This window comes from Falco peregrinus, chromosome 4, assembly GCF_023634155.1.
Source record: "Falco peregrinus isolate bFalPer1 chromosome 4, bFalPer1.pri, whole genome shotgun sequence".
NCBI classification, from domain to species: domain Eukaryota; kingdom Metazoa; phylum Chordata; class Aves; order Falconiformes; family Falconidae; genus Falco; species Falco peregrinus.
This window is the reverse complement of record NC_073724.1, coordinates 64,813,679-64,939,174: the sequence shown is the minus strand read 5'-3', so window position 1 is coordinate 64,939,174 and position 125,496 is coordinate 64,813,679. Positions and strand designations below refer to the sequence as shown.

Here is a 125,496-nt window from a genome sequence, read left to right as displayed (position 1 = left end):
AAACAGAACGCTGAAATTATCATGACTCGTACAGAATGAAAGGGCAAAAGTCAGACATCTTTCCAAGAAATAAAGATAAATACTTCATAATCAATCCTGCACTATACGACAGGCTTTGGAATTTATAACCTGGTGCAATACTACCTAAAAGCAATTATCTCCTATTGAAAATAATCACTGAAATGTTTATTTGAAACTTTTCAAATGTGACCAGTGACTGATGTGACTTAGGATAAAACTCAGATTTCTTAGAAGGGCAGTTGGAATTTGCTTAGCTGTTAAGCACAACAGTCTTGGAGGAGGATCCCTGGGTGTGAATCAATGCAGACCGGCTCTAGAGGCTTACTGTCTCCTATTTTCCTATGAAACATGATGAATGGAAGCTCATGAGTATTTGTCAGCCTTCTTTTGCAAGGACAAAGGAAGAAGGTCATTTTAGGCTTGATTTCCTAGGTTTTCCTGATGTACTGTTTCATATGTATTTCTATTGTTTTAAAAAAAAAAAACAACACACCAAAACCAAAAAAATCCCCAACAACAAACACAAAGGGAAAAAACCCCATATATTCACAACCGGTCTTGCTCCCAAAAGGATTTACATCACTTAGATTTTACTCCTCTGTCTTCCAAAAACTACCAAACAGTCCTTATATTTAATTTTGATGGCACATGAGCAAAATAAGTTGTCAACAAAATGAGCGGGTTATTGCCTATTTGCAAGCTACAGCTGCCTTGTTCTGTGTAGTATTATCTGTAGCAGCCATAAAATCTAAGAGCCTTCCAGAAGTTTATTAAGCAATGTGACTAATGTGGTTTTTTTCTCATGGAAAAAAGTGTGTCTTCTGGAATGTTTTGAGCGTTTTTTTTAATAATACATATTCCATCCATTCATCCATCCACGTATTATCTTCTGTTTTCTGTTAGACGAGAAAAATTCACAGAAAGAAGCCTTCAAAGCCAGTGGTGTAGAGTGGGGAAGTAATTGCAGGAGATCCCTGGAAGGCTGTCTCATTCACTGGAAGTCTTTTCTCTGTGGAAAAGTCTCACATGTCAGAAGATGGAGTAGCCAAACACAGATTTATTTCAGAGCCATGTCATCCTTAGATTCTCTCCTGAACACTCCACAGCTGTCCTCTAAACTGATAAGTCCTTCAGAAGCTAACGTGGCTTGTGCTCCAAATATAAAGGCAGCTGTAAGGAGAGACAGGGCCACAGATTTACTGGCACGTTCCAGTGGCTGCAGCAATGACAAATAGTCTGTAAGCCTTACATTTCCTATACAAACAACCATATAAAAATATATATTATCTTTATATTTTACGTATAAGTAGCAAGCATAAAGCCTTGTGTGTTATTTCTTCTGATGCAAATTTTATTTCCATACCCAGCATGATCGCTCAATTCTATGGTAACAGTGAGTAAAGTCTGACTAAAGACAAATGCTACTGCTTTCAACAAGCTTTGCATTTATTTTCCAAAGAAATCCATAATATGTCGGGCAGTGAAAAACTGGTCTTCAGACCTTATCATCTTTCAGATCTGTGTTCAAGTAACAGACAGATAGGATCAAACAAACTGTCCTCTGTCCCTGTGGCTCACTCAGCCAGCATTCCAGCCCTGTCCTTTCCCACTTTCTCACTTTCTCAGGGTCATCTCCTTGCATCTTAATTTAAAGAAAAGGGGTCATCTGAGTTTGCAGAGCACAGATCTGTTTGGGATACCATCTGTCTTGAGTATCATCCCTAGATGTTTGCCGAGTCTTATTAAATCATGTTTCTATTTCTTTCTTTAACTTTTCTATTATGCTCTAGTTATTTTCACTCATATTTTCTCATTGTCTAAGTTATTATTTGATGAAAAATCTCAGTGTCTTTCTTCTAACTGAATCCACCCATTACCTTCTTTCCTTTTCTTCCTTTCATTTGTGAAGTCTGCTTTGGTTTTGATCCTTAGAGCAAAGACTTTTTTATTGTTCCTATCACAGGCTTTCCTGCTTACATTCTTCTTTGGATTACTGGCTATGTAATTAGGAAGCCTGGAAAGGAATAATAAAAAAAAAGGCTTTAACTTGTTTTAAGAATTGGACATATCCCTAATAAATTTAAACCTAGTAGAGTTGTTAGAAGATGCTGCTATAAGTAATAATCCAGTATAAGGTAAAAGAACCAGACCAAAGAACAAATAATTAGAGGTGAGGATCAGAAATAAAGTCAGTCACTAAAATAACAAAACAAACAATGTAGCAGAAAAAGAAAAGAAGCTAGCCCGTTAGGAGTAAGCATGAGGAACGGTGTAAAGGAAATTCTGACTTCCAGTGAACAATTCTGCTGCTGCAGTTTTAACTTCTTGTAATTGTAACCTAAGAGTTTCCTGGAAGCCACTAGCACGGAAACACATTCAGCCTACTGAAAGGCCAGTTTTGCAAGCCAAACATTTTACTTGCTGTTAAAAGGTACTTGAAATCTGAATTTAGTCCATTTTTCAAAGTGTATCACGCTGGGTATTATAAAGCTGCAGTGAACCAAGCTAAACGGTTGTAGCACCTGTAACTATGAGCTTAAAAAAGCAAATTCATCGAACAGTGAAATAAATAAATAAATGTGTGTGTATATATATATATATATATATATATATATATATATATAAAATTTTGCTTGAGACCAGGCCTCTGAAAAACTACCGCCCTGTGTCACCTTCTCCTTAAAAAACTACCTGCTCCTTTGTCCACAATTCTATATTGGTTTAGACTGAAAAGACCAAATCCCTCTGATTAAAGAGCCAAGTAAGCAGGTGCCCTAGAAAACTGAGACTGTGCCTTTCCACTCAAAAGAGCATTTTGTTCCAGCAGCCAGAGCAGTGAATGAAACCTAACGGTCAGGTCCCTAAGCATGGGTGTGAGCACCGCACCAGGGCTGCCCTGTAACAGCGTCATTCCCACCAGTTCTCCTTGGCCACCAGCTGCCATCATAGCATGGGCTTTCCAGCCAGATCTCCAGCTCCTGGCAGCCTTTCTGTAGGCTGAGCTTCTCCTAAACTGTACCTTGTATCAGCTCCAGGTGTGCCAACAGCAGTGTAAGCTTTAGTGTGGACAAGTTGATTAGGTGTGCAGCACCCCACAGAAGAGGCACTGGGCTCTGCCAGACATGGTACATCAGTGAAAAATGTTAAGGAAAACCTACTGTAATGGCTGGACACTGCAAAACCTGAACGTCTGATACTGGCTTCTACCACAGCTTGTGTGAGCTGTCTTCACACAAACGGGTAACAAAGACCCTTATGCCTGTGATTTTTATTATCGTAAGACTGTTTTTCAGGTGGCAAAGAGTTGGCAGAATGGCCCCATTGTGCCCATCAGAATACCCCGAGACAGCAGCACAGGCAGAGACCATTTTGGCTGTGGCAAGAGCCAGGAGGTGTATGCTAGAGGGGGTGTCAGGTTGTTTGGGTTTACACCAAGTCCTGGAGAGGTACCGCTGCAGTCCTGAGGAAGCAACAAGTTTCCAGCAACCTTGGGATCCCACCAAAGGCTTTGTGTACAACTCCCACTTGGTGAAGGCCTAAATGGTTTAAATGGCTCAGTTCTGTTTTCAAAACAGCACAGACATTGAAGCTAGAGTGCATCTCACCACCTAAATACTTGCCTAAAGCCTGGTATATAGATAAAGGGCAGCAACAAGTATCTCCAGAGGGCAGTTCATTTGATCTACTTCAGCCATTTACCTTAGAGTGAGACGAATTCACCTCTGAAGGTATCTCTTTCTGACCATCAGTGCTAAAGGATGTACAATGCAACTGGTATAGATATGAATATCCATCTTTTAGATACTTAACTATCCTCCCCACAACTGTACTGTGTGAGATTCTCTCTCAAGCTGTAGCCTGAGGAAGGACAAAAATAAAAAAGTGGAGCATTGATAAAGAATCCAATGGGATACGTTTGCATCGTACAATCAAAATTAATTGTGAAATCACAGGATAGCTCCTCTAGTCGATACAGTCGTGTCAATGAAGTCAGCACAGTGCACGTAACCTGTGCCCCTTATAAGACAAACGCAAGATTGTGACCTGAACTCGTCCTGAGTAGTAATTTCCTTTGGCACTTCAAAATGTATTTGACCATACTTTTCATTCAGAGATGCAGAATGAAATAAACTTTCTGGTTTAGACTCAGAAATACACATGAACAAAATGTGTCGCAAAATGTGTCCTTAGATCAGGTGTCTGTGTTTCATACACTTTTAAACAGAAGAGGGGAGGGAGGGAAAGAAGGAAAATTACCCACAGTAGCATTCTGCATTAATAGAATTCTGTGGATTGTTAACAGATTTTGTACAGTTAAGTAACATTAGGCTTGGAAATATATTACATGTACCTCAATTATTTGACTGGTAAAATGAAACCTGGGAGTTTATATAATACAGTTTGTTGCCAATAAGCTTTCAATGGAAGTGTCAAGGAATGATTTATCTCTATTCATAACTAGTTTTGGTTCTAATAGATATATATAAAAAACTTTACGGGACTTAAACTTACAGTTTTGGACATAACAAGTAAAAATAAAATCCTCTAAGTTACTGCGTAACTAAATAAAACATCGCACATTATTCAGAGAAGTCTAGCAAAATCAGTGATTTGTTTACTAATAAAATCTACCCTAAAAGTGTTGCCAGCTCTTCTCACTCCAAGAAGTATCTTGGTCCCTGAAAAGCCCCCTTGAAATGAAAATATTTTTTGGAAAATATCGTAAGAATCCTAAAAAATGTAAAGTGAGGGTATTAGAAGTGCTAGCAGAATCAGACTTTACTTAATGATACTACGCCTGCAAATAGAAAATTAATGAGCCATTCAAGCACTATCTTAGCTACAGATTATGTGCTGTAGGCATCAGTCCCCTCTGAATATACAAAGGCAGGCTAAATGTATGTTTTATTCAATTGTTCTAGATATCAAAAGCCCTATGATTTTCTAAAGAGAACTGTTTTCCATAGACAGGTTGATTTACCTACAATAGGTGCTGACACAGAATTTCAGAGATCTGCTGTGGTAAGAACAACTACTACTTGTACTGGAAAACCGTTTAAGTATAAGCTGGTTTAGAAGTCCAATTAAGTATATGCTTAATTGTGTGAAGATAATGTCTTTCAGGCTGACTGATCTTTGCTTATACCTTTAAATCTAGTTTTAATGATGATTTTCTAACCTTGCCCTTCTCAATAACATTCTTCTTTTCAAAAGTCTGCATCACCCAAAGTACACTTTTCACCTCTCATTGATTCAGCTGCTTTTAGGGTTGCCATAACCGTGGCAGTTCAATTACCTTATTTCTGCCTACCATTTCCTTTTCTCATTAAAGTTGAACATGCAGCTTTGAGAAGGAGCTTTTGCAACACTCTCTATGTAAGATGGTACTCAGAGGTAGTATGAATGAAATAGCTGACAGTGGTGATAGTCCTTGTGAAAGCTTTGCATTGATGCTTGAAAGGCTGCAGTGGTTTCCTATTTGTCACTACTTGTATATTGGCGTGTTGCAATTGGATCTGTAAAGTGCTATGTGGTCTGGATCCTATCTATTTACAATGCCACTTCCGTCCTAGTGACAGCTGAGATAATCACATCTGCTTTGGTTTGCAGCTTAGATACTAGTACATGACTAAAATAGCAAAAAGAGAAAAAGGAAAAAAAAAAAAAAGACAGCCCACCTCCAGCCTGGTGTCAGGTCCTTGACTCTGTCAGCAGCTGATCCAACAGAGTCCAAGGGCATGTCACAGAAATGCAAAAAACTATGTTTTAGAATGTTTGCTATCATACTTGTGATTAGCATGAATTTAGAAAGGCTTCATGGGACAAACAGTTTTGTTTTGAGCAAGACTAGGACAGAACCCAGGGATGACCACATCCACATCCACATCCAGATGTGGTCAGGAAAAAAAAGTTATTTTGTTTTTCTTGCAGTAACTGTGGGTCTTTGAAAAACTCTCCACATGAATTCCATTCTTGGGGTGCATATGAACTCATCAGTGATGTTAGCTGGGACTTGCACTCGCATCCTGAACAACATCAGTATATAGAGCAGACTGAATCATCATTTGGCTTCCCCTACAGGAAAGGATCCCCTGGTTGCAGGAATCTGTGGCGCTAGGAAAGAAACGGGCGTTATCATCTTGTAGGTGTCACTTCTCAAAATGTTGCCACTACTTTTTTCTCCATTAAGAAGAAATGGTAACAGAAATATTCTGTTCCTGGTGGTAACACACAGTTATCTAATGGCTTGTCACTGAATAACATAGCGTACATAATGACTGCAAGGTGTTCCCAAAGCAGCACTGGCTTCTGACAAGAGGCTTTGCTAAAGAGTAACATCTGTTAAGTGGGTGTCAAAAGTCCTCCTACCTGCTCTGCAAACACAGGCCGGTGGCAGAGCGTGGATGGACACGGCGATCTGCCTGTGCTCTGGGAGGATGAGCTGAAGCCCAGCCATAAAATGCCTCGGCTTGGCATCAGGTTATTGTGGATAACCTTTAAAAGTTTCCCCTTCTTTCCTTCTGGGAATAGTACTGGCATATCTTTGAATTATCTTTCTTCTGCCTTAGCTGAAAACCCCTTGCAGCAAGTATTTGAAGTCTTACTTTTCTGGGATGAGGCAAAGTTTAGGAAAGCAGGTCAAGATGTGGAAGGGTGTTAGGCCCAAAAAGAGAAGTCCAGAACTAGTGAAAGGTGACATGATGTGGGCTGAGTGGTGTCTGCTATGTTTTCACAGCCCCTCACGATACTGCACTGCCCGGGCACAAGCCTTGGATTTCACTGGAAAGTGCAAGTTCACTAATTGCACTTGTGAACACAGTGTGAGCTGAGCTTTGTACTCAAGGGTGTTGTAAAGTTTTTGGAGGCTCAAGTCAGTGTAGGGAAGGCCTCTACTCTGCCTTGTAGTGTATGTAGATTGTCTCCACAGCGTGCATAAAGATCAAGTCTGGTCGACCGAGTGCCATGGGGCGGAGAGCTGTTCTGTGTGGCCACAGTGCACCTGGCTGCAGCGCCCGCACAGGTCGGATACGCAGTGCGAATGCACAAGGTCAGCTGAAGGCAGTATTGGAGATATGGCTTGTGTACAGTTTATCCATTCAGGTGCAGAAGCTGCTTACTGTCAGTCCCCAAGAGTGGCCAGCTGCTGTGAAAACACAAGAAAAGCCACATCTTCTGTAAAGCGATAACAGAGGGCCTGTGAAGTCCGCAGCCATCCAAGCCCTGCCTGATTAGTCTCACACTGAGGGCTTGGGCCTGCCACTGTTTCTGTGGCCTCACAAACCTTGACAAAGGCACCTTTCTCATGGCAGGTTTTTATGCACTCCCCTCCTGGATAGAACTAATCCTGTAGATTTGCCATTTTGGGAGTCAGCCCCTGGATGCCAGTCCTCTTGCTCACCCCCAGCTTTGCAGATGCTGGCAAAGCCACCTGCAGCAGGTATTGTTAAACACATCTCTCCAGGAAGCTGTGACCAGTCTTACTAAGTTGACACTGAACATTTCCCTTCAGGTAACTCCGCTCCCAATTCACCTAGAGATAGAGCAAACAGCAAAAAACAAGACACGCCGTTTCTCTCTTGCCTAAAGCCTTTCAGTGGTTGCAGTCCTTGCTGCACAGAGGGGCTTCAGATTCCCTACAACCATCCCACAGTCCTGCCTCAGTCTCTGCCAGATCACTCTCCTTGAGGCAGTGCACCACTGATGATCAGCTAGCCAGAGCAAGAACTGACTTTCTTCCCTTGCCAGCCTTTTACTGCTGTAGATTTTCCTGAGTACCAGTGGCCTTTGGCATCATGCTGACTTGCACACCTGAGTGCAAATATCCCATTTGTTCTCCGAACAATGCTTCCTTCTTCCCTTCCTTGCTTCTCTGGCTCATTCATTCCCCTGGTGTAAAGTCGATGCTTGCACAAAGCATCCCTCTGAGCTGGCGGGGCTGCTGTCATCCCTCTGAGCCTGCTGTGAGCAACCTGCTACTGCTGGCAAGCTCTTGCAGAATGATGTAATCCTGTGCAGATCTTACACCACCATCCTGATGCCAGACATTGTGTGGGCTCATGTTGTTTGTTATAATGTGTATAGCTCCTTAATTTTATTTTTTTTTCTAAAGGATTTGAAATTTGATCCGTGCTTGTCTTTCTGCTTCTGGGCTTTTCTGTTAGAGAGTTCTGAAATCTCTGTGTTGGCATCTGTGTGAGGCTCCTTCCTCTTGTACGTTCCAGCTGAGCTAGGTAACTTCCTCCGTTTCACAAATTCTAGTTGTTTTGTTAACGTCTAACCCAAGTCTTCCAGCTTTCCAGTCTTATGTTCCTGATCCAAATAGCCTGGCCTCATCCAAATCAATTACTCAAAAGTCAGCCCTCAATCAGCCAACCTTCTCCAGCATCTCACCCTCGTTACCTATTTTCTGACGAAAACATTTTTCTTGCATGCTTAATTCACTTAATTCACTTAATTCACATTTTCATGTTCTGTAATACTCTTTCATGATTCAGCTGCCTGGTTTCATGAAACAGCATCAGAGGTATTAAGTGCTTCATCTTGCCAGAAAAAAAGCTGGGACCTGGCTGCCTTCCATTTTGCTGCAGTTATAGTATTGTTGTAGTCATTATCTTCCAAGCACCCAGGCAAAATATATTTTGTAGCCAAAAGGCAAAATACCTTTCATTAGCCAGACTTTTTACTGGCACCACTCTGATTTCTTCTCCCAGGTGAAGGTCAAAAACATCCCCTCCACATTTTCAGCACTAGTGGACCAACATGCAGCTCCACTGCCTCGCTCAGACATTTTCGTAGTTTCTTTTCTCCACAATAGTGTTTGTTTGCTCAACAATGACTCAGAACAGAAAAGTATGAAAGAGGTCAAACTATGTGTTTCTCAGCCTTGTAAATGTGCAGTTATCCACCCCAACAGGAAATTCAAGACTTTTTGTGAATGGATGTCACGGAGGCATAGAGGCAAGAGAAGTCATGGTGCTGTGGTCTGGCATGTATGCGAGGTGACTTGGCTTTAATTAATTAAATTAATTGAATGGACTCTTCCTTGAATTAAATACATTGAAAAGAGAAAGGATTTACAGACTGTGTTAAGAGGAACCTGAAAAGGGCCTGCTCCTCTCCCTGTGCCCTAAAATCCCATGCACTGGTGGAAACAGCCTGGAAGGGATTCACACAGGAATCCTCTCATCAGACCGCTGCTAAACCCTAACAGGTTAGAAAGGTGATTTATTCAGAATCAAGGTGGATAAATAACTTCAAATGTACAGCTTACATATTACTAAGTCAGCCAATATAATCATGCCAGTATTACAATTCGGCAGCCGCTGTGTAACATAGGAAAACACAGATGTTCCAGTTGTGTTTGTAAGACGCCTCACACACAGGGGGCTCTGAATTTTGAGGAACACCATGGAGATGACTGGAATCTCCCCTGTCCGTCTAAACGCATCCGGATCTGGATCAGCGAAGCTTGCTGAAGCAGATGTGCGCATTTCAGGATTTTCCATCTACCCTCTGCAACATCCCAGTATTGACTCAACTTCCAGTTTACTTGCTCTCGGATTTCCCCACCTTCAGATGTTGTTTCCTCTGTCTATTGTAGGAGTGAGATGTTGCAAAACAGGAGTTGAGATCCTTTTGTGAATGTTGCTTTTGAGTAAAATTCTGGGTTAACACAGAGTTATAATATCAGATTTTTTGGTTAATAATTGTCAGTAACTGAGACTTTTTTTTTTTTTTTTTTGGAGGATTGACACTGATTTCTTGTTCCTCACTGAAGGAGACACAAAATCTTGAATCTGTACTATCAGCAGCCCTCTGGCAGCACTCTCTCCAGAATCATGCACCTTACTGTGGTAATTCTCTTGTAGCATTCTGCTTTGTAATCCATTACTTTAACAAAAATCAGATTTGTTTAACTTTCAAGGAGCAATCACTGAGAAGTGATGAGTCTCTGTTTACTCACTTCTGAACAGGATGCGGAGAATGGCGCACCAGAATTTTAATTTGGGACAATGACTGTTCCACATAATATTCATAAGTACCTAAATCACACTTTAAGTGTTTCAGATGCTTTATCTAGTCTATTAATAAATCCTTACGTGACTCTCATCGAGTGACTACTGTGTGGGGAAGGAGAGGCCTATAGCAGCACAGGTCATGAGTGGAATGAGGATTATGACACAGGATTTCCTGCCTCCCAAATCTCTTCTGGTTCTTCCAGATCAGGCTGCCTCCCAAGCAGGTAATTACATACATATCAGTCACACCTCTCATAATTTGCTTATCTTATTTATGAGCTGTGATTCTCCTACGTAACTCTGTTGTACTTCACTGTATTAATTAGCTGTGCTTTACAAAACAACTCAGAGAAGCTTTTCATTTGCATGTTCATGAAGTCAGCTCCAAGAAAGGTGTTAACTAAGCTTTTAACAAGGCTAGACAAAAAAAAACCCAAAGCCCAATTACCTTATATTTAAAAGTGCTTACTTCTCTGCCAACCAAATAGGGCAAAGCCATTTAATCACCCACATCTATGAGAGCAACTTACTCACAAAGAAAATTATAGCTGCACATATTGTTTGTGTTCAGGCAAGAGAACTGCATGCTTAAACAAAATGAACTTTAACACAGTTAAAAGAAACTCACACATTTTGTAAATGAGATGCTTTTATACAAAGTGGTAAGAGGAAGCTGCATCTGTGCTCAGTTGTGGAGGAGGATGCAAGCAGATCCTTAGCTACAACGAACTGATTTTTGTTGAAGGGTATGAATGGATGGAGATAGATAGTCTTAATCCATCTAAGGATCTGCATTAAATTTTCTTATAATGATAAAACTTACAAGACTTTCAAGTCTGAAATTCATTCTGACAGGTGGAGAGAAAATGGATGTGTTGAAAGCAATCTTGCTTACGCATTGAGGAAACTCTTGGCCAGTTTCGTTAGATTTGTTGTGTTGTTTTATTTTCCATGTCATTGAAAAATTCTGCTTTCCATTCCAGTCATGCAGTATTTTATCATCTGGGGTTGGTGGGTTTGTTTAAAAATACCTTATCCTTTTGACATTTTATCCAAGCCAAACTCCTTCATTGCTTCTGAAGGATTCTTGCCTCTGTTGAAGAAAGGGCAAATAGCAATAGGGATGTTAGCTCTGCACACCAAGACAGTGACTAGATGATACTCCCCAGAACACCTAGAGAGGTGAGTGAGCATAAAGTCTGAGCATGGAGTTTCTGTATACTTTCAACTATTTTGGATGTCTAGAGGCACAATCCATTTCTTAAAATGAACCACTTTCTGACCTCCTGCCTCTGACCCCTTCTGACCTCGCCAAAGAAGAGCTGAGTTGGCTAGCTGTGTTTTAGGATCACCAGTAGGCTTGCCCAAGAAGTTCAAGAAAACACAACAGGACCGTTGCTCTACCCTTTGTATAGCTGGTCTGGACCAAGGAGCAAAGCATAATACAAAATAAGAGTAGTAATGATTTATAATTATTTTTTTGGTATAAGTGCTTGCATAGGTAAAGTAGGGCAGAGGTGACCCTACACAATATTGCAGATTGCATTTCCCAAAACACATGAGACAACCTCTCCAGAAAACAAAGTGCCTTTTATTATTTTCGGTGTTTTCTTTCTGAATCTCTGTGGCAAACTTACATCACATTTTTCAAATCTTTCTTTGCAATGTCAAGGCCTCAAAGCTTTTCCTTTGGAAAAAACAAAGCAGGGATTCTCAGGAAATACCTGTATTTCAGTCTCTGGAGTTAAAAGAAGACCACAAAATATAGTAAGTCTCATAATAAAATTACAGGATGCTGTAATATGTCTGGGCTACTTTTTCATCTTGCAGTCTCTCCAGTGCTGAGGCAGAATGGCAAAGGTGGATACTGAAACACACACTGCTACCAGCTTGTTTGTACATGTGCTCCAGACAAATAATTCCATGCTCTAGGGCTCTTGGTCCCGGTGAGCAAAAACTACATGCGGGGTGGGTGTGTGGGTGTGTGTGGGTGTGGGTGTGGGTGTGTGTGGGGGTGTGTGTGTGTGGGGTGTGTGTGTGTGTGTGTGTGTGCGTGCGTGCGTGCGTGCGTGCGTGTGTGTGTGTGTGTGTGTGTGTGTGTCTCTCTCTCTCTGTCTCTCTGTCTCTCTGTCTCTCTGTAAGAAATTTAATCTGAATGCATATGAATGTGAAAGGAGAAAGAAACTTTTACCTTTGCATAATTTTTGAGTACTTGTCTACACAAGGAACGGTCAAAACAGAAAAGGAAAAAGTAGAGTCCGCACATAACCTAGCCATGGGTTTTACAGACTCCATGTAATTTCCCATATAGCCAACCAAGCTGTTGACCTGGTACACAGAAATAGCCCCTCCTGAGCACTACATTCACAGGTCAGAGGGTGCTCGGGGCTGTGTGTGAAAGAGGTGAAATAGCTGAGCACTACAGAGCACTATAGTGTTTCTCTCCCATGTAAAGCCATGTTTCTCATGGAGGAAGTATTGATGAAGGTGATGGTGGAGTAGGTGAGTACTTTAGATCCCTGAATCACCTGGACAAATCCCCAGCTAGAGAGAGAGACATTTGACTCACACTTGTAAACCTGCACTGGAGAAGAAACTTTTAACCATCACTGCCTTGTTCCCAGCATGTTCTTGTGATCAGAGCACAGATGTCTGGATGCTGCTCGGTTTCTTTTTATGACCTGTAGCTGCAAGATGGCACTGGCCAGCATCCGTGTCTTCACACACCTTAACTTTTGTTCTCTCCATAATTCCTCTAAATACTAGCAGCACTATCTAGGACCTGATGTGTCATTTAGCAGAACGCCCAGCATATCTTTTTGTTAGGCTTCTATTTCCCCCTTCATACACACAATTTTTTTCCTGGTGTCTGGGCTTGGAAACACAGAAATCCCACTGTCTGCATTTTGTGCACTTTCTCTTTTAAGGAAGAGTCCTTTAAAACAGTGAGCATTCTGGATCCCTTTTTTTATCTGAGTGAATGCTAAATCCTTGGTTAATATAACACCCCAAGATCCTTCTTAAAATGGACATCATGATCTTGATTCATTCACTTTTGAGTTTATTGTTTCTGAATCCCTGTATAAGTCCTCCTCTTTTAATGAGTAGTCTAGTGAGATTATAAATCATGTGTTTGACACTGCTCATCCACTGCTTCAGCACACATTCTAGTTAGGATTGATGGCACATGTCTAAGAAACAAACATCACTGGCTGGTGAGCAGAAGTTATGAAAAATCCCACCAAAGGTTTACATGAAGGAAAAGCCTGAAACAGCAAGTGCTAGAAAGATGCTGTGTGCAAAGTGATACTTGGTGTTCTTGTCTGGTCTGTTGCTGTTTTGTGTGGAAGTTATTCTGTGTTGGGTTATGCTAAACCTCAAGACAGCTCTTCTTGCAAAATAGGAAAGTCTATGCAGAGGGCAGGTATTAAATAATTATTAAATTCCAATTGTGTCTCATATGTATTGCACAAGAATTTCTGCACTGCTTAGAAACGGTCACTTGACATAGGAAGAGGGTGGATGAGGCATTTGGCCCCTGGCACTTTTGTCACACAGCATATGAGGCCACACCTCCATTTTCAGTCTTTTGAGCCCACATAATTTAATTAGGCTCCTCTCTTGCCATAAAGTGACATGGCTGGTTGAAAGACTAGGTGCCTGCGCAAAGAAACTGTGGCAGAGCCATAGTAGCAGCCAGCTCCCTTGTGCTTGGGCAGTGGGAATAGGTGGAATCAGTCCATCAAATTATGAGCATTCTCACAGCAAGGAAGAGACAAAATAACCCCTGCTGGGTCGAGAGGCAGTTTGGTTATGAAAGCAGTGCACCTATCAGCAGCTATTCACAGGTGTAGAAGTGATTTATCAGACAGACTACCCTGGCTTTTTATGAATAAAACCCCAGACATTCATTTGTACACTGTGATTTAAGGGGGTAGGGGTATTGGTCAGTAAAGCTTTGTAGGAGACGTGAACATCTGTTGTTTCATCATCTCCTCAAATAGACAGGCCAAACTATAGAGTTCCTTTCAAACATGCTTACATTTTTTTGCCCGACTAAATTGTTTTTGTAATTATATTCAAATCTACTTCGTTCCTTGGATCCGTGGGAAAGCCAGACAGAGTGCTGACAGAGGGATCGTAATTGCTGCAGTCTAGCCAAGACAGCATTAGCACCTGGGCTTTGACAGTATTGTCTACTGGTTCCCATTAATTCAGCTTTCCTGCTGCATGTGACAGCCCAAGAAAATATAGAATATTGCACCTCCACTCTTACCTCTGCCTACTATGAAAGTCTAGATTTTTTCCACACTCTAATTAAATCCTTGAGGGTCTTCATTCAGCAGTGAGTAATCTACTACCCATTCAGATCTCAGTTCTCTTCTTAAAGGTCTAAAACACTCTTATGTTGAATCCAGGCCAATGTCTGGTTAATTGCAGCTAAGTCTGAGAAGATCATCTTGTTGTTACTGTATTGGCAAGACAAAATGAAGAAATACAATACGTGATGAAAGACAGACACCCTTTATAATTTTCCATCTCGATAAAATGTTTCTCAGGCCTCACCCTAAATTCTTACCATAGGTGGTTACACAATGTCATTTGAATGAAGCGATCCACTTACTGATTTTCTTCCTCAATCTTCTTTCAAAAAAGGGAGAAGTTGGGTTGCATGCTCCCTGGATTTAGAAACTATTAGCCTTTTATTCACAAAGAACTTTGAAACTTCCTTAAGAGTGCTTGTAGTAATCACCAAAACACTGGTGAGTCATCAAATTTCAGTTTGAAGGCTGTATAAGTGAGTTGTAAATTATATTAAGATTTTTTCCAACAGCATGCTTAGATCTCTTCCCATTTTCTGCTTGTATCAGGCAAGGGTTCATTCTTTTCAGCTGAAGCTGCTGATGGGTCTTTTTTGCAAATGTCATTACTTCTGATTACTACAAAATAGCCACCTATTTCAGTCCAGGTTTCCATTAAGAACTTTCCACGACAGAAGCACCAATATTAGACAAAATGGGTTTTTAAACTGTGGGGTTTTTTTGCTGGAGCAGTACCCTGACCTCTTTTAGCTGGCCTCCCAGCACCTCCTCAGGTTAGCTCACAGATATGGATTGTGTGTATTGTGGTTGCATATGTGCATGTACACAGAGTATTTAATGACAGGCACTTCCCACGAGAAGTTAACTTACCTGCACATTGTTTGGAGGGTTTTGCCATGTGTTGCCTACACACACAGACTCAGAAGGTCCTATAACATTTAAGTTTACAGAGGGAGGACGCTTTCTTGCACTTCTTTTGTACCTTGTGTGGAACACGAGGGTACACAGGACATCCTAGCTAGACAGTGCAGCTCAGAAAACCCTTCCATTGCACAAACTGACAGAAAAAGTCTCTGTGGACACAACATACAAGGCAGCCAGAATTCTTCAAGATAATTCAGCAACTCTTCTTTTACTATTTTTCTTTATCTCATTTTCTCTTCCATTTTTTGCTTTCTCTTTCTTTCTAAGTCATCATTCCACCACGCACAGACCACCTGGGCTCCATCCCATTGGTGTTGCCTTCCTTGTCAGTCCCCCTTGCCACATCTCCTCCTCAGAGCTTTTTATGGATTCCTCCTCCGCCAGTAGCAGGTTTAAGACCTGCCAAGTTGCATAACCCCCAAGTGTGCCTCTGTTTTTTCCTCTGTCTCTTGCTCCACCCTGTGCTAATTCCGCACATTCCACCCAGCCTTCCCTTCGGACCACTCCCTCACTCATTTTGCCCTAGCGTTAATAACTTCTGTCATGCCATCGCCATCCCCGTAGAGCAAAGGCGGTCTCCCACACAACGTTAGCCACGCAGCCTCCCACTCCCCTCTCAAAACAAAGCAGGAGTGCGGCAGAGCCCATCTGTTCCCTGAATCATCCCGCCTGTGACAGGCACTTTCCATCTGCCCCAGCTCAGTGCTGTACTGGCTGCGGTTTGGAAGTTTAAAGTGCACCCATCTGAGCCAAGCCCTGCTGAAAACACAACAGGACTCTCGCTGTTGAATTCAGGGCACTTTGAGTCAGGACATAAATCCTCTGGGGCTGACATGCTCTTTTTTGTTGACATTTTTTTCTTTTCTCCTTTACAGCGTAATGTACTGACACATCTCAAGTGCTGCATCAAATGCAGGCACTTAAGCACCCAAAATTCGGTGCTTTTCCTGGACATCACATCTATCTTTTTACACAGTGACCTTCAGATGAAAACAGTTTATCTACAGGTGAGCAAAATTTCTGGTGTTTGTACAACACTGAAATGCAGCCTAGGACAAAATGGCTGAGTTTTTGCCCCAAAATGTATGTGTTGCCAGCAAGATCACTGATGTTGAATTCACCCTGCAAGCTGCTTCTCCTGTATATACAAACATAACCATTTTCACTCATAATGACCACATAATATGTTCAAATAATTTGTTATTGAGACCCCAACCATGCTGTTGTGGAAGGACTAACTGCACTGAAATCTGGGATCAAAGCCGTAGGAAAACAGCTGAAAATACTTTATTCTCAATATATATTCACGTATAATCAACAGCAGAGTCCTGTCCAGTGTTCATAAATTAAACCAATATTTGTACTAATACTTTTTTGTCATGTGTGTAACACAGCTTGTGTTGTAAATATATACTTATTAGCATATATATATACTCAGTAACCAAATATGTACTTAAGGAACAAATGTTGCAGCAAATGCTCATCTCGTATGTAAAAAGAGCTTATTGACCTTGTTGGCTTATTTTTCACCTACTTGAAAAGTTTGCTAACTTAGTTTACAGTAGGGACAAAATAATAAACTTGAGGTTTAGCACGAACTCATTTAGTATTCCATCATTATTTCTTAAGTGCCAGAAATGGCCTTAATGCAACCTTTAGCACAACAGGCAGAGCAGTATAAGAGCAGGTAGGATGTTGCTGGACTCAGCCGCCTGGTGCGGCCAGTTGCCTGCGCCCCCACAGCAGTCTGTGGCCCAAGTGCCAGCATGTGTGTGCAACAATGGAAAAGATTAATGCTGGTTTTACACACCCCTTCAGATAAGGCCTTCTAGTTCCTCCTCACCCAATGAATTCCTGCTTGCTGTCTCATTTTCCCTGGGTGCGGGTGCATTTGCTGGGAATGAGCCACTAAGCTGCCCAAGAACATGGAGGCATGGAGTCCAGGCTGGTTGGTCCAGGCTGCAGGCAGCATGGAAAGATCCCCTGGAAGCTTCATCATCCAGGCATTTTGGGGTTTACCTCAAAAATTACAGTGGCACAGAATGTTGGTGCTCATTTCTCTGATTTAACACCCCAGTTACATCTTTCCTGAGAGCTCAATAGAAAACCGCCCTCACCGTTGTGCCGGCTGACCGGGAAATGGCACCATCCCACCTTCTGGGTGAGGCGAGGGAAAGCCTAAAATGGCAGCAGAGCGCAAGTCCAGGACATCATCTTCAGGCAAGAAAAGATTTCTGTGCACAGGTGGTGATTTCTGCTACAACCTGCCCCACAGAGACTTTTGTAGTGTCCCCAACCCCAATTTATAAAGTGCTCCAGGTATATTAAAAAAACCCAAAATTTAAGTGTATTAAATTGTGTTCAGCAAGAAAAACAAGAAATAATTCCTACGTGCCGAGAACGGAGCTAAAGGAACAGTAAGAATGCCAGCTTTTGCATTTAATTTGTTTTATATTTCAGTTTTAGACTAGATCTAATCTTCAGTTTTAGAAATCTCCCTGGCATAATGGTGCTTGTAGCAGCAAACAGAAAACGGCCCATGCTGGAAAAAATATAGCATAGGATCAAATAATTATAATAAGCCATATTTTTTGCGTTTCTAATAGCTCCACTGGATTTAAATGTGATTTATGGATAGACTGATTTTTTTTACAATAGCTACTCTCTCTGTTAATGGAAAGCAGTACAGTTTTCTGATGGCAATTTAAAGGCCACAGCTGGGCAAAATTATACACTATTGTATGATATAGATTTTTGGCACTTAACTTTGCCATTACTAACATTTCTGGAGGAAAAAAGAAACCCTGGGAATGCTTATTTCCTGGAGGCATACATACTTCCATTGCAAATATTATGCAAGTACACTTCCGAGGTGAACATCCTTTAACTTTTTGCAAGTTCTTCTGAGGGATCATTGTATTTCAGCAAAATTATATGAACCCAAACATCCTCTGGTATGGGTAATTAGAGGAAAAAAGACAAGAATATTTCTTCATGCTCAAATTGAGAAGAAATACAAATAAGAAAATGACATTTGAGGATAAGAACTGCTTAAAGTTTTATTGGTTTTTTTGATCTCTTCACAGTGTTATGCTACAGGCCTGATAACATCCTGATGTGGGTGGCCACGTATTCCCTTAAACAGTGATTTGCCTCCAAGTATAAATACAGACTTTAATAACCTCTGCACTATGTGGAGGTGCACAGCTAGGACTACAATACAGATGTGAAGCAAAAGGAGGAGGATATCTGAGAAATATGGACAGGTATGAGGGAGAAAAAACCTCCTTTAAATACCCCTATGAATATTTTCTAAAACCTAATTTTCAGGACAGGCAATTTCAGCACAGCCACACCTGTATGGAACAATGCAACTAATTTTCCTCATCTTAAAGGCTTAAGTTTTTTTGCTATTGCAAAACAGCTATCGTGGGTAATTTAGCATATCCTCCAGGTCACAAAGGTACTCTGTGACATAAATTCAGTCTGAAATAGATGGCTAGTGCTTGATCTCTAGTATGGATAAGAGAGTACAGAAGAGTACAGATATGCAAAGTATGTTGTATTATGCAATGCTATACATAATACTTTGTCCTCCTAATGGATTCCTTAATTGGGTCTCCTGAGAACTAGGCTTAAATCTCGTAATTTGATGCTTACTGATGTTTCACAATTTACCTGGCAGTAAATTAATGCTCTTCAGATGAGCAATCTAAAATCCAGTGACAGCTGCTCAGCCAAGGGCAGCTGAACCAGTGTATTTTTAATTCTCACAAGAATGAGGTCTCACCTAAGTCAAATGGAACACAAACATAAGAACACTAAACAAAAACTGGGATCAAAATCAGCAATTAAGAAACATCAGAATCAATTTGCCTGTCGTAAACTTGTTTTCCTAATGTGTTTGCATTAGGATCTAGCTCCTGGTTATGTTACCATATGTTCTTGTTTTTCACAGGATCTCAACCTTCATTGAAATAAACAGCCTGGCTCCTGTGACAGAGAATTTAAGGATGACAGATTTAAGGGAGTGTTTTACAAGTATTTAAAGGCAAAGCTGATGGTCAAGTCCTTGGTTCTGCCCCTGAACACAGAGATGCCAACATCTGGGTGCATGTGATGTCAGTGCTTAGGAACATGTGTTCAGCTGTTAAAAGGGAAGCAATGGTTAAGAATTTGTGTGAAACTGTTGGTGTGCATGTTCAGTCCACTAAGATGCAATACAAAGAAGAAAGCAAGATTGCCTCCACAGGTCCAGGCAAGCACTCTTCTTCTTGTGCTTACTCTGTGCATCTCTGCAGGACATGCTGCACCATTGTTCTTCCCTCATCTCCATTTGAGGGGCATGGCATAAAACCAGAAGGTGGCAGATGCAGCACATTCCTGGTGATTTGCTGGGACACCACAGAGACACTTGTTGGAAGGTGGTTAAGGTTGAGGGGGACCCAGCAATGAAGTAGTCACAAAAAGGCCCTGGCTGGGGATGGAGGTGAGCAATGCAAAGAGCATGAGCTTGTGGCTGCTGGTGGCCAGCAGCTAGTGACTTGGCTCAGCTCCAGATAAGCCAGTCCCTTAAACACTGTACTGTCATTGCCTGCCATTCTGGTGTTCTAGCTGAAAACTGAGATAGTGCTGTTTGAATTACATTTAAGTTATTGAAGCAATAGTTACTCACATATTTGTATTACCAGACATTGATACGGAGCTCAGGTCTAACACAGTGTTTAAAGTTTTGCAAAAAACCTCACTGAAATGGCTAGAACTTTAACAAATGGAAAAATTTTGAGTACTCTTTATAATTTTTATAATAGTGTGATGAAAAATCAATGGCAAAAAAACCCCAGATAAACCCCAATACTCTTGCCATTTTTTCCACTAGATTGGCTTCCTTTGCACACTTCTCTAGAACTTAAGAAGCATCTAAAAGTTCCTCCTTTAGCCACTTCATTGCTCCTGACATTAACTGTAAGCCTACCAGCTCTACATGGGAGAACTGATCTCAAAAATGATCTGTATCTTCTAGCTACAGTAAAAAAATAAAAATCTGTGTAATGAAATGAACTCACTATGGTTTAAGAGAACAGCAGGTCTGCTGCAGTACAAGGCTTTATTCATTTCTGAGGGAGTGACAGAAATTATCTGATTTTGGAAAGGCACAGGACCAATCAGTCTGATTTCAGCGCAGTGAATTTCTGCCTTCTGCCCTTTCTCCTGTTCCCGTGCAAGCTGCTATCAGATGCAAGCTGCACTGCCACAGAAGTCTTCCCTGCAGAGTACGTATGGTGCACAGCTTTCTTTTTTACAGTCTTTTGTAACTGAAGACAAGGGCTGGAAACTGTAGGAAGAAGTTACTGAAATCATTAAGTTTAACGTTAACCTCTTTTCAGGTTTCTGCTAATATTTCAGGCAATTGTAGTAACTGCAGGTGCTGATATGAATGCCACAGAAACCCCGGACCTCAGGGACACAGACCACCTGCCATTAACCTGCAGAATCATTAACCTGCACTGAATTAAGACAGAAATTCCTGAGTGAGGCATTGCAGTTCCACCCTGTTTTACTCTGCTGCTATCCTTCATTCTATATGGCAGGGGAGCATCCGACTGTTAGAGATTAATTAGTAATTAAGAGTTGGTTCAAAAACATCACAAGTTCAGAGAAGAGAGCAGCCTAATCCTGCCAGAAAATCGTTAGAAATACAAATTCCAGTCTCCTGGGATTTTCTTTTGAGCAGGAAATTTAAATAACTTTGTTTTGAACGTACCAAATTGACCCCACTAACTACATGTAATAAACAAATGGAGATATTTAAGCTGACATTTGAGCAGTGTCAAAGCCTTCTAAGCTTGTTCTGAGTAGATTAGTAGATAAGTGCTAGCCTTCCTATTCTGGGATATGTTCCAAGGCAAGCATGAGGAGTAATGATGTCATTTAACTCCAAAGTGGACAACACTGTGTATTTAAGTGGTGCAAATCATTTGTGTAATTCTTATGACAAGATAACATGCCACTGACAGTGTCGGGATAAAAAACCCTCTCTGCTTGGCACTCTATCTGAGGGCAAAACCTACATTTCCTCCCTGTTCAATCAGTATTTGAAACTATAATTATTAGCATGGGGTATGTTTTTTTCTCAAAAACACATTGTGCATCTCATCTGATAAAGTCTCAGAAAAAAATATTTAATACATCTTTTTTGAAACAAGGGGTATCATTAGATGTTTCATAGGCTCTGTAATACATGTATAGACTTAAATAAGACAGTGGCAAATAAATTCAGAGCCAGCTCCCTGTATCCCAGCAGTATTGTCAAATCTGCAAGTATTTTGGTATGTTGTTGGGAGAAGCTTGCCAACTATTGCTACTTCATTCAGTTTTGCTGTATCTGTCAGTGATATCAAGTCCACAGAGCTACTTTCAGAATAGTTCTTAAATATGTGCCCAAATGCATCCTTATTCAGCAAAATACATGTGCAAGTCTCTAGTATATTCAGTGATTCTGACTTCAATCCAATTCCAGTGCTCAGCGTTGTAGAGAAGAATCCCTCTAATATGATTTACCTTGTAGGACATCAATCTAGGGAAATCTTCAAAACTGAGCTTGTAAAACAGCAGAACAGTTAGTTCCTGGCTAACAGGACTGTAAACCTCTAAATTTATGATTGTTCTGTCACTCCATTCTGTGTGAGTGTGAAAAGAGATAAAAGCAAGCTTTATCTTCAGCACTAAAACAGAAATCCTAAGCCTATTACACAGGCAATACTGGAAAAGTTTTCAGGTTTTATCCTCACCTATATGAAAGACAGATCCACAAAAAGGCTTAATTACTTTAAGTGGATGTTAGTCAAAAAAGTCCAAAACGGCAATTAATTAATCCATAAGTACCTCATTAGATCCCTAAAGCTCCAGGAGGCAGAACTTTGCTTAAGTCTTTGTGGACCTCAGTGTAAGGTCTGTTTATGTCCCCTTGGCAGTGTTAAGAGATTATGTTTACAGAGATTGAGGATCTTTCACATTTACAAGTGCTGTTTAATAGTTACATTTTAATGTAATTATTAAAAGGCATTTGAATGTAAATATTGAAAGACATTTTTGGTTTTTGTGGTATATAAAAAAAATTATGGAACATAAATCTATGACTTGACTGAACAGTTTTTACTATCAGTTGCCTGTTTAAAAATTGTTGCTTAGCTGACAAGTCACGTTTTCCACATCCAGAGTGACATTCGTTCTCAGTCTTGTTCTGCAGTAAGCTAAATGTGACTTTGAGGCCCCCAATTCTGTCAAACGCACCAATACACAGCACACAAACCTTGTCCTGGTTCTTCCTGACGTTCACATCTGTGATGCAGAGCAGAGCATCGCCACCTTTCAAATGCCTAGCATGATGTAGTTCAGTAAGCTCTGATTTCTACATGGACTTGAAAATGCCATTGAAATTTGGTGCCTGAATAATGTCAGCCTTATTATACCACATCTGTATGAAATCAGGAATTTGCCTCACTTTGTATTAGATGTCTGCCATGTCGGTGTGTGTCTCACATACCATTACAGCTAGCGGAAATCAGCTCGTTACAGTCGGCAGAGCCTAGGGAACAATTAATTTCATCCTGAAGCAGACACCTCCACCTGACCACCTGAGAAGCATTCCAGACTCCACTGTCCGTACTGGCTACGTCTCCGTTAGCTGCAACAAGAGCTTGCCCTAGGCAGGCACCTGCCCTGGGAACTCCCCAAATTAGGGTAAGCCTCCAGCGCTGCAGTTTTCCCAAGCGTGAGGAGTCAGGCTTCCCCAAGGCACCCACCAATTTCAAATTCAAACCATATTTATAAAGACAGAAGTAATTATAGGTAATACACATAGACTGGCGTGCCTTTTATCCCTGTCTCACTACACCCCAGCTTTGAAGCGCCTGGCCCTGTGCCTCAGGGGCCTGACAGCGGCCTCTGACAGGAACAGCCACCAGCTGCCGCCAGCCTGACCGCTGGGCCTGACCGCCGGTTAGCCGGGCCTGACCGCCGGTTAGCCGAGCCCATGTATTCCGCCTGTACGGGCTCCGACAGGCTTCGCCGCGCACAGCGGGGGCGAGCAGGTGGCGATCCCGCTCTCTGGCAGCTGGCCCGCCCGCCAGGCCCCGGCAGGGGGCGCCGGCCGCTCGGCTGACGGCGGCGTTTGGCCCATCGCGGCCGCCTTAGCCGCGCCGTCGCCGGCCCGCCGCGGTTCCTCGGGGTCTGCCCGGCCTCTGGGGGTTCCGCCAGCGGCGCCCGCCGCGGCTGGGCCGGGCCGGCGCAATGTTCACCAGCACCGGCTCCAACGGGCTCTGTGAGTACCGGCCCCGCCGCAGCCCGCGGAGGACGGAGCCGGGGGAGGGCGGCGGCGAGGGGTGTGTCGGCGTCTCCCCGCGGCGGGTGGCCCGGCCCCCTACCGCCGGAGGACGGGACGCGGCCGCGCTGCCTGGGCGGGGGGCGCCGCCGTGAGGGACGTGGCGGGGCGGTGGCGCCGTGACCTCTGCGGGCGCCGCGGACGGGGGTTGCGGGGCCGCTCCCGCCGCCCGGCCTGGGCGCTGCTTCCCGCGGGGGAGCCGCCGGACTCGCTCCCCCTTCCCCACCGCCTGCCCTCGGCTGGACTTTTAAACTCGGGTTTTTGCCGCGTCTCCCGCTGCAGGACCGCGGGCGGGGAGCGGCGCCCGGCGGCACCGGAGGGGCGCGAGCCCTTGCGCTGGTCGCGGCGCTGTCCGCGGGGGCTGCGCTGCCCGGGCCGGCCGGGGCGGGGGGCTGCGCCTGGGCGGAGCGGGCCTCTCCCGGCGCGGCTGTCCGGGGCCGCCTGCCCCAGCGCTGTGTGTGCGTGTGGCTGCGTACATAGGTACGGAGCGGCGTGCCTGGCTATGTATAGGGGAACAGAAGGAATTCTTGCTGTGGGTTTTTTTAATGTGAGAGAAAGTTATTGTTTAAACCAGTTTATTGATAAGACTGACTTAAAGACAAACGCGTTCCCAGCTCTGTTCAACTTTATTTTTACCAACACCCTACGTAAATAATTCCCCGTGGACGGGCGGGCGGTGAGGGTCGCTCGGAGCTTGCTCACAGGACAAAGAACGCAGCGGGGTGAGAAGTCTTAAACTTTGCTGACTAAGGGCGAGCTCCACGCAAAATCCAAGTCAAAGTCTGAAAGCACCTTCTGACTAGGGGGGAATAATTCTGGCGTTTAAGAAGGGGTATTACTTATAGCCGTGTTCTGTTTGAGGTGTCCAAGGATGGGGGGAGGTTTTTTGCAGGTGGATCTGGTGATGCTGTACTTGATTTGCAGCTCCTGACTTTCCCCCACCCCCGCCAGTAACAGATAGCGCAGGAGAGCAGCCTTTTGGTGGCATGTGTCTGTGTGTAATTCTATGAGAAAGAAGGTGGGGTGAAAAGTATTCTTGTTTGGCTGAATGGGTGGGAAGTCACGGTCAGTATTTAAAAGTTTTTCCGAGGTAGATCCATCAGAAGGATGAGTGGAAAATTGTAGTCATAAGAAACATGGTTGTGCTAGGAGAAGAACCTAGACAGGATGCTGCTCTGCAAGAAGTAAATGTTTACATTTTGGGGTTTGGTTTTGTTGTGGGTTTTTTTCTTCTGGAAAACTTAGAACTTACACTTTTACTGAACTCACTTGTTGACCTGAAGTGGTTTTTCACAGTAAGACTTGGCTGGTACAGGTGTACTAACAAACTCTAGTAGAGGCAAGGATTTAGGTTGCAGTGACGTACACTCACTAGTTCACAACTGTGGCAGTTTAAGATGGCCCTGTGCCTTCAAACTTTTGTTTCTGCCTTTGTAGCAGAAGTGTCTGCTGCAGTAGCAGCAGGTACATAGGATACAGTCACTGATGTGCAAAATCTGATGGTTTTAGGCAGTTAATGAATCTGTACCTGATGTTGCATCAGGTTTGTTGCACAGGATGTATGTGTGCATCCATGTCCTGTTCTGCCCCAGGGTCTTGGGAGCGGTAACCTCTGGCAGAAAGGCAGTGACAAACAGTTGGGGCACAGCTGGTGGATAAATGGACCTGTATCAGAGACCCTAGATAAAATAAGCAGACACCTTGTTCAACAGCAATAAGAATGATTGTGCCAGGTCAGACTGGAGGCTTCTGCAGCCTGCTGTGTCACCTCTGACAGATTTAACATCTGTAACAGTTGGTTTATTGCCGTATCACAATACCACTTGGTAAAACTTAGTAATACTAAGCTCTTTTTAGCCATGGGTACCGTAGGTCATTTAAAAATTGACCCAGTTGTTGAGTATATTTATAGTAGATTAAGGGCTTTAGCATCTTCAGACATAGACACAGTGGTAAAAATGTCAGAGGTTACTGTATTCTTTTTGACTTGTCTTCACCAATTGCCTTGTTTTTACCTTTTCTGCAGAATTTCTTTCTTTAGCAACGGGAAGGCAAATGACAAATGACCCCAGAGCTCTATTACATTTTGGTAGTGTGATTCTTACTAGGCTTCTTATGCAAAGTGCTTTAACAAAAGTGCCAGAGACACCCTTGTCCCTGGTTTTCTAGAAGCAAGTCTGTGCTTCGCCTACTCACATTTTTAAAAACTTCATTTTGATTTTGAAACTTCTTGTCAGAACCTAAATAATTAACTAATTGTGAAATATTTTGATTCTTGTAAATTCTTCTGATTCGTTAATTCTTGAAATTGCATTTAATACTTTTCTGAAAGAGAGTAGCCAGTGGCTTGCAGTGACAGCAGTTGCAACTGGTTATAAACTTTTTGTTCCATCTGGTACTATTACTCTAATGAATCTTGAACGGGATATTATTGTCCATGTTCTTTGAATTCTTTTTTTTTTTATTTCATCTGCTTATTCTAGAATAAACCAAAATAAATAACAATGGACTATATGGTATAATTCCAAGAGATTGCAGAAACAATTTAAAGATGCATTTAATAGTCTGTGTTGTTATGGTCTAAATGAGAGAAATAACTCAAGAATCCTTACATTTTGTTTGATGCAGTGCATAGATCAAATTCGTAATCTGTCCTACAAATCTTACCTCCTTTTGATTGATACTGTATTAGTCCCTTTCCCCTTCTTGTATCTGTCTTCTCAGTGTTTCTAGACTGCCTCTCTCATCTCTTATCTTTTCATGAAAACAAAACTCTAAACTACAGGGAGACTGACCTGATTTGGATATTTTCAAGCTGCTTGCTAAATATGCGTTTTAAACTGGTCTTTGGCCCTCATCACATAAAATAATTCCATTGTCATTATACATTATTCCTCTTGCTGCAAAAATTCATGGAACTTTGATCCATTATGTCCCAGACACGGTAACTGTGTGTGCTCAAAACAGGATAGCTTAGGCTTCAAATAAAAAGCCTGTGTGCTTGTTAGAATTGTTAGTGTTTAATACTACAAGCACTTAATATGACAAAATGGGCAGAAGAGATGACTGAACTTTGGTAGACCAACGCCGCTTAGCAGTATAGTGATGTACTGTTTCTAGGAAACATGGGAGGAAGACACTGTAGCTTCCTTTTAGCACAACTTATTTATAATGTTTATTTAGGAAAATCTTTGGCTGCATGCATAAACAAAACCTTGAGTGAGTAAATGAAAAACTTGGCTATTTTGATTTCACTAATAAAAGGCGTTCAGCTCTTTATCTGTTTGTGCAGATTAGCTTCATTTCCAAGTTTCTAGACCAAGAATACTTCATGTTTGTTTAATCTGGATGCATTTTGCTTTTGTATCACAAGATGGCCTTGACATACTCCTACTGGCTTAACAGAGCAAGTTTAGCTCAGCTAAGCTTTTCTGAAGTCCACTTATCTACTGTAGCTGTCCTGATTGTTATTGTTGTTCATTCAGGGTAAGGATGCTGTTGTGTTATTTATAGTCAGTTGATAAAACAGTCCTAAAAAACATCACTTGGATTTAGCCACAGATAGACCCTTTGGCTGTTTTTGTTACATGGATTTTTGCTTGGTTGATGGCCAAATTTTAGTTCTGGTAATATACTACTACTGTGCTGAACGAACAATATTTTTCAAAGCTATTAGCAAGTACAAACTAGTTCTCTTTGCTAATTTAATGGGTCATCTCTGTACTGTGGGTGCCAGCGGATGCTGCACTACAATACACGTCTACACAGAAAAGTTTATTTCATATTCTGGCTCCATAGTTGAGTGAGGTGAATGGTACTGTCTTTACGCAAGGAATATTCAAAACTTGTGAGTTCTTTACCACAGATTCAGCTGTTCCTCCTAAGTTTGACCACTTCTATTGAAGTTAAACTTTATTGTAAACAGTGCTTGAGTAGCCAGGCTTGTATAGTGAAGTACTTGACCTTGTCCATGTGCCTTTTAAGGAGATCTCACGTGACTTTGAGCACTGCAGCTGAGTTCTTATATAAAGTGTTTCTCTCATATTTCTTATCCTAGTTTGAGTTTCCTGGTATAAGTCCTCCGACCTACTTCTCTTGTTCAGTACTCTTTAAAATGACATGCATAAGCAGCGAGGTTCTTGAGAAGTGACATTGTAAGAGACATAAAAACAAACCCTTCCAACAAACAGTCCAACCGTGGGTGCATGTGAGCCAGTTCAGACGAGTAGGTCCTTTGCTTGGAGCGATGTGCTGAATTCCAGACAGGCAGTATTGCATGTAGCGGATGATGACTATGTTGGGGAGCTGATAACCTGCTCAGTGCATGACACTCAAAATTTTGGATGAGAAAGTGTAAAAAGAAACACATCTCCTACATGTTACAACTATGAGATACGGAAGTTGGGAAGCAAGCACCATTTAGAAGGACAAAGATGGTTTGCCCTTATTAAGGGAAACGGTTTCTGTTACCTGGAATATTGGAGGAGCGAGCTGGTATACCTTGGGGAAAAAGAAGCCAATTACTCTGGATAGTAGGAAGCACAGGAAAGGGATACTGGAATGACTCAGCAAAATGCTAACCCAGTTGAGTTGACTTGTAAACCAACATTGCAGTGTGCTTGGGAAGCATGCCTGCAGCACCTGGCTGTAGGGAAGTGGCTTGAGAGGTTGGCTGTGGTGCTGGACCCAGACAGGTTTCTTGCATTGCAGTCTGCCAGCAACTTGCATCCCATGAGGAATGCTGGTGAAACACTTCAGTGGCTCTGCAAAGGCTAACATGAGTGCATGGGGACTGATGCTGGGCTGGCTGTTTGATTGGCTGTAGTGCTGCCTAGCTGTATTTGCCGCTTGTTCGCCAACGTGCTGAGTCCCAGGAGCACACTGTGATGCACAGAAGGCTTTCCATTCTAAGACACCAAAGCCTTTCCAACAACTTAAACCTCTAAGACTAACGCCAAACTTTTCTGAAGATATTGTAATACTGGCTCCCAGTATTCTTCATGTTGTGTGCAATACTGCATGTGAGTATAGTAGGGAAGCCTGTTAGAGCTAGTCTTTATTAAGGTAAAATCTGAGTCCATGTTTTAAAGCCTATCCACTTGTTACATCTAGAAAATATTTGTCTATTTTGCCTATTACACACAAGCTATTTCTTGTAGTAGTAGGGAGTAGAGTCCTTTGAACTTGCGTGCAAGCATTTCTGCTAATGCATCTTATGCTTTCACCTCTCTGTGAACCTTGTAGTGCAGTGCTAGCAATTAGTTAAAAATCCCCAGGGCAAGAAGGGAATGCTGCCCTCCTGCTTGCATAACCTGCAGGACTGAACTGTGTTGTGCATAGGCATCAGGAAAAATAAAGGTAAGTTGATGCTTTGTGGTATGTCTGAAGGAAGAATGAATTATGTATTGAATATATCAGACTTCTGTGCGTAACAATATTATGCAGTACAGTACTATATGGGAAATTAGCTTGTACATCAACATGCCACAGTGCAACCTGGTGCACAATACTAGCTTGAGTCCTGGGAGCAGTGTAGCCGCATCAGTTCAATAAGCCATGCACTGAACACCACAAAAATGTAGCTATGCTGCTGCTGCAGAGCTAGCTCATTTCAAGCTAGAGTGGGGATCTCCACGTGATGTTGTGGTGTAGCCATACCTGAGAATTCTGACAGTGTATACTAATAGCAGTATGGTAATGTGTTCTGTGGTTGGGAGGAAGAGGGGTTCAACGAGGTGAGCATTTTTTATTTTCAACCTCTTTCACTTTCTATTTCTTTTCAAATGTTCCTTTTAGAAGCAAAGATTTTCTTCCTCTTTTTTTTCCTCCTTTTTTTTCTTTTTGTAGCTCCTCATTCTTTTGTAAGTTGTGACCTAGGCTAAACCCAGCAGTTTTCTAAACAGTAAATGTGTAGGTAACTAGTTTGATTACAGTCTTACCAGTGACTTTTTAAAACAGATTTAAAGCACGATCATAGTTGGTTTCTTTATTGACTTTCTTAATATATATTCACCTCTCAGCTTCTGCATTAAGTTTATAAGCATTTGATGAAAAACTGTTCCTGCAGTGATACTCTTCCTGTGTTCACTTGCAGGCATCACAATGATTAACCACCAGAGTACGCTGTGAAGTGAGAGTCTGAACACAGGATCCCCTTCCTGTGTCTGTGCAGGGGCAAGAGCTGCCTTCCTGACCCAGAATACTTCGTTCAGTCATGTGATACTTTCAGGAAGCAGTAACTTCACTGCTTTTGCAGGGTCAGCTGGTATTGCATGTTTTTTTTTTTTTCAAAGAATGAAATATTAGAAAGATACTGCATTGAACAAACTGTAAAAAATCATCATACACTTAAATGCCATCCTACCAGTCAGCAGTCAGAAACCTGGTGTCTTCCAGATTTCTCAGGCAGTATTACTTACACGTGTCCGTATCTCTTGTCATCCTCCCTCCATGGCATACTCTCATTTGTTCTCAGCTACTGTTTAGGACTCAGCACGTGGTTATAATAAAGACAAGCTTTTACTCCTCAGATCTAGTAAGATTGCTGTAGCCTCCCAAAAGCACACACTAGTATCTGGGAAGCAGTTGAAAATTACTATTCAGATTTGCATATCTGACAGTGGGTTTCATCAACCATTACAACAAAGGACAAGCAAGGTTTCCAGGCATTCAGGAGGTGTTCATGCCGCTGTTTGATGTGTAGCAAGCTTGCATCTGAAGGGAATATAGCAGGCAACAGTCCTTGAAAAGCCTTGACCAATTTGAAATGTCACTGTCGGTTGGCAAACCTGCTGCAGGTTCTTGAAGAATCATGGAATAGGTGAATATTTGCATGATGGCTTAATGCAGGAAAAACACCCCCCCCAAAATACAGATTCCATAAGTGCATTTGGGAAGTATTGTGCGTTCAGATATGCATCAGTTATGGTTTAAAAGACTCACAGATCTTGTCTATCAGCACTAAAAAAGGGTTCATGCATGCCATTATAGTAGCCTCCAGCAGCTAATTCTCTGTATGAAAGCAGTGTGTCTGCCTCATAGCAACTGGGTTTGGGAAGTTTGCAGATGATAGTGGGGAAAAAAGCTGTTACGCAGCGTGTTCTGTCTGCAGGTGTGGTGTAAGCTTAGTAGGGATCCTGACAAAAAATATCCTGAGCGAATCTGAGTTTCTGCAGCCACTGCTCATCAACTGGCATCAGCAATGAGATCCTCTCCCAAGTCAGGGCTTGAGTCTCGGGCCTGGAATAGCAGTCCAGGAGCTGAAGTTGTTCCCTTAAAACCCTTCTGAAACAGTTGCTTGGCTGCCTGTTTTGACAATGCTCATCTGCTAAGTGTCTTCACCTGTGAGTGGTGAACGGGCAGGGAACAGGGAATCAAATCAAAAACTCGTAGCTGTTGCTGCTACCACAACTTTCATATTCTTCTCATTAGTGTAGTGGTGGCTTCTGAAGCTGCAGCTCTCTCAGTGGTTGTGCCATAAACCTCCCCCTCTGTTTGTGACATGCGGACACATATATTCCTCCACTCATTCTGTACTCTGAAAGTGATACTGGCAGCCAGAAAACTAGTAGTTTGTGGAAGAGGAGGATGTGTGGGCTTTGTATTGAGTGCAGGGGTGGTATGTGGTGACTAGGAGGTGATTTTCCTATACATGTTGCATTTTAGGGTCAGCTTCACATTGCACAGTGGTGGCACAACAGTTAGGACACTTGCCTGTGAGATTATGAGGGCAGTTTTGGGGGGGAACTTCTCTATTGCACCAGGGGGAAGCAAAGATCTGTAGTGAAAGCTAGTTCTTTGCTCTTCATCATAGCATAGGCATGTTCTGCAGGTTATTACCAAATTGCTCTGTTCACTTAGATGGAAGCTCAGCATGTGTGTTGCAGTGCTAATGCCTGTTGTTTTTGAAAGAGTTGCCACTTAAGGAGTATTTTTGGGTTGCAAATTTATTCCAAGGTCTTTGAAGATACTACTTTGATGTATTTTAACTCTTCAGGGTCAAAATGAGAGTTTATCTTTTCATTCTACTTTTTTTTATGTGGTGCAGAGGCACTGGGTTTTTCTCTTCCTTGTGCACATTTGTGTTAGTGCTGCTTGTGGACACTGGTACCCCAGCAGGCTGGTAGTACGTGTTTCCATGCCTGTGGTTGGAAATCCGTTGGACTAGAATTTTGCTTTCTAAGTCTTACCTTTGCAGTCTAAGTGAGGAATTTGTCTTGGATGTCAGAATGCCAGATTGTGCAGAATCTGGGATTGTTGGTCATTTCTGGTCTTACTGGTTGAGACATTCCACAGCAGTGGGAGGGTTGCTCCTTCACTGGTGACCTCACGGCATTCCTTGATAAGGATCTATATGCTGTTAAGGGGTAAAGCAAACTACTAGATTGTACAGTGAGACACTTGGAAAAAACACTTCAGCAGATGTGTTATTTATGTGGAAGAGTTTATCTTTCTCAAGTTTACTGGACAAGAATGAATTTATTGACCATGATGACATTTAGAGAAGCTTGAGAGCAGAATTTTCCATTACTCATGTGATGTTCCCCGTGAGTGACTGTTGCATGAATGGGTTAGTTACTTCTTTGGTTTTTCACTTGATGATATGCTTAAAAATAAGTACTGTTCCTCTAACAAGGTTTAAGGTGTCTAAGCTGAAAGCCAAAAGAGACTCCTAATAAAAATGTGTGTTCACACTTCTGGAGAAAACAGATAAAGTTCTGTTGGTTATTCTGAATGCATTAAAATTAGGAATGAACTTGATAGGATAAAGTATTTCAAGTGTGTATTACCTGTAACGTAAAAATGATCTAATGATATAAAAATTACAGCAAGATCTAAATATAAATATTAAACCTGTACTGAAATATATAGTCATGGTGGGAAATCCAGTGATTTGCTTGTCACGTTTTTTTGTGGTAATGTGATCCTTCTGTGAAAAGCATTGTAGGACTTAGACAAATTTATTTAAACTCATGAGATAACTCAAGTAAGTGAATTTGATAGTAAAATAACAAGTTTTATCAAAATTTGGTTCAGAAATGTCTGCTGTTGTGACTACTACTGTTGTTCAGATTTAGGCTGCACTTTCAAATATCTTTTGTATCCTGGTTATAAAACCAACCTTTTCACATTAAGAAATGTTAAATTAACTAAGTTATCTAAGGGAGCATTGCCCGAGATTTTGAATGAACGTGTGTGTGCACAGTAACTTCTAGGCAGCTCCAGCTTCTTTTCCCCCCAGTGTTCTACAGTACTCTGATGGCTTCAAACTTTTTTGAAGCATCCAACTGAATCAGAGAAATGAATAATTTTAAAAATAGACATCTAAAGACTATAGACCTTATTTCTGGAGAGAAAAAAATCCGAAGAAAGATATTAAATTGAAAAGTGGATTGGTTTCTTGCATTAAAAAATAAAGACACCAGGCTTTTTGCCCTCCTGATGTCTCATGCAAAAAAAAAAAAATCTAATTATAAAAGCAGAGCCTATGGTTAGCAGAGTAACATCAACCTGTCTCAATGCAAGTCACTGCCTAATTTCTATAAAAGAACTCTTCAGGGCATTAATTGCTTAAATGGAGTAAGGAAACTGAGTCTGTAAATAATGAACTCAAGAGTTGTGGTTGCGGACTGAAATAAGATTTTTATGTACAAGTTTATGTTACGATACTCATAGGAAGAGATGTTTTCTTCAAATGGTGAACATCAGAAGACATCAGATTTCAAGGTGGTGTGAGCTGAGAACAGCTAACTATCTCAAAATTGTTCTCGATGTCATCAGTTAGTACTTGGATGAGTAAATACAAAAAACTATTTTTTGCTTTGGTGCTATCTTGCTTTTCTAGTAGTTCTCTCTTCTAGTGTGCAGCAGATGTTGGCAAAATCATTCATGGTAGTCAGTTTACCTGAATACGTACTAAATGTTTCCTGTATTACACTTCTTAAATGCAATTTTGTTCTTCCTATGCTCCTGCTGTTTACTTCCCATTAGTACTTTTAAAGTAGTCGTGTTGCTCCTTCTGTTATCTAAGCACAATGACAGCAGAGCTGCAAAAAAAGCAGTTGTCTGAAAATCAGTAGAATGTTTGGGAAGGAAGTAAATGTGATTCCGGTTGCATGTGTGAAAAGGAGAAAAGTAATAGAAAAAATATTTCAGACTTTCTGTATTGGCTTGAATTGTTGGGCAAGAATTTGTGTTTTGTTGCATCAACTACACCAACATCTTAGGGTGAATTGCTGGGTATATTCCTGCTGGATATTCCACTCTGCAGTTTGTAGTAAACGTGTATTGTAGACATCTCTGTTCTTTGCTTGCTTTCATCTGAATGTTCTTTCTGAAAGTCATACTAGTCAGGGAAAAGAAGTTCTGATTTCATAGATGTTCTGATAGTGTTATAGTCTTTGTTAATAATTGAATGGAAGGAAGAATGTGTAAATTAACTTAGATATGTTTCCTTGAATAGTGGATGCAGGTGTGGTGAGGAGAAAGTAAATTTACTCAGGTGGTTCATAGCTTTTAGAAAAAACCCTAATCTTAATCCCTAACACGAAGAAAATAAAGGTATTTGTTTTAACTCGATGTGCATGTATGTTTTGCTAGTGAAAAAGAGTGATCGCTTTGTTTCCTAAAATATGATTGAGCTTTAAGAGGGCTGCATGGGAGGGCATGACCTCTATAGGTGCAGAGAGCTTAGGTTTAATTATAGCCAAACCATTAATTTAATGAGAGAATGCTGAAAACAAAATGTCTGATTAATATTTAACTGTCATTAATATCTCTAGACTTCCTTTGGTTGGTGTGTTTTTCCTATCTGCTTGTAAGTTGTTGAGAACTTGGGAAGTTGTTGAGAGAAAAAGTCAAGGTGGTGCCACTGCTGTTATGTTTTCTGATCACCTGTTTAAATGTCACTTGTTAAGCATGAGAGACTTTTCTCTAAAATGGCTTTTTTGTTTGTTTGTTCTTTTGTCTTTAAGATAAAGCACCTTTGTCTAAGAGTCTGTTATTGGTCCCAAGTGCCATCTCAATTTTATTGACTCTGCTGTTCCAACATTATCAGAAGTTCTTTGCATATAACCTACAAGCTATAAAAGAGGATTTTCAGGTAAGAGTCAGTTCATTTTGTGTGGAAAGAGACTGCAAACTATTGTCTTCTATGCGATTTTTTTTCCATTTGTCCTGGTTTTTTCCCCTTTATTCATTGTTGTAGACCAGCTATTCCTTACCTTTCTTATGTCAGCTGAGTAGGCCATTTTCTGGAAGAAGTGAGAAAAAATGATGTGAAACGATCAACATACTTTTCACTTCTTCTTTTTTTTTTTTTTTTTTTTTTGCCTGGGAAGTGATCGGGTTTGTATCATTTTTCCTTCCAGCCACTGGCATTTGGAAGCTTGCTGTGAATGAAGTGTGATTTAACTTGTGTAATAGTAGAAGTATTTTGATATGAATGTCAGTGTCTTATTGCGCTTAGGTTTTAATGCTGAAGAAGGCTGCTGTAATCGGGTACTCTGATTATATCATTTATTTTAACAACAGAGGCCATAACTTTTACTCTGTAACTTCTGTTGTAGTCAGTTGTGGGAAACTAAACTTTGCCAGTAAAAGAGAACTGCAGCTTCTAATTTGAAGATACCAAGTGATGGGGGAGTTTGCTATGCTTCTCAGTAACCTGCTGAATTGGTTAATTATCTTACTAGACATTTCTTGCTCCTTCCCAGTTCAAACTGAGATACTGTATCTTTTAGGTATTGCATCTTGTAAGCTTTTGTTGTCAGCTTAATTAAGAATCCTCTAGTATCAGTTGTAGTTGTTGAAATAATGTACTTGGAAGTGATTAGGTAAGTTTTGTGGGAATTTGTTGGTGGGTTTTGGTGTGGGGGGAGGTTTTTTTTTTTCTTTTTCTTTTTTTTTTTTTTTAATGGCAAACTACTGCTCAACAGAGAAGGGTCAACACCCCTGCCTTTGTAATTATCTTACCCCACATTTTACAGGTACATGAAAAAGAAGTATGTGGTCCGTGTCTCTGAGGATGCCAACTGCAGCCTATAAACCTTAAAAGATTATTAGACCTAGCTAGTGGTACTCAGTGCTGTTCCACTGTCTGTGATCTTTCTTGTCAAGAACAAGAACTTTATTTTAGTATTGTAGATTACAACTCTGCAAGAGCACTGCTCGTATTTTCCAATGTCTTGCTAATGCAGTGCAGCAAAAATACATAAATTAATGTCTGCTTTTTAGAAGTGTTACAACCAGGGAGAGGAGAAAGTCTGAGAAACTATTCAAGTTTTAAGTGGAAATTTTGGGGGTTTGGGGTTTGTTTGCTTATTTGTTTTGCAGTTTTTATTTAAAAGAGCTCTTTCCTTTGTTTGATCTGCAGAAAAAGAGTAGTAGTTCAGTTTTATTCAAATAAACTGCCTTTACTGTGTCTTAAGCATAAATATTTGCAAGTATCTGTAGAAGCTATGATACTTTTATTGTGGTGCTTTGGGGAATTTCTGAGTTTGGATTTTTTCTTTCCTGAAATTGTTGTTTCATTTATTGTCATAGCCTTTGGACTAAGATAGATACTACATAACTGTATACCTCTGAGATCAGGGAGAACAGATCACTTAACTCCTGTCTGATGCTAATATTCAAATGAGGACACTTAAAAGAAAATTTGTTTAGAATAAATTCATCTGTGGGGATGAGTTTAATGGAATGGATTTTTTTTCAGGGGGTGAACAAACACGTTGAATATTAAAACTTGTTAAAGCTGGTAGAGAGCATAGGAAATAAAGCACTCAGTTGAAAAAGAGCAAATTTGATTTGAAAGGCAAAATATGTACTGTCCAAAACTAAAAGGTATTTGCTTCCCTAAAGGGGACCCTCAAGAGCAGTGAAGATGCTGCGCGTGAAATGAAGATCTTGATTACATTAGATTTATGTATTTTTTTTAAGCTGGTTAAAGTAAAGAGCATTTAGTCTTAGAAGCCTTCCACAGTCCATGCGAGGGCTGTTCAGTTAATGCCTATCATGAAATGTTCAGCTGCAAGGTCACAGCCCTGCCAGTTTGGCCCTCAGGAGGGCTGGTACGCACGCTGCTGGCTAGGTTTTAACATCGGGTGTGTTGACATGGGACAGCTAGAATGGTGAGGTCCCACTTTCTTCTTGTTCAGTCCTTTGGTATGCTGGGGAGGTTAGAGGCAGAAGCATCGGCTGAGGTCTAAAGACCTTGAGAAACGTAAGGCTTAGGCAGTATGTTGGCACTTGGACTTCCATGGAGGAGAGAATGCCTACCAGGGTCTGGTTTAGGAGAGGGAGCAGGGAGAGCCAAAGGTGAGCTGGAAACTAGCAAGGGAGATGAGAGGCAGCAAGGAAGGTTTCAATAAGTACATCTGCAGCAGAAGAAAGGCTTAAGGAGAGTGTGGGCCCAGTCTTCATTGTGGTGAGGATCCTCCTGGTGACAAGGAGTGTGCAAAAGGCTGAGGTATTCAGGCAGATATTTTTTATCAGTTTGTGCTAGTGTGTTTTGCCTTCAAGCCTCCAAGGTCCCTAAGCCTCCTAGCAGAGTCTGTGAGGGTGAAGCAGTATCCACCATAAAGAAAAAGAGACACGTAACCCAGCTGTACACACTTAAGTTAATGGAACTAGACAGGTTACCTCTGAGGGTGCCAAAGGAGCTGGAAATGTAATCATGAGACCTTTCTCTAGCATCTTTGAAAGGTGATGGCAATTGGTGGAAGTACACAATGGCTGGAGAAAGGCAAATGTCACACCCATCTTCAGGAAGGGCAGAAAGGAGGATCCAAGTAACGTCAGGCCACTCGGCCTTACTTTGGTCCCTAGGAAGGTCATGGAGCAAATCTTCTTAGAAGCCATTTCTTAACACATGGAGGACACAAAGGTGACTGGGAGCAGCCAACCAAAGTCAAGTGGACAGATCCTGTGGATTACAGTGGGTTGCATGGCTGGTGTCAGCCACAGGGTTTTGGGTGTTGTGGCCATGGGACCCTCTCTGAGGATTGAGGACTACTTGGGTGAGACGGGATCTACCTGACCAAGTGGCACAAAAGCATCTTTGCTAACAGACAGTTCAGCCTGGTGAGGAGAACTTCCAGACAGGAACAACATAAGAGGGAGATGACAACCCTCAGTCAAGTGGGGAGGCAATGGACTGGGTTAGTCCAGCAAAGTGTAGAGGGTGACATGAACAGAAGGGATCTTGTAATTAACAAGGTAGGACTGAAGAGGACCTACTTCAAGTGTATGCCCATAAATAAGGAAGTGCCTATGGGACAGCATTATGTGGAACGCTCCCATGTGTGTTATGGGAAATGAGCGTGACCGGGTGCCTCTCTGAAGTGTCCGTATGCTAATGCGTGCTACATAGGGAACAAATAAGAGGAATTAAAGGTCATATGCCATTACAGGGCTGTGATCTCATTGGGGTTATGGAGATGTGGTAGGTTAGCTCATGTGATAGGAGTGCTGCAACAGGGAGATACAAGCTCTTCAGGAAGGACAGGCAAGGAGGGAAGTTGCTCTTTATTTGAAAGAACTGCTCAGAGCTTTGTCCTGGGACTAGGGTGTTTATGGGTCAGAATTAGGGGGGAGACCAGCACAGCTAACTTTGGTTGTGGTGTTTGCTACAGGCTGCCTGATCACGAAGAAGTAGATGAGGCCTTCATCAAACACCTGAAAGAAGCCTTATGATTTCAGGCCCTGACCCTCATGGAGGGTTTTAACTGTTCTGATATGTGCTGGGAGGTCAGCACAGCAGGGCACAAGCAGCCCAGGAAGTTTCTGGAGTGCACTGATAGCAACTTCCTAACACAGATGATCAAGGAGCTGATGAGGGGAGATACTGTGTCTGGACCTCATACTTACAAACAAGGAAGAAGAACCGGTTGGGAATGTGAAGGTCTGGGTGAGCCTTGGTTGCAGTGATCATGAGATGGTGAAGTTCAGGGTCCTGAGAGGAGGGGACGAGGCAAATTGCAGGATTTCAACCCTGGACTTCAGGAGAGTGGACTTTGGTCTGTTCAGAGATCTGCTTGAAAGTCTCCTATGTGATACGCTTCCTGAAAAAAGAGTGTACCAGCAGATCTGGTTGGTTTTCAAGGATATCTCCTTCAGAGAGAGAGATATATGTCTTCAAGAATGGATCATGTGCAGGAAGTCAAGCAAAGGTGTCAGATCTGCATGGATGAATGAGGAGCTCCTGAATAAACTCAAAATGAAGCACAGAAGCAGTGAAAGCAGATAAGTGACCTGGGAGGAATATGGAGACACTGTCTGAGTGTGCAGGGATGGATTAGAAAAGCCAGTGCTCACCTGGAGTTGAATCTGACAAAAGACGTGAAGGGCAACAAGAAGGGCTTCTACAGGAATATCAGCAAAAGGAAGACTAAAGAAAATGTGGGCCTGCTACTGCATGGGAACGGGGACCTGGAGACAGAAGACATGGAAAAGGCCAAGGTATCCAGTGGTGGCATTGCCTCGGTTCTTGTAAGACTTGTTTTCAGCAGTCCCAGGCTGCTGAGATCAGGGCAAAAATCTGGAGCAATGAAGGCTTAAACTCAGTGAAAGGAACTCAGGTGGGGAACATGTGAACTCCCTGAATATACACAAGTCCATGGGACCTGATGGTGTACACCCACAAGTTTTGAAATAGTTGGCTCTTGTCATTGCGAGGCCACTCTGGATTATCTCTGAAAGGTCATTGTGATCAAGGAAGGTTCCTGATGACTGGGAAGAAAGCAGACATCATTCCTGTCTTCAGGAAAGGCAAGAAAGGAGATTGGAGAACTACAGGCTAGTCAGCATCATCGGATCTCTGGCTAGGTCATGAAACAAGTCCTCCCAGAAATCATTTTCAGACACACAAAGAACAATAGAGTGACTGGGGATAGCACAGATTTATGAAGTGGAAATCTTGACTAACCTGATAGCCTTCCATGATGAGGTAGAGGACTGTCTTGGTGGGTGAGGGGAGAGAAGTGGATGTTGTTTATTTTGACCTTAGTATAGCTTTTTACACTGTCTCCCATAACATCCTCAGACAAACTGATGAAGTACGGATGAAGTAAGTGGGTAGTGGACTGAAACCTGGCTGACCTGACAGGCTCACAGGGTTGTGATCAGTGGCACAAAGTCCAGCAGGAGGCCAGTCATTAGTGGTGTACAGCAGGGATGAATATGGCGGCTAATACTGTTTAGTGTCTTCGTTCATAACCTGGACAGCAGGACAGAGTGTGCTCTCAACAAGCCTGTGGATGATGTAAGATTTGGGTGAGTGGTTGATAAATGAATTAGTTCTGCTGCCATTCAGAGGGGAAAAATGGTCATGTACCTGTACAAGCTGGAGGCTGACCAGCTGGAAATCAGCTTTACAGAAAAGGCCCTGGGGGTCCTAGTGGAGACTTAAGTTGAACATGAGCCATCAATGCAGCATTGTGGCTAAACAGGTCAACAGCATCCTCGGCTGCATTTGGAAGAGCCTCACAAGGAGGCCTGGTGGGGCAGTCCTTCCTCTCTACTCAGCCTTGGTAAGACCACATCTGGAGTGCTGTCCCTTGTGCTGGGCTCCTGAGTACAAGATACATCTTGACATGCTGCAGAGAGTCCAGCAGAGGGCCACCAGTATGGTCAGGGGCTGGAACATTTGGCATACGAGGAGAGGCTGAGAGAGCTGGGTTTGTTTAGCCTGGAGAAGAGAAGGCATAGGGTCGACCTTACCAGGGTGTATAAATACCTGATGGGAGGGAACAAAGAAGAGGGAGACAGGCCCAGTGAAGAGACAAGAGGTAATGTGCTCAAACTGAAACACAAGAAATTCCATTTAAAGAAAAAGCTTTTTTACTGTTAAGACTGATGGACTAGAAAAACAGTTTCCCCAGAGAAGTTGCGTAGTCTCCATCCTTGGAGACAGTCAAAACCAGACTGACATGGTCAGTTAACATCCTGCTGTAGTTGATGTTGTTTTGAGTGTGGATGATCTCCAAGAGGTCCCTTCCTACCTCAGCCATTCAATGATTCTATGAAAACATGCCTGACCAGCTGATTGCTTTCTTCCATGAGGCAAGTGGTGCTGTGGACATGGGGGAGTCAGTGGATTTTACATGCCTTAACTTTATCAGTGCTTTTAACCCAGTCTCCCATTGTGTCCTTGAAGCCAGATTGGTGAGGTATGTACTGAATAACTGGACAAGAAGGGTGGAAAATTGGCTGGACTCTCAATGGAGTTATGGTCATTAGTGCAAAGTCCATTTGGCAGGTATTAATTAGGGGAGGACCCCTCAGAGATCAGTACTGGGACCAGTATTATTTAATGTCTTCATTAGCGACCTGGATGATAGGGTGGAGTGCACTTTAAACAAGTTTGTGGGTGATGCAAAATTGGTGGCAGTGGTCATATATGTTGGAAGGCAGGGCTGCTATTGAGAAAGACCTTGGCAAGCCCAAGAAATGGGCTGACAGGAACATGATGAATTGGCAAGTCCTGCTTCAGGGATGGAACAACCCCAGGCTGTTGCAGTGCAGGCTGGAGGGGGGAGAAGTGCTTGGGAAGTAGCTCTGCAGAGAAGGACCTGTTGATCTTGGTGGAAAACGAGTCAACAGTGTGCTCTTGCAGCCAAGAAGGCCAGCCATCTCCTGGACTGTATTAGTGAGAATCTGGCCAGTAGGTCAAGGCAAGTAACTCTGTTTGTCTAGTTGACACAGCACTCAAGATATGGTCTCACAAGTGCCCAGTTCTGGGATCCTCAGTACAAGAAAAATATGAACACACCGGAGCAGGTCCACCAAGTGTTGGAGCATGTGGCATACAAGGAAGGGCTGAGAGAACTAGGTCTTCCCAGCCTCAAGAGGAGAAGGCAAAGAGGAGACACCTTACTGCTGTCTACAGGTAGCTGATCAGAAGCTATAGAGAAGCTGGAGCCAGACTCTGCTTGGAGGTGCACTGAGGTAGTGCCAGAAGTAGTGGATGCAAGGTGGAATGTGGGAAATTCTGCCTAGATGTAAGGGTTTGATTTAGTTTTTAAAACCATGGGGGTAGCCAAACACTGACAGAGGTTGCACAGAAAGATTGTGGAACTTCCATCCTTGGAGGTGTTCAAGGCTCAACTTGACATGGCCCTGAGCAAGCTGATTTGATAAGACCTGCTTAGAGCAGTGCGCTGGACTAGCTGATATCTGGAGGTTGCTTCAAAAATACTTTTTTCCTGAATTCTGCATTTTACTAGGGTTGTGATTTCCATTTTTATTTGTAAATGTGAAACAGGGACATAAAAATGTATTTGACTTAATTTCCGTTGTGGATTTATTTTAACAGATAAACTGCTTCCTTGAAAACATTCTATTTTTAAACAGACTTCTTGAACTCTCCATAACATTTGGATCTTACTACTCTCTACAACTAACTGAAAGAAGATTGTAGGCAGGTGGGGGTGGGTCTCTTCTCCAAAGTAACAAGTGACAGGACAAGAAGAAATGGCCTCAAGTCGCACCAGGGGAGGTTTAGATTGGATATTAGGAAGAATTTCTTCACTGAAAGGGTGGTGAAGCATTGGAATAGGCTGCCCAGGGAGGTGGTGGAATCACCCATCCCTGGAAGTGTTTAAAAAACATGTAGATGTGGCACTTAGGGGCATGGTTTAGTGGTGGGCTTGGCAGTCCTGGGTTAACGGTTCTTGATGATCTCAGGGGTCTTTTCCAGCCTGAATGATTCTATGATTCTACTCTCTACATTTCTGACTTCAGTATTATATTCACTCTGAGCACAAATTCTGTGAAGGATTTCCTTGAAGGAAGAGAGTGTTAACATGATGATCTTTAACCTTTTAGATTTGGAGACTTGTATGTGGGAGAACAATATGTCTTGATTTGAAGGACACATTCTGCAGCTGTCTGCTCCTTTACAACTTTAGAATATTTGAAAGAAGATATGGCAGCAGAAAATTTTCAGTAAGTTCCAGTTACTTTTTTTTTTTAACAAAACCTGTTTTAGAGTCTTGTAGCCTTGGATTAATATTACAGTTTTGTTACTGACATTTTATATAGAAATACATATTAAAGGGGTTGAAAGAGAATTTGGTTTCCATAAATAAGAATTTATATTGACAATGTCTTGCAGTCAGTGGATTATTCTAATTAAAATTTGCAGCTGTATCAGTTGAAAGTTACCAGACCCATATAATCTAATTTTGGTAACACCTGTAACTCTTAATTCTTCAGTATCTAGACATGTACATCTGGAATTATGTTGTACTAAAGATTTTATTTGTCTTTATTGGACTAGTATAGTGGTTTCCTTGTTTTTACTTTTAATTAGAGATACATTAAAACCTTATTTTTAACTGTTGAATTTGAATTAATTAAGATTAAACTTTTTCTTTCCAGTCCTTTTTACTGGGTGCTTGGATGCTCTCAGCTTTGTTTGATCTTCTCCTTGTAGAAATTGCTCAGTATATATTTGGCATCACCATCAACAGCTTGCCTTCTGGTTTGTAAGTAGCTCCTAATGGATTGGTTATTTTAGATACAGTTTCAAGTGATTATTTGGTGCAGATTTTAGTTGGAAAAAAACTTTCTTCATGTATCTCTTCAATTTAAATTTAATCTTCTTTTGAACTACAGTGTAAAAGTTCTTGGCATAGCTATTATATTTTCAAATGTTCATTTCTTAGTTGTAATCTGTGGTTAGTTAATTTATAATTTATCTACATAATGATTACTTTCCATTATGTTAGTCCCATTTCCACTGTTGGCATGATTGAAACATGGCTTGAAGTGCGCAAATTATTACTGTGTCTGGTTTTGCTCAATTTGCTAAATCTGAAAACTGAAGTCAGATGGGTGCTGATTTCTTTCTTAACACAAAGGCAGCACAACTGTAATCCATATTTTTATGTTCACTGTTAAATGCATATGTAGTTACATGCATTTCATACTGGTATTTTGTATTTTTTGTGTTTCAGAATTTGAGGGCTAAAGCACACTATTCCATTTAGTGCTTACATCTGAAGTTCTTAAAGCTTTAAGGTTATTTAGTGGTTCAGTTTAGCTAATACAATAACCTGTATTTGAGTTTTCTGCACTTAATAAGAGATGTACATGATACAGTAGAACCATAGAGCCTTTATGGTTAAGCTTCTGACAGTTGAGAGCAGCCTCATACAGACTTGGGTTTCTATGTGTGGCACACTCTGAGGTAATAATAAAAGCTCTTAGAGTAAGATTTTTAATTGTAAACACCATAATAGGCTTTTTTTATTTCTGATTTTTTAGTGTGTCCCTTGAAAGTAGCTAAAGGCTGATGTAATAAGGAAGAAAAAGCATGTGTTTGGCATTTTAAAGATACAGTTTTGGAAGTGTGTGAGTATTCAAAAGGAGCTGAAAGCTTGAGTAGTACAGTGGTTACTCATGTTTGCTATCTGAAGTTTGTTGCTGGGACATAGGCTGCTAGTGTGTCTGGAAAAAGTATTTTCAGCTGTGTAAAAAGATACTTGGTGCAAGAGTAGGGTGTTATAAATGTGCACATCATACCCACAGGGAAATAATGCTTGACTGTTACACGTTTTGGTGGTGTTTTTGTCTATGAATGCAGAATGTGGTCAGTTACAAAGTAGTCTGCATCAAAGCAGTTTTTTAGTTGAATGAAATATATATGGTACTTACATACTCTTCCTCTTTAAGTCATGCTAACACTGATCTTGGGAGAATGAATCTAATTTTGGAAGTGTGGGATATACAGTACTTTCAGGAGCTTTTGGTTGTGCAAATATAAAAAAGTAATATATACATTCCATCATCATTTTTCAGTGTTGCCTACTTTATTATACTAATAGTCACTTTTTCATGTCTGACTATACACAATCTTTTGAGATGACAAAAAGGATTGGCAAATCTAACACTGATAGTAGGCTTTAGTTAATTTCAGATTTACAAAAGTTGTTGAGCAAATGTAAAGAGGTGCAATTATTCTGCTTCTCTCATATTTACAGTGCAACAAATGTATCTGTTATTTCTGGCTATAGAACATTATTCAGTGTAGTCTAAATGCTAGAATTTCAAAAAAGAATCACTTGTTTACATTATAAAAATCCCCTGACATTCTTTTCTCTTTTTATATCATTTCACTGTTCATGTTACTGAGTGATCTTACACTTGCAGTTCGAAAACTTTTCCTGCGCACACTTCGAAGGTAATTGCGATAAAGGATTACACTGATGACTCTTGCCTGAAATTGTTTAGAAACAATATAGTACAGTATAACATCCAAGCATGTACTGAGATTCATGAGAAAGGTGGTAAAGGCTGCCCAGGGATTGTAAGATGTATCTTCAACTTGCAACATCAGGAAGGTGAAGCAGATGTGGAAGGGTACAAAGCAGATGAGTACTTGAGCAATCAGAGTAACTATAATTCTTATGGATCTCTCCTTGGCCTTAGGCTTCAGTTTGGAAGTCTTGCCACGGATAAAATTGTAAATAATGACTAGGTAACACCCCATCATGATAAACAAAGGAATCAAAAAGAAAAAAATCAAGCGAGAAAAGTTCAATGTATTTACTTCCTTTAAATGGATGATATCAAGCATTTTCATGCAGGTGGTGAAATTTGAGGCTTTGTCTGGATCAGATTGTAAAAACAGCAATGGGGACGTTGTTGCAAGGGTCATTACCCAGATTCCAGTGCAAGCCAGCACAGCTTTTTTTGTATTTTTTAGTTCTTTGACATGTTTGGGCTGGACAATAGCCATAAATCTGTCTACACTTATAAAAGTGAGCAACCACAGAGCAATGGCTGGATAGAATATAGTGAAAGCACTGATAATCCGACAGAATGTATCTCCAAAAGGCCACGTTTCTTTTCCATGGTAGATTAACCGAAAAGGCAAGGAAAATATAAAAATTATGTCAAGTAATGCCACATTCATCATATATACAGTTATAGTTGTTCTCTTCTTGGTAGTGCAGCTGAAAACCCATAGTGCCGTGGCATTCACCAGCAATCCCACTGCGAACACAAAACTGTAGAAGACCAGCGATGCAATCCTGTATTCTTCAGGGTGGTGATTTCCAGGCATCATATTTTAATTTTGTTTAGGAATAGTTGTTGCACTCCATAAATAGCCTAAAACCAGACAAAATACAAAAATGTTATTCTCAGTCAAATAACAACTTTAAAAACAAGCAAGATTGTTGTAGGATGGTGTTTAGCGATGAGATTGTTGTTTAGCTGTGAAAATGTGCTAGCTTTGTTGCTTTTTCTGACTAACAATACATTATTGTGCTCTGAAGGAAATACATGTACTGTCAGACTTGTGAGAAATAGTATTTATAAGCTAGTTTTAATTAAATATTTTTAACTAAGAGATTTCTTTTATATTCTTTTTAATGTCTGACAATATTCACAATCTTTTGAGATGACAAAAGCATTGGAAAGTTTTTGGAAATACATTGGAAACACTAGGTTTTAGTTCACTTCAGATTTACAAAAGCTGTTGAGCAAACGTAAAGAGGTGCAAAGGAATCAAAAAGTCAAGATTGACCAGCTACTTTGAGTGTGCCTCAGTAGCTGATAATTAGATTGAAACAGCTATAATTGAGGTGAGAGCTATTTTCTAAAGAAAATGTTTCAAGTTGTCCCTGTTGAATAATTAATGACTGAAAGTAGTTACCCTAAGAACTAAGTGAGCATGGCATGTAGTGGTATTTGGATATGCAAAGTGGAGTGGACTTTGTGTTTCATCTGTGTCGGAGCTACTTAGCTCCCAAAAGAATAGATGCGTGCTGTTGCTCGTAAAAGACACTACAAAGCTATCTTAATAGCTCTATAACTTCTAATACAGTATTTAGTCCCAGGGCATCAGAACCAACTACCTGACATATGGATGAGATTAATTGATAGATTTCCTGTTTTAAGAAAGTAAAAAAGATGGGAAGCAGTGCAGTCTCCAACCAGGCCCTATGTGAACAGGTATGTTGGGGGGGGATAGTTGCTGGCTGGTAGCCAGCTGCTCCCAGAGCAAAGTGTGTTGCTTCGCTCAGCTTCTTGGTCATAGGAGTTTGACATCTGAAAAGTCATTATGCAGACTAAGGTGATGAGAGCTGAAAGAGATTATCACTTTGTTTACTCTGGAGCCATTTGAGGATGGCAGATCTTACCTGGTGTTGGCATGGGTGCTTTGGTTGACCTGCACACTCTCACTTTCCAGACTCTTCCTTTGGTCACAGTTTTGTGACTTTGCATGGGAAGGTTCCTCTTATTTGGCTTTTTACTCAGCCCTGTGGCCGCTTTGTGAAGAAGAGCAGGAGGAAAGAGTTAGTTGTTTGTTCTTCCCACTTGTGACAGACAGCCAAGTAGAAGTTTTACGGTATCAGTTAGGCACCAAAACTGTTCTTAAGAGCAGAAAAGTGCATAGTTCCTGCGTAGTTTATCTCCAGAAGTGGAGAATGCATTAAAGAAAGCTTATTATTGCTGCTTGTGTGGTTTATGATTTCACTATAATGTTACCAGGTACTTTTTTCAGTGGTATAGGAATACATAGGGGTTTGAACCAGTGGTTATTAATCTAGCATCCTGGTTTGAAATAGGCAAATATTAGCTTTTTGAGAAGAGTATCCGTGGTCTAACTAACTTAAGTGTGATTTATTAAATCTTTCTTCAGGTTAGTTTCTGCATTGAAATATGAAGTTTGGACTTCAATTTTCTTACAGTTCTCCAAGTTTACAGATTATTTTTTTTTTTTTAAAAAAAAACATACAGATATCTAGCCCTGACCTTTTGTCTCAAAGATATTTTTTTTCTAGCTGTACAAAATGAAAAGGTGTGTTTTCTGGTCTGAAGAGGTCATTAGAACCTGTAATAGATTCTGTGTTTTGTATGGGAAAAGCTGTATGTATAATACTGACAAAAAACAAGTTTGGAGGGCATCTGCATGAATACATCTACAATACCTCATTGCGTGAAGAACACTAAAAATAAAAAAAATCAAAGAGATAGCAGACCTTATGGAAAGATAGATGGCATGTGCTTGAAAGAAAATTTTTGTAGTGCGTGCACAGTTGAAATATTTGGCATACTGCCCCACTTCATTACTGTTGCATACAATTGTCCAAATATTGCTTAACACCCCGTCCCTGCACATTTTAACGGGTTTTTTTCTTCTGTTTTGTTCTGGTTTTATTTCTCTTGCTAGTGGTTGTGTATGACATAGTGCATGACTATCTATCTGAAGATCCTGACTGATTTAGCAGGTGAATTTAGTAGTAATGTATAGGAGAGTAGAATTCACTTCTCAAAGATTAATGTTAATAAACAGCCTGGGTTTTGGTTTTAGTTTTGCTCTTCTCTCCTTTGGACTTAAAGTGACTGTAATTGTTCCTGGGCAGGTCCTCCTTCCAAAATAACCAGCAGGCTGTTGTTGATGGGTAGAGAGGAAGCTGAATCAGGTGTGAGCTTCTATCAGGAAAACCTGTGTTTCCATCCTTGTTTGCTGGTTATCTCAAGTTTGTGCTGCTTTTGAGATATAGCAAATAATGGACCTACTGTAACAAATAGGGTTCTTATTTTGTTTAGTTGTTGAAGACACTGTTCCCAAACTTTGTGGGTTTAAATGCATGTCAGTGTTACAGTTCGGTATTTCTCCTAGAACTGATTTTTAAGAATCTAAAATTTAACAGTTATGTAGGTAAGAGATAATGAGATTTTTAGAAGGTGTGCAGTTACCTGTTTGCATTTATACACAAATGCAGATGTTCTCCTTTTTCATTTGTACTTGTCTGCATGGAGTTTAGGTTGATATCTCTCACATCAGCCCAAGTAGATCTTTGGGTGCTTCTGAGTGGATGGATTTGCCCTAGTTGCCATTTTTTGTAATGGGAACACTTGCTGCTATTGATTAAAGCACTTGCTGAAGAGCCCCTGGAGTCACTGGTTTCTGGAGTCTGTCTGTGTTAATACTGAATGATTACTCTGATGTTGGTCTGTATGTTTTATCAGTTGGTTATAATTTTTCAATGATAGCTGAGGTCCTGAATGTCTAATGTGAATTGTGAAGCCCATCTAGGTGCTGTGTACGAGAAGAAAGACTTTCAGAACAAAACTAGAATTAAATCTTTTCTTCCAGGTTCCTACTATGAGTTAAGCAACACTGAGTCCATTTAAAGGTGCATGTGTGTATGTCCCTTAGCAATCCCCCTTTTTTTTTTTCTTTGGCTGTCCCTTATGTTTGCTCATATTTCCCTGAGGAAAACATGGCTTTCAGTGAAGTACAGAGAGAGCAAGCAACACGATCTTCTGCTTTTAGTTTAATGAAAACAAATGCTTTTTTCCTTTAGTGGTAACACACCAGTGTTTTTAGTTATTGCATATTTTTAAATTTATTGTTAAAATCCTAAACAACAGTATTTATGGTACTATGGTACATTTTGCAAATGCAGTCATTTTGCTTTCAATGTTATTTATAGAATGCTACTGATACTTTGAAAGTGCATTGAAGAATTAAATCTTTTCACTAGTTCTAGAATTAATGCCTGTGTTCAGCTTCTGAAGAAAGAAGTCTATCTTAGCAACATGCATAAACATCCAAGTTACTTTGTGAGCGTAGCATAGTGGATTATTACTCACCTTTTGTGCACTACAGCGTTTCTTCAGAGATGCTCCTTTCATAGCCCCAAATCTGTAGAAGGTTTAGACTTCCTCTTCTCTGCTCAGCTTCACTTAGCTAAAATAGCTCCTCTTCAGACAGGAAGCAATGACGTAATCTAGCTGGTTCTGAGGTCTTTTATTGGTCATACTTAAAAGTTAATATTTCACTTATGTGTGGTGTCTGTGAAGTGATATTTCTAGTACCTTTCAACAGACAAGCGTTTGTGATGTTTCCAGTGTGGTCAAACTGGGCTTTGTACTATGTATCTTTTTAAAATACATTTTTAAATGTTTGTGGTATAGTGAAAGCGTATTTTTGGCTAATGTTTACATGCAATTGTATCTGTAAGCATAAACATCTTGATTGTGCAGAAGTTTCTAATAAGCATAATGTAAATGTATTTTCTGTAGAGCGTGTTGTGTTTTTTGTGGAAATCCCCATATTATTTATATTGCCTTGGATAGTAGTCAGTGTGAAAGTGACAGAAACTTGCTACATTTGAAATGAGAAGTTTGATTTGCTTGAGTACACGGCTTCGTTTATGCCTGTACCTGCCATATTTTACTAATGCAAGAAAAATGTTTCTAGATTTTATTTGCTGTCTGAAATAATAACACGACTATTTAAGAGCTTTGCAGAAAAGTGTTGTATAAAGAGAGGTTTTAGCTTTTGTTAAAATGGAGTAAAATTTCTCAACTGTGTTACTGCAACAGACATCTTTGGTGGGATGGGAGTACTCCCAAAGGCTAATGGGTAAAGAAAACTAACTTCCTACCCTTTCTCTTTTTCAACTCAAAATAAGATCTAACCTTTGAAAGAGCCATTCAGAGGAGGAGATCATTCCAAATTCTCTCTAGAGCACTCGCTAGTTCCAGGTCTCTGACCGGCAGTCTTTGCGACACTGAAGCACAATACAGTTTGGTACCTCCTGTGGCCTCCTTCCCCCCGACCCCCCCAAAATGAAGCAGAGACACGTGTGTTGAGGAAGGGAACGGTAATGTTTCAGTCTCCTCCTGGCATGCAGACAGGAATTTGCCAGGATGTGCACATGATGCCAGAAACAGCAAAGTCCTGCTGTTCAGATCTAGCCAGAGTCAGATTTGTTTTGGGGGGGACACAAACAGATTCCTTGCTGACTGTAAAAGTAATGTAGGCAGGTGATCCTCACTTTGTGCTAAAGATAACTTCAGTGAAAAATACCCTTTCTGCTGGAGTCATGTAATTTATCTCAGTTGAATGTGTTTATGGTACTGTGTAGGTATTTGCATAGGTCAGTGTGATGGGTGAAGTAATCATGGGGAGGGACCTGGGTATGGTTTTCAGTGCGTGGATTAATAATATATTTAAATATTTGGTCTTTCCTGTTTAAATGAACTAATAACAAACTTTGTGATCGTTCCAAAGACCTCTTAAATACAATGAGCTGGAAGTCCTACCCAGACCATCCTATAAAATTATAAATCTATTAAAAAGTCCGTAGTATTTTAGGATTATGGAGTATCTTAAAAGGACTAACCAGTGTTGAAAACTCTTCAGTGGCTTTATCATTAGCAAAATAACTCTGGAGCATGCTTCAGCAGGATGAGTCACTCATACTGTTTTCAAGTTTTAGTGAAAGCTCACTGAAATTCAGTGACTTTTTTTTTTTTTAAAAAATGGGTGGTTCCTGGAAGAGAATAACCAGGCTTTTGAACTTTGCTAGGCAAGAGTACTTTGTTTCGGTAAGAATAACGTACAGAAGTCCAGAGGTCCCTTCCAACCTCAACTGTGCGATGAGTGTACTGAACCAGCAAGCAGATAAACAGTGCCCCCCCTAGCTAAAGGGAGTGCTGGATTTGGGTGGACGGCAGGCAGATGTTGCAGCTGGGATCAGAAAAGCTGTATGCTGTAAACTGCGTCTTGGCTTGCTGTCTTCTTGGGGGAGGGTTGGAAGGGTGACGTTTTATAGCTGTGTCTCATTTTGTCTGATGAGGGTGGCTGACATCTTGACCCTGCAGAGGAGGTCATGTCTTGTGAGGGCAGCTGGAATCACTTAGCAGTTTACACAGATGGATTAACAGCAGCCCAGTTGAGTTTACTGGCAGGTTAGCCATCCAGCTGGTTTGCCGTAGTGTATACATGTCGGCCTGTTCTGCTTCTACTCAGGCTTTTCACAGTCTGCCTGGTATAGAAGAGGCAGCCAAACTGCTCTGCTGACAGGCTGGGAGGCCTTCCCCCTGAGCATGGAGGGGCAGCTCTCCCTGGCAGTGCTGTGCTGACAAGAGGTGTTTGTGCTACCAGCAAGTGCGTGTTCCTTCTCGTCTAGGTTCTCAGGCTGCAGCTGCAGAGTGATAAACATTTGGATATGAGCACCCAAGTGTGCTAATCGTGGTTTGCAAGAGGCAGTGGGCCAGTCTGCTGTGCCACAGTCCCCTGTTGCTTCAGTTTCTGTTGTAGGAAGCACCTGACTTCTTCTGTACTGTTTTATCAGCTAGAGATGAGTGTCTCGCATTGGTTTCCCTCAGATGGGTGAGTACTTCCAGCACTCCAGCTTTTACTGAAATAAATGCTCACTTCCCTCCAGGGTTATTTGGGGTTTTTTTGCTATTCTGAAGTATGTGGGGAGTAAAGAAGATAATTTTAGTTGTGTTATGTTGTGTTAAAGTTGTTTCTGAAAGGTTAAAAGCTAAGCCAATGCAATGGTGCTTCATGTTAGGATAAGGCAGAGCGCATGTGTGGTCTGTTACTGTGCCTTCACTAACTGTCAGTAAGCCTTACAAGAAATGAGCTTGATCACTTCCAACAGTGTGAAAGTGCAGCACTGAAGAGATTGTCTTCATGCTGTTGGTTTTGCAGGAGTGATGCACTGCTGGGTCTTTCTCTTTCAGTGTTTTAGTCATGGTAAAGAATAGTATGTTTTGCCCATCCACTTAGCATGTAACGTAAACTTTGTCCAGCTGATACAGAGAAGTTCTGCATGCAGAGGGGCTGAAGGGTCACCCTCCACTTCAGGTTGGTAAGGAGCAGGCTTGAGTTTGTGTTCTTCTCCTTCCAAACGTTCCATCTTTTGGACCTATCAAAAGGAAAGAACTGAGGCTTCTTGCACAGCCCAGTGCACCAGTGGTGCAGGAAGCAGCTCTCCCACGTGTCTGTTAGCTTACTGGCTTGCTGTTGTTCACATGCAGTTCTGGGTTATTGTTCTCAGCCTTGATGAAATTGTGTTTTGGTTTTTATTCCCATACTATGTTGTACCATAGTGAAAGTTTAAGAATAGACTACTGGTTCAAAGGTGTCATGGTACTGAACACATAAACTTACTGCAATTTTTTCCAGTTTTGCCATATGCATATTAGTCACAGGCTGCATCACGGTATAGCTGTCCCTCCTCTCCCACTCTTCAACCTGCAAGAGAGTGTAAATGCTGTGTGCTGCAGATCTGAAGGAATGGGAAACAGCAGCTTCGAAGGACTGCAGCCTGGTTAGCTGTATCTAACATGTCCTAATTGCTGTCACATTTTGCTTTCTCTTCTGTGTTTTGCTAGAATGTGGTATGGTTTGAGGAAGGAGTTACTGATTTTCTTAATTTTAAAAAGAGTCAGTAACGAAATTAACATTCCACATTTCTCCTGGTTTGTTTGGGTATTTTTTCCCCCTGCTCCTTCTCTCGTACAGCCAGGATACACACTCTGTGTCACGAAAAACCCTAAATATATGCAGTGCATCTGGCCTGCAGTTCCATCTGTTCAGCAGCGTCAGCCTTTGAAAGAAACAATACTTCAAAAATTAATTGAAATGGAAGTTGTATCTCTGAATGTCTGAGAGTGGGGCAGTGGACTAGAGACAGTGGTTTGTTACACAGCAAGCAGTTTCAGAATGTATTTAGTCCAAAATTCACTCATGGCAAATACCAACACAGCTCCGTGCTTGTTGGTGAACCCACATTGTGTGTGGCAGAGTTCTTCAAATGTTGTATTTGTGTTCTGGTTTCCACCTGTGTTCTGTTGTGTTGGGAAGCAGCTTTTTTTCCCAAAAGGTACAGATTCCTTATCACAAATATTTCATAGTTGTTTAAAATTGGCATGCATACTTAGCTGTTTGCATTTTTTTAAAATCTGTATGCATTGCCAGGAGCTATGCAATGAGTTAGTTGTTCCAGTTTGGAAGTGTCTAGGAGAGCTTTTTCAAATACTCTTTCCTTACCAAGTATATGTTATGTGATATTTTTGCTATTAAACTGCTCTTAAAAGTCTCGGGTGCGTAGGAGTACTGTTCTGAAACTTGATATGCCTCCCAGGGATAGAGTTAGTGTTTCAGGAGAAATGTCTTTACTGGGATCTGCTTATACTCAGATTCTTTTGATGAAGTCTAATGCAAAAGTAGGAGAAATCATTTTGACTCCTCCAGAGTTCACGGGCTTGGACAACCTCTGCTCAGTTACTAACCTGAGTATATTAACCAGAAATCAAATAATTTAAAATTGCTTTAGCATGCCAGTCAAGTGTTTAATCAAAAGTACCTGAAGTGAGAGTGAGCTGTGCAAGAATTTGAATTAGAATAAGCGCTGTCCTTTAAATTCAAGGGCACCTTGCTGTGTGTTGCATTCCTGTGTGTGAAGCCTAGCCCTGGTGGGTGCTTTGATGAAGTGACAGTCTTCTAATGTTCTCCCTGTGCCACCTGTCTCTGGCACAGATTAGCAAACACAATAATGTGTTGAGGTTATGAAGCTTGGTGTGCTGCAGTGGGGTTGAACCAACATGAACATGAGAGGGAGCATTCAAGATGGTAAAGGGGCTGCCATAATCTGGACTGGGACAGAGCAGCTCAGTTTCTGCCACACAGCAGGATCTCTGCAGGGCAGATGGCTGGTGTGTAGGCTCAGCACTGTCCTTGGATGGAAATGGAGAAGTTGAGTGTGAGTATGCTCAGTGTACCTGAATGCTGGGACAAGGCCAGCTGATGCTGTGAGCTGGCAAAGGATGACAGAAGAGCTGACTGCGAGCAGGTGATTTCAGAGAAGTCACTGTCTTTGCAGGTACAGAGCTGGGTCCTGTCAGAGGGCTATACTTTCTGAACAACTATTCAACTTCAAAAAATATACATATTACACACTCACATGCATTTTAAAGGGAAGGAGCTTAAAATGCTGAGCATTATCATGACAAGAAGCCTAGCAGAATAAGGCAGGGCACAGATTGAAGATCAGTAATTTAAGCAGCAGTCTTCCTCATGTAGACATCGTGTTGGTAAAGGTGGCTTTAAGGGATGATGGGACAGTGAAACTGAACTGGGACTTGTGTACCTTGTATTCTCTGCGACTTTCATCCTTTGCCTTCAAATTGTACTGCCTGTTAATGCATCTTTATTTTTGTCCTGGAACATCTGGGACATTGCTTTCATTTGCTTGTAACTGAGCTCTGCGCTGTGTGGTGATACGGGTCACCAAATTGATAGCACTTACCCAAACAGCAGAAATGAAAGGGAGTGCAAAGCTTGTTTGAACAAGGTACAGTACAGGAAGAGAGGTGATGGGATGTCGAACATCTCTGGTTTCCTTCTTCTTTCTAACTTGACAGCATATGGAGGTAACCATAAGAACTATACCAGCAGCTCACAGTGCTCATTACTGTCCAAATGATGTAGTTTATTTCCAGGATGACGGGACCTAAACTGTCACAGTTATTGGGCAAGTGCTTGGTATAGTATTGTTTATTAGTGATCCTGGATCTGGTATCTCTTTACTGCCAAACATTTCCTGGCCCAGTGCTTATACTGTCTGGTGCTAAGATCTCTGACATTTGAAAATGCGGCTTAGCCTCCAGTATGAAACAGTTTTGTGAAATTTGTTTTGACCACTGCTGTGGTGAAGGTTAATTACTGCATCAATGCTGCCATCTATGGATCTTCAGGTAGCATAGCAATGGATCTTTGGAACAGCAGAAAACGGCTGTAATGGGGTCATTGCTTTATACACCTGTACTACTCAGTTGTGCAGGAAAATTATTATGAAGAGTGAAAGCCACTTCGACTGCCTCATGGGAAAGACGTACTGCATGGTGTGGAAGCTTTGTTCCTGTAGTTGTAGGACTGCAAATTCTGTTGTTTCTTGAAGAGTTATGTTTCAGAAAGGTCTCCCCCTTGCATTTATTTACACAGTAAGATAACAAGTCTGAGAATGAGTTGTAATCAAGACTTCCTTACAGTGTATAGTCTGAATTTACCCTGAAAAAGTGAAGAATTAGAAGACACCTAGTGGGGAAGAAGAAGAATGACTGGAGGCAACATTTACCATTCTTCTGGCTTTATTATATAACACAAGGTTAAAACCTAAAATTAAAAATTAGCAACCCTGTGTTTTTAAAGCTACCCACCTCCCGATTTTGTTGTGTTATTTGTTTTATATGTCTTTATCTATATAAGACACAATAGAAACAACTTGCCACAGCACTTCATTTTTCTGAAGTTTGTGTTCTGAAAGTTTTATGATTAAATAAACAAAACATGAAAATAAACAATACCATGTTTCCTATGTGGGAATAGGGAGTCTTCTTTTTAGCTTAATAGTTGATCCTTGAAGCTTACTTTCAGTCTATGTGGGGATATTAACTCTTAAGAAAATTAGCTTTTCTTTCTGTCTTTACTGGCAGATTGTGGTTTTTTTCCCCCTCCTCTGTACCTCTTTCGGGAAGTAGGAACACCTTGTTTGTTCCTCATGTTCAACCGTAGTAAAGGAAGACAGGGATGTGGAAGTCCCTTTGGACTTTAAAAGGAAATCCTGCATCTAATTGTAGATGTCTATGGCAAACAATTCTGGACAAATGATAATTTTGGCTATTGTTTGCAAATAAGCTTAGTGTCTGTGGTGCCCAGTGTTGCGTGATCTGAAGAAAAACAATCTCATAGTCATTACATCCTAGACACATCAGTTGTCTCCTATCTGTAGAAGTTCTGCTATGAGCATGGATTGCAACAATGTTTTTGTTTTAAGGATCTGGTATCCTTTCATATAAGGGATAAAATATCCCCCTTCATCATGGAATGAACTGCCTCCGTTCCAATGATGGTCTGTGTATCTCTCTTCCCTCCTTATATTTGTAGGGCAGCTAATTATTTGATTGGGGTGGAGGGAAAAGGAAGAAAAATGGATGAATAATTCTTCAAAGCACTTGGAGATGTTATTAGTATGAAGAGATACTGTATCTGTTGTGTCTTTTTGCAAAATAAGGAGTCTATGATCGCTTTCATAGGACAAGAGGAGGAGGGCTATTGAGTAACTTCTTTACAAAGGAGGTCTTGCAGTGACATGCTCTAAAGAAACTCCTCTTGATTTACCAAAGTAATGGACAGAAGTTGATTCAGTAAGTTCAGTGGTTTTCTGAGAAGGCACAGTTCTATTATTGAGACTTCAAAAAACAAATGCACATGAGATGGGAGACAGTGCAGATAATTAGTAAAAGACCTAACGTGATTGCTTCACTAAAGATTGAAGAAATTATAATGTCTCTTTTTCAGAGTTGAAGGACTTTGCAGACTTTCTGTATAAATAACAAGATTTGTTGGCATTACTTTCTTTTAAAATTTCCTCTTTGCTTTTATTTTATGCTTATTGAATACTGTCCTTTTGTTTAGTCATTGCTTTGCTTCAGACACCTTGGTCTGTAGTTATGAAAAACAGTTATATGGTGGTCTTAATGGGGAAGTATTTTTTTGCAAAGAAATCACTTCTCTGCTACAGCTTTTCTATTTTGCGGTGAACAAGCTAAACAATTTCCTGCCAGTGATTTGTGCCTTAGAATACTTACAGAGCTGTCTTTGGAAAAAGAAAAGATAAACTACAGCCATGAATCAAAAGGAGGTGCAAATGGTGCCTTGGCAAAAAAGAACCCAAAATTGTGGGAAGTGTTTTAATTTTCAAGTACTGTGAAGTAAGCCAAACTGTGAATAAGCTGAACATTAAAACCTCTTTTTACTAGTCTTTAGCCTCTGAAGACATGTTGTGATGTCCGTTGAGATGTAATTATAATGTGGTAAGTTATGAGAAGAGTTTTAATTTTCTTCATTTTTTTTAACCAAGAATTCAAAAATAGTTTAAAAAATGGCTCAGCCAAAAAATAGTGAATAATATTTACTGTAGAAGAGGACTGAGAGAGAGAGCCAATTACTAGGCTGTTTACAGAATTGTGCTTAAAATCTTGAATAGCGGATATATGAGTCACATTTCAGTAGTTAATTCCAACTTATTGTCTCTACCATGAAAATAGGTGATGATAAATGAGGCAAAAATAGCTTACATGCTTTGCAACATAGGTCATCATAAATTGTCATCTTTTGGCTCTGCTCTGCCCGTGCTTTACACTAAATACAGTGTAAATACAGTGATAAAAGGTCATCATTTAGCGCTTAAATCAGCGGGGAGCTGGGAGTGAAGACTCTCTTCAGGCCACCACCATGAGGTGTGCCCTTGGGTTGCTTAGGTGTGGACTGGGTGCTGTGCTCCCTGTGTGGGGTTGGGAGGGTGGAGAGAACTGGGGTTTTTGTGCTGGAACATGGCAACTCATAGTGCAGTGGGGGATCAGATGCTGGAATGGTGGTAAGAGAGGCTGAAGCTCTCATTCTCCTGTAGTGCCCATCTCTCCCTCCCCAGCACAGGCAGCGGTCACATAGTTAAACTTGTCCATGCAAATGGTTCTGGGAGGTTGATGCTACCCTGTGCTTCTCTGCACGTTCTTTACACCAGAAGCATGAAACAGGTGAAGTTATGTGAGCCATAAGTTCAGGTAGGACTTGCAAACTTTGGAAAGAAAGTATTTCTCAGCCAGAGTAGGAATGGCTATGAAACTAACCACATTCAAAAGCAAATGAAACTGTAACTCTGAATTTGGGCGTGCAACATACCAGGGTCCTGGATCACTGCTGATCAAATGTATGTTCTCCAAGACAAGAAGTTTGCAGAATGAAAATGTAGATATTAAATACAGAGTTAAAAGCTAATCCCCATTACAAGTTGGACCACTCCTAGTACAGGGTTCCACTTTTGAGGTTGTATGTGTTTCAAGGGCCTCTTGAAGTAAATGTCTGTCTTCAATGTAGTTGCCTGCTCTTCTTGGTTCAGTGGAGTGGCTCATGAATGGCAGCTTACCAGAGGAAGTGTCAATATCCTTAACTGCTAGACAGCTCTCTGCTCTTTAGATTCATAAAAATCATAAAAGGCTCATCTGACCCTCATAGAAACATGATTTTCATTGCTTCCAGGCTACCAGGCTTGGAGGGCACTTTACTCAGTCTGTGATGTATATCTCCACGTCCCGCTGGACATGTCTATGCTTAGCTTCAGTGAGCCACTTAGCAGTATTTCCAAAAATGATGCTCTGCTCGTTGCTTGTCTTGCACATAGGCATAGTTTGAGAGAGTGTACAGTGGTGGTAAGACACCCACAGGACTGTAGCCTTTTGTCTTCAGCTATTATCAGGTGTGTAGTCACAGATTTCTATTACCTGAACCAGGAACTTGCTGATATCTTTGGAGGGACAGAGACCTTATGTCTTGAGTTTTTCTGTCTGTATACCAGGCACACAGTGGCTTCAGACTAGGTGGGCTAGATCAGGGGTCCTCAAACTTTTTAACCAGGGGGCCGGCGTGCGGATGCAGTGGCAGGCAGTCATCTGCGGCTGCTTGGTTTCCCCCCCCCAGCCCCAGCGGGGGGGGAGTCTGTAAATACCGGGGGCTGGATTGAGGTCCCTGGGGGGCCATATTCAGCCCACGGGCCGTAGTTTGAGGACCCCTGGGCTAGATGATCCTTTTGTTTGTCAGGGTTCAACTTATCCACACAGTGATAGCTGACAGTACCAATGTGTGTTAAGCAGGCATGAAGGTGACACATCACCCTCTCTCTTGCTTTGATTAGGGATGTCAGTCATTTGGTGGAACTTACTTTACATATTGGCAAATTATTGAGTGGGATTTTGAGTGCTTCAGTCAGGTGTGTCTCAAGCAGGAAATCTTGAGATGATTTCTCAGAGCTATTTTAAAAGTGTTTTCCTCTGTTCTGAGGTCAATCAGACATGAGGCCACCTTTTCTAGTTTTCTGACGATACAGAGAGGTTGGTCAGGATGCAGAGCAGGCAGTTGTGATGGCACCGCTCCATCTGAGGGGCAGCTTTCATTCAAGACTATCTCAGCTAGCAATGCAGTCATCCCACACCTGCTTCTTTGCTTTTTGTCATTGCTTTCCAGCCTGGGGATAGCTTTTGGGGTTCGTAAAGCACATCCACTAAACCCTGGTAAGAAACAGTTAATCAAGAAGTACTTAGTCTTTTGCAGTTCTTAAATTAACTGATTTTTCCCTGTGGTGTGAGACAAAATACCTTTCTGTGTTTTAAAACTTATGTTAATTTTTATTACATTTTTACTTACCTTCCTTGTACATTAAGAAAGAAGATGGGCTCCATAAAGGGATACTCAGCAGCAATCTCTGTGCTTTTCTATGGAGGGCTTTTTTGTCGCTTGTCACCAAGAGTTTTATCAAGGGCTTGGTAGGAGAAGCAGTTTTGTTTGTTTGCATTCGCTAATGATCCTTTTCCATAATGGGGTGTTAATTTGGTGCTGTATTTTCTCACACAGTTCTTTGAGCCTGTGGTCAGCGACTCTTTTCACCTTTTGATGAAGATAATGTTGGTAGCTGTGTGCTCTACCAGAAGTGTGAAACAAGATTCAGGCCCTTGTGGCTGAAGCAGTGTAACATCCTGTGCTTTCCCTCTCTTCTTTTTAAGATTCTCCTCAGCATTCATCCTAGATTCCTGCATCACTTGTCAAAAAGTCAGCCTGCTGGTGTTTGATCTGAACCCTCATATTTCTGGAATTGGGGCAACTGTACCTCCTGCATGTCAAACACACTTTCTTTTTTATAAAGGTCATTCATGAGTGTTTCTTACTACTTCAGTGCAATAACTGTCTCTGTACAGACTGTCATAGTGAACAGCAAATTGTGAGGTGACCAGGGAGCTAGGGGTAAACACCAGGCATGAGCCCCGGTGTCCACAGCGGAATCATTAAGGAATGTTGCCACTCTAGAAATAAAAACTGGAGTTTTATTTACATCTTAGTGAAAGTGATGATTTGGCTACAAGCCTGAGACGGCGTTTGCGGTAGCTGTTGCACAATGTGGTCTCTCTTACCCTGAGCATGACGTTCATTCAAGTAACTTCTCTGGGCCACAGTTAAGAGAGGTGAGTGTTTACAGCAATCCCAGTGAACACATACAAATATTCATTCAAAGGCAAAGAACTACTACTTGCTTATAAATGGAGATTGGGATGTGTTAACTATATGCATACCTCCATCTTCTCATCTACTTCTGAACCCCTTCTTTGTGTTGGAAGTACGAGATGGGCAAATAGAAAAGACCAGGTGTGCTTTACTCCTTCCACACTACGTTCAACCAAGGGAAGTAGACAGTCAGGAGTCTACCTTACAGGTATTCTTAAGCCAAGTCTTTGCCCTTAAGTGCTTAAGTTATGCACTTCCAGACTGAATGATTTCCCCCATCCTCAAAAAATCTTTGGCCAAATATGTGCACCCACTCAAAGTAGTTTCTGCTTAATATAGCACTGATTGTGAAAAGAGATTAATGAGTAAGAGGACAGGATCAGAAAATGAGATCTAGTGTATTTAGACTTTTAAGGGAACTATGAAGATCTTAATACATGGGGCAGAAGAGGCAGAATAACGGTAGACAAAAAATACTCGTTAACAAATGCAAAGTGATGTTTGATCAGTGTAAGGGAGCTTGAGGCACCTGTACTCAGAACTGAGGGCCCTGAGTTGGGTTGACTTAATGGAAGGATCTGTGCTAGTTCAAAACAGAAACATGGCTTCACTGGCTGTGTTCTCCGCTGCTGTACCAGAGCCTTGCAAAGGAGACAGCAAGAACAAGTCCATGTGGCTTTGTTGCATCTGCTGAAGGTGCAGTTTTGTAGCAGGGCTGAGCTGGTTGACGTGTAGGCTGCCACTTACAGAGCAAGCACTTGGCCCCAGCCTGTGCTTTCCTATCTACTACTTGCAGTGCGAGTTGTCTGACTTCCTACAGGCAGTGGTTCTAGGGAGATAAAATAATGATTAAAAATAAAGCACGTATACATATGTATTTTTGCAGGGATCATTTCCCACTGGCTTAAGTATCTAAAGCTGCTCACTTCTGGTGGGTGAGTGCCAGCACCAGAGTGAGGAAAGCAATGGGATTGTGTGGCTGGAAGGCAGAACCGGGACTCTGTCCTTCTGTTACTCTGTACCACAAGATTTGCAGTTGATTGCTTCAGCCCAGGTTCATGTGCTTGAGGTTAAGGCATGCGTTGCTGCAGAATCAGTAACCTCTGCGGGAGGAGGAGGGCAGAAGACTATAACCGCTGAACCAGGAGTCTTCATGGTTTATCACACCAAGCCCTGATTTTAATAGCTGTAAGAGGCCAAGGAGTCATTATCAGCCTAAAGCTCTGCCCTATAAAAAGCTGTGCCATCTGAGATATCAGACTGTAATAACAAATGGATAATCAGCAAATCCTGACACTGGTTAAGAAATGGCTGAGGATTTTGAGAGTGTTTTTGAAATAGGGCAATGCTCCGTTTTCACAATAATTAGGATACTTACCTCTACATTGCAGTTGGGTTATGAAGTCGCTCTGCTATCACACCTCTCAGATAGGCACAGTGCACACAAAACACGCAGTTGGGTAACATTATTTAAGAGGGCAAAAGCAGTGGGAGGTAATTTGGCAAAAAGTGTTACAGGTAGTTGAATCTGTCTGGAAGCAAGGTGGTATACCTTTGAAAGGGCTTCACTGAGATGAGCTGCCCCTTTCAAATTCAGAGCACTAAGTGGCATTTGTAATTGCAGGCTGTCACCACTTTCACACTTACCATTTTAAATTGTTTTAATGAAGTGGAAAGTACCAAGCATGTCATTATTAGAGATCTGTGAACTAGGTGTAATTATTCAGATTGGAAATGTGTTTTTATTTAAGGGGAAAGAAACTGGCCTGCCCTGGGCAGGATTAATCTCTGCAGTCAGTGTTCTGTAAGCAGCTTATGGAGGTAAACATTACAAGTCTTGCCAACTTGGCTAAATACTGCCAGCTATCTTAACCCTTTTTAAAGATAAATGACCTGTAATTGGATTTCAGTACTGGATAATTTTAAATAAGGGCTATTAAAAGAAGCAGTAATTGTTATGAAGACACTCCACAATAAGCATATTATTGTGAGATTTTGTATCTCTCAGAGTGATTTAGTATTACTCTGTGAGAATCGGGGTAGCAGGTTAGAGAGAAATGTGCTTTCATTGGACAATTCCCATTATTCTTATTATGTGTGAGGGAACAGAAATGGTAATGAAGTTTAGGTTGAGTTGGCATGGGGAGGAGGTGATGTTACCAAGCATTACTTTGAACCAACATTGTGAACTTCTCAAAATTAAATTGGAAGAAGTGGAAAGATAAATTGATTGCTACTTTTTATATTTCTACAGAACTTTTAAAAATAAAAGTAGATATTGTTTTTGTCTGCAGTAGTATACTTTTAAAAAATAATTTAAAAATTCTATCAGAAATTTTTTCTCCATACAACCAGTTTCTCTAGGAGGGAGGCACATATTAAGAGTGGAAAAAATTCTTTTCAGTAGAATTTTAACCACTGCGTTGGTAATCTTTGCTTAGTGCCTGTTGCAAAATATTAAAGAGTTAAAACTGAAGCTAAATGGGGAGAGCAGATTGTGATGTTGCCTACAGTATTTCATTTGTTTGATGTTGTTACCACAGGCCAACAAGTGTTTTTTGGGAAGCACAGATAAGACTACTGAAATAGTAATATTTAAGTCTTCAAATTAAGAGATATTTTATTTCACCAGTTTGTTTTGAACAAATAAAACACAAGTTTATTTAACTTCTGAGGTATTGCTGATTTTGATGACACCAGTATTTAAGCTTTTATCTATGAAGTACAGAAATCACTAAAATTTTTCCCGAGTTCATGTAGCATTAATGGGGGGTTATGCTTTTGTGTGTTTGTTGCCATCCTAAACACCCTAAAATGTGGGAGACTTTTCAAATCCATTTTTTGATTCCTTGTTTTCTTACATCTGCTGCTCGGTTACAGTTTTTCTCAGAGGAAGCACTGTTTGATTCTCTCTCACAGATTTTAGGATAGCTCACTGTTATGTTCTCCATGACTAGTAATTTGCTTGGTGGGGTTTTTTGGCTTTATTATTCTCTGAAAAGTCTTACAATTAGTTTGTTCACTTTCATTTCGCTCATAACAGAAGTTCATTAATTTAAATTTTTAACTTAGTCACTTCAGTCTTTCTGATTTGAAAGAATACTTTTCCTTTTTGGAGAAAAAGAATTATGACTTTTTATCCTGCTGGTGTTGGCAGCTGGAGAAATGATGGTTTTACCCCTCCCTGATTGCAACTCCGTGCTCTCTTTGCTCCTCCTTGCTTTTCTCCTGCAGGGTTCCAGACATTCAGCTAGCACCTGCATCCCATGTCCCTGGCCATGAGGAGTCCCTCTATACCCAGGAGCACAGGGAGAGCTGTCCGCAGCTAGGCAGACCCACGGAGGCCAAGCTCATGGCTGACCTGTAGATGGACCACTGTAGATAGAGAGTCTAGGGTCAGGGAATATACAGGGCAAATATACAAAACATACACCAACTTGTCACAGAATAGTCATCCAGTGCTGGCTGCTACAGTAGATAAATTACAGAATCATAGAATCATTTAGGTTGGAAAAGACCTTTAAGATCATCAAGTCACACCGTTAACCCAGCACTGTCAAGTCCCATGTCCCCAAGCGCCACATCTACACATCTTTCAAATACTGGCAGGGATGGTGACTCAACCACTTCCCTGGGCAGCCTGTTCCAGTGCTTGACAACCCTTTTGGTGAAGAAAATTTTCCTCATACCCAATCTAAACCCCTGGTGCAACTGGAGGCTGTTTTCTCTTGTCCTATTGCTTGTTACTTGGGAGAAGACACTGACCCACACCTGCCTACAGCCCCTGTCAGGCAGTTGTAGGGAGCCATAAGGTCCCCTCAGCCTCCTTTTCTCCAGGGTAAACAACCCCAGTTCCCTCAGCCGCTCCTCACAGGACTTGTGCCCCAGACCCTTCACCAGCTCCGTTGCCCGTCTCTGGACACGCTCCAGCACCTCAGTGTCCCTCTTGCACTGAGGGGCCCAAACCTGAACACAGGATTTGAGGTGCGGCCCCACCAGTGCTGAGTGCAGGGGGACAATCACTGCCCTGGCCCTGCTGGCCACACTGTTTCTGACACAAGCCAGGATGCTGTTGGCCATCTTGGCCATTATTGATTCATTGTTGATAAGGTTACTTCTGCAATTGGAAACGTTTTGGTTCAGAGTAATGCTGATTTTCTCATTTCTTATGAGTCAGAGAAGTATTTTTGTTCTAAGCGAAAGTCACTTAACTAAAGCAAAATTTCCTGTAATACTTTTGAGATGCTCTGTAGTTCTTGGTGCATCTTGCTAGAACACCCTGACATTCTCCCCCTGGCCACTGCTGTCATCATTCTGTGTGTGGAAGAGTCCTGTTATGAGCAGTTGAGTTATATACCACATGAGACAGAGTTTAAATCATGCGTCTTTGCTTAGACCTTTTTTTGAGATGCTGACAAAGTTGGGTAAAACTGTGAAAAGAGAGTAGCAAAAATGCTTTCCACCAATGTGTCTGTGGCCAGTGAGGCGTACTTGTTTCCTGTTTTTGTTTGTGACTAGGAAGTGGCACCTTGAGAAAGAATATTAGAATCAGATTTCTGAGAAGTAATTTCAGAATTCAAGCTACATTTTTATGCTTTGCTGATCATAGGTATTTTGACAGAGGATTTAAATAGTAAAGATAATTATTCTTTAGTCTCATTCCTGTGAATTATTATGTGCAACACCAATAAAAATGTCTCAGTCTTAAAGAACTGATGAAAACATTAAAGACAAATACTTTTTTTAAAAACGTTTTTTATTTTAAAGTTCCAAAGACTATCTGGAACATATGACAATGAGACTTCATCTGTAGTTAAAATATGTTGTAGTACTAACTATTGATATCTGCTCCAAAAATCTTCCTTTATGGACATTTTTTAATTACAGTCCTGATCATGAATCATTTAATTTTGGCTGGAATTTACAAGGTGCAGCACAAGAAGCACAGCAAAAGGATAATATGATGGCAGTGGTGCTTGAATAGAAATGCTGAGCTGTACAGTAAGTGCCTCCACAGCACCAGCAACCACAGTATGAGGAGGGCAGGGCCGTAACCAGAAGAATTAATTTTTCCAAGTTCAGTTTGCACATGCAGTGGAAGAATGTAAAGAGTCATTTTATGGAGGAAGTAAAATCAGTTCAGACAAGAGGAGGCATTTCCCTGACCCCTAGGGTCTGCTCTCCATCTGCAGTGGTCCTCAGCTAGTACCTCTCAGCCATGAGCTTGGCCTCTGTGGGTTTGCCTAGCTGTGGACAGCTCTCCCTGTGCTCCTGGGTATGGCCAGGGCATGGGATGCAGGTGCTAGCTGAATGTCTGGAGCCATGCAGGAGAAGAGCAAGGAGGAGCAAAGCGAGTGCAGAGTTGCAAGCAAGGAGGGGCAAAGAGAGCTCAGAGTTGCAGGCTGCCTGTCCTGCAGTCATCCCTGGTGTCAGCTTGCCAGTGGTGGTATCCAAGCATGCTAGTTTCAGAGCTTTTGCTCTAGCTTGTGGGCTAAGAGGAGTTACAGAGGAAAAACCTTTCATCTAATGAAATTAGTACAATGTAATCTGTTATGTCAGTAATTTCAGATGGCTTTATTTTTTTATTTTCACAGAACTGAGATACTTTCTTCCAGCTGACATTTTTAATATTGATATACAATGTGTTATTTTATTGCAGGCCCAGGCCTCTTTCTAGATGTCCTGTCTGATCATTTATGTCAGTTTTTGCCTAGAATAAAGCCACTAGGAGAGATCATGAGATGTGGCTAAGTGTTGGGGGTATGACCATGAAGCTTTGACCTCTATCCCTCTTTTAGCATAAATAACATTATTATGTAGCTAGCCCTGACACGTTTGAAATACTTGGTTTGCCGCTATCTGGGTGAATGGAGGAGTAAGGTTCTGATGGGTGTTTGGGCTGTTTCGAATAGTTGGTGTTGTGAATACACTGTGTTTATTTTTTAAAGGACAAAAATAAAGAATTGTCTCAGAGTTGCCTTTATAGTCTTATAACTTGTCAGGAGTCTTCAGTTGTCTCTTGTTGTCAAAAATACAGCTGGCATCAGTGTTTCATCTCTTCCTGTCCAACTGGTGACAAGAACGTGCTGTTGTTACTTCTGGACAGAATGGCTGTAACTGTCCATACTTGGAAGCTGTGATACTAAGGTGAAACCTTAAGTTTAAGTTTAAACCTTAAAACCTTTAAGTTCTTAGCCCCCTAGCATCAGTAGCTGCTGATGAAACACTATCTAGCTGCTTTGTAGGATTGTAGGCTGAGAATAATCAGTTTTCAGCATCTCTATATTTAAAGTAGGCTGCCTCAGAGTGCCTTCTGTCAACTAACCACAACTTCCCTCGAAAGTTACATGCCACAGGAAGGATGAAACTGCTAAGTCTAGCTTATTAGAGGGAGGAACATAACTATCCTTGTGCGTGGCATAAGAAAACATATACTTTTCTGGAGGGGACAGGATAACCACAAATGTTGCTGCCTTCAGAACAGGTGCAAAACTTGCGTTTTTAGTTTAGCCCTTTGCACAACATCTGTCACAACTGAGGAAAAGAAAAGAGGAAGAGGAGAAACTCGTATTTTTGCACTGAGGAAAAATGAATGCAGCTTTTTGAAAGAAATCTAGGCCATGTCTTGACCTCTCTTTATTTTAGGAGGATGCTATTGACAGCATTTTGATAAGGGCTTAAATAGAGGACAATACTAGAAGATTTTACAGTTTTATCGTTTGTTAGTTTTACTGCAAGGACATTGAGTTTCATGTTACTTTCTTGTCTAACTTAAAGTTTTGGCTAAACTTGTTAGTTGTAGAAGGATGCAGGGTGAAAGGAGCCTCTGGGTATCATAAACCATAACCCTGGTAATGCCAATTAAATCAGGGCTGTGTCCAGTCAAGTTTTGAGTATCTCTAAGGATAGAGATGCCACAGGTTTTCTGTGCAACCTTTCCCAACGTCTGACTAACCTCGTGATGAAAAAATGCTTCCTAATGTTTAATTGTTCCTTGCTGCAACTTGTGCCTTTTACTGGGTGTTCCCACCTTTTCTGAACCCCTCTTCCTTAGGCAGTTGAAGACGGTGGTAACACCTCCTCTCAGTCTTCCCTTTCCAGGCTGAACCATCTCAGCTCTCTCAGCCTCTCCTCCTGTAGCATGTGCTGCAAGCCCCTTCATCATTTTTGGTGGCCTGCTGCCTGGTGGAACTTGTTCCAGTATGTCAGTATCTTTCTTGTACTGGGAAGCCCAAAACTGGGTACAGGACTCATAAGTATGATCTCACAAGAGCTGAACAGAGGGGGTTCCTTTCCTCCATGTTCTTTTGAACACAGTCCTATACATATTTGGCCTTGAGGTCACAATACCGACTCCTCTCTAACTTGTTGTCCACCAGGAGCCCAGACCTTTTTTTCCAGCTTCTTTTCTAACCAGGTGGTGCCCAGCCTGTAAGATTGTTTGGGATTATACCATCTTGGATGCCAGACTTTGCACTTGAACTTCATGAGGTTCCTGTGAGCCCATTTTTCCAGCCCATTGAGGTTTTGTTCTTTATTTAATGCGTATGAGCAAGGTTATCCAAATTTGGCAGTTGTGGGGGAAGATCCTACTTTTGAGACTTCCCTGTACCCTACTGTGGTAGGAAAAGGGGATCAGTACACTGTTGGTCTCCCTGTGTACAGAGATACCCTGTTCTCTTCTGCCACCCAGCTTGAACACAGTTGGATTTCCATTCTTTCTTTGCGCTTGCCTTCTTCCCTTCCTCTGTAGTTTGGGTGAAGTGGTAAAAAACTTTGATCTGACTGTTCGGAGAAGTGACTAGATGACTTGAAGGAAGGGGATTTGATGCAGGTCTGTAAAATCACAAGTAATGTGGGAAGGGTAAACAGAGTGGCTGTGTTCACTCATTTCTAATACAAGAAGCAGGGAACTTCAAATGAAACTAACAGGTGTCACAAGCGAAAATGGCTCCAGACAACATGGGTAGTTTGTGGAACTTCTTGCTGCAAGATGCTGCAGGCACAGACATTTGATTGGAGTTCAAAAAGGGACCAGATGATGGTGCAAAGATGAGCCATATACCTCAGGAAGTCCAAAGTTAGATGTTGCAGGAAGCCAAGAGAGTATTCTGAGGGGAAAAAAATGGAGGAAATATGTCTGAGCATTTACTACACAAACAGCATTTCCCCTATTTTTCTTCCAAAAAGGATTGCAGCTTGGCTGAATTATTTTGGTGCAATAGCCTTAGCCTGCAGGCTGTAGCTTAGCCAAGACTGTATTAGGAAATATTTCACTCCAATGAATTTGATGTTTTTCTAGTGATTCTTGGTGACTGTTGACCTTGCCTGTATTGAGCCAGCACAGTGGGATACTGCTAAGATACAAACCTTGGTTTGTCTTAAGTTCTTCCCCTGCTCTGTACCACAGACATGAAGATGGAAGAGACAGTCGCTGTTTTTCAGTTCCTCCAAAACTGGTTGTATAAAGCAAAGCTTCTCTTCTCCTTCTCTTCAGCTCCACCTTATTTATTTTTCTTATGTTGCAGGCTGCCTCATAATTTTCTTGGAGTCTGTTCATTCCTTGCTTACCTAAAAGCTTTTGACTTTCAGAACAATGTTAGTCTTCAATGAAACATCCTTTTAAAAAAACCCAGAACCTTCCATGTTTTTCTTGATACTTGATGAAGCTTGCTGCTTCAGGAGGAGTCATTAACAGTCTTCAGGTATCGTGTTATTTGTGGTAGCATGTTGACCACTTTGGACACTTGCTGTTACTGTCTTTTGCTAGGAGATGACCATGTTGCCAACAGGTTCCTCATCGGCGCAGCTTTCAGGGCCACAGCCAAAAGAGTCAGGCAGCAGTGCCTTGGGGAATACCTGTCCTTTTCCACTGGGATGTAAGCCACAGGAAATTGTGTTATCTCCACACATTCAGTTAGGCTTCAATATCCTCAAGCCCAAGGTGGCTGAGGGAACCCATTTGAGCACTTGCATTAGTAGTCCTTAGTTTTGCATTCTCACCAAAAGGTGAAGGAACTATAGGCTCTTTTGATGAAAATGCATGTGTGTTGGGATTTTTCACATGATGCATTTTCACTTGGTAATGTGTTCAACAACAGGTGTCTGTACAACTTTCTTTTCTGGACTTGGACAGGGACAGCCAAAATGTACCATTTGGCCCCCCTTGTAATTTTTATTTCTATGTGGTCTGTCACATTCCCTACCAGCTAAGATTTGATGTCAGCAGTGGACATATAGTCTACTTGGAGTCTTCTTAGCAATTGCCCTAGCCCTACACTCTGAAGTGTAGAGTTAAAAGATATCCTATTGTTTTGTCATGAACACAGGTTTTAAGATCCTGACTGGACTTCACCCTCCAAACAGAGGCCCAGTTTCCCCAAAGAACCTAAGTCAGATCCTCATAATGAGCAAGCCATATGAACCTGTTGCTACTCATCAGCTGCTTTATTTTTAAGTGAAAAGGGTGAGTGAGCTCCAGATCTGATGACCATTTCCCAGCCTTTCATGTAGATGGGGGTACTTCCTAGAATGTATCAACAGCTTTTGCCTAAGCAAAAGCTAATTTCCTTTTACAAAGCTCATTACTGCTTCAGCCACATGTTGCATGGCATGGCATGCTGGTGTCTTTTCAGACAGACACATCCATTAATATACTTAGTATTGGAGAGGAGAAGAGATGCCAGGTATGGCTTTTTACCCCCTTTATTCATGTCTGTGCAACATGCAGGAGGAGAGGGACTTGAGGTGTGCTGCTATAGGTAACTGGTATAGGTAAAAATACTCCAGCAGACAATACTGGGGCAAGAGTACCAGCAGGGTAAATGGATAAGGGCATCCTGAAGAAAACCAGTTGTTTGAGCTGTAAGTTTTCAGTATTACTGCTTTCCCTTGCTCCTGTGCAGCAGCTTGTTACTGACTGGTGATGGCTACCAACCCCACAGCACAGCTGGTAGAAGAAATAGGACAGATGCTCTCTAAATTACTTCAATGCTGTGTCCCAGGCCGACTGAAACCACTGCCGCTACTTTTGGCAGTTTCAGATAAGCACACAGAAGAGAGGCTCCTCATTGATACGTGTGTGTGAGCTGTGAGTGCGTGCTGATGAGTAGTGAAGGGGAAGCAGTGGCATCAGCTGCCACAGCTATAAATTGTCACTTTCTGTGTCTGTGCCCTTAGGGCTCTTGCCAGGAAGCTGAGCTTATCTTAGCTTTTAAAGGTTTTCATTTTACTTGTTTCTTCAGCATTTGAGAAATACTAAAATAAGGAGAAAAACCCCAGCTTTTCTCAAACCTGTATCTAACTGGACCAATGCTCTAAGGCTTATTAGAGCAAAAGCAGTATTTTGATGTAAAGTTAGCTGTTTGAGAATGTTGAGGTGATTTAGAAACTTAAGTCTAAATTTGTTCAATAGCAGAATTGCTAACATAAGAAAATGTCGGTAGAGAGAGATTATCCATATAGATCTTCACTTTGTTTCCACTTAAAAGAGAATAGGTATCTGCATTATGTGGTGCTGTAATACATATTTGAGTTATATTTTACAGACAAGCATAAAAAAAGACTTCTTGCCTTTAAGGTTTTATAATCACAGTTAGATTAAATGCATAGCAAAAATTAAAACCCAGATGTTAGTAAAATAAAATCAGCTTGTACTGGTTTAATGTTAATAATACATATATTTTATTTTTACAGTTTCTAGGTATTCACGAGTGGTCTGTCTGTGGTTTTGTCAGGTTACCATTTGTTTACTTCGATAGGAACAAATTCTTAAATAATATTTAAATTAGTTTATTAAAAAAGCTGACAAGAACAGAACTACTATAGTATACAGAATTAAGTAGAACTTCTGTTAATTCTTTCTCTTACTCCGTTTTCCTGTAGCTGCATAGTGTCTTTTGTAATTAAAAACTCAATTTTGACAAACTAAGTGGTATGAAATAAAAGGTCTTTTGCATTTTCTTTCCCATAAGAAAGTAATTGCTAATTTAATGTTTCCGTACTTATGTTCAGATATGACCCTTCTATGCTTGCAGGTAGGTGGAGGTCAACACGTGAGGAAGGAAGGAATTGCAAAGATGACAAATGTAACTATGTTTTTTTGACTTCCAGTACAACCTCAGTGCCAGAGAGATACAGCTGCAATAAATAACATTTATTCTGACATCTGGCATAGCTTTTACCAGCAATTATCAGCACTCTTTAATTTTCCTTTTCCATCACAAACTTACGGTGCAATTACCAAGTTGTGTTGGCGGGTGAAGGCATATTAATAAGATAGAAGACAAAAGAAAAGACAGGGGGGCCAGGAATAAAGTAGGGAAGGAAACTGACACAGGACGGAAGGGCATGACAGCAGGAACCCAGGGCTTGCATCCTGGATGCTCAACTGGTATTGAGCTGATGCCAGCAGGATGTGTTTAAGTCATTTGGTCTCTGCTGGCCCAACTTCAGTGTGCCCAAAGGGATCCCAGATATGCTTTATGAAGGCGTGGTGGGAAAGCTTGTTCTTTCCCAGCCAGGCCTGCTGTTCCCATTTATTGCTCTCTCAGGTAAACAGCACTTAAAAAGAGCTAGCCATCTCACCATCAGAATTAACCCATTAATGCAGGTTTTGGTGGCTTCAACTGTGAATACTTATTAATGTTTCTAAACCATTTGTCTCGTGTCCATGTTTGACTTCAGCAGAAGTTCTGAAGAACCCTGTATCACTGCTCTTTTAACTGAAACAGTGCAATTTTCATATCACAGTCTCATACTTCAACTTATTTTTTGTGTTTATAAATTATTCATGTACAACTAGAGTAAATACTCTTTTACAATACACACTAGAAAGAAAAGTTCTCCTTTAGGAAAAGGAGTAAAGAGATAATACACCTTGCAAAGATGAGTGATTTAACATACAGGAGATACTCAGTGTTGGGGAGAACCAAGCAGTTCATTAACTTTTGATCTATTACATTTGACAATGTTATGTATGTGAATTGTCCAATAAGACATTTGTGCTCCAAATACTAAAAATGCAGTTTCACCTCCAAAGGGCTATAAACTAGGCACTTGTGATAGTCAAACGTGCACAGAGATTGTCCATTTTATCTCAAAGTCTGATTTCCTCTGGTTGTGTGACTTGACTAACAAAACCATTGCTGTAATTGGAGCACAGCTAGAGGTCTTGCAATGTTCAGATATTCTGGTTATTGTCAGTCTGAATTGTGGGCTATTTTTGTTTAATCCTTTCTCAGACACCCAAACTGTGAATCAAGTCTTTGCTTGAGTTAGTAACATCCAGGCATACATATGTGCCATATGGAATTGGAACATTCACACTGGTGTATATTTCCTGGAAAAAATAATGAGATCGGTCAAAACGATACAGCGAGGAAATTATAATGCTGAGTTTTCCTGCTGTCCTATGACAATTCTTTTTCAGTCCAGCATCACTCCTTGATTTCCTGAGAAACAGAATCTTACTTAAGCTGCTGTACAGGGAGCACTAAGAGTGTTTACTGTGGACCCAGGATTTTTAAATTTGCTCCACTGCAGTGTACTACAGTCTTCATTTCTCAGGTAGCTTTCCATTGGAAGATTTTGCAAGTGCCATCATTTGTGTTTCTCCTATGTCACGTGAGCTTTCTTCATGGTGTGACCTGACAGCACTTGAAATTGATACACTCACTTGTCGTCTCAGTATTTTCATTACGGTTCTCTTGTATCCTTTGCATGCAAAGAAATAGATGAAAGGATCTAGGCAGCAGTTAAAATTCATCAGAAACACGGTATAATGGAGTGACTTCTGGAAAATTTTCTTTTCTGTGCACAAGGGTTCATTCTGAAGCTTCTTAATCATGTGCTGTATGATTGCAACATGATAAGGGGTAAAGCAGATGATGAATACTATAATTACAAATATGATTGTATTGATGGCTTTTTTGTTTATCCCTGATTTTTCAGTCAGTGGATTTTCCTTGGCCGTTTGAAAAAGTTTGCAACTAATTTGAGAGTAACAAAATAGTATAATCCCCAGGGGAACAAGGTACCCTACTAAACAGGCAGCAAGAAGTATAAACGGTAGATGTGCAATTTTTTCGAAGTTTGGATATTCCATACACGTAGTCCTTTCTTTTTCTTCCTGTGACATGGGTTGTATAAGTAATGGGAAAGTTTGACTAAATACAAGAAACCAGATAAAGACACAAATGCCCTTGGCATACTTAATCCTTCTGATCTTGTATCGGAAGGGGTGGACAACAGCAAAAAACCTGTCAATGCTCAAACATGTCATGAAGTTTACACCCGCATAGGTGTTGATATAGAACATGAGAGCAGTTATTCGACATAATGCTTCTCCAAATGGCCAGTGAAATCCCAGGGCATAGTAGGCTATCCTTGTAGGCAAGGCAATACAGAACAGGAGATCAGAGAAGACGAGATTTGTTGAATAGAGGGTAGTGGAGTTGATCTTCTTTCTGTTTTTAAAAATGACGGTGAGGGCAATGGCGTTTCCAAGCACCCCAAGAATTAAGATGGAGCTGTAGAAGACAGGCAGTAGTATCCGTGCTGTGTCTTTGTGCTCATATAAGTCACAGGTGGAACTGTTTGTCTGAGAAGCTGTGAAGGTGTCCATTTCTGTAACCGTGGTTGTTGCAGGAAGATCCATAGGCCTAACATGAAAAAAAAACACAAAAGGGAACATTTTGTAATAAATACAAACTTCTTGTGCGTAAGAACAGCCAACGTCTGTTGCAAAAAGCAAGACTGTAAAAAACTGAAATGAAACTTCTTTATGGTGAAATACTTTTCAAGCCTCCTTCCAAAAACAAACAAACAAAAAGATGGCTCTGGCTTTTCTGTTTTGATCTCATTCCTTCTCTTTGAAAAAAATCAGACTTGGCAAAATAATAAACCAGGGCTGTAATGTATTTGGAAAGTGAAGTTCATAGGTGATCAGGAGATGGAAGACTGTTTAAAGAAATCCGAGGGGACAAAGGAGTCTGAAGAAACACATGATAAGGGATCATATGAACTCCTCAAGGATCAGACAAGCAGGCAAAATCTTTTAAATGTGTTTCAGTAAATATGTAGGGATTTTTTTTTAAATTTTTAATTTGTTAATTTTTGTTGCTAACAATTCAAGTTGTGATGGTTTAACTTGTTTAGAGAAACTTAATTTTTTTCAGAATTATCATATTGGCATTATAGTAATTCAGCTTACTTAATACTAGTTTTAAGAATTGGCTTTTGGAATCTAATTCAGATATTGTTACATGCATAAATTTTTAAGACTGCTACTTTAGTCACTCTTTAGTGGTGCTGCAAAAGAGAGGTAACCGAGCTGGAATATTTTACACATTGTCAATTTAGTAGGTTTTACAACTTCTTTAACCTGCACAGTCAGAAGTAGCATGGCAGAGCTGCAAAGTGGCAGTGATTTGGGGGACTTAAAAATACAAAAAATTATCCAGCAGAATTTCAGAAACAGAACAGACCCTATCCTGTTGATATTGCTTCCAGTGCAAAATAATTCTTAGGTGTATTGTTACCTGACAGTTGCATAGTGTGAGCATAAATGTCAGAAAGGATGGGGCTTCTAATGTTACTCCTCAAGCAGCTGTTCTGCAAAATGGTGCCTTTTAGAGGCTGTTTGTGGATTAAAACAGCAGTCAAAGCAAGATTGCTTCTGCTTTAATGCAGAATACTATCTGGAGATAAAAGCTGTTGTAACCTGAGTTTTAAGTCTGTTGGGTACCTTTAATTAAAGCGTCTAGGTTATTTCTGAGGATCTGCCTTTCAACACATGCTATTTATAAACAGCTGTAGCCTGTTGTACCTTAAAAAAGACTTTCTGGGAAATACCTCTCAGTTTTAAGACTTTTAAGCTGCACGTTTTAAAAAGTATCTATTATCCTTGTATTAACCTGTGAAAGCATTAAAAGGTTAGTATCTTCTTTCATGTTTTGAGGAGATTGTCCTACTTTTGGATTTTCCACAATTAATGTACCTGCAACACATGCTGTATCATAAGCCAGGCTGGTCAGACTGCTGGCTAGGTCAGCAGGGGTGCATAAGGTTCTCTTTAAACAGTAAACCTGTGGATAGTGGATGATGTGTATTAGAATACGTAAATGAGTTATATTACTTATATTTAAGGAAGAAATTTAGCATCCAGATAGTATATTAAGTCTATGTTTGCTGTGTTGCACAGGCAGTAGGAAAGACAGGTGAGTGATTTCTGACTGATAGATGTACAGTGTTCTGATTCTTAGATACCCGTGAGGTAGGTACCTTGGGTCAAGAGGTGGGAATACTGCGTTCAGGGATGGAAGTCAAATCTGAATTGGGAGTTTTGTGGTTTGAATAAGGGAATTAAACTCTTAAATAGCAACTCCAACTGTAGTGCAGATTTAAGAATGTCTGTACTTTTATATTAGTTTTATTCTGTGTCATTTACAGTATCTTAGTGTGTTTGATGATTGGTTAATACAGTGGTATTAATCAGTTATTGTCCTGAGGATAGTTCTAGTATACTTTCCTCCTGTTTCATATTTTCCTTTGTAGAAGCACATAGGATGGCTCTTGTTTTACGTAAGTGTAACAGACTGCTTTTTGCAGAAAATAGTGTGGGTTTGTGTAGGCACCTAGGTAAAAGTCACTGGGGTATTTTGTTTCTTAAATGCTTCTGATTACCTGCTCACACTCCCAGCATGACATCTATCTTCTACTCATCTCTTCCTTGAAATTTAGGAAAAATAATTTCTTAAGCATATATAAGGAACAATAATGTAAGATTTATGATAAACAGCAGTAACTAGATGCAGCATATTAACTGCATAATTTTATTTTCATTGCAAAGTTGTAATAGTTTTGGTTCCTTATGTGCATAATTGTCACATCCATTCATATGTCTTTCTGTAAATGTAAAATGTAGAATATCTATTATACAAACATGTTTAACTTTGGTTTAGGAAAAATCTGTAATTTCAGTGATTTTTTTTTTTTTTACATTAAGAGTAGAATTTGCGTGTTACCTAATTTTGTGCTGTAAAGTTGGATCTTTAATGTAATACATTAATCTAGAACTTACTGTTGCTCAAAATAGGATGTTCAAACTTGCATAAAACCATGGCTATATTGAGAAGGCGCCCTCGCTGAGAGTTTGTTTATCCGTTGCATATTGATATGGTATCCATTGTACCACTATGGGTATACATGGGAAGCAGCTCAGTGGGAGACAAGCTGCCTCCAAACAGGTGAGAAGAAAGTTGGAGGACCACAGCTCACAGGCTTTCCGGGGTAGTGTGTGCATCAGCTAAACTGTGCTCTTTGACAGAGGATGTCAGGAGGCTTTTCTGCCTGCTGTGGGAGTCAGCCTTGTGTGTGGGAAGTGTTCTTTTTGATCCTCTGTTAGCCAAAAAATATTTTTGTTGTTTATGTAAGGAGCACATCTTATAATACTCTAGATGAGTATTAGTATTTTCTCTATACGTAGGTATTTATGGCCGTTTCTGAGCAGCCACTGTTGGTGTCTAGGTGCTATATTACCTGAATATATGTAATTTTTTTTAATTTAAGAAAAAACAACACATTGAGATACTGTATCTGGTTTGGGGCCCAAACAGATGATAAAGTTGCTACCATCTGACAACTTAGCGTGTATCACCTGAGCTACAGTAACTCCTTTGTACATCTGAGCTCTTGTTGTTGTTGGATGAACTCTGTATTCACCTCAGCAGGTATTTCACTTGAACAGGGCTGCATTTAAAAAAAAACCTTTCTTCCTAAAAGATGTCTAGACTACCAAGTAAGACAAGATTATTATTTTTTAAATCCTATTCCTTGTGTCAGGTTGCCGTTTATTTCTTGGCAGCAATCAATAGTGATCAGCTTATTATACATACATTCTGTGGAGGATGTCATATGCTGTATCTGGAAGAACAGCAGCAGGCCCATTTTGTGTACTTTCTATGTGTTTTGCATTCTTGGAGGAAAAATGGAGAATGTTGTCTCCTTACTGCTGCAAACCTCAGACTAGGTGGACTTGAATTTAATGAGCTATGTGGCTGAATACCTAATGAGAACACAGCCATGTACTTACTGTCTCAAATCCAGGTGCATCATTGAAGCTACCCTCTAAAATCACTACCAAAATTTTTGCTCATATAGGTTGTTGGATTAAATAACCCTGCCCAGTGGCTTTCTGAGTTTATTAATGATATATTTTGAAATATATATCTGAAAGAAAGATAACATTAATTTACCTTACCAATTCAATAATTTCAGAAAACATTTTTTGCATATAGGTACATGCAAAATAAGGCATAAAGTATTTAAAATTCCTGTCCTTGTATCTGTATTATAAAGCAGGTTGTGCAGGCTTTTATGTTTTCTGATTCTGCAGACACATAATACTCAGTGACACAGACACTTAATCATTTAATGTGACTTCCTTTATAATCCAGATTATGTTGTTATTTTAGTTATTTGTGTGTGGATTCCACTAACTTTTTATTTAAAGTGTATTTTCTAAAATGCTGTTTGGTCTTGATTTGGATAATTGTAGAGAAAGCAAATTAGCCATTTGTACTGTAATTTTTGATCAGTCAACCTCCCTATTAAAAAATGTGGGTGTCTCTTCTTTTTCTAAATTTCCCTTAAATTAATTTTCAGTTGCTGTTTTTGTTGAGCCTTTTGGTGATTCAAGGTGAACTTCTCAAATGTCTCACCACAGGGCAGAGTAGTCCTGTGACACCTGTTCTAACCCCAGCTTAGTTCCACACTAGAGATGGGGTTCCAGATACCTCTTGGTATCAGTGTACCTGAAAGCATGCTTCCTGCTACGTCCTTGCTTTTTCTGCTCAGTTGATGAGATACCTGAGATAGAGTTGTGTAACATTGTACCGAGAGCTTGTGAAGTTAGTTCACTGTGATCCCAGAGTACTTCTCAGACTCACTGTGCCCTAGGGTATCTCCAGTCTAGGGACATCGCCATTGCTCTCTGCTTCTGCCTTGGAGGACCTTATGCCTGGGAGAGTTTAAAATTAATTTTAATATTATGCCCAGGCTTGCAACCAGTGCACATTGTTCTTTAGTGTTCTCTCACTTGCCATTCTCCAAGTCCTAGCATTGTATTTCCTTTCTGACCACCGATGGAAGAGAATTTTCTCTTTAGCCAATTACTTTATGAGAAATGTTAGATAGGCAACTTCTAGTCTATTCTGTGTGCGTTCTTGACATTTTACAGCAATAGTGTCCACTTGGGGGGGAGGGGGAAATCACAGGACTGCGTGAAGCTGTTTACAAAATCTAACATGTCTGAGATCTGTGCAGGTGCCTTTCTAAGCCAATTTTGTAATCTCATCAAAGAAGGAAAGCAAACTGTTCTAGGAGATTGGTTTTCTGTGAAAACGGTTGACTAGCATTATTCATTCATTTTACCTTTATACTGCAGTACACAAGAGCCCAGCTCAGGGCAGAGTCCCCACTGCAAAGGGTATCTGATGGACAGAGTGGTAGCTCCAGTCTGGAAGTACTACATAATCCAAAGCCCTGGTTCATAGAGATTTTCATGTATGATGAGCTTTATGTGTAGTACTGTAATGTTACATACATTCAACTATTAACAAGTACAGAGTTAAGCTATGAGCCAGCAATTGCAGTGTTGCAACCTTAGATTACACGGGTTTGGATTAGGTGCAAGCAGTGATGTGAAGCTCTCTCCGTATGCCACATGAGTTCTCTTCTTGTTCTCTCATCTCCTGCTTTTGATGAACAAGCACCAGTTGTTTTTCCAGCAGAACCGGGAACACGCAGAAGGTTTTAACTGTGTATTGTAATCTAATGTGTCATTTATCTGTCTCAATAATTTTCATTCTTTGGAGATGAATTCATGGCCCATCCATCCAGTAGCTAATTTAAGAGGGACACTAATTAAATTTTTGGAAAGGCATGGCAGATCACCAGTAAGATCTCTCCTGACTGTATACATAGTGTGGTTTAATCACTTTGAGGTGGACAGTATTTTGTTAACAAATGGTATTGGGGAATAATGTTTATGTATACATAGAGAGTATAAATTATTTAAAAGGAATGGTCGGGAAAGAGACTTCTTTTTCCCTGCAGTGCCTGACCTGACGATTTCCTGAGCTTACAGTCCTCTATAGCTGTAAGCTGTGTAAATCTTATAGAGTTTAAAAACAGCAGAAGATGGGAAATAGGCAGTGCTCTGGCTATGTAGGTTTAATTTTTTCCTTAATCTCTGAAATCAATTGTTTTCTGTTTGAATTTCTAATTTATCATGCAAGCGATCTTCATTGTAGAGTGTTTTCTCTGAGAAAAAGGCTTGATTCAACTAGTCATACATTTATGTATGTTAAAAGGTGTGCATGCTAAGTTGCATAATAGAACTCTGTTGATACAGAAAGAACATATACCTAAGATACATATATATATATAGGTGTGTGTTATCTGGCAGCTTACGCATTACACGTGGTTTAATAAAAGCTGAGGCAAGACACAGGCGTGTCCTCAGGCTTCCTGTTTCTTTCTAATACTATAACACTCATATGCTTCTACTGCATTCTGTTAATTTAGGTTTTTTCAAAAGCTGCTGAGCTTCGTGTCCTAAATGACAATGAGTAGGCATAATGACCTGAAGACCGAATCCTCAGGTCACAACCCACAGCTAATTTTGGTGAGAGTTTCCAGGCTAGTGCTTCCTTGGTGTAGACCCAAATCTGTTGTTGTACTAAAGCCGAATTTGTAAGCCACATGTCAGAGAATCCCAAGTATACATTTTATGAATGAAATTGTCATAATGACAGCTATAAAGAATTAAAATATTCTTTTAAGTGCTTAACAGAATTTGCAGATGCACGCAGTGTGGGATCTTTATGGTCCTGCTTTTATCTGTTATTATAGATTTTGCAAAGTTGTATGACAGTTACATTTGGTGCTCAAAAATAAGGGAAGCTACAGTGAGCAAAATGGAAAATAAAAAAGTTAAGTGGAAATGTGGCCTAACTAGTTAAAGAAAAAGTGGAAGTCACTTGAAGTGTACATGTGGTGCTCTTATCTGTTGGATATCTCTTTCCAAACGGGATCTATCCTATGAAAAGTGGGAGAACTATCTAACATAAGTCATCTCTGCCAAAGATGCATGTGAAGAGCCATGCTGATGCTGAGATGATTAACCTCCCTTCAGTTTACTTGCCTAAGTATACTAAATGTAAAAAAGAGAGAGCCTAAACTATAACAAATACAGAAAATAAAAATCTGAGCCACTGACAATTACATTCCTGCAAGCAGAAGAAAAAAGGGGTCAAACAACTATTTGGGTTTTAGTCCTAGAAAATGTGCACACCTTTTATATGATTTTTTTTTTTTTTTCCCCCCAGGGTGGTATGGGACCTGTACAGGTACAGTCTTTAATTTTAGGGATTACAACTTCAGAATGCTAGCTTAAATTTAATATTCATTATATGTACACATACTCCTCAATCTTTTGAACAGAAAGGGGTAAGATTTGAGCTCTTAAAGACTAATTGCCAGGTAAATTTTCAGTTCCCTTGTTTCTTCAGGAGGAGCCATGAAAACGTTAGATAGACCTCTTGTATTCTGTGCTGAAAGGCATGCGTGCAGTCTCTGTTTTTTAAGATAAATGATAGTTGAGTTATCATCTGTTGAACAGTCTGTCTTGTTTTGCCAGTATAATAGGAAAAATGGGAAAAATGTTTAATTGGAAAGATGCATTAAAATCATATCACTTGTAATTTTTCTTAGCTTTGTGGCATGAAGATCAGTAATAAGGAGAAAGATGTTTGGTGATTCCAATTCAGAAAATAATTCCTTCTAAAAACTTTGAAAGACATGCATGTCAGAAGGTAAAAGAGGAATTAGCTCATAAAACTCTGAATTATTAAAATATTGTTGCAAAATTTAGATGTGAGGAGAGTGGCTGAGGAGTTTTTGAGCTGACAATAAAAGCTGTTTCATAGCCAAGGAGTGCGTGTGATAGATAGAGCAAGCTGTGCATTCACGACCATAGTACGGGTTTTTTAAGGCTCTCTCCTACTATTAAAGTATTCTGCAGGGTTCAGTGCATTACTTAAGAACTGTAACGCTTCCCTTTCTACTGGTACAGTAGTTACTCCTGCATTAGTATAAATACTATTGCTAAAAAAATTGTCTAAACTAATGCACTATCAAATGTTTCCATGTGATTGTCAAAGGGCTGTATTATAAGAAAGGACTTGAAATAACTTGTTGATGCTGTGGGTCAAGAGATCCTTTTAATAAAAATTAACTGGCAGCATATTAATATGTGAACACAAATTATCACAAATTTCTTCCTCAAGCCTTGTCTCTCCCATCCAAAGATTATTTATCCTACCTACGCCATGAAAATAGCCAGTATAATGCAAAAAAAGAGAAATAATATTTCTGGAATTGTTTGCTGCTGTTCAGCGGGGGGAAAAAAGAGTTCATTCTTCTCTGTACTTACATATCTGTAGCTTCTTGGATCCTCTGAGCAGTTAAGGGCATTGGCAGGATGGCTTGAGTGCAAAAGCTTACCCGTGCACATTGTTTTCAAGAGTGATTACGTGAGTGTCTTTTGTGGGAGGGGTAAGCTTTTTCAAGTGCTTAAAAAAAACCCTTGTTGGTACGCTGGTCTTGATTTGCAGCCTACTGTTTTAGGGGATGTGAAAGCATCTATGTTTAATCCTTTTACAATTAGTCTGTTCGAAGAGAGTAATTAGAAACAACCCGCCTGCCTCCCCCCTGAAATTACACATTACTGACTTTCATGGAAGAAACTTTACCCAGAGGTTTGAGTGAAAAACTTTATATGCCATTTGCATTTAAAAATAACTTAACTATAGTTTGTAGCAAAGAGATGTATGATCAGTACATGCTTTAAAACTGCTGCTTACTGATCAGATCTGACACAGCACAAGAAAACCTCAGTACTGAGGCATACTGAGATGTGGTGTATAAGCAGACATCTCAACAGCCCGTGTACATTCCCAGCACTGTTTTGATATCATAATGATGAGGCTTTACAGAAATGCCCTTTGAAAATATGTGAGGGAGTTGAAGAACTGTGGTGGTTTGAGAGATTAATGAGGGTATGTGCCTTTGTAAGATGCTGAGTGCATTTTGAGCAAGGATAATAGTAACAATAATACACATGTAAGATAAATACATGAAAGATAAAAGCTTTTAAAACACAAATCTGATTTCCCTGAAATGATACTGATAAGAATGGGTGACTAGGGAGTAGAAAGGGATGGCATGTCAAATTCTGAGGTAACCCATTGTTAACCTGGAATAACCTTTTTTCTGGGTAAAGAGCATTGATGTAAGAGTTAAATTGTGTGTTTGTTAAGAAGGTTTTGGAGATCAGAGATAGATGGAAAATCCTGTCATTTGCTGTTACAGGCTGTGGTTGAGAGTTACCTGGGATTTCCCCCAAAAACTCATACTGTTAGTTCATGACTGCAAAGGACTATTTATCTTTAAAGTGACCTCATTTAGTGGCCTGATTTGAAAGAACTAGCAAGTAGGCAAGATGATGCTATTTTTGGTGGGTCCAACCCATGTAGAGGGTGGAATGCCTCTTTGGAAGCCTTAGGGCTGTGTTCATGGCACAAGCATTTGCTGACATTGCGGTGTTGGAGGTGTGCAGAGACAAAATCTCAACTAACATATCCATCTCATCAGAAAGCCTATAGTAAATGCAGATCTAATGGCAAAGTTAAACTTTACTAAATGTTTCTGCTGTAGCAGAATGAAATAGAGCCTTGTGGGCTTACTTTTGTGCCTATTTGGAGCGTTTGGTTGGCACTATATGCTGGTTTTTCTGGAGTTGAACTCCCAATGCAGACATGGCTTGATTCTGCTTAGATGTCAGGGAGCTGAAAGACTCAATGAAGGGCTCTCAGCTCCTCGGTTTTTATGGGGCATTTATCTTCTAACACCAGAATAAGAAAGTCTTTGGGAGAATTTGCTGGTCTTATTCTGGATATTTTCTGTTCTTGTTTTTGAATCATATTTTAATTATTCAGCTTCATCACAGAGTAAAATCTGTTTAAATGAAGTAATGAGAATTAAAGACTGTTTAAAGGGAAATTGCAAAGGGAATTTGTTTGGTTTGTACACAAAGTAATACTTCAGCGTGGTTTCCTGTCCAGCAACAAAAATATGTAGTAGAAATGGGAAATACTGATATACACAGGCATGTATGCTCAAGGGCTGACATTAGTACCACAGCTTCACATTAAATGAAATGTTATTTCAAAATAGTCTTACCATCATAAAGTGATGGGAATATTTGTTTCCTGCTCTGATAAAATGCTGCCTGCCTTTGATTAAGATACATTACTAGATGGTACTCTTTGAGTCACACTGATGTATTAGCCACCAGTCCAGTCTAGCATGATGTGATATTAATTGCTTGAGCTAAATAATACCAGTTGCATTCATTTACTCGCTATTTATCCTTCTAGCTCTTTGTTGTCTGTTCTTATACAGCTGCTGTTTCTCCAATATCTGTTTAACTGTCCCGGGGTTTGAACATTTAAACCAAGAAATGGTGCGTATCAAAAAGTGTGATGTATGTTTGGTTTTATCATTTGTGTGCAAAAGCTTACTGTTTTGCTGTTGGCACGCAAAGAGAGTAACATGCAAATTAATATACTAATTTATTACTTTCAGGGATGGTGACATCAAAGCAGTGCAGTTAATATTTTGACCAGTATGTTATGATGCCTGTGATGATTTATTTTCTGTCTACTTGCTTAGTCCTTAATCTATTTGAGCAGCTTACAAATGGTACTGGTTTTAGCTTTACAATACTAGACAGCTACTACCCAGGGTAAGAAATTTCTTCTGAGTTACACAGGGTGTTTATGGATCAACCAGAAAATTAATCCAGCCAGCCTGTATCTTAACTGCAAAACTGCCTTTCCTTGCAAAACTAACTCCTTTTGTTTTCTGGGAGATAGATGAGGTGTCTAGAACTAACCTGTAGCTGAATCCTGTCTTTTTTTGTGGACAGACATGTTTTCTCAAGTGACTTCAATTAGAGGAACAGTAAACGATGACTCACCAGTGAGTCACGGTAACTCTGCAGAGGCCAGATAAAATGTGTTAGGTTTATGTAGATGAAGAAGAAGAAATTAATCACCCAAGCTTAGATGAACTTGGGACAACAAAAATTTCAGTACAGTTCTTGAGTTGTACATCCTCAACAAAATACTCTGCCATCTAAACCCCTTCAGCATTGCCTTGTGCCTTCATTTGTCTACTGCCTAGCTCCAGTTTCTGTTCCAGATTTAGCCAAGTATGGGATTCAGTGGGAGCCCCTTCCTTTTAGAAAGATGCAAGCTTCTCTCTCCTGCTGAACTCAAGCTCTGGTTCGGTTAATGTGATCAGTCATAAAAGCAAAGCTAACTGATAAGCTGTCACCGTCAATCACTGGCTGCAGACATCTGATGCAGAGCAGCAGCTGTCAGTGGGTAAGCATGAGTAACTAACTTTGTAACGCCTAGTTGACGTTAGTGACTTACCAGTTACGGATAAACAGTTTTCCCTGTGATACCGTACTTATTTGTGGCACAGGATTTGGCCAGCCATTCCTGTGCCACTCCATTGGCTTCATCTGTCTTTGGCCTTCACACGAATGGCAGCATGCTAATCATATATTAAGTGAAGGACAGGGGCCTCGTTTTAAAAAAAAAAATAAAAAAATATCTTCATAGTGCTGTAAGCTCAATAATCCTTTGATGGTATGTAGCAATTGCTTGCCTGAGTGAATGCCTAACTGAAGAAGTTTTATATTGTACATTGCAGCAGGCTGTTAGAATAGAAATGGTCAGGTACCGTAAATCAGCTTTGCATGACAAAGGTTGAGGGGAGATAGGATTAACAGGCCTTTTTAGGAAAAGCTAAAGAGTAATGATTACATATGTTATCATTTTATTAATGATGACTAAATTAAAACTGAAACTGGGAGAAAGATTGTAGCCAGCAGAAAAGGAAAAGTGTGGATTAGCTCACCAATAGGAAGGGAGAGGAACTTGAAAACTGGTTTATGATAGAGCTGAGCAGTTTACAAAACAGATTGTTAGGTAGTCTTGGCATTAAAGAAATAAAGGATTTTTTAGGAGAGGTAGGTGTCTGACATGTCTTCATGAGTGGATTGTAAAGCGTTAGGTTGGTTGCATATTTTAATGAACCCAATGTTGCAGTGATTATGCTGAGATATCCGTGGATAGGAGTAACCTTTTTTGTCCCTTCAAAATGTACAAAATCTTCAGATTTTTTTCTTGGGGTTTTTTCCCCACTTTCTTCCTGCATTCCTGTGGAATAATGGCAGTTAGATACATGAGTATTTGGTAATGTATCCTAATGCTGTATTTAGAGGCCTCAGGCGCTGGGCTGTCCCACTGGTGTGTAGAGCAATGGTTGGGTGGAATAGATGGTTCCTTTGAGTCCTGGGCTCCACCAGGCAGAGGATCCCAACTATCAGGGGTAGTCATATTCCAGGGAGTTACCTAATTTTAAGGGTTGTTATTGAGAATGTTTAACATTTTCAGAATAAAGGCTGACACCTTAGGTGTAATATGGCAGTGTCTGAACAGCCTGTAGAACACAGAGCACTGAAGTAACTTAAAAACTTGAATTACAAGTACGTTGTTTACATGCTCTGTATTATGTGCAGCTGCTTTTCTAACTGGTATTTTTAGTCCCTAAAAAAAAAAAAAAATACATGGTTGTGAGTTTGTCAGGTTAATGTTTTTTATGAAGAACTTAAATGAAGAAAAATACAGCACCGCAATTAGTAAGTGTAGTGAGTCACTCTGAACAAAATAGCAGGGTTTTTCTGCATGCTTAATCCCATGGAACTTGAATTGACAACAGCAGGCATTTTGCAGAAATAAAATTTGCTTTCTACCAGTTTGTTCATACATCTTTAGAACTATTTTTTCTGTATTTTGTGCATATATTTACTGATGTTAAAATATATTATTTTGATCTACATTTAGTGTTCACCCTTTTAAAATCTAAGTGGAGTATTTCTCTTACAAGAAGTGTTTGCCCCTGATTCTTTCTTCTCTGCCAGAACTTTCTACATCTCTGGTTTATTTTTTTTAAGGTTATTGTTTCTTCAAGTTGTTTGGGTTTTTTTTTCTCTGTACAAAACCAATCTCATCGCTTCATACAATGTAGAATGTTACTCTCTGGTCTGCTGTGTTCTTTTTTCACTGCAAATGTTGGAAGTTAACATGCTCTTTGAAATGAGGATATAATTGTTGTAGAGCCTGCTATTACAGTTCACCTTTGGGATGGACATGGTTTCCATATAGAGTGTTCAAACTCTAGAATTTTATCTTTCAGGTTTTAGAGTTTTCTGGTTTATTTGAAAATTTTGTTCTGTAACCCACATGACTGAAATTAACTTCCCAAACATTAAGTGGTCATAAACTCAGTTTAGAGTCAGTGTGTGTTTGTGTCTATGGCCCTTCTTTGCATACAGACATCTCAAGTTTCTAGTAGAAGTTAATCATGGCACTTGAAAGAGTGTTCCTGATGCCCGGGCCAGGATGAAAGCCTCTGGAAAAGGAAGGGAAATAGGGGAGAGGAGAGGAAAGGAAATTAAAAGGGATGAGGGAAAAAGCAAAAACAAGAGGAAGAGAGAGAAATGAAGGAAAAGAGGGAATTTTAGTAGTCCTTCAATAAGAGTGTGTTTTCCACTGGTACATGTTGAATCTGACTGTATGTTACCAATTAATTAACATAACTAAAATAGTTAAGAACAAGTCCTTTTATTGACAGTACATGGATGGATGTTTGTACCTGTCTAGTGAAACACGGGAACAGAAATCCCTCCAGTGATTGTGAGCTTCAGGAACAAGGCTTTGATTATTCACAGAAGAACAGAATAGCTTATGTTAGACAGGACCTGTGGCAGTCATCTAGCTCAACCCTGGGTTCAAAGCACATCCAACAAGAACAGGTTACTTGGGGCTGTGTGCTCAGGCTGTATCTCTGAGGATGGGGTTCTAGCTATGGGAAACCTGGTACAGTACTGGACCATCATTACCCTCAGCTGGACTTGCTGCAGTGTATGAATGCCTCTCAAAGAGAGGAGCCCAAAAGTAGACACAATAATTTGTGTTCAGGCTCAGAAGTGCTGAGCAATCACTTCTCTTGGCCTGGTGACTACACACTTGATAATGCGGCTGTGTATGCAATTGACCTTTCCTGCAAGGATGAACTGCTGATTAATATTCAAAGAATTCCCCAGCTCTTTGTCTGCAAATCTGTTTTCTAGCCAGTCTATGCCATTGCACAGCATTATTTGAACGCAGGTGGAAGACTCTGCAGTTGCTGTTGTTGAATTCTGTACGGTTCCTGTTAGCCCATTTCTCCAGCCTATCAAGGAATATCTGAATGTGGTCCTGCTCTCCAAAGTATTGGCTGTTCCCTCCGATTTGATGTTATTCACCAGCTTGCTGAGAGCACACTGCCCATCATCCAGGTTGTTGATAAAGACAATAAATCGTGTTGGCCCCAGTGTGGATCCCCGAGGGAAGCTGCTAGTAACTGGCTGCTGCTTGGACTTTTTACTGCTGGTCAGAACCCTTTGAGTCCAGCAGTGCAGCCAGTTTCCCTCAAATCTGCTTATTCAGTCCATCTCTCCCCAGTTTTTCTTCAGGGACTCAAGAGGAGACCGAGTCAAAGGCCATCCTAAAGTCAGAATGTGTAGCATTCGGTGCCTTCCCCTTCCTTGTCCACAGCACCAGAGTCACCCTTGGTAAATCCATATGGGATGTTAGCAATCGCCTTGTCCATCATGTGGCTGACAGTGGCTTCTAGGAGACCTGCTCTGTAACTTTCCTAGGGACAGAGGTGAGGCTTGTAGCTACCTGAATCCTCTTCTTGCCCTCTTTGAAGATGGGTATGACATTTGCATTTTTCCAGTCATCAGGAACCTGCCCTGATCATCACGATGTTTCAGTGACAGTAACATCAGCCATCTCCCTCAGCACCCTGAGGTACATCCCATCTGGTCCTGTTGACTCCTGTGTGGCCAGTTGGGCTCAAGAGCTTCCTAACTGTCTTCCTCTACAGCAGGTGTTGCTTCAGTCCCACAGGAGGCTCAGGAAACTGGGAGGTCTGAGGGCAAAACTAACCAGTGAAAGTTGAGGCCAAAAGGGCATCAAGTACCTTGGCTTTTTTCATGTCCTTTGACACTAGGTCCATTTCTCCACCAGGCAGTGGGTCCATATATTCCTTTGCCATCAGTTTCTTGTCCCTTACTACATCAGTCATATTCTAGTATTGTTATGTAGACAACTTCTCTGATAGACCTGCCGTAGGTAAGCAGTGTTTCCATATAGATAATCTGAAACAAGGCATGAGTAATGTACAGAAAGTTCTGAAGGCAGCAGAAAAGATTAATTTAAATTTGCAAAATAAAAGTACAGAATTATATAATGGAAGTTGAGGGTGAAAGTTTAAAATTAATTGGAATAAATTTTCACACAGTGGAGTCACCTGTACAAATGAGTTTCACAAAATATTTTGAAGGGCGTTAGTTTTGAAATTCTAAAAAAAGATGCCGGAGTCAGTATTTGTGTAATACCTGTTTATGCTAGATGTGAACTCTGTTTAAAAAACCAAAACTTGATGTCTTTGGAGGCATACGTCTGTGGTGCCTACGAACTTGCTGTTTTAGGAGAAAAAGTCCATCACTGGGTTTCCTCTGGTCCTCTAGATGGTCAGGTACTGAGCAGCATCAGACACTGAGCTTTGGATTACATGGATTACTACCCTGGACTGGGGTGGTGCTTTCTATAGTCTCTGTTGACGTTTGTGATGAATATTGACATTTAAGGAACCTTTCAACATTCTCTCATCTCTTTTTAAAACATACTTGCAGTCGTGGGGATTTCCTTTTTGTACTTTCCCATCTTATCGAGTGCACTCTTGCATGTGAAATCGGTGTCTGAGTCGCTATTCATCACAGGAGGAATAAAACCTAAAAAGCATGCCACAGTTTTGGTACTCCCTCAGGTCATTTAGTAAAAGTAGAAAGAAATCATTTAAAATTACTTTTCGAAGAAAGGAAGAGGTATTTTGTCTTTGTTTTTTCTTCTCTCTTCACTTACAAAACCTAATTTACTTCAGTGAATATCGTCTACAATGGAAGCACTTCTAATGAGGAATTATTTTTGTATGTGGCGCTCTTACAGCTGTGCCTATCAAATCCTACAACTTAATTATGATTTGTTTTAAGAATGTGTTGTGTGTGTTTATACAGGTGGGTGGGGTTTTGTTTGTGTAAGAAGGATTATATGCAAAATTGAACATTTTTCAGTAGTTCCTTAGTTAATGTTCTCTATACTTTCAAGTGCATTTGACTGTATTAAACGGATGGTACTAAAAATGTTTCTATAAATAAACTGTACATAAGTCCTCAGAGAGGAAGCTTTTCAGCAAGTAAACTTCAAATGTAACAAACAAAATGATAACAAAACGCTCTTAGGCAACAGCCCACTAAATGAGTAAAAATAATATTTGAAGGGTTTTTTTATAGCTGTGGGTGTTGCATTTGGCAGTTATTCAGGAAATGCTTTATTATTCAGACCATCATTTCACATGGTATTACTCCTATCAGTAGCTCCTCCAGAAGGGAAATTTATTTTTGAGCAAAAATTTCAAGTTATTTATGTCTTGGTTTGTGCCGTTGCACAATTCCTGCTGATAATTCACATATAATAAGATCCCTTTCATGTAAAGGCCTGTGGAAACTGCAACTCTTGAAAGTTTTGATAAGCTGGTGAGCAGTGAAAAGTTACGCCGTGCAGCATCCCACGCCTGTCGGACACCAGACAGCACAGAACCATGAGCAAGGATTCAGCTGGGGTAGATGTGAGCCTCTCCCTGCCTGCTGCCTGCAGTTTGCTGCCTGGAGGTCACCATCACTGCAGCTCTGCTGGTGGAGCAGGTCGTGTCCACCTGAAGTGACCATTTTTGCTTGCCCTTCTCCATCCTAGGAAGTGTTTTTCTTCTAGAATCTCCCATATGCATGCCTTTGGCATTGGTTCTGCTGCAGCCTCTCCTGGTTTTAATAAATGGTTTCGTTTTCTGGGTGTTTTATCATGAGGAACACAGGCTTTGTATCTGGGTATATGGACGAAATGCACTAGTTTATGTTCACAAGTTCAGTCTAGGTATCTGGTCATTGTAAAAGGTGCTTGAGTCTTAAATTCTATGACACTGCTTCCAATGAGGTTTTGGAAACTTAATAAACTTACTGTGGTTAAGGTGAGGACCCTAAAGAAAGTTATTTGTAGGGCCATGGAAGTCAACGGCAAAGGGAAGTTAAAAGGAACTGTCGATACTCACATCTTGGTCTGCTGACAATCCTGTAACAGCTTAAGCCTGGGTAAATATTAGGAGCTTAACTTCATAAGTGAAGTGGTTTCTATAACCTTTTGGGAAAGCTATAATCCTTACATTTATCCATTTGAATTGAAGAGGTTTTGCTCTGATGCAGGAGACTACTGCTGATCTTTTTGTGTGCTGTATTTTATAGAAACAGCCTGCTATTAGACTAAATACATTGCCTTCTCTGCTGCCTCCAGTCCTAAACATTTGGAAATAAGATACTTTTTGTCACCTGTTCTTACTTGCTAATGAATCTATTGTCCTGAATGCCACACGTTATCTGATCACTGGTTCCCAAGGAAGACCTTTTTTTGCAAGATGGTATTACATTTTGATTGTTATGTACTTAAGATTAATTACACTTGATTGTTTTACATTACCGTTGCTACTATCATTCTTATTAACCATCTGTATCTTCCTTTTTGCAGCTTGGGTCCTGTGTTTGCTCTGTTTGTACCATTTTATTCCTCCATTCCAAGAGTGCAGGTGACACAAGTATTAGGCCACTTTTCTATCACAAACAAGACACTGGTTTATATACTGGGTTTACAGGTATGGTATGTACTTGCTTGTTCACCTTTTAATGAATTACTAATGTAGTAGTTAGCATTTCTGGATGTTCATCTATGAATCTTGATGTTTCCACATGTATGATTCCACATATGTTTAGCTAGTGACAGTCCCATCAACTAAAATACTGAAAAACATGTTGCTAGTATGCATTTCTACTTGTTGAAGTGGTGGGCAAGTGATCTGTTCTTCCGTTGTCTTCTGTCTTGATTGTCTTGCACAGGAAAATAAAATGAGACAATTCTACAATTTTTTGTTGCTGTTTTTGGTCAACAAAATTAACTAGATGAAAACAGATGAAAACAGAACCTGATGCTAAGGCATTTGTGACCTTCACCTTTCTCATTTGCTTATATTCTTGATCTTGTTTATTTTCCCCTTGTCTGTAGAATACAGTGTTTTTCTGTGGTAAGACTGTTGGTAAATAGTCAAAGCTTTGGCTTAGTTCCACTGATGTAAATTAATATTATCTGTATATCAAGCATTACCATGTCACAGGTAATTTAAAATAGTGAACACAGAGCACAGCAATATCATGTAGCATTATGTTAAATATGAGTGCAAAAATATAAGTACTTGGTACCTTACCTATATTTTTGCCACAGAAAAGCAGTGTTGCTCAAAAAAACAACAGAAAACCCCAGCAGCCTAGAAATGAAGGGACAGTCTTGTCACAATCTGAATTATGAAACAGGAGTTGTGCAGACTTATGAGAAATTATACTAATTTTTATATATTCCAGGGACTCAAAAATAGCTCTAGGAGTAGCAGTGGAAAGCACCATAGTTATGTGAAGTGTGGTAGAGAGTATTTTAGAATGAATGGCCAGTTTCAGAATATAGACTCATGCTCTAGTGAACATTTCATTCATCCCTTTTGCTGTTCAGCCTTTGGATTCCTTCAATTTCTGCTCTAACACCTTATTTTCTTGATCTTTCAGAAACCTTGTTACCTCTCTTCTGAACCCATCAATACCACTATTATTCTGGTCTTTGGGAAAGTGGAAAGCTGGGATATTGTCTAAGCTCTTTTCCATTTTTTTGCCTTTTTTTGTCTTTTGCCTTTTGCTTTCATACAAACACCACCTCCAGTACAGATCACTGTTTTTACTAATCTCTGTACCTTTGCTTTCCCTGCTGTGTACAGAATGGTTGCTGCTGTCACACAGAGGCTGAGGGAAAAATCACTTGCCTTCTCCTTATTTGTAAACTCTGCCCTTATCTCAAGTCACTCTTTCCATAGTCAGAAGACTAGAGAGGAGGTGTTCTCGTGATTGTCGGCATTGTGCAGAACTAGTTTGGTAACCAGTATCAGTCTAGTTTTCAGCCCTTTCTTGCAGTTGGTAATAACCTTTTCCAGGTGATTAATCATATACTTTACTAGAAATGATGGGCTGTCCTGTTGGCTTATCAGGATCTTTTTAATAATTCATTCAGACCTACTTCTATGATTTCATGTCGACTGTTATGCTGCTGGGTGAGAAATTTATTTCTTTGATTCTGATGCTCATGTTTAATCTCTCCATGACTGCACATCCGAGAGCTTCACTTGCACTGCCTGCCCCACTTGGAACTCTTCTCCTGTTGCTGCTGAGTCATTTCCTTTGCTTCAGTCTATCTTTCAGACTTGTTTTTCTGTGCAGCCTATAACTGACATCCTGTTATACTTGGTATACTATATGAAAATAAAATGTATTGTTCTGTAGAAGGAGAACAATTGTTGGATCCCTGTGTTTTTTCCACTTCTACTTCTGGAATACATCTTTTTTTAATGTTAAACCGAATTTTCACAGAGATAAATGTCTAACTTCTCCCATTGTAGTGATAAGCACCTAGCCTATACAATACTGCAACATAGTAGTTCATACAACAGCAGCTTTGTAAAATTAAAATTCTAAATCACTGTTCTTGTCTTCTAGCTTGTAACCTCTGGTTCCTACATCTGGATTTTAGCCTTAAGTGGATTGGTAAGTCTTGCTGTTTTAAAAATAATGTGTTGCTTAAAAAACTGTTGTGTATATAATCAGCACAGTGTACTTGGATTCAAAAAGAACAGAAATTTCTGAGTAATGTTTTTATTTGTGATGGTAAGTATAAAGTTTTCATCTTTTAACTTCCGAAGGTGTAAAGCACTGGCTGGATGGTGATAAACTGACAGACAACAAAAGAGCTGGGTAATATTTGCAGGGTGCCGCTGTTCTCTGAGCCCCTAAGATTACTTTTACTGCCATGGATATAGCTTTAGACCCACAACTATAAATAAGACTGTTGAAGAAATGGTAGAAATGTTTACCCTACTGTTTATTTCTTCTTCGGTTGTCAGCAAGCCTCAAGATTTTATTCCAAAAAGCAACTTTTAACAACTTTGTTGTGAGGATTTTTTCATGTTTTTCTGTTTTCCTAGGACATCTGTAGCTGTTTCTCGCTATGATAACAACCATCAGGATGCAAAATCACTTTCTTCACACCAATCAGATAGTGTGGTCTGTCTTTTTCCTTCCGACTCTGTTCTTAGCACTAAGGCACTTAGCACTCAAACAGATTAACAATCTGGAAGATTTAGTACAGATAAGCTTCTTTTAAAAATTTTACAAACTTAGAAATTAGGAGTTCAGACCCTGATTTCTTGGTTCAAAAGACTGTCTGCTTTTCAAACAGATAAAGTGCCACCATTTCCAAAGCAGCTCATTATTCAATTGATGCAATCTTAAGAAGAGCTTAAATTGTGCCCTTGCTATTTAGAACCTACTAATTTGTGGTAAGCTCAGAGTGAAGTGCCTGTGGACACTTCACATATTGCTGCTGTAATGTAGTAGTTTGGTCTCTCACCATTTGCACTGACTGTTCCAAAATATTCTGTGAGCTTGCAGGGTAACTAAAAGGAGTGACCCAGCAGTAGTAAATAGGGAAGTCTGCTCAGCAATTTGGTCTGACCATACATATCAATGAAAATGGTGCAAGTAACAAGCCAGAATTTCTCTGTCCTGGCGATCAGCCCAAGCCTCTATGCCCCCCTAAGGATCTGTAACTTCCTCCACATGCACGACCCTTCCTGTTACTTTTCTGGCTCTTTTAATAGCCCTTCCTTTTGAACAGGTGTTCATTAGAGAGGGAAGGAAAGGACAGAAAAGGAAAGGCATTTTAATTCCTCCTTTACTGGTAGTAGAAACTGTACGTATACTTGGTTATACAGACTTACAAAAAACAGCTCAATTTTTTTTTTCAGAATATATTTTGCAGTTGTTATTTAAATTCCCTTTTAACATACAGTTTTATTTAGCTGTATAATGCAACTTTCTTAGGATTCTTTTTCATAAATGATATATTTTTGATTGCGGATTGACAGTATGTTTTACATAGGTAAAAGTCCATAAGAATAAACAGAGCTTTCTCTGTCGCAGGAAGGCTTAAAAAAATCATTTGGTTTTCATATTGCTTCAGTTGGCATGAATTAAGTCATCATCAGTGGTGATATGTTTTCAGTCTCAATTTTTTCTGTAGCAAGAGCTGCACTCTACAGTTTTGTAATAAGTGCTACAATTTGGAAAGAAGTTAATGTAGTGAGTTTCAGCTGGTTTTTGCACAGCATGTCTGTCATACTTCTGTGAATAAGAAGCCTCTTTTCCTTCTCTATTAGAAATTATAATTTGGCATCTTTTGAGAGAACTTGATAAAGGAGTAAAGTTTCATGGTATATTGAATAAACTGAAGAAAGATATGAAACACTATGAACGCACCTTTTAGCACTACAGGTGTGGATAGTTGATAACATATGTACATGTACAATTACAGAAATACACAGGTTGTCAAATCAGTGTTAAGTCATTCTGTGTCAGCCTGTGTGTTTTTGTAATTCTTACTGCTTTTGACATTTTCTAACATACGATACCTTTGTTGAATCACATTTTCTTGCATTTTAACAAAAAGGCTGAGTAAATGCATGAACACCAAGTCAGCTAGGTGTGATACTCAGTCACTAGTTCGTTGCCTGTTAGATACTTCACTGTCTGTATTTTCAGCTCAAAAGATCACTTAGACATTCATGACTGTATATGGTGCTGTTCTGCAGTTTAGTTTTTGTTGCACTTCTGCTTATGTGGAGTATTAAAATGGATGGTGCCAATATGATTTCTGAATTGTCAGTTTCTACTTTCTCTTCACCATGTTCCCAGTTTAGGTTTACTTAAATTCACACAATTTGTATTTTTAACATGTAATGAACACTCTCAGATGAAACAGGATCTGACTTTCCAGGTACAAGATATGGCACTGGAGATTGATTTCTGTGTTCACCCAAGTCACTAATTTGACTTTAAGCCAGAAATTCTTTCAACAGTTGTTTACAGAAGTGCTTCCATATAATGCATATCATTCAGTTTAGTGAAGGCCAGAAGCAGTTTCCCTACTATTTTTTTCTTTAAAACAGTCAAAACACCTTAGTAAATGGTATCCACTTGAATGTTTCGTTGGACACATACATATCAGCCCATGTTCTCTCCATTATTTTCTCCCCCTTTAAAATCTCTTGGGTTCTCAGCTTACATTTCTCATTGCTATACTTTTGCAGGATTGAAATTTGAGGGGCATGTTAAGGCTTACTGAATCATAGCTACCACATACCTGCTTCAAGAGGTAAATTCAAGTTGGTACCAACAGATGAGATATGCCCTCTAGGACATGCAGTTCCCTCCACTCAGTAGTATGATGTTGTTGTCATACAGGTCACATGCCAGGGTTACTGCTAACCATGTAGCTAGGTTATTTCATAGGGAAAAGGTATCTTTCGGGCCCTTTCTGTGATTTTAGTGTTGCAGCCTCTTTTTTCTTATCAAGTGTCATTTGTTTGTTTGCAAGGTGCCCTGCATTGCATAAAGTTCAAAATTTGGAATACCCCAAGTCTTCTGTGAGCCGCTTTGAATTTGTGTAGAGTTCAGTTCAGATCTTAAGAAGTTGAAATTGTCTTAACCTTACAAACGCTGAAGTTTCTAAAACCTTGTTTACTTTGCAGATTTCACTAAGCCAAGCGCAACAGCCTTCTACATTGTTTCTATGCTACAGTCATTTGCTTTTCTCAGATCATATGAAAAGTTGCACTTTTTATACTTCAGATACTGGAAAACTATAGAGAATCTGTAATTTAGAACATGTACTTTAAAGGCTTAGGGTTAAGATAGTGCAGACAGCGTTGAGTGCATGGTTTGAATTTAAATTCTGATTTTTGACTGCTTTAGTTCTTATTCATGATTTTGAAGTTGTTAACTTGGTTTTGCATAGACTGCAGGTATCTGTTGTTAAATGCTTCTGACTGTACTTTAGATTGTTTTGAGTTCTGTTTGTTAAGAACTTTATTCATCCTTTCCGTTAGCTAATTGTTCAGCTGAGGTGTTTTTTCTGTAGTGAATTCCTTTCCCTTAAGATTGGCATTTATAGGGTAGGATGTGATTGGGATGGGGAACAAAATACTTATACTAGACTTTCATTTTTGTAGTTCTTGTCTTAAAAAATAACATGATGTAGTTAACATCTGATCAGACCTAAGATTCATTGATTTTTCTTGTTGTTCTTCTTCCTCTTCCACATCTTTCTTAAATTATTTTGAACGATCCTTACTGAACTCTTTTTGTTATAAAAAATGTTTTGAAGGGAATGCAGAAGCATTTGTATTACCCCACAGTGCTGTATTCACACTTAAAATATCAGCCCTTCTACGTACTTAAAATTAGTATTAAATATGTGCTGACTTTCTTGAGAATCTTTGATCAGAGCCTGATAATGTAGGACGCAGTTACCTTCACATTCATGTCCTGCCACGTGCCCTTCTTCATCTTCCAGTTAGCCTGGACATCCTCCGGTCATCCACATTTAGTCTTGTGTAGGTCTTTAGTCAATGTCAGAGTATGATACTCCTTGAATTCTTTGTGTAATTATAAATGGTGATTCAGGTAAGTCTGCTTACATCTAGTTAAATGTCTTGTGGAAGTGCTCTGGTGACAGACAAGAGAGTCAGTCTAATAGGATTGATTTTGGATCATTTACAAAATATGTGAAAGCTATGCATTAATTAGTTTTTATGCTGTTGGTTTATAGCCAAGCAATATTTCAATTGGAGTTCACGATAGGTAAAAGTTAATTATTTGCAATAACTGAAATCAAATTTTAAATTCATTCTTTTAAATATGGAATTATGAAAAGCTATAGTGAAGGCAAAACTTACTAGAAGTGTGAAATTCAAATAAGACAGTTTTAAAATATTTAAATAAGAAGTTTTTTCTCATATTCAGGTAGAACTTCTGTGTTTCAGTTTATGCCCACCGCCCCTTGTCCTGGCGCTGGGCACCACTAAAAAAAGCCTAGTCCCATCCTCTTGACACTCGCCTTTAAGATACTTGTATACATTGATAAGGTCCCCTCTCAAGTCTTCTCCAGGCTGAACAGCACCACCTCTCTCGGCCTTTCCTCTTAAGGCAGATGCTCCAGTCCCCTCATCATCTTTGTAGCCCTCTGCTAGACCCTCTCCAGCAGTTCCCGTCTCTTTTGAACTGGGGAGCCCAGAATGGGACACAGTACCCCAGATGTGGCCTCACCAGGGCAGAGTAGAGGGGGAGGATCACCTCCCTCAACCTGATGGCCACGATCCTCCTGATGCACCCCAGGCTACCATTGGCCTTCTTGGCCACCAGGGCACACTGCTGGCCCAGGGGCAACTTGCTGTCCACTAGAACTCCCAGGTCCTTCTCTGCAAAACTGCTTTCCAGCAGGTCAGCCCGGAGCCTGTCCTGGTCCAGATGGCTTTTGAATGTCTCCAAGGATGGAGACTACCACCTCTCTGACCAACCTGTGCCAGTGCTCAGTCACCCTCACAGTGACAGAGTGTTTCCTGATTTTCAGAGGGAACGTCCCGTGTTTCAGGTTGTGCCCATTGCCACTGGTCCTGTCACTGGGCACCACTAAGAAAAGCCTGACTCTGTCCTCTTCATTCTCTCCCTTCAGGCATTTATATATTTTGATAAAATCCCCCTGAGCCTTCTCTTCTCCAGGCTGAACAGTCCCACTTCTCTTAGCCTCTCCTCATGTGAAAGATGCTCCAGTCCCTTCGTCATCTTCGTGGCCCTGCACTGAACTTGCTCCAGCAAGTCCATGTCTTTCCTGTCGCAGGGCGTGCAGATCTCAATGCACTACTCCAGCTGCAGCCTCGCTGATGCTGAGACAAGAGGAAGGATCACTTCCCTTAACCTGCTGGCCACGCAGTTCAGGAAGCTCAGCACGTAGGTTGTGAAGTGCATAGTCTGAAATAAGAAACGGAGAAGCAATAGAATAACAGAGATTAGGGAACAAACAAGAAGGATTGTCAGTGTCTCCTAACTTTAGGACAGGTGCAGATATCCATATGTATGCTAACAGATGTGCTGAATCCCACTCAAAACTAATGCGAGGTATTTGCATGTGGGCAGTGGTCAATATTGAGTTCAGTGACTGTAGATGACTTAATTTGAGACGAGTGTCTCTGTGTTCTACGGGCTATAACGACTTAAATCTCCTGTGTGGTGGGAGCTTAGACACCTTGCTTACGTCTAGGTAGCTAGATGTAGACACATGGCAACTGACTAAGCTGATAACACTCCCTCCTGCATCAGTTAAAGCATCTAAGAAGAAAAGTAGTTGAATCCTGGAACTTATTCCAGTTCTGGAAGAAGGAGAAAATAGTGTGAAAGGAGGAGAGAGGGTAATAATGTGTCATAAGGTACTTTCTCTTTTGTATCCACGGCTTCTGAGATCCTGTAGGAAAGTGGATTTTAGTTTTCAGTTTGTATTTCACTTCTAGGTTTTTAGTTTCTTTCTCAGAGTTGAGGAGTATGTGCGCCCAAAATCTGGTCTACTTGCTCAGCTATGCCAGCTAGTTCAGTAAGAGGTAGATTGCTTCTCTCAAGTTTTTCTGGCCTGTACACGTACACCGTCATGGCTGCAGTGTTACCATTGCTTAGAGAGGGAACCTGTGAGAGTAATTTAGCTGTGAGGGTACTTCGGAGATGTCTGCCAGAGGATGAGTCACATCTTAACAGTGTCCATTTCTCTCTGGTGACTAGGCAACCAACTTTAAACAACCAGCTCATAAGTAGGCTTTTAAATTACGGACATCTCCATTGGGGCAGATATAAATCCAATCGTGATCTTTTATGTAAAGAGGTTTGGTTAACAGTATGGTGACAGTCACCTGCAGAATTCTAGCAGAGACGCGAGGGAACCTATCCTTAGGTCATAAGTACAAGTTAAGAATATATGTACTGTGCTGAAATGGCAGTGCAGTCATGCTTGCACGTACACCAAGAATGATTGGGATATCATAATGATTGCACCTGACCAATGAAGACAGCATTGATGCACTCTGGAAAAAAAAATTCAAGGTATCTGGAAAATCTGCGAGCCCAGTCAACTGGGAAGCAAATTGAAGAGAATTAGTTTGTTATTATCTTATTTTTATGTCAAGCTAACCATAAAAAGGCTGTTTATACTCTTACAAAGTATTTCCTCAAACAAAACCGAAACAAAACAATCTGTTGTGTTAAAATTACATTGGAGGTTATAACTACAGGTTGAAAATACACGTGCAGTGAGTTTATTTGTTGGGTGGTTTTCACACAATCTCTTTTGTTTGCTAAATGTGTTTCTTTAATCAAGATAAAGACAGAATCTCAGCACAAATTTTAACCTCTTGTTTTGGTTCTAGTTGTATAGAATTTGAAGCATACTAAGGATAAAGCAGATAAGATAGGGATAACAATGTCATTTCCCCTTAAGAACACTGCTGTTTGCTTTCAATTTTTTGGTATCTGAAAACAGCAAAGTCTTGAATACAGGTAATGAATATATTTAAATTATTCAGAACAAAATAATTATTTGCTGTCAAGTTATAACCATTAGGCAAAATAATTTCCAACATAATCTTTCTTCTACACCAATCTGCCTGCTGTTTTTTCCATTTGCTTTCCTTTTTTTAGTGTTAATCAAGTACGGTGATTTTAAATATCTCAGTAGTGGAGTGTATGTTTCTTTATCATGTAAAATGTTGGAGGGCTTCTATATTTGGTTTACCTAATATAAAAGAGTAACTACAGCTACTTCCTTTTTCTAAAAAGTGTACAATTTTGGAGGGACATGAGGAAAGGGTAGGGGAAGTTGGGCTTTATGCAGCGGTGGGAAGAGGTTAGGACACTTCATGTGAAGGACTAGTAGTAAGCCATGATGTTAAGAAGCTGGAAACATGCAAGCACACTTTTTTCTGCAGCATGCTAATTTCCAGCATACTCCATTGCCTCTGCCTAGTGTTGTGCCTCATACGATATGGTGGATGAAGTTGCAGGTGTAAACTTAACTACAGTGTCCTTCTGTGGTGACTTTTTAGAACCTAAATTATTCTGGAGGCTCATCTGTTTGGGGAAGGTAGCCCTTTGATGTACAGTGCTGAAGCTGGGATATGAGATCATCATATCTTCATTGAATAAACAAAGTTGGTTTGCTTCCTTAAGCACTAGAAACTCACCACATGTCTGTAACAAAAATGGTGTAAAAAGTTACTTTATACTTTGTCAGAGTTTGGGGGTTTTAAAATAATATATATCAAGTTCTGCATATGAACCAGCTAAAGAGGAAGTTCTTTGGAAATACTTGACATTAAGATGAGTATGACACTAAACCAGACTGAATCACAAGACCTATTTTAACTACAAATGTCTCCATTCTGGGTTTATTGGAAATATGCAAATAGGCATCTCTTTCTCACTGGATAAAACTTCTTGAAAATTTGTTAAAACTGATCACAGCGTTTAAAGTTTCTTATGCTTCCATCTAATTGATTTATAAACATAGTAGTAAGTCAAGGGAGAGAAGAACGGGAGTGGCACTGAAATCCTAACAGATGTGGAGGTAACAAGGTAGATTGCCAGTGTACACTTGGTGCTCTTCACCGCTGAGTCTGGCTTTCCATCTCTTTATACTGATGAAGAATTGAAGTTTCACGTTTGCTCTGACCAGTTACTGGTCCACAGTAAGTTTCTTGGCAGCTATATGCAGAAGATATACCTATCTTCTGCTAGTGTCACAGTTTTGTCTTGTTCCTTCACCAGGTGCTTTGCATTTTAGGTTTTACTGTGGACTTTATAGTCAGACTTTTTGACTTCCTGCACTGTGAGCACAGAAGTCCACACGTTTGGGTTATGCAATGAGTTTCTGTTTAAGGTAGGACAAGGAGGAACCAAGACACTAGTCTGCTGTTGAGGAGCAGCAAGGAGAGAGAAGACAACCCACTGCAGCTGGTGCATTGGCTATAGACCAAGCATGCTACTCCAATGAGCTCAGTAAAGCTAGGAAGGCAGGTGGGAGTCATGCATATGAGTCTCACATGCCATGCTAAGTGCCATTCTCCATTTTAGCAGTGTTCATAAACTTTTAGCCTTATAAAGCCTTTTCTTCTGATTAAATGCTCTGGAATGACTTGCTCTCTTACAAGTACCTGAAAGAAGGTTGTAACAAGGTGGATGTTGGTCTCTTACCAAATAGGACAAGAGGAAACAGCCTCAAGTTGTGCCAGGGGAGGTTTAGATTGGGTATTAGGAAAAATTTCTTCACCGAAAGGGTTGTCAAGCACTGGAACAGGCTGCCCAGGGAAGCAGCTGAGTCACCATCCCTGGAGGTATTTAAAAGATGTGTAGATGTGGCACTTAGGGACATGGTTTAGTGGTGGACTTGGCAGTGTTAGGTTAACAGTTGGACTCAATTATCTTAAAGGTCTTTTCCAGCCTGAATGATTCTTTGATTCTATAAGTAGCTGTCTCTAATTAAAAATATATTCTCTACTTAAAAATATATGAGAATTCTTTTACTGATGCAGCTACTAGCTGATGCTTGCAGTACACTTTCCCTTCTGAGACAAAAAAGTCCCAAACTACTGACACTAAAGACATGCTGCTGCTCTCTTTGCTGTATGTTCTATCTTGAGTTGATAAGAGAATGATTCTGTTTGTGGTTAATGTGTTCAGACACGTGTCAAGATTTGTCATGCGTTCAGGGAGATGTAGATTTTCCTATCGCCACTTGCTCTGTTTTGTTCTTGTGACTTTTTGAACCTGTTCAAGGTTTAGGGTGCCTTGAAAACATTAGACCTTAACAAAGGACTGTAGGTGATAAGAGGGAACAGAGATCAGTAGCTGGAAGGGACATTTCGAAGAAGTGAGGATATACCGGTATGATGTTGAACAAAGTATTTTGAGCAAGAGTGCTTCCTCTGCCAGGTTACACCTGTGCAACCAGGAATGCAGAATCCCTTGGACCAATAAGAGGGGGGCCTGGCTCTGTAGCCTAATGATGGGAGGTGGGAGAAAGGAAGATAATTTGTAGGTTCTGGTGCTGCTTTTGCATTTTGTATCTAAGAAATCATCATAATAATTATCAAAATCATCATCAAAATAATAATATATTAAATGTATACATAATATTTGCAACCTAGTTCAATAATTCTTGCTCCCAAGAAAGTGAGCTTTCCGGCAGCCCTACAGTCTAGGTTTTCTCAAGTGAGAAGCCTATCTATGTAATTCTTGGAACCAGACAGTTGGCTTCTGAGGGACCTTCTTGCTGGGTAGATGCTTCAAGTACTACACGCAGAAGTGATATGAATTTTCCTCCTCATTCTTCAGCAGTTATAGATCTATCTTAGTTACCAGTTGACGTGCACAAGTTTTGGTTGTGGGCTTGCAGTCATCTGGAACAGTTTCACTAGAGCTGATGAAAGAATTTCTGAAGTGATGAAGAAGCTTCTGTTCCGGTGCCCTGTCATTCCTGGAGTCCAGTCAGGACCTTTCTTTGAATACGGAACATTTAGTTAAAAACAGCCTTCATTATGATGCTAGTGATTATGGCTTTCCTATTATCCCATCCTATTTACCTCCTTCCTCGTAGCATGGGAAGAGCGAAGGGGTTAAGGGTAGTTTAAAATATTCTTTCTCATTTTAGAATGGTACCCTGTGTTTGGTGTTATAACCAACCCTGACGGCAGTCCCAAAAGGAAAGTAGAATAAAATGAAAATCAGTGCTTCCCAAAGCGGAGTGTTTTCTCGTTATCTCACTAGATAATTAACAGTAACTTTGTAAATAATATGAAAAATATCCCGCTTCCAAAGAATGTTGCATTTTCCTGTACTGTCTTCCTTTGTATATGGGGCAATGCATTTGTTATGTTTATAAAAATAGCCCAGAAAGTGGAGAACCCAAAATCAAGTGCCCAAAAACTCCAGAAATGGAATTTCTACATTGCTTCTAGCATAATTGCATTGTGTGGGTATGTTTACAGTTTTGAGTTCGTATCTCTTCCTGTTCATTTCACTCTGTTGTCCTAGCATAATTCTTCTGACATAAGAGACAATGAATAGTCACGAATACTGAAACATGGCATGAAGTAGAAACCAGGCTTGGAGTTTGTGTAAGAGCTTTGGCCTTCCTGCTGGACCACTTTGGGCTCAAGTGCTAGGCCTTCATTATGGGATTTAAAAAGACGATGGAGTGATGACTGTAGGTCATTTATGGGGCACATGGATTTCTTTTGCTTCTTTTGAACCTGAAATGAGATCAAGCCCCAAAGCAAGCACAAATGTGAATGCAGAAAATTGGTATTTTTTTTATAGGTGGGAGAAGGGCATCACAAAAGGTGGCTTTTTCAGTACGACAGTTTTTAATTGAACTGGGTTTTTGCAACTTTTTTTTTTTTCTTCTAGAAGGTAGATGGGATCCTTTTGGAATAAGGCTGTACATATTCTTAGATTTAACTTCAAATCACCTGTTTTGCTTTTATTTTTACTAGAAGGGAGACACTTGGGTGGTCAGGACAGAAGCCTTAAGGGGGTTGTTTTCTTAAGGAGTGTTTAAAATGTTTCACCATCCTCAAGGGCAGCCTTAATCTTCTGAGGTCAGCACACAGCATACCCTGACCAGTTCCTTTACTAGAAATGAGAATTTTGTTGAATTTTGACCTGTTTGAGAAAGGGTCATTTAGTTTGAGCTTAAATTCTGAAATAAACAAAGAACCCCAAGCACCTTTCTGAGTCACAGGCAATGCAGTACACAGATTTTAGAAAGTAATAGTCTGTAGTTGTGAGGAAGTTGGAGGTAAAGAAATCCCCTATTCTTTCTCTGATTCTTGACTGAGAACTCTGGGTAAGTACAATAAAAAGTGCTTCAAAAAACAGAAAGACCAACTGCTGTCTGCAGCTAAACACAAAGAAAATTTGGTGTATGAAAGTTTTTTGGATTTTTTTTTTAACATTTCATTTTTGCTTTTAGGTTTCTGGTATTTGCTACAATAGCAGTATATTAAAAGTTCATCGAATTCTTTGTGTACCCAGCTGGGTAGCAAAGATATTTTCTTGGACTCTTGAACCAATCTTCTCATCTGCGGAACCAACAAATGAAGTTCGAGTGGGAATGGGGGCAACAGTTGATATCCAGAGGCAGCAGAGAATGGAGTTATTGGATCGTCAAATCATGATGTCTCAGGTTGCCCAAATGAGGCGGCAGAGGCAGCAGCAGGTATTGGTATGCATTCTGTAAGGATTATATTGGTATGGGTTCCTGTTTCTTAAAAATAATGTATTGCTTTATTCTTCTCCATTTGTCTTTTCATACACTTGCACTGCTAATAGCCATTTAAATGTTTTATGTAGCTTAATATGTTAAAACTGCTTCACAAAGCGTAAGCAGAATGTCAGACAGTCCTGTAAGGGTATCAGTACTTGTGGCATTCTTTTACCAAAAAGGAAGCTGAAAGTTAAAGTGGTTGCTTCTTGGTAGTCTTTAGTAATAGCCATTGTGGAAAGTTAGGAAATCAAAATGCTCCTGACTCTTCTGAGTATTTTTATTGTTAGCATCCTTTTCAGACAGGTTGAAAACTGTCTACATAACTCCTCTGTTTGCAGATAATGTACATTGAATAAAGCTTGTTTCTTTTTAAAAAGTGCACAAATTAAATTCTCTAACTTTCTTACAGAGGTCAACCACAGGGGCTTTCGGTTTGCCATGTTTAATGCTTTTATTTCCTTTTGAATGGAATAGCAGAGCCCTTTTACTTTCTCTGCTTCAGTCAAACAAGCAAATGCAGATATTCACGTACTTTCCGTTGTAGGGCAGTCAAACAAGGCATGTGATGTCTCAATTCACTTTTTCCTGTGTCTTAGATATATGTGTTACTACTCTGTCAAACCTAGCAGGCAACATAGGCCTTGCATTGCTTTATGTGAATGCATGTTGCTCATAATTTAAGTTACAATTTGAGGTCTTTGCTGAGTTCCCTCTGTCTGAAACGTAGCTCTGTATACACAAGTTCTTGTGTTTGAGGTAGCTTAGTGCAAGGAGGTATAGCTGTGTTACCGTTAGTATGTTGTCAGAATTAGAGGTGTGGTGGCATAAAGCTTTGGCCGACAACTTGGGTGTGAATCTTTGTTTCCAGTCCCTGATAATGTAATTCTGTTTTCCTTGATTTCTTTACATTTCAATCTGATTCAATTGTTCCTCAAGTGGAAAGATCCCAATCTACTTTTCTCTATTCCCATGAGAACAACAGTTTAACCAGTTTTAATGTAAGAACTGAACTAGAAATTACTCATTTCGTGAACGTCGCTGTTGTAATAGTAAATGTGTTGAAAGTGTATGTTGGGCTACATGCTGCTGAGCAGAGTGTAGCCAAGTTTCTTCAGACAGGAGGAAGAAGCCAGTTCCAGTTTTGAAAAACTATCTTGATAATACATCTTTACTTGCAGAAAGCGGTAAATAAGTTCAGAACAGTAAAAAGATAAAAGAGGAGTTGATAACATTCTCTTCTCATCTTGTCCTTTCCTTAGGCTATGAACAATGAAAATGGAAAAAGTCTTTTCATGTTTGACTTCAAACAGAGTTCTTTAAAAAGGGGAAGGGTTTAAGTAAAATAAATGGACGTTGTTTGAACATCAGTATGATGCTTCCCTTTACAAGTTGCTGAAACACTTTCAAGTTACCTTCATGTTTAGCCTTTAATATGAGCGCAGCGTTTAGTTAACTGATAGTGCTAATCTGAGAAACCAGCAATCAGAAGGTGATGGGATCAATGTATGAATGTTTCGCAGAGACTCTTTAGAAAAGGTATGTCATGAAACTTTTGACCAGCCTTTTTTTTGACTCACAGAATTTACTGGCCATCAACTAAATCACAAAAAGCATCATTCACAAATATTGAGACATAGTGGTAAAAATTAAAAGCAGGCTAATTTCAGTCTCAAAATAATATTTTTAAAATTGAAAAATATTTAGTCTCTAATTAATATCATATAATTAATTGTGTATAAATTATTATATGTAAATATAAAATATATATTATAAAACGTGATTATATAATTAATAATTTTATTAATAATTTACTATTTTAAAATAATATTTAAAAATTGCTGTATTTGGGCAATACTTTTGCATTTAGAGGCTTGGAAGGGTATAATTTGAAGACCACGGAGTTGAAGAGATCATGTTACAGATGGAATTTAGATTAGAATTTTTTATCTTTTTTTTTTCTGCTGTTCACTGAGCGCTTTTATTCAAAGCAGAATTCACTTTGGATCCTATAAAAAAAAAAAAAAAACCAACAAAAAAACCCCAAAAAAAACAACCACCAAAAAAAACAACAGCAAACACCAACCACCCCAGAATTTCTTTGCTGGCTTTACCTTTCCCAGTCTTTCTCTAGCTGACATGTTCAGATCTGAAGGAGCCTGAAGCATGGAGCTGTGAGTGTGAGTGCTGGGTTGTCAGACACCCATAATTTCGAGGAGCAGGCTGAGTGTGTGGGAGAATTTAAACAAAACCCACCAACTTAATTACTTGATATACCTCATTTTGGTGTTTAAATGTTCAGTGGTACTGTGTGTAAATATGTTGTTAGAAACTGAAAAACTTATCTTACATTGCTAGTTTCTCAGGGGAGTGTGGTTACTTGGTGACTGATTTTTGTCTTGGTTTCTAGTTGCTGTGGATACAGCCCTTAAACAGATGGTAGTGTACATATTGAAAACGTCCTGTTCTTTTTTTTCTTCCACAAATAATCCTGAGAAATGATGAACTTGTCACAAATGGAGAATTACTGAGCATCACCTTCATGCCCCTTTTGAGGCAGTAGAATAAAATGTGTGCCACATGTATTCATTCCCTAAAAAATACCAGCTTGCTATTTTGTTTCTGCTTTTAAAACTTTAGTTTCTTAGTTCTTTTCTTTCCCACTCTTTTGTCTGTCCTCTTCTCTAATTTAAATAATTTATCCTAATTTTCTTTTTTCCCAATTATCTGATCTCTTTTTTTGTATCACTTTCATGTTTTTATTCCCCACTGTGCCATTTTCCTCCCACATTTTCATCATCTCTTCCCCTTCACCTCCATTGTTTCCCGTACTTTGTGTTTGCTTTTGTAACAAAATCCTTCTTTGCTTTGGGGAAGTTCTCTCCCATCACATCTCACCACCAGCAATCATTTGCTGATGCATCATGAAGCTCATAGGATTTTAGGGATGGATGCCTTTTGCATTTTTCTCGTTCAGACAAGATGTAGTTGAGGTCTTCGGGTGCTATTTTATTCTTTCGATATTGTAATACCAATGAACAGTTTGGTCTTCTCTCCTGAATTTTCTATTTCTTGATCTCTTTCATTTCTCAGCATTTTTCTAAAGTTTATCTTTCTGTAACCCAAATGAAAGCCCTGGTGGGAAAAGGGAAGCTGCATCTGTCCACCAGTGTGGTAGCAGGGAGTCAACTTGACTTTCACTTCCTATTGAGAAGGGAGGCTGGCAGATAACCAAATTGCAAATACAGGAGGAGTCATGCCCAAGTTGTCACTAAAGATGGATATGTGGAAGGTGGAAAGTTGCAGAAAAGGTAGTCAGCACCTTCTGTTGGCAACTAAATACCGCCTCTCCTTTGAATGCTCGTCCCTGTGCCCATTCAGGAGGGACAGTGTATGAACCTCAGTCCCTTCATCTTGAAAAAGTGCCTTTTGTATCCACAGAACATTTATTCCTTCATTCATGCTGAGCATGTTAAAGACACCATATTACCTGCTTTTTGGTTTCTCTTAAGTTTCTTGTCTCAGAAAAGAGCTTCACGGCTTGCTCCAGACCGTGTGATAAGCCTACAGCTATATATGAAAATATTCATTTCACTACCTCTTTTCTGCCCTATCTTCTGCTTTAAGCTTCTTTTGTCCTTTCCCTCCTGTCCTTTTGTTCATCTATTCCAGCTGCCATTATTTTTCGGTGAGGCCAGACTCCTTTGGTTCGTATTACATGGCATCTCTGTATGAGATTCTACTGCTTGCAAGGACCAGATTTCTTCTATAACAATGTGACTTCCTCTAATTGTTCATTTGTTGGCTGTCTTTCTCCTGGGACACTGGAGAGATGCTCTGTGGGTAGGCACACTGAGAGTCTTTATTGTTACGGGGAGTCTCATATCCTGAGAAATACGCAAGCTTCACATTTTGTCAACTAAGGACTGTGAGACTAGGCTGCTGATTTACCTTCTGGTTGTATCTAAGCAGTAAACTCCTGACCTTGGGAAAAAATAGATTAATGGAGCAAAGACTTTCTTGACACAAGAATTCCTCCTCAGGAATGTTATCCTCATTCATGACGGTAGAAAAAAAATCCCTCAGTGAATATACTCCCAGAGCATCCATTTCTGCTTTCTCCAAGAAGTGTAAGAATTAGACCTGAGCATATTCTTTAGCTTTCCCACTGGCACTGAGGGATAACAATTTGACAAAGTTGTCTTGAATAACTTCACACGTTTGAGTACCAACAAGTCCTTCAACAGACATTTTGAACTGTGAAGACCTTCTGCAACCTTTATACATTGCTGTGTCCATATAAACTCTTGCTCTCTTAGCCAGAACTTTGGATGGAAGCAGGTTGTTTGTATTGTTTCACAGATGTATGTATTATTGTCGGGAAGGAATCTACCAGGCTGCTTTGCCTCAATGAATGGGTGAGATTTTCAGCCAAGTGTTAGGCAAAGTCTTTTTCTCTAATTAGGTTTCCATTCCAATTAGTCTATGTTACCTAAGGCTACTTTGGGTTTTTGTGATGTAATTGAATAGAAACTGCCTTTAGCAGTGTTGCCATAAATTTCAAAGACAACTATACTTAGGGTACCAATGGGATAAAATGATTCTTTGAACTCAGACTCCTGACGTGTGTGTACAAGATTTGACATCATATTTTTAAATAATTCTGTTAACTAAGTGATTTATGAGTTTTTTCAGCCCATGAATGAAGCATGTATGCAGTGGCTAAATTTACATTCAGTATTCCTTCATTCTTGCTTTCCCCTGCATGCTGATGTACATTTGTGAATACGCACCAAGCCTTTTTTGAAATTACAGGCAGCTTCCATTTTTGTAGAGAAAACAGTATCTTCTTGCGCAGACTGCAGGGAGTCTTTAATTCATCCTTTGCTTTGTGTCACTCTTCTGGCATTTTCTCTGTAATTTTTTAATAGTGTTTTCTTTGTGCTGAGAATAAGCCTGGTTTTATTTCAAAAAGGGAGTTTTACTCTTGAAGGTTGTGAGTATAAAAACTGCATATACTGCTGATCTTGGCATGAGTGAACTCTTTGGTTTTTTACTGTTTCATTTCAATAACGTATTTGCAGCAGTTAATAACGCACTGCTATTTAGATATTTCTGTTTTCTTTTTCTGAATAACTTTTTTCATGGATTCTAGGTGTGAAATTAAAAATGTTGAATTTCCAGGGTGCTGATCCAAGTAGTGAACAATTTATGACTATTTCTTCTACAGACTACCACTTTATTTTTGTCTCTTTTTCACGGAAATTGGCAATTCCACAAGCTGGCAGACACTAGTAGTACTACTAGAATAAACTGTATGTGTCTCATTAGCAGCCAGATGTCACCGTCACAAGGCTGCCTGCCTCTAACTCCTACTCCTCGGTAGCGCCCCGCTCACACGTTCAACTATCTTTTTTTTTTCTTGGACCGGAGTTACGAAATTCTCTTTCCATCTGACTGGGCTTTTGAGCTACAGCCTTAGAATTTGGTTTAATATTTGTAATCAATCTCCCTAGAGAAGCAGTGGTTGATACAGTGGCTGGACAGCTTCCTAAAGCAACATACTGTTTTATTTCAAAGCAAATATTTTTTTGAGAAATAGTGTATGTTTATTCTCCTATGTGATTGTTCTATATCTTTTTCCTCTGATAATTTAACTTGAGACAGTTCCCCTTAAAGAGTGCCTGGCTTATAAATCTCCCCAGGCATTTCCAGAGTATTTAATTCTCCGTTGTGTGATCAATTCCTGTTTACAGAAGGCAAGTTTCTTTTTAGCTGTACCTGTCCCTTCATTTCTAGCTTTGAACAGGGGGCAAATAAGGCATCCACTTTGGGGGTGGTTACTTACTGGATTCCAGGGCTTCTGTTGTCCTTTCTGTCCACACTGAGAGAATCTGGATGGGCCATTTCTTCTTCCTAGTATCATCTTCCCTGGTACGTAGTAAACAAGAAGCAGGTAGTTCATGTAGTAAGTGGTCCATCTTAGTATTTAGGTTTTCTGATTAGGACTCTGATGCTAGCACATAACAACAGCAGGCCGGTTTCACCAGTTGTTCTTTAATGCACTACCCTGAGACGCAAAATGGATACTAAAGTTTTGCCAAGCAGCGCTGCAGGCGTGGCACCTTGTATGTTGGCTTTGGGATGTCAGTAAATGGAAGCCCCTCCTATTTGCCACCTAAGACAGAACTTGATTTTTTTAACATCCCAAAATGGGATGCTGATCTGTTTTTTTCCCCCCCTGCATCATCATAGACCAACCCTTTATATACTCAAATACATGCTTATGCTAGTATATTGGAGAATTTGGTTTTGAGGTTTTTTGTGCCCAGAGTTTTATCGTAGCTTGCAAAATCAAAACAATTTTAGAACTCTAATTTCTCACTTTTGTTTTGGCCTCTACTTATTCCTTATTACTCTTTGAAAGCATTCGTGCACAAGAGGTGGATGAAGGACTATCTGTCTAAACATCATGCTTTAGTAACAGTCCAGTGTTACCAGTCAGCATTCAAAGTGCTATGTAGTAAGGATTAGAATTGTCTGCTTTTTGTGTAAAATGTCTAAAACAGAGCTAACATTATTTCCTTAAGTATAGACTCTGTGTTCAAGCTGGTGGACCTGCCTTCAGCGTTTGGCACGCTGGACCCCACCCCCACCTGATTATCTCACTCAGCAAGTGTTGAATGCCAAACATAAGAACAGCTCCAAATCATGTCATTCCTTTAAAATTCAGCTGGCGATTATGATTGACAGCTTCACCTCTCACAAGGCACTCACTTAAAAAGATTAATTTTTAATAATGGGAACTGACTTTTCTATATATACCTGAGATTTCTGTGGGGAAAACTGACAAGCCCCACTGCCAATAGTATGACATAGGTGGGTGTTTTCAGCTGATGTAGCCATGACCGTGTCTGTGATGTCACAGCACCAGCAAGAGCTCAGTTTGGATGAAGAACAGCTGACACAAGTAAGGGAAGCATGCAAGTTTGGAAAAGGAAGTGCTTTGAAAAGGCAGTTGAAGACCTGTCTCTAACTGTCTAGAGAAGATCCAAATCTCCATTCGTTATTGCAAACAAAGTCTGAGGGACCTGCTCAACACCTCCCCGATGCTGAACGAATGAATAACATCAGTTCTCAAAAATGCCATCTTTCAGCTTCTGCTTGATATGAAATGTTTCTTTCTTCTTGGCATAGCGATCCATCACTTCATGGCTGAATTATTGCATCACAGCAGTAATAAAAAGTGGATGTTACTATGATGAACAGCTTGGTACAGAATAGGTATTTACCCTTACTGTAACAGTTTAAATGCAGAGTAGCCTGACTCTGTCCGTGTTCTGAGCTAATCACCAGTTTGGGGAGTACCTACACAGCTCTTCACTTACTGCCAGCCAGTCATGTGTCTGAGTCAAATTATGGCACCCTTTCCTGTTGTGTGTGACAAGCAGCGCTCTACAAGGTCAAGTGCTAGGGCATGCATGAGTGTGCAAGGAAGCACACTCAACTCTCTGCACCTCCTTTGAATGCAGTTGAAGAAGCAGCCATTCCCACCTTGCCTCCAAGGAGCAGATGTGCCTGCCCGTTGGCATTTCTGGCTTCTGCTGCTATGAAGGCATCATGCCTGTGTTGAAATCCCTTCCATTGTTTCTCAGGCAGCTTCAGAGGCCAGATTAAGGTGCTCCTCCTAGATTTCAAAGGAAATAGCTGATCAGGCTTCAGAAAAGACCACATGCAGATTTCTGAACTTCTGTGACACATGAGCTCCTCTGGGACAATGCAGACGTCAAAGTTCAGGATGCAGCAACTAGGAGTCAGACAGAGCCTCTTAGCTAAAGAGACTTGTCTGTAGGTTAAATTTCCAGAGGAAATTGGAGTATCATTAGAAATTCCTGGAGTGCTTTCCTTGGTGAAAAATTCTTTCCATCATTAAGAACGATACTCAGAACACTAATACTGTTAAATTTCTACCCTCTTTCAAAAGAAGGGAGTTATTAAAAGAAAAAAAAAAGGGGGGGGGGGGGGCAAAAAATAAAAAAAAAGGGGGGGGGTGCAAAGGCAAAAAACCAGAAGTTTTGTCTTTTGTCCTCGCAAAAAGAGGCAGGCTAGACATTCAAATGGAAATTTCACCCTTGTCATTGATTTTTCTTACACAGTGTTCAGGGTAGCAGGTATCGTTGCGTTATTCATGGCTGTGCCTTTTTCTTAATTTCTATCATCAGTATGTGTACTTTGAAGTCAATAATTTGTAGAAAAATTTATGCCTGAAAAGCAAGTCAGTGTTTCTTGCTTTCAGTATGTGTTTTAAAATTCTTATATGAAAGAAGACAATATTGATGTCTGTACCAAGTGATTGCTCCTATACAGAGTAGCAAATTTTAAAATGTTACTTTAAAAGATGAAATGCAAAGCAATTTCCTTTTTCTTTTTTTTTTTTTTCTCTCTGTGGTTGTTATGTTAAGTAAAGGTGAACAGGACAGATATCAGGAGGTGCTTCCTGTTTGTGCAAACAGATGGCAAGCTGGCATTAGCCATATATATGAGATAACATTATCAGAATATCTTAACCACATGCGTCACTTTCAAGAGGACTTTTTAGAAAGCATTTTCTTTAATTTTTTTTAATTAATCTAATTAAAATATGTGCAGATGTGACAGCTGCTTAACTGGTTATTTGTTAATTGTCCGTAATACAGCATTTTTAATTGTCAAGCTTTGGATAAGAAGTGTTTTCACAGAATATGCCATAGCAGGTATGTATATGGGAAACAGGTAGAGCTGCTTTTCAAAAAGAGAGGAAGGAGATTACCTGAAAAGAAGTGGCATGTCTGGGGTTTTAGCAGACTGTACAATCAGAGACATTTGCTAGCTCTAAGTATCTCTTCCTTATTCCGTAGGAAAGGAGGATACTCCTTTCCTTGTAAATAGCATTGTCCCAGACACCATAAAAAACAACCAACCCAACCCAAAACGAAAAAAGACATCAAGGATGTGACCTCATAAGGCACAACTTCAGTACGTAAAGCCCTGGCAGCTATCCAAGAATAAGTCATCAATATGGCATTTCCTTACAGCCTTTTCTGCGATGAAGACCTGCTATTTTCCCATTCGCTAAATCCAGTCTGTTCTTAAATCTCTTTCTTTGTTTGTTCTCTTCTTGTAACAGAAATTCCAACATCACCAGCATTCTCCTAATCCACTTCTAGTAGTAATTTATCAGAGACCAATAAAATGGTCTTCTTGGTATGATTGTCTCCTATCAGGCAGTAACAAATACTTGCAATCAACTGATTAACTCAGTCTTTGCCTGCTAAACTAAAGGAAACTGGATTTGGAAAGCAAAGTATGAGGTCTACAAAATAATTTCTGTGAGGCAAGGCAGAGTATTGGTCTAGAAATCTTCTTCTGCACATTTTTTAACTGGAATTTGCAATATTTACTTCATTTAAGACATTTTTGCTGTTTGCTCTGGGTCAAACTAAAATTCATAGATCTTCGTATTATTCTGCTGTGACAGTTAAAGTTGTCTTAAAGTCTTCACACAGTCACCATCCACACTGGAAATCCACACCCTTGATCTCCATCTTCTGTGGATCCAAGACATTAGCTGCACTTCCTAATTTTTCCGTACCTTTACTCGGGGATTGGCCACAGTACCAGTCCCATAGCTCCAGCTGCAGTTCCCTGAGTCTCTGCTCTTTGGAGCCTGACTGTGTGCATGTCCATCATGTAATTAGAGGCAAGTCTGTGAGGGGAAACAATTTTTTTGCAGGTAAGATAAAGAAGCTTAATGTGCCTGGGTTTGGTGCAGTTTGTAAAGTAATACACGGATGAGAAGTGGACCGTGATGTTGGGATTAATCCTAAACACTACTGTTCACATACCATTAAGAGTTCCAGCCTTTAATACTGATTGTTGTTGTATGTTGGATAGTCTTACTTCATTAATGTAGTTAAGAACTGATGGGTTATGATTGTCACGGTTTCCAAAGGTAACTGAAATACTCTGAGGGCAATCGCAGAAGATGTTTTCACAGCTATTTTGGTCTAATTTGTTATTATCTAGTCTATTATTTCTGGGAAAGGATTAGCAGTTTTCGCATGGAACTTCTCTGAATACATCAGTCCACATCTGTAGTTATCAAAATATTTGCTGTAAACCTTCAAAACTAAATAGTTATCTTTGTAAGGAATCTGCATTTTTTTCTTGAAAGTAACGAATTTTGTGTACATTAATTTGAAATGTATTGTAAATTTAGGGTAAGGAAGTGGACAAGTCTCTTTGTAGTGTTAGGTGACAGCACGCAGAACAGGGAAGATGCAAAACCAAGCTGGAATAGGTGCAGCTCAGTATTGAAGCTGAGGGCACAGCTGGAAAGGTATGTTTATTTCGGTCTTCAGATCTACTGGAATACTGCTAAATACATTTACTGTAGTTTTTATGTTTCATATACATGATTCTGTATGACTTCTGGTGCCTCAAAGGAATGTGTCGTAGTCCTGTTGGCAATTTTCAATACACCAATTTAATGTGAATGACCCATGGAATCGTTATTTTCTACTCCTCAGGTTTTTTCAAAAGAATAAAAACAGGCAAAGCAGCATTAGTGCAGTATTCTTGCTGAGCTATAGAGCTTAGTAGACTTTCAGAAACTGGAAGTTAATGAATTAAAATTCAACATAGTTCTGAGTTAGGGGAAATTGTAGGAGGGGAAGTACAGGACGTGATTTTCCAAGACCCTGGTGTAGTGCAGTGGTGTCAGTAGGAGGTCTGAAATCCCTCTCTGGGTTTAAACCACAAACCAGTTCTCCTTTTTACTACACTACACTGTTTGGCTAATGCAAGGCTTATACTGTATCCTTTGGTTGAAACCTCATGGATTTAAGCAAGTATTTTATACAGTATGCAAGACAGAAATACAGATAGGCAATCATTTTTTAAATTCAGAATCACTCACAGTGGAAACTGTCTTGAAAATGGGTGATGACTCCTAGCTAGTGCACATTTTCACAAGTTAAAATGCACTTTAGTATAGAAGGGACTGGAACACTTCACAAGGTAGCCTTTCAAATCTCCAAATGGTTTTTTAAGTGTGCTGTTGCACTGCCCCCTGTGGTGTCTGGGCTGGTTGGGTCTCCTCTGGAGAGAAAGGAAGAAAACAAAGGAAAGGGCAGGAAAACTAAATAAACAAATTTTTTTTTGGGGGGGGGGGGGGGGCGGGGGGGCAGCGGGTCTGGGAGCAGGTTTAGCTGATGGTGATCTGATTGAGCAGAGAACATTTTAATGCTCTAGGGGTACATAAAGTCAGGAAGAGCCCTTGCTGAGAGAAGAAAGGAAAAAAACTCTTTAAGAGGAAGGTCTTCTGAGAAGCAACATTATAGAACTAAAATAGAGCAACTAGAGGAAGGAAGTCCTGTCCTATATATACAGAAAGGGAGGGGGATCTTCTCCATAGTAACAAAGGGAGCAGGGGAGGAAGAAAAGGACAACACAAACTGCTAAAGATGTTTTAACAAATTGTATAGAAGAGAGAGATGTGGAGTTTGCTCTTTTTCCCTGCTTGTAGGGCCTGTGGTTTTGGTGTGATACAAAATCCCTTAAAAAAAAAAAAAGTTTGTTTAAGCTAATAAAATGAGGATTAATTATTTCTGGACAATTATAAAGCTTGTACTTTAGTATTTGTACTTTATATTCTAGCTGTCTTATTACTAGAGTTGAAGCTTGGTTGTTAAAAGAAAGTTTCAGTTCTGTGATTTACACCATCTGTACGTTACTGCTGTGTATTTGTATTACTACTATGCAGTTACAAAATGTTTTGGTGCTGGAATACAGCCAGATTTTGCAATGGTATTTAACATGCGGAAGTTAGGTGAGGTGATCTGTCTGTCTGTAACAGTCACGTCGGTGTCACAGAAGTAATGACCTGAGTAGAAATCACAGGTATCCTGAAGGTTGGACTTGTTCTGAGTTCCCTCGTGTGGTTTTGCTGATGCACTGAGAATTCATTTTTGCTCCACACACACCCCCACCCCCCCCAGTTATTTCTCTGGGTAACTCCAGCAGCAGTCTTGCAAAGCATTTGCAGGACCCGCTGTTGCACCTCTTGCCAGGCAAATCCTTATCAGTAAAGACAGCGGTCTTTAAGCCTCAGAAGTCTAGCACTGTAGTAAACCAGATCTTTCACAGTGGATGTGAAACATCCTTTCCTCCTCATGTTAGCACTTTTCCAAACTTCAGTTTGCAGTGATTACTTCTAATAAATAACTAGTAAAGCAGTAACCAATTTTTACTTCATAAGAGACTGCAGCAGTTTTTTGTAGTTTCAATTATGAATATGTTACTCAAAACATTTGCCTTTTGTATTACATGGGATGAATGATCCTTTTGTTTAAGAATATCTATAGTTCTTTTTGCAAACACTGACAGTGGTGTCTGGTTTCAGGGTGGGATGATTAACTGGAATAGACTGTTTCCTCCTTTACGTCATAGACATAATGTGAATTACCAAGATCATCACCCGTCTGAACAAGACACACCTCCACCTACCGAGGTTTCTGAAGAGCAGGTAAACATTTTTCTGTTTCAAAATGGCATTAAAAAACTGGTTAGGAATTAAGTCTACTAATTTTTTATCATCTGTTGACACAGTTTCTTAAACGTTCTCTATAGCAGCACAAATCAGAATATCAGATAACGGTCGCAATACAGAGACAGCAAATTGTCATTACCATCCAAACCAGAGTTACAGATCAACTCTGCAGTTTCTGCTTTTGTGTGTAGCTGCTTGTCTTTCGTATTTAAAAGACAGTTGAGACTGTTTGAGATGGTTTCACAAATGTTTCAGAGAAGGAAGAATGATAATTTGATTTCATTATTTGTTTCCTATTCAGTCACATATTTTTTTGGAAATGAGAGTGTTATGCCAGCTGTGGTCTAAAACTTGGATGTTTCCCTCAATAATGTGGCTGACTGATTTCACATGTTGATGCCACAGAGAAGTTTGTCTTTTCTGTCAAGTATAGATTTAGACTTACCGTAGATGTAGAGATTTAGACTTTTGTTAGCTTTATTCTGAAAAGACAGGATGATTTTCTAGGAAATGTTAAGGATTTTAAGATTAGTCCTATTTCTGTATTTAGGATTTATTGCATGCAGGGAAGTTCTCCAGGTTGTAGCCTATCTGAAGTCAGCTGCATTAGCCGTTTTATAGTCTGAGGTCTCAGCTACCCTTGAACAAGAGTAGGTTTCAAGGGTGAATCTTTCTTTTCCTTTTTCCTGTTTTTAGGGACTTGATAGCACCATGCTGTTATTTTTAGTTAGTTTAAAATGAACTTGTTCCAAACAGAAATCTTTGCTAAGAGCTCATTTCTAGTTTTGATTCAAGGTTAGATTATGTTCACAATGTTCAAAACTTTAATTGCGCTAGTGGTTTTGTCTGCAAACCTGCTGGGCTACATCCAAAAATGGAGGGGGGAAAAAAAAGAGAAAAAAAAAAAATGAAAAAGAGAAACTCTTAAGAACCAATGAACACTTGAGACCAGAAACTTAGTTTTGGTCAGCCTGGAAGCCTACTTGGTGCCAAGTATGGAGTGGACCAAAAGGTTTCCCTGCTGCGTAGGTTTGTTTACTTGTTTTATTGAAAAAATACTGCTTATGCGAACTTTTATTGTTGGGCTGGAGCTAATGGAATAGTTACTAGTCTGACTTATGCTGGATTCTTACCCAAAGCCTTTAGGCCAAGATTTAGGAAGGCAGTATACACTTGTATTTTCTCATGCGTTGAAGTCGTAGAGCTCACCTGATTGTTGTCATTTGCAATGTTGTCTAGTTACCCTGCAAAGAAAGAAGTAATATAAGCACCTTGAATTTCCCAGAACTGTGCTAATAACTGCATGAGCAGAAATGCAAAGTTTTCCTCTGTTCTTCAGATTAAAATTTGCAAGCCTTTGCAACACTTTTGGTACAAAACTCTGCATTTCTTATGGGTTTTTTAGCACCTTAAATTACAGTTACTAGTATACTTCTCTGTTTCCTGGAGCTGGATTCGGTTCCTGTGGTTAATACATACTCAGATGAAAAGAGCTTTTCCTTGTTACAATCTATTCCTTGTGATAATCACTGGATATTTCTGTAAACGAGAAAATGAGCATTCCATCCACCGCTTCTTAAGGTTAGAATTCATGGCAACTGGAGTAAAAACCTTTCTTCTGAAACTTATTTCTGTGGTTAGCTTCTATTCCACTGCTTGCCCTTTTTCTCATAAAACCCACAATCTTAGATGAAAAATCAGAGGAAACTTTCTAAAGTTACAGGTTACGAAATACAGTTTGAAGTTACACTATTGTTGCAGAGGTGTTGAAAGTAAAAATTCGATTCTCTTTCTACAAGAAGGTGAGAAACTGACATTGGCTGGTAAGGGAGGAAAAAGGAGGAAAGGCACAAAAAACGATCAGTACTGTATTTGATATTCAGACAACCGAGGCAGCCGTTTTCAAACCTTTTGTAATGGTGTATTTAGATTAAGAAAAGGAGGACCCCCACCTCCGGGCGTACTTGGCAGCAGTGTATTTCTCAGCAAACTGCCAAAGCAGAGAAGATTAAAAATACTGAAAGTTGTGGAGGTGTCTTAGAGGAAGGGGAGGTTGCCTTAAATAGCACCTTTCTTTTAAAAGGCCTTTAAAGTACTTTCAGTGCTAATGCACATTGCTCTTGCACCCTGGGAAGATTCCTCCTGAGACGTAAACAGCCTCTGCTGCATTCCTGCTCAGCTTCGTTCTGCTGCTGCAGGCTCCATACATGCAGACAGCTCCTGTAGCCCCGGCCTTCCAGGTTCAGGAGCTGTGGTGTCTGGTCACAGGGCCCTTTGGAACAGCGTGGGGAATGCTTTATGCTGTCAGCAGCCACAGTTAATTTTACACACTGCTCCCCCCACCCCCACCCCGTTTTGCCCCTCTCTGGAAGATTAACTATAAAAGCGAATGAGTTATATTGTGACTTTCAGTCATACCTGATTGAGAATTGTAGATTGGAATTTAACCATAAATTAGATTTGAGTATACATACATTGCTTTTTACATGTGGTAGTTTGGATACCTGTTAGCACAGAGCAAAAAGGTTAGGTGCCAAGTACATGATATTATAGAGAGGGATGGCCAAGTAGCTATTGATTACCAAAATCACTTTCTTAATGTGCCCTTTTCCAGGTAATTCCTCCATCAAATTTCATTGACTTACGCCGTTTTGAGATTAGGTAGAATCCTTCCAAAATTTTTACTTTAAGTGTATTGTACTGCCACTGTTTTAGAGCTAACTTTCAGGTTTATTTTAAAAACCACCTAGTATGAATAGTTTTGAGTGTTTTCATGCCCTCTGGAGAAATAGGTCTGTTCAAGGAAAGCTAGGATGTCTAGAACAGGTTTTCGCATCTGCTGTAAAATTCTGTATTTTGGTCAGCGTTGGGTTCTTGAGGTCCTGTTCCTGTCAAGAGCACCAAGCCCCAGGGTCAGATTGTAGTTGTCACATGTGTAGCCATACTTTCTATTTTACTGTTCTTTCGAAACTGGACTGGCTAGGAAAACGCAGGTGTGGCATTTTCAGCAAATGGTTGATTTTGAATAAAGTATTAGAAAGCAGTCATTTCTGTGGCAGTGTTTTCAAGCATGCTGTCCCAGGTACATCTTTGTGGTGGTGCTCAGCCATGCTTGCTTATGCTCTGGAAAGGTACGCTTTTGAACAGTGTGATCCGGGGAAAAGTGATGTCTGGTACTGCTAACATGACTAATGCGTACACAGTGTGAATAAAACGCTGGTTATAAAATGGTGTTATATTATTTCTTTTCCAGGTTGCACGACTTATGGAAATGGGCTTTTCCAGGGGCGATGCTCTAGAAGCTCTGAGGGCTTCAAATAATGACTTAAATGTAGCCACTAATTTTCTACTGCAGCACTGATGGTTTTCTGTGTGAAGGAACTCGCTCAATGGGTTGTACACATGTGAAAGAGGATCAAAGCCACCTGCTGGACAGACTCACAAAGGTCGTCCCTGCAAGAGCATCAGAAAAGAGAAACTGGCTCCGTGTGACTGGTGATTCAAAGCGATGTTAACGAATGATGAATGACGTGAACTCTTCCCCAGCCTTCAGATCACTTGGTGGTTTCTAGTCTGGTTATCCTTTTCAAAGTAACTTTAGTTTCTACTTATTACTGGATATCACCTATATTTGTTTTTAAAATAAAGTAGGTGGTTTTTTCTTGTAAGTCCTTGTTAGACATGTTATCATACTTAATGACTAGGAAAATAAGCTACAACAACGACAACTTGATTTACCTATCAAGAAAAATTATATTTTCTTCGTTTACCAGTCTAATTTCTCTAGCTTACATGTTATTTTACAGTACTTGATTTTTGGTTACAGTAATACGAGGTTTAAAGATCGCTTTGTTTTCAACTCAGTAGAGGGTTGTGGGACTATTATGTCATTCTTGGAAAGTTTTATTAATGCCTGTAATATTTTATTTCTTTAATTCCTTTTTAAAATAAAAGTTGTCTTTCAGCACATAATGCACAGATAGGGTGAGAGAAAATTCATGTGCATATTGCAAGCTATGGTAAGTGACCGCTGTACATTTAAATTTTTACAAACTGAGTGAATTGCTATTCAGATACAGGTCATGAAGATACTCACTGGAAGCAATAAGGATGGATCAAATGATACAGTAAGGTCAGAACTGAAATGATTGGAAGGGACTTCCACGTCTAATTCAGACACTTCTGTAACAAGGGATATATGCTCAGTGTCCTATGTGCTGGTTTCTTTTTTTGAGCTGGCTACATACTGTCTTAAAAGAAAATGATAAAAAGCTAACTTTTATATATAATAGTTCTAGTTTTCTACTGTCAAAGATGTGGATGACCCTGCATTTTCTGAATCCTCACTGTCTGAAGCAACTTATTGGTGATCACAGGCTGGAATAATTGACCTTAAGGGCAGTTCAGGTTTAACACAGGAGTTAACAGGACGGTAATGTCAAGGTCGTACAGTATTGGTTTTGAAGTTTAGATTGCTAAGTAAGTTTGCTCAGCTTGACTCTCAGAAGCCTTTAGTATTAGCACCTTCAGAGTTTCAGATGGTAGGGTGGAGAGAGGTGAACATCTCTATAAAACCGAGCTGAAGTAATACAAGTTTCCAAACTGCGACTCCGTGAAAACAATCTGCACATGTATCTCAAAGCATTTAATGTATGTTTCTGTATGTACTTGTGTTTGTATATTGTGTGTATATGTGTCTATTTATATACACACAGGCATATTTAATACATACATACATTTAGAGTAAGATATAGGTCATTGGAAGCATAACAAAGGCACTAGCAAGCGCAGAGGGGAGGAGATGAAAGAATACAGGGGAGAGGAGGATCTTTAGGAAATCCAAATGAACATGTGTGTTCCAAAGTACAGATCTGCGCAGTCTCACTCAGCCTGGAAAATATGCCAGGCAATTATAGGACAGATCTAGGGAGAGAGGGAGATAAGTTTTATTTTTTAATTGACTGAAAACTGAAAAAAGTCCTTCAGGCATACAGGTCCTTATCCAGAAGTAACAGCAGATTTGTGCAGCTTTTGGCACGTGACGTAATTTTTAATAAAGTCAATGTCTGGATGGGGTTTTTTTTAGTATTTTCCAGTGGGTGAAATAAGGAATTTTTTGAATGACTGGGTGTTTTTCCTGGGCTTTGGTCAGCCTCCTTCAGGGTTTGGCTTGCTGCTATGATCACAGTATTTAAGCAGGGTCTGCTTTTTAATTGAAAGGTTTTGTTTGTGTGAAGCTGAGCGGCTCTCTGTGTGTGTACACTGGGGACATTTCTGTACCCAGAGAACTCTGGAAACCTGCTGTCTTACAAAGCAAAGGGCAAATGTAAGGGGAAAAGCACTACAATAATTTGTATATGCAAACTAGTTAAATATTTTGAAACATACACAGGTTTTAATTTTGAAATGTACAGATTCTTCCTTCACAAATATTTTATCAAAAGTAACAATAAAGACGAGTGAATTACTTCAGAAGTCAAATTCTGTCTGTAGGTAATAAAGGTCCACCTAGCCCAGGGTAAATTAAACATGCCCTGTTCTAGGGACAAGCACAAAGAGCTTTTATTCCTTGGAATTTTAAGTGGCATCTGGAACATATAAGTGGATATTCTCCACGTCTGAATCCTTTCTTACTATTATCTGTACAAGGGGTATCCAAATGTCACAGTTGTGTGGAAAACCCCATTTAGCTGGGCATTTCACAAAACATGGTCAGTCGTAAGGGGTAAAATTCAGGTCTTGGTGACGTCAGTTGAAAACTCCCCTTGATATCTGTGAGAATAGTTTCCAGGGTTGTGATTTCCAATTAAAAAAAATGAAGTGGTAAAGGGAAGGGTCTCAGATGCCGTTGAGTGCAGTTCCTGTTTCATGCAAGAAGTACAGAAGAAAAATTCACACACTAGAGCTGGAAAACAACTCTGTTTCCACTTGATGGTAAAACTTTCACGGACCATTTCTGGGAATGTGAGGAACGTGTTCTTCACAGCCTACGCAATGTTTGTCCAATACGGTTTTGAGTATCTCATCACACAGTTGCTATTTCGTGTGTGACACAATGAGATATTTTTTTTTTAGGCAACAAGAGAATGCAGAATACTTTTCTATGGAGAAGATTTAAGTCCCTGGGAAATTCACATTGGTTTTAGTAAAGCCGAGATTTGGTCTTTTGAAAGAAAAGTAGCTAACATTTCTCTACTAAACTGGGAATGTTGTCTTTTGAGACAACATCGGAGTAATTTATTGGGGACTTTCCTAGATGGTTATGTGGTACTTTGAAATACACGCACAGTGAGGTTTGTATTTGTGGAAATCTGCCTGATAAGGCACCAGGTTCTCAAGCCTTAACTTTTTGCTAAGATGCAGGAGAATTGGGCTCCGTACCTACCAAAACTATTCTCCTCTCTCAAAACAAGCGCTGGCAGTTGCCCGCTACTTAGTGAGCACATAGACTGTCGCAGCTGGTTCATGTACCAACCTGTGCTGTCCAGCGCTTGTTGGTGCCTTTGTGAACATGTGATGGAGAAAAGGGTTCGTTATTTTTGTCTGAAACAGAAGAACAAGCAAGCAAAATGTAATCACAAGGTACTAGGGAAAGGGCAACATTTGTGGCTTTCCTGTTTGTGTGTGTGTATGTATATATATGCATCTATGTGCCTGTATGCATATGTATATATACAGAGAAAGAATGAGAATATTTATGTATCGGTTTGATGAATTTAACTGGAGCTAAGAGTTTGTTGAAGAAAATTAAAAGTCTGTATTCAAAGTCTCCCATCTCTCAAACACGTGTGTATCTGGAGTATCTATGCAGTTGCCAAGGCACCCGAATTTGAAAACACTCAGAATGACAACTTTCATGTTGTAGGGGAACTGCATCTGAGGATAAAGAAGTGCACAGTATTCATCTGAACTATTCGAGGTTTTTGATAAGTGCAATTAATCTCCTGCATGTGTTTTTCCACAAGAAGAACCTAAATGAGATTAGCCTTCTTTAACTGGGTAGCCATAGTAATAAGTATTTTATATAAATGAGTATAAATGCTATTTTATTAGCAGTCACATGAACACACAAGCACTATATGTGTTTATATATATGCATGTGTGTGTGTATCTATATGTATATGCTTACTTAAAATATACTGGGCTTGGCTTAATTTTTAGTAAGATTGCATTCCTCCTGTTTCCATATATAAAGGGATGCTTTGACCATAGGAAGTCCACTCATCATTGAAATTCAGAGAGGGTATGTGCCACCGATAGTTTTTGGTCCACATAGAAGAAAAGAAACGAATGATGGGAGCAGAGGAACAGTATGACCTGATGAATGGGTGTGGCTGTTGAGAATCTCAACAAATCGATAGTTCAGCTGGTGGCATTTGATTTTTTTGAAAGGAGAGTTCTAAGAGGAAACAAAAAGTTAGCTGGGCTTACACATGTTTGTAGGGGATTTTTTTTCTAAACCTGAATGGTAGCATGGGAGAAAGCAGGAATATACAGACTTTAAAAAATGGGTGGAAGAATTCCAGGACCGTGGCCTTTTGACCAAAGGTAAGTAGGGATCATAAATGTCCTTTAAGATTAGCAAAGGAGAGGGTTTGAGGGAAATGAGGGAGGTGGAACTGAGCAAAACCAGAGAGTTTGGAGAAAAGGAACAAAGTAGAAGATAGGCTGCAGAGGACAAAAAAAAAAGGCCTGCTGAGAGAAGGGGGGTGGGATGTCACATTG

General features: G+C 40.1%; 3 protein-coding genes across 7 annotated transcripts; 1 reads left to right on the top strand and 2 right to left on the bottom strand.

Annotated features, from left to right (window-relative positions):
* Nucleotides 1-23,451: 23,451 nt before the first annotated feature.
* UBAC2 (UBA domain containing 2) lies at nt 23,452-124,540 on the top strand. 2 transcript variants are annotated; one of them, XM_055801209.1, is made up of 9 exons: nt 23,452-23,609; nt 34,643-34,770; nt 42,492-42,611; nt 43,047-43,153; nt 91,425-91,548; nt 93,485-93,532; nt 104,892-105,137; nt 117,625-117,747; nt 121,025-124,540. In XM_055801209.1, exons 1-9 carry the CDS (start codon nt 23,579-23,581, stop codon nt 121,130-121,132), a joined length of 1,035 nt encoding a protein of 344 aa, XP_055657184.1. In that variant the 5' UTR covers nt 23,452-23,578; the 3' UTR covers nt 121,133-124,540. The 2 variants fall into 2 exon arrangements, with proteins under 2 accessions (XP_055657184.1, XP_055657183.1); XM_055801208.1 differs by having other exon boundaries at nt 104,892-105,143.
* GPR18 (G protein-coupled receptor 18) lies at nt 44,458-49,402 on the bottom strand. Of its 4 annotated transcripts, none has more exons than XM_055801210.1 (4): nt 49,281-49,343; nt 48,381-48,723; nt 46,817-46,945; nt 44,458-45,782 (listed from the first exon to the last, which is right to left on the bottom strand). In XM_055801210.1, exon 4 carries the CDS (start codon nt 45,736-45,738, stop codon nt 44,773-44,775), a length of 966 nt encoding a protein of 321 aa, XP_055657185.1. In that variant the 5' UTR covers nt 45,739-45,782; nt 46,817-46,945; nt 48,381-48,723; nt 49,281-49,343; the 3' UTR covers nt 44,458-44,772. The 4 variants fall into 4 exon arrangements, with proteins under 4 accessions (XP_055657185.1, XP_055657186.1, XP_013153789.1 ...); XM_055801211.1 differs by having other exon boundaries at nt 48,381-48,602; nt 49,281-49,326; XM_013298335.3 differs by lacking the exon at nt 48,381-48,723 and having other exon boundaries at nt 49,281-49,402.
* On the bottom strand, nt 71,184-82,178 carry LOC101913408 (G-protein coupled receptor 183). Its single transcript, XM_005229391.4, has 2 exons — nt 82,040-82,178; nt 71,184-74,204 (listed from the first exon to the last, which is right to left on the bottom strand). Exons 1-2 carry the CDS (start codon nt 82,078-82,080, stop codon nt 73,100-73,102), a joined length of 1,146 nt encoding a protein of 381 aa, XP_005229448.1. The 5' UTR covers nt 82,081-82,178; the 3' UTR covers nt 71,184-73,099.
* Nucleotides 124,541-125,496: the final 956 nt, after the last annotated feature.

Bases quoted from the DNA above. Each gene is read 5' to 3' on its own strand.
- UBAC2 (XM_055801208.1), top strand. From the start codon at position 23,579: ATGTTCACCAGCACCGGCTCCAACGGGCTCT. The intron at 93,533-104,891 runs GTAAGTCTTGCT...TTTTGCTTTTAG, and splicing joins TTTTAGCCTTAAGTGGATTG to GTTTCTGGTATTTGCTACAA. The intron at 105,144-117,624 runs GTATGCATTCTG...GTCTGGTTTCAG, and splicing joins AGAGGCAGCAGCAGGTATTG to GGTGGGATGATTAACTGGAA.
- GPR18 (XM_013298335.3), bottom strand. From the start codon at position 45,738: ATGATGCCTGGAAATCACCACCCTGAAGAATACAGGATTGCATCGCTG.
- LOC101913408 (XM_005229391.4), bottom strand. From the start codon at position 82,080: ATGCCCTTAACTGCTCAGAGGATCCAAGAAGCTACAGATAT. The intron at 74,205-82,039 runs GTAAGTACAGAG...TTTTCATGTTAG, and splicing joins ATCCAAGAAGCTACAGATAT to GCCTATGGATCTTCCTGCAA.